The sequence below is a fragment of the Mustelus asterias genome, chromosome 4 (assembly GCF_964213995.1).
Source record: "Mustelus asterias chromosome 4, sMusAst1.hap1.1, whole genome shotgun sequence".
NCBI classification, from domain to species: Eukaryota; Metazoa; Chordata; class Chondrichthyes; order Carcharhiniformes; family Triakidae; genus Mustelus; species Mustelus asterias.
Window position 1 is genome coordinate 36972732 of NC_135804.1, and position 144179 is coordinate 37116910.

General features: G+C 43.3%; 1 protein-coding gene across 1 annotated transcript; it reads right to left on the reverse strand.

Annotated features, from left to right (window-relative positions):
* Positions 1-19367: 19367 nt before the first annotated feature.
* Positions 19368-51343, reverse strand: n4bp1 (nedd4 binding protein 1). Its single transcript, XM_078210848.1, has 8 exons — positions 50834-51343; positions 47708-49245; positions 27757-27887; positions 27274-27370; positions 26246-26353; positions 23311-23418; positions 19843-20109; positions 19368-19536 (listed from the first exon to the last, which is right to left on the reverse strand). The coding sequence occupies exons 1-8, from the start codon at positions 51152-51154 to the stop codon at positions 19506-19508; spliced, it is 2601 nt and encodes an 866-aa protein (XP_078066974.1). The 5' UTR covers positions 51155-51343; the 3' UTR covers positions 19368-19505.
* Between the last annotated feature and the right edge of the window lie 92836 nt (positions 51344-144179).

The window sequence follows — 144179 nt, forward strand, 5'->3', positions numbered from 1 at the left end:
CTCATCATTGTTTGAGATCCAACCCACTACAATGGTGTCATCAGCAAACTTGAAAATCGAGTTGGAGGGGAAGTTGGCCACACAGTTATAGGTGTATAAGGAGCATAGTAGGGTGCTGAGGAGGGGGCACTGTTGTTGAGGATGATCGTAGAGGAGGTATTGTTGCCTCTGCTTTTAACCCCTGAATTACTATTACCTCATCTTGAATCAGGTCCATTATAATTGAATAATTGGTCAATCTCACTGCTGCATTATGGTGAAGGACAATGTGATGTTCAGCTAGAAACCAGTATCTGATCACATGCTGTTCCCACAGGCAGAGCTTTACAACAGCATGTTAGTACTTTTAAAACTTACACACTTTTGAATTAAGATCATAGAACCAAAGAAAGTTTACAGCATAGAAATAGGCCATCACCCCATCTACGCTGGCCAAAAAGGAGATAAAAAGAAAACTAGCCACGCCTTTTAATAATCTTTAATAAGCCTTAATAATCTAACTACTTGATTAATTACTCATTCCTCAATTATAACTTAATTGAGGTACTCTACTTAGTCAATCAACTATTTTTGACTGGTTGCTAATTATATGCAGTAATTCTTATTTAACACATGCCAGTGATTATAAAATACAGAACACAAAATGACTTCTTTGGCCCATGTTGGTACAAAATGGTGTCTTGGCCTTGTTAGCTTATTGAGTGAATATAATGTGAAAATGGTGTGCAAATAGTCAAATACACTAAAAAGCTACTACCCAGGCTTACTTACAGAACATATAAAGGGCGCAAAACCATTTTTGAAGTTAAGCCATCCAACCTTTTTTGTATGATACATACATTCACATGTTGTTTCTAACAGATGTACCATGAATCGGAGTGAGTTGACCGTACTGTGGCTGAAGTGCATAATACGAAGGAACAAGGTATAGAGAAACCTGAAATAATGCGTGCACTACTTTCAACTAGGCTAGGTGGCTTGACCAGTATGTAAACATCTAAATCAAGAGTACCGTTAAGTCTCTGAGGTCAGAAACAGTTGCAATAATATGATGACACCTTTTCTTGCACAAATATTCTCATAGCGAAAACATCTTGAGGTAAAGGTTGCAGTAAAATTCCATACTAGCCGAACTGTAATGGAAATATTTCTGTGCTGTTCTCATTATTTGGGTTCCTAATTATCCAGCATGCATCAAATAATGAAGTGAAAGCAACCAGTCTTGTTATAATGCTTCATAGAATTGCAAATTCAATGATTTCTGCTACTACCTCATTGACAAAGTTCATTCCTGATTTAATAAGGTACCTAATTAAAAGAGTTAGAAAATACCAATTATATTCCACCCATAAAACTGACTACATAAGTCATCACTGACATCACTGGGTTAAGGTTTATTTAATTTGTGTATAAAATGGTCATGGTTAAATGTATGGAGTGGTACTAAATCACTCAGCACAGGAAGATCCCAGGTTTGGTTCTCAGTGTGAAACAAGTTTGCTGATTTCAATCAGTGCGCGAGACAGTGAGTGGATACAATTGCCCTTTGTGTCCCTAGACTGGGGGAGTAACCTGTCAGGGTTTACTTCTCTCAATCAATTATTATGATGAACCCCACTAGATATTCAGGTGAAACTGGGTTTTTCTGAAACCCTCCGGATTGCCTGGACGTCTCTGGGAATCGAGGATTGCTCTCCTGAGCAACTCGGAAGAGAAACAAAGGGGGGAATTTTCCCGCTCCGCCTGCCATGGGAATCGTAGCGGGCGGAGGGCCGACCGTGCAAAGGTCCGTTGACCCCAGGTGGGATTTCCGGTTTTGGGGCGAGCACGGCCGGAAAATCCTGATCAAAAATTTAGTGTCTGTGTACTTCAGTCTCAAGAGGAGAGAAGCCAGGAAAATATTGCTGCTAAGGCGGTAAAACCCACCTGGGAGGGCGGAAAGGGCCCTTCCAGGGCAGGGTGGTATGAATTTAAATGTGAAAAATTAACCCGCAGCCTTGCAACATTCCAATTCTTCGCTTAATTTAAATTAACCACATGGAGATCTGAAAAGGGAACTGGGCCAGATTGGTCATGTGCAGGCAACCTATTAACAAATAATGAGAATGGAAAGGCCAGGGTAATGGACAAAGGGCAGCAGCAGAGAGAAGTGACAGCAAATGTGTCAAGGAAAATAAATAGGGCTGTGAGGGGAAAATGTTAGACAAGGGATTAAAGCACGGGGAATGTGAAGGGATAAAGAATTGGAATGATGGCAGATTCTCTCTTGATAGGAAAAAAATGTCAGGCAGTTACTTCCGAGCAGTTCAGGAAATGGATTACCCAGACTCTGCTCAATGCACCTTCCATATTCCTCGAGTCAATCGCTCACTGAGCCCTTGGCATGGCCACTGAAATCTGCACTCGCAGAGATATCTGCTGCCATGGGGTTTGGAGAGAAATAGCCATCTGCCAGTTTAATAGCAAGTAAAAGCGAGAGACTGTTCATCAAACGCAATGGAAATAAAGCAACAAATCCAATGCAGCCGAATGAAAAAGGGAAAATTGAAAACAAATGAGCCAGCGCTCGGTAACAGCCAGCCAGTGCTTGCAGGTGCCTTCAGTCTGTGATGCTTTATCTGACAAATGCCCTCTTTGCGCTGATCTGTCATTTGAATTGAACACAAAGTATGGGGAAAGAGGTATACTTAAATGATAATGATCATGTGGTGGTGGTGGAATAGTGGTATTGTCGTTGGACTAGTAATCCTGAGACCCAGAGTAATGCTCTGGGGGTCTGGGTTCAAACACATCATGGCAGATGGTGGAATTCAATAAAAGTCAAATGATGACAATGAAACCATTGTTGTTTGCTGTATAAACCTATCCGGTCCACCAATATGGCAGCACAGTGGTTAGCACTGCTGCCTCACAGCGCCAGGGACCCGGGTTTGATTCCCAGCTTGGGTCACTGTCTGTGTGGAGTCTGCACATTCTCCCCGTGTCTGCGTGGGTTTCCTCCGGGTGCTCCGGTTTCCTCCTACAGTCCGAAAGACTGCTGGTTAGGTGCATTGGCCATGCTAAATTCTACCTCAGTGTATCTGAACAGGCGCCGGAGTGTGGCGACTAGGGGATTTTCATAGTAACTTCTTGTGACACTAATAAATAGGTTTAAACAATGTCCTTTAGGGAAGGAAATCTGCCATCCTTACCTGGTCTGGTCTACATGTGACTCCAGGTCCACAGCATTTTAAGTGCCCTCTGCAATGGCCTGGCAAACTACTCAGTTCAAGGGCTTATTATGGATGGACAATAAATAACAAATGCTGGCCATGCCACTATAAAAAATATGTATTTTGTCACAAACGTTGCAGAATGCACATTGCGCCTGTTTTACTAATCTCAGGCTCAGTTATACCTCCAGATTGTATGGTGTTAAACAGTGGAACTATAACTAATGAATATTTGAGAATGACCTGATTGTCAAGCTTGTGAGAAAATACTTGGAAGAAAAAAATAACAGAATCAGTAAATTTAACTGAAGTTACGGCTAAGATCAAATTCTGCAGATTTGATGAACTGAGACAAGGCAGCAATTCAACAGCTAAATCACACTTCGCTAATTTTTAAAGTTTTTAAAAAAATTTATTAATTAGTCACAAGTAAGGCTTTCATTAATGCTGCAATGAAGTTACTGTGAAATCCCCCTAGTTGCCACACTCCAGCGCCTGGTCAATGTACCTAATCAGCACGTCTTTTCGACTGTGGGAGGAAATCGGAGCACCCAGAGGAAACCCACACAGACATGGGGAGAAATTCCACACAGACAGTGACCCAAGCCAGGAATCGAACCCAGGTCCCTGGCACTGTGAGGCAGCAGTGCTAACCACTGTGCCACTGGGTGACATTTGCTGAAAAGCATTTTGATTGGAATGACGTTATAAATTGTGACTTGAAAATCAGCAACAATTAAACCAAGATTCCTGCAGAAATTATTTTTGACAGGATTAGCTTGTTAGATGCGCAACATTAGGCAAATTGCAGGAAAGGAAACTAGCAACAGTGCAAAAACAGGCTTGAATATGAGCATTAAGGCATAAGGAGATAGACTGAAAATACATTGGGGCACAGGTGTATCACAGCTTAACTTACGAGTAGATTTATTTCAGCCTGTAATGGTCAAAAACTTGCATTTATATATCATCAAGTAAAACACTCCAAGGTGTTTCACAGGAAGGATATCAAACAAATTTGACACTAAGCCACATAAGGAGATATTAAGATAGCTGATCTAAAGCTTAGTCAAAGGTAGGTAAATAGGAGCACATTAAGGGGGAAGAGTGGGGGTGAAGCAGTAGTAGGAGGAAACTCCAGAGTATAGCCATCGATGTAGAGCGGTTATAATCACAGATGTGCAAGAGGTCAGACTTTAGCAACACAGATTTTTAAAAAGTAACGGACTGGAGGGTATTACAAAAGTAGACAGGGACAAGGACACGGAGGGATTTGAACACTAGGATGGATATTTTAATATTGAGCTATTGATGTACCGGGAGCCAATATAGATCAGTGAGCACAGAGTGATGGGTGAGCAGGACATGGCGTTGGTTATGGGAGGCAGCGTTTTGGATGATTTTATGGGAGGTCTTGTGGTGCTGTGGGTAGTGTTCCTGCCTCAGCCAGCAGCTCTGGGTTTGTCTCCAATCTCGGGGCTTGATGGCCAAGGGAGCTGTGTTCACAATACAATCAAATAGTTTGAGTGTCAACGTGCAAATTCTCCGAAACACACTAGAGGCTGGTGGTAAGAGCAGGAGAGACTCTTGGTCAGTCACACTTGATGTAGAATGGCGTTCCACAAGTTATAAGCCCCTGCCGACAGACTAGGGACCTGTTCCGGGAATTACGAGCTATGGAAACAGATGAAAGACTGCTTTAGTGCACCACCGAGTGCGGGAAAAGAATTGGAATTGCAATTAAGTTTATAGAGGATGGAAGATAGATCCTAGCTGGAAGTGCATTGGAATAAACATGACTAGAGGTAACAAAGGGACGGATGAGTGTATCAATAGTAGACAAGGGGAGGGCCAGGTGATGTTATAAAGGTTGAAGTAGGTGGGCTTGGTAGTGGAGTGGAAGTGTCATCGGAGGCTCATCTCTGGATCAAATATGGCAACAAGGTTGTGAAAGCTGTGCAGGGGGAAAAAACACTTGCACATGCACGATTACTATAAACAAAGTGTATTTAGAAATTATTGAAGAGGAGGACGAGATCAGGAAGTGTCAGATTTAATTTCTAGATGGGGTATGTGGAAATAGCAGCCTTCCCACACCCTGCCAAAAATATTTTTGATGCTTACATATATGTTGAAGTGTACTGTAATTGAGTTTTTCAGATAAAAATTGTCATGAAAATAAAAGCAGATGTCAGGACATTAATGCAGAAATATCTTAATCTTAAAACCTTTTACAGCATGCACAATAATTCCAAACAACATTGTATCTGTCTCTGCCTCAGACCAAAGTAAACTCCAGAGGAAGACAGGCATTGATGGTAAACTGTTGGAAATAAAAGAATATATAATTTTAAATAGTTTCAAGAGGAATAAGAGAGTCAGCACGGTTCAAGCAAATGCTTAGACCTGACAAATTATCAAACAGATCTGTCTTCTTTGGGTTCAATCAAGTTGCTGTGTATCCCCAACATTTTCTGTTTTGTAACAAACATAAGGCTAGAAATCACGGTTGCCAACAATGCCAAACTTATGCTTAATTTGGTTCATATGGCATTCCTTTACCTGTTATTTCATGGACAAAATGAGAAGTCACACAATGAGAGGTCATTTGAACAAATAGACCTGTTGGACTATAACCTGGTATCGTGTGACCTCTCTTCTTGTCCACCTCAGTCCAACACCGGCATCTCCATCATCACGTTATTTCATGGAGGCATTATTACATTTAAAATAAACTTTTGACCTACTTTGCTCCTTTGACCTTGTCTAAAAGTTATTTTGTGTGCTGAAAATAAGAATCATTACATATTTTTGAGATAGTTTCTGATCTTGAAAACTTCTACCCATTTTGAAAAGCAATCTACTACCATCAGGGCAAACTCTTTGCCTCTAGCAGTGTGAGGCAGGTGTCGTATAGTCAATTTTGATGTTTTCCATGGACCACTTGTTGCCATTGTGTGGGGACCAATGAGATTTTGATTTTCAGGCCGGGATCATACCGTGCACAGACAATGCACTGATTCAACACCCCATCCACCATTTGTCTTATGTTAAGTCACCATCTATTTTGGGTAATTCTCTGAGTTAGACATTCTCCCCTCTGATGCCGACTGGATGCAATTTCCATCTGCCCTCCCTGTTTTTGGCACATGCTGGAGGCTATGGTACTTGCCTTTCATGACTTGCCTGGATGCTGCAATTCAAGGGTCCTGGCTCTGCATTTCCACCAAGGCAGCTTACTCCAGCGGTTGGGTTACAGCGGAGTAATGGAAGCCTTAGCCACAGTTGAGGCTGCCCACTCCTCCCCACCCTGCTGGAAACCTTTGGCCAATTCATCACCCTTACGGTTCCCATCTTCCGAGAGAGTTTTCTAAGAAGGCGCTTTAACCTTCACCATGGCCCCAGAAGCTTTGCCGCTCCCTTGCTTAACTAAGGGTGCGGGAAGTAGTTTGTCCTCTGTGGAAGCAAAGCCTCTCTTTTCCTCAGGCAGATAATCAGTTAGGGGTAGGCAGGGTGGCACAGGTGGCACGGTGGCCCAATGGTTAGCACTGCTGCCTCACAGCGTCAGGGACCTGGGTTCGATTTCTGGCTTGAATCACTGTCTGTGTGGAGTTTGCATGTTCTCCCCATGTCTGTGTGGGTTTCCTCCAGGTACTTCAGTTTCCTCCCAAAGTCTGAAAGACGTGCTGGTTAGATGCATTGACCTGAACAGGCGCCAGAGCGTAGTGACTGGGGGAGTTTTACAGCAGCCTCATTGCAGTGTTAATGTAAGCCTTACTTGTGACTAATAAATACACTTTACTTTACTTTAGGCACAGTGACAGTCAGGGAAGATAGTTAAAGGCTTTTCCCCTAATGGCATTTGGAGGACTTGGGCCATAGCGGCTGTTCCAGTTTGCTGTGCTGGTCTCCCTCCCAACAATTTAACTGCTGTTTCTATGCCCTCTTTGGTCGTATTAACTCCAAACCCTGTCACAGGTCCCTCTGCTGTGACTACGCTAGACCAGTCCACAAAGACATGCAAGTGAGGTAGGTATAGGGTAGATGCCAAACGGCCCTTTACCCAATGTTGGTTTCACCAAATTGCACTTGCATGATGTTTCTGGCATCAAAAGACTAACTGCTAAATACAAGTGGTTGGCAGTATATTTGACTATCAGGTTGCGTTCTTGCAGTCCTAACATGCAGCGCACAATCCTGTTCCTGGGTACCATTCCATTCTGCAACAACCCAGACAGTTCAGTGGGAGTGTGAGCAGTGAAGATAGCCACCTCCTCCAAACCAGTAAATACCCAGAATGTATATTAAAGTGAGTGCCTTCTTGCCCAACTCCAGACTTGACATTATGGCCGTCTTGATGGGTTAACTGTTAAAACAGTTAATATTTCAAAAGGAGGAGGATGACCCAAATGATCTTAAATAGATCACAGTGAAAACATACAGTCAAAAAACACCTAGATAGCATCATTTTCATATCCTTAGAATCTACTGTTAATCTGAAAAAAGCCTTTGAAACAACGGCCTAGAAATTCAATGATAGCCAAGTTCTGCACGCATGAGGACGGCCTCAACCGAGATCTTGGGTTCATGTCACACTACATGTAACCCCCACCATGCTGCCTGGGTTTGCAAAATCCTACTAACTGTCCTGGCTTGAGACAATTCACACCTCTTTAACCTGTGATTATCCCTCTCTCCATTCACACTCTTTGTACCTGTAAAGACCTGATTACCTGTAAACACTCGCATCCCAACCATTCTTCACATTCCAATCTGTAATAATCTTGCAATTTTGTGTCCTTGCCTATATATGCCATGTTTGTGAACCTACCTCCACTCACCTGATGAAGGAACAGCGCTCCAAAAGCTTGTGATTCCAAATAAACCTGTTGGACTTTAACCTCATGTTGTGAGACTTCTTACTGTGCCCACCCCAGTCCAATGCCGTCATCTCCACATCATAGAAATTCAATGATGCAGCGCTCATTTTTAAGATACTGACCAGCCAAGGTAGACACACACCACCTGCCCTATTGGTTAAAATGGAAATTCTGGGAATAATTTATTCAAATAAAATTCTGTGCTACATGTAGAACCCATTTTCCATTTTCTTTTGTTCTTGAATTTGTTGTACTTGCAAAGCAGAACATGGCATCAACAGGTAAGGTGGTTTTCTGACCAGTGGTACTTAAAGAAGTTATACAGCACTTGTTAAAAGCAAAATACTGTGGGTGCTGGAATCTGAAACAAAAACAGAAAATGCTGAAAAATCTCAGCAGGTCTGACAGCATCTGTGGGGAGAGAATTGGCTCTATTGTGTCCCACAGATGCTGTCAGACCTGCTGAGATTTTCCAGCATTTTTTGTTTTCAAAACAATACTTGTTGTTGCTTTTCCATTTCTGCCAGCGGATTAGCTTCTGGAAGTTTTTGTTTGCTGTGCGTTATCATTGTACAAAGTTCACTTTGTTTAAACAAAGAACTATTTGTTTGAGGTGATGAGAATTTATCTACTTTGGAAGGGTGAATGCTGAGGAAGTGGGTGGGATCTTGAACTGCAATCTGTCTGTGAGATCGCCGCTGATGGCTCAAGATCTGGCGAAACCCAGAAATTGCGAATCTCACCGACGAGATCATGATATCTGATTTCACCGCTGATGTAATTAGGTTCAGGCCCATAAATGGTGAGAGTCTGACTTGCATTCATTTTAATAAATTTCAATGTAATTAACCACCACCCCCCCCCCCCCCCCCCCGCCCCCCGCCACAGATCTCCCCTCCTGCCCCACTAGATTTCCATGCCTCCCCGAGCTTTAAGCCCACACGTGAGCCTGTCATGGTGATTCCTCTGGGGGAGCAAGTCAGTATAGCCCCTAGGGGAGAGGGACATGGCTAGGCATTGACCTGGCAATGCTCCGGCAGTGCCAACCTGTACCGGGGACTGTGCCAGGCGTAGGCCCAAAGAAGAGCATCACGTGTGGGGACTCATGTATTTGTGGTTGTGGTGGTGGGGGGCGGCGGGGGGGGGGGGGGGGGGGGGGGGGGGGCGGGGAAAGAGTTTGCAGACACTGCAAGCAATGGGAATGATGTGGAGATGCCGGTGTTGGTTGGACTGGGGTAAACACAGTAAGGAATCTAGCAACACCAGGTTAAAGTCCAACAGGTTTATTTAAATAAACCTGTTGGACTTTAACCTGGTGTTGTTAGACTCCTTACAGCAATGGGAATGCCAGGGTGATCAGGGGTAAATTGGGTCGGTGATGTTCAGTGTGGGGGTGGGGGGGGGGGTTAGAATATGAAGACGATCGGGGGGGAAGGAGGCCGATGCCGACAATGATTTGGGGGTAGGGGGTGGAAGCCACAGAGGGAGGAAGATTTTCATTTAGTATTTGGGGCGTCCTTTAAAAAGGGTTCCCCGATCTCAGTGGAGACAATTCTCAGCTCTATGAGTCCCCGCTCCACCAGAGTGACAGTGAAAACAATGCCCACTCCTTTCTTAAGCAGTTGAGGTGACAGGATCTGGGAGGAGACTGGCCAGTGAAGCAGGAAAATGCCAGTTTTCTCTCCGGAATTAACATTCTGCCAAATTCTTGTAAGCTTCTTCCCACTAATTCCCCTAGCTAGTGTATACAGATAAGGGACTGGCGATTCCAGACCGAGATGTGAAGAAATTTCTTCACTGGGAGATTCATGAATCTTTGGACATCTCTACTCCACTATGGATATTCTATCATTGAGTATTTTCAAGAGAAGCTGATAGGTTTTCTCGTACTAAAGGGATTAAGGCATTTGGAAATGGTGAGGTTTGAGGTAGAAAATTAGCTGTTGTTTAATGGTGGGGCAGGCTCAAAGGGCCTACGTTTGCTTATGTTTCTTAAGTTGTTGTGCCTTATTGTTGCTGAGTGCCTCAGCAATTGTTGGGTCACAGTTATAGACGGTTTCACAGGGCTACCTTTAGAGCTAGATGATGAGGGGAAGCAACGTAGAATTGGAGCAGTAATAGAAGAAGACAGAAGAGGGCACTGCAATGTAGGTATTCAAGGAACGCTCCAAACTAACTTTGCCAAGGAACAATGTCAGAGGCAATTCTGCTTCACAAAGGAGGCTGTCATCAAGCTGTGTCAACTACTGCAGTCACAATTTGGACTCTGAACCTAGGCATGGAGAGTTCTACCTGTTTCAGTCAAGGTTACCATGACCCTCAGCTTTTATGCTCCCTCCAGCCTACAACAGCGCCATCAGCCACATCTCATAACAAATAACTTTGTTTTGCCAGCATGGCAGGCTTCCTGAGGGTACAAGGTGCCAGAGGCAGCATAGACCTTGCCTTCGCTGCCCTATATCACTAGCCTGATATATTTATCAATCAAAAAGGATTCCACTCCATGCTGCTGGCTTGGAACTGGCAGCACATCATGTACCTAATGTTCCAGCAGAACGCATGACTCATTCAACTTGTGATGACCAGTATCTCACCTTACGGAGCTTTAAGACCAGCTCAGCTGAGGGGTCTTGACATGGTGGACGTGGAGAGGATGTTTGCTCTCGTGGGAGAATCTAGAACTAGGGCTAAGAGTTTAAAAATAAGGCATCACTCATTTAAAACAAAGATGAGGCAACATTTTTTTTCACTCAGAGGGTAGTGAGTCTTTGAAACTGTCTTCCTGAAAAGGTGGTGAAAGCAGAGTCATGGAATCCCTAAGGTGCAGGAGGCGATGCAGACCATCAAGTCTGCATTGATTCTCTGACAGAGTATCTTACCCAGACCCTTTCCCCCACCCTATCTCCATAACCCCACACATTTCCCATAATCCATCCTACCTACACATCTTGGGACACTAAGTGGCAATTTATCATGGCCGATCCACCAAACCTTTGAATATTTGAGTCTTTAAATATTCTTAAGGCAGAGGTGGATAGATTCTTGGTAAGCAAAGGGATTAGTTATCGGGAGTAGGTGAAATGCAGATTTGAGGTTACTATCAGACCTGCCATGATCTGATAGTAACCTCAAATGGTGGAACGGGCTGAATGGTCTACTTCTGCTTCTTGTTCATACTGTCTGGAGTTGTGTGCAAATGTTTCCTGCAAGAAGGGTGTGTTATTGTGGGATGTTTGGAGAATGCAACTGTAAGCTGAGGGTTGTAATAATGGTGAGTGTGAGAGTATGAGGAAGAGGTGATATAGTGACTCCAGGAGTGGAAAGGAAGCATTGAGGGAGTGATAGAAGTGCTGTAATTAATGCAGCTACGAGCAAAGAGAGAAATGCAATGACCGCAAATCTCTTTCTGGGATTGCAGCATGTCCTGAGTCCTTGACACCCACATGCTTTATTTCTTCCCACCGATGAAATAGAACTTTTAAATTGGAACTTCAATGGCATGAGAGGGACCTAGCCAAGATAAAATACACCCAAATATTGACAGAAAACATAACAAAACAGTGGATGATCTTTAAGGGAGTGATGTTTCAGTTACAGGTTAGGTACATTCTGAAAAGGGTGAAAGGGAAGAACCCAAAGGGCTCCTTGGATGCTGAGGGAGATGTAAAATATGATGAAACAAAAAACAACAAAGAGAGTGCATGATGCATTTCAGGTGAATTCTTCAAGTGAGATCCAGAGACAACAAGGAGACACCAGGAGGAAGTGAGGAAAAACTTTTATTTTAATGAATTGGAACTTTGAGGGTGGTGGAAGTGGAGATGATGAATGACTTGCAATGAAAATCGGATGTCTGCTTGAGTGAAATAAACTTAGAGGGGATCTAGGAATAGGGGAAATGAGACTGATTGGATTACTCTACAGAGAGCCAGCATGGACTTGATCAGTCAAATGGCCTCCCTTCATACCTCAATGACTCTAGATGCCTGGAGGGCTTAGTGTCACTGCAGGTGGGAGTGGTTGTAAGAGCATAACCCATCTTTTCTGTGCACTGTCTGCACCAGGGTTATTAAGGCAGCAGATGTATTAACCTCTCAAGTCGCATTAGATGACCAATACCCTGTCAGCCTCACAATTGAAATGTATTAAATGGCATACATTTGCTGTTTCTGCATGGTAATTAGGAACTTGGTTCACCACAGAAGGTTAATCTAAACTATCACAGACCTTTCCTTTCGTTTTTTCCTTGCCTCCCCCTTTCCCTGGCTCTTTATTCACTTAAAATCTGTTACATCTGCTAACTTTTTCACTTCTGATGAGAGGTCACTGAACTGAATGAAGCATTTGTTTCCTCTACAGATATGGCCAAACCTGTTGAGTTTTTCCAGTATTTGTGTTTTCAATTACAAAAGATCAAGTCTCATCCATTTCAGATTCAGTTCCCTTTAAATATATGGAAAATTAATTACTGCCGAGCAATCTCTCTGGCACTGAAAATGAACTATTACAAAGGCGCAGTCTCATTCTTTCAGGTGTTGTTTACTTAAAAAATGTAATTATATTTTTTCCAACTTTTCCTGTCTTTTTTCTCAATCCAGTATTTATTTCTCTCTCTTTCTGCACGTGATTTAACATTAAACTCAACCACTCTAATTTGCGTTTCCTGCTCAGTCCTTGCCCTGTTAATTTCACAATCCTTCAATCTGATTGGTTAAAGATACACAGTTGCTTACTCAGGTCCCAGGTGCTTTTTCCCTCTCTGTGATGTAATTAGTTTGCAATTTGTGACCTCTGTCAGGAAAAATTTAAAAAACTCAGTGTGCAAAGGTAAGCCCAAATCGTCAGTTAATCTCTCCTGCCCACAACCTATCACAAACTTTCTCTTTCGTTTTCTTCCTCACCCTGATTCAACTTGCTCAGAACCGATTACATTAACATTTGCCAGTTCAGATAAAAGACCATCAAACTGAAAATCTGTTCCTCTATCCACAGATGCCGACTGATTTTGAATATTTCCAGTATTTCCCTGTTTTTACTTCAGATTTCCAGTGTCTTAAAAGTTTTTTTAAAGTTTATTTATTAGTGTCGTAAGTAGGCTTACATTAACACTGCAATGAAGTTACTGTGAAAATCCTCATGTCTTCCAGCGCCTGTTCGGGTAAACTGAGGGAGAACTTAGCATGGCCAATGCACCCAACCAGCACATCTTTCGGACTGTGGGAGGGAACCAGAGCACCCGGAGGAAACCCAAACAGACACGGGGAGAACGTGCAGACTGCACAGACTGTGACCCTCCACAGCCAGGAATAAATCCAGGTCTCTGGCGTCGTGAGGCAGCAGTGCTAACCACTGTACCATCCTTGATGTTAACAGCAAACACCGATAGATGCTCTCGTCGCAGCAAACTATGGTCCATTATATAATTCTAGCTTCTTTCTCCCATTCACATGATCGATAAGAATGAACTTTAAGTTATATGGCACTTTTCTTCACATCCCTTAGCTGTGAAATGCAATCACTGTTGCAGAGCAATGCAGCAGCCATTTTACACACAAGAAAAATGACAAAGCAATCCGCTTTTTAAAAAGGTGATGTTGGTCAAGAAATAAATGCTGATTTTGCTGAGTAAAATTGTGCCATTCGCTCTCTACTTTTACTTGGAAGAGGAGGCAGGGCCTCCATCCAGTGATTCAATTGAAGGGATGACACCTCTAATCCTGCAGTGCTCCCACCAGAGTTAGTTTTGATCACATGCTCTGGTCTCTTTACATATACTAACGGACATGATGTGTAGTCTCGGTGCTTATTTTCATTTCAGATTGGTCAGCCAGGTGATTGCCTTGAAGCACACTCCACTATGTTACATGGAAATAACAAAAACAGGTAGTCTGATAATTTAGGTAGCGTGCATACAGCGTCAGCATTTCTCGATAAGGGCCATTTAACTACTGTTGAAGTGCATCAGTTGCTCATGCAAATTGTGGGCCTCAAGGCACAGGTGTTTTGATCAGACATGAAGTGACAAAGCAATCCAGTTTAAATTGGCAATATCAGGATTTATTTTGCTATAATATTGGACTGCCTTTTCAAATGTGCACTTCCAGAACAAAACCTTGCTATCTGGAAGAAATCATAACACAATCTTCAATTTTAAAAGTGTCAAATCCAGATTGAGCAATTGGTGACCTTAAGAAATTTCTTTCCCTGCTGCCACTTGAAATACTTCTTCGCCCAAGCCTCCTATGGTAGAGAATCATTTACGGTCCTGTAAACACATTCGTTTGATAAGCAATGTACCAACTCCAGGAATAAGCAAAAGAACATCCATTTTTATCTATGACGACTATCACAGTCTGAACCCAAATACTACCAGTTTGTTGAAGAGCTATATAATTTAGATTTTTCTTGAAGTTTGTGGAAAAACAATTAATAGAGAATTTGAAGTTTATCTAAGCTTACTTGACCTTTCTTTTGAAAAGAATAAGAAATTGAAAACTCCAGTTTTTAATTAAAACACAGATGGAGAAAGTGCAATACTTGGATGAACAGCTGAAGTTTAAGCATATGTTTGTGTTGTTTTGATTGGAACTTTAACCTTGAAGACTAATTACTTCAAACACCGACCAACGCTTTAGTTAAGATATGTTAGAAAAGAACAGGAGAAAGTAGTGTCATATAATCTGAAATATTTGTAGTAGTCAAAATTAAATAGGCTTGCATAATGTTTGCAACTTAGAAAAGAAAAAGGCAAGAACCTCGAAATTAATAGATGGCAAGTGAACCAGGGGCATGTTCCCTACTCTAAACTGGGCTTGTCCAACCTTTTCATGCAAGGGTCCACATTTCACTTTTCTCCTCTCTCTAGGGGTTTATGTGCAAATTTCAAAAAGATAAAGTTTGACACAACATTAAACTTGAATTTCAATAAAATGTTGAGGTATGAAGAAACAACTTCCTGAACAAAACTGAAGCAAATTCAAATCAACAAATTGATCATTTAAAATAGAGTAATTAATAAAGATGACTATTAGAATGCGAGAAGGTCGAATTGTGTTTTTCCGACTGTCAAGGTACTCATTCACTTATCCTCACCCACTGATTGCTGCGAGTGAAGATAGTGGAGGGTGACAGGGGAGGGTTCAGTTGCACAGAAATTTAAAAAAAAATCAAAGTGTAAAGATAGGAGTACAGATCAATTGTTCCCAGATAATGAAAGGGACAGAACGTGTGAATGTTATATTACACCAGGCAATTGTACAAGAGTAGGGAACATTAATAATAGGACAAATTTAAATTAACTATAAGGTTGGAAATTTTTAAAGACCATCAAGAGTTGCTAAAAAAGTCATAAAAAGGGCAAGGGTAAATTATGAATGAAATCTAGTGCAAAATATAAACAGGTAGCAAAAGATTCTATAAGGATATAAAAAAGAGTAGCTAAAGTCAGTGTTGGTCCCTTAGAGGACGAGACTGGAAAGGTAAGAATGGAGACCCAGAAATGGCAAAGATACTAAATCAATATTTGCCTCAGTTTTCACAGTGGAGGACACTAGAACCATCCCAATAGTAACAGCTAATGCAGAGGTTGTTGAAAAGGGGGAACTTAAAACAATCACATCACTAGGGAAAAGATACTGAGCAAACTATTGGAATTAAAGACATAAAAGACCCTAGGGCCTGATGGTCTGCATCCTAGGGTCTTGAAGGAAGTGGCAGCATATAGTGGAGGCATTGGTTATAATATTCCAAAATTCCCTGGATTCTGGAGAGGCTCCAGTGGATTGGAAAAAGGCTAATATAAAATCGATGTTCAAAAAGGCAAAATGTAGGTAACTATAGACCAGTTTGTTTAACTCCTCTTGTTGGAAGCCATTATTAATGAAGTAGTAACAGGACATTTGGAAAGTCAAAATGGAATCCATCAGAGTCAGCATGGTTTTAAAAAGGGAAATCATGTTTGACTAATTTGCTAAAGCTCTTTGAAGATGTAACAAGCAAAGTGGATAATGGGTTCCTGTAGGTGAAATGGACTTCCAGAAGGCATTTGATAAGGTGCTGCATTAAAGGTTAATAAGATCCCACAGGGTTGGGGGTAAAGGATTGGCTAACCAACAGAAAACAGAGTGGGGATAAATGGATCTTTTTCTGGATATAACTAGTGGCTTGCCATAGGGCTCAGTTCTTGGGCACCAACTATTTACAATCTATATTAACGACTTGGGTGCAGGGATGGAATTTACTACAGCCAAATTTGTGGATGACACTAAAATATGTGCGAAAGCAAGTTGCAATAAGGAAATAAAAAATTTAGAAATAGATATGGATAGGTTAGGGGAGTGAGCCAAAATTTGGCCAATGGAATTTGATGGGGATAAGTGTGAGGCTATCCATTTTGGTTAAAGGGATAAAAAGACCACTTGTTATTGGATTGGAAACTTCAAAATGCTTTGGTGCAGAGAGATCTGGATGTCCTTGTGCACGAATTGCAGAAAGTTAGTAGGCAGGTACAGCAGGTAATAAGGAAGGCAAATGGAACTTCAGCATTTGCTGCACGTGCAATAGCAATAAAAGTAGGGAAGTGCTGTTTCAACTGTATAGGACATTGGTAAGACTGCATCTGTAGTACTGCACACAGTTTTGGTCCCTTTACATAAGGAAGAATGCAAATGCATTAGAGGTGTTCAGAGAACATTCACTAGATTGATTCCAGGGATGAAGACCTTGTCATATGAAGAGAGATTGAGCCATTTAGGCCAATGCTCGTTGGAGTTTAGAGAATGAGAGGAGATCTAATTGTGGTGAGATGCTAAAGGGGATTGGCAGGGTAAACTTAGAGTGGATGTTTCCCCTTGTTGACAATATAGAACGAATGGCCATTGTTTTAGACAAAGGGGTGACAAATTTAAAACAGAAACAAGGAGGAATTACTTCACTCAAAGGATTGTGAATCTGTGGAATTCTTGACCCAGACTGCAGTGGATGCCAGAAAACTAAACATATTTGAGATAGACTGGTTTTAAATTACCAGGATGAAGGGTTATGAGCAGCAGGCAGGAAAGTGGAGATGAGGCCGAGATGGGACTTATTTGCCTAGCTCTTATGACTATGTTGGTGTGTGGGGATGAGGACGAGTGGGAACCCTGAGACTGGGGGTGAGCCATGCACTGTCACACCGTTCCCGCCCAGTTGCCAACTTCTCTCCCAACCCCAGCAGACCCGCCACTGCCATTGTGCCAAATTTCTGGGTCTCAAGAGTGAAGAAAACTGCTCCTTCAGAGACCGGATCTCTCCAAGATTTGCTGCTGATTTGCTCACTAGTGATCCTAGCAACAACAAATGCAGGAGAGAAATGCCCTGTGATCGAAGGAGCAGTTCTTTGAAACATCTTCAAACTTACTTACTGACACTCCGAACATGGGTACATGGACTGAACAGAGGCCTGGTGGGCCAGGTAGAGGCCTGTGAGCCACATGTTGGACAAGCCTGCTGTTTCTTTGCACCGGTTAGTCCAAATATGATTGGAATTTGCACATCTGGATCATCCAAGTTATATCAATGGTCAAATTCAGACACTGAACAAATTATATTGCAATTTGTAAATGTACTGTAACCACCACGTCCTGTGTTCAAATTGAGTCTCATCACACATGGAACTGGTTGAATATAACTACTGTTCTTGTGATATTAAATTTTTGATCGTCAATTATCTTTGGATTTATAATATTTTAAAAAGCAGTAATTTGCAGTGTATAAAATACTGAACTGCCAAATTCGTTAAGTCAATCAACTGGATTTACAAGACGCAACTCATTACATCCCAGTTGTGACAACTTCTCTCAATTATTATTTGAAGATGAGAGCAGCAACAATAACGAAATCTTAAAAGCAGCAGCTTTTCTTGGCCCAATAGAACACAATAGCAGGCATTCCATATAGATAGTATTGGAAGATTTGGGTTGGCACATAGGAATGAACACTCAAAATATATGCCATGCAATACTTTAGGAGACGAATGGAATTTTGTTTGGTTGAATTCAGTAAATTCCTGATAAAGTTTGTGGCACAACTGTTCTTAAAGGAGCATCCAGCAACCCAACTAAAATACAGAGAAGGAAGCACTGGATCTTACTCAAATAGGTTAAGTTTACTTTACCCATGGAGGATGCAAGTTAAACTTGAATTGTAAATCGTACAAGACTGCAAAATTAGCAGTGAAATTTTAAATTTAAAGATAAAAATGTTGTTGAATGCTTCAGTTTCAGATCAAACACACTTGAAGATTGAACGAACAGCCAGATCACAGGCTATTATATGAAACAACAGCATTGTTTTCATACAAGCTACTGAAAAAAAGGCTTTAAAATGGTTCTACTTTTAGCACTTGCTTTAGTTAATAGGAAAAGCAGTGCTTAAAAATTATTTACAAACTTTTAAGTACCAATTTTACAATTGATGCAAGGCATACAAAATGCTGTATAAAAACAATTAAGACCGGCATCCTATTAGATGCAAATGATATTAAATCCACATAATATCTCAATAATCAGTCTGCTCCAGAAAAATAAAGTGATAATCCAATACACATTGCTCATCTTCTTAAAGAAAAAAATACACCAAGTTGAAATGGCAGATAATTTTTCAAGACATTGCCAGTTTTCTCCCCCCACCACCCCCGCCCCCCCCCATCATTTCTAAGGAGCTTTCCTTTTCAAGCTACAATTCACAGAATTACCCACTCTCCATTACCACATAAAGTGGCCATTATTTACATGAGCCCACAGATCTGATCAGTTAATGCAGCAATGATCAAGGATCGAACTTCTAGATTATCATAGTCTGTACGGCTCTTATCAATGGTTAAATGTGCAGAATGATCAGGGAATCCCTTAATTCGATTGCCAGCTTTCCTACAGTCTATTGACAAGAATACTGGGAAATGCTACATTTTAGAAACTTGTTGAGAAATAAGGAGTAGCATACTAGAAAACAAAGTATTAAAGTATAAATTTAATCTGGTTTTAAGCATTTCAGTAGTGATTGATTTGAAGTCTTTTCAGTACTTTTGTTCAATGCTTACAGCTAGTTTTACCCGCTAGTTTGTTTAACAAAATACATTCTCAAAAAGAGTGTTGTTAACCAATCCAAGAATTTGATTTTGAAATTTACACTTGAATATGTGAACAAAAATATATATTTTTTGTACTATTTACATGTTCTTGTCGCCAGTAATTAAATAAAACGTCACCCAGTTTATACACTGGCTTGTCTATTAACGAAAGTTCAACCAAGATTCAGTATTTGCAAATCTATTGATAAAAACCTACTTACTAAGTATTCCTTTAGATCTTTCAATATTACTTCACGTAAAGTGTAAGGATAATCGAAGAACACCACATTTTCCCCACCCTGTTCTTCAAGCTATCTCCATCATCACAGGTCCGTGACTGAAAAGAGGCAGATAAAATAAAGAAACATTTGACTCAGCATTACTCCAGCTGTCACAGAAGGAGGACATGTAAGCTGCATCGAGACGAGAGTTGTGGTAGTCTTTGTCCCATAGAAATACTCCCAATCATTGATTGGGCAAAACCTCAATATTTTTGGTTAAAAGCTCATCTTCTGAGACAAGGAATGATGGTGCTTTGAAGAAGAGCCTTATCCCTCTACAACAGGTCAACTGTGAAATTAGATTTGGTACCCAAAAATGACCAGTAATATTCTAACATTACAAACATTTCAAGATTCATTACATTGCAATTTCTTCTTGATCCAGCACCATTGCAGAAAGTGCATTCGGGTCTCTCATGTGTGGCTGTGCTGCTAGAATCTGATCAATTTTCTGCCTTTGTCGGAATTCAGGAAATATCTTCAACAACTCTTGTTTTAGCTGTTCAGTTTCTTCTTTCGATCGTAAAGGGGGGATCCCACGTTGTCTCACGATGAATGGAAAAATGGCAGGTGGTGCTGTAAATGGTAAATTTGGACCAGGCATTAAATTTGCCCTCTCTGGTACAGTCCTAAAAAGGCAAGAAAAAAAAAAGTATGAAAGGACATTAGTTCAGTTCAAAGAATTCCTGGAAATGCAATTTGCTATATAATGGATTATTATATCACCATATATTTAGCTGTTTCTATATGAGCATGATTTTAAGACAGTTGTTCTCCAACTCTTTCGGTTGAAGACCCCTTTTCAATTCGGTTTGTAATCAGAGCCACTATCTAAATTGCAAAACTATGAACTCCTTTCACATTTCTGAATGTAAAGTCCATCAATAGCCTGTCAAATGGAATGCATGGAATTCTGTCAGGCCTGTCCGATACAGAGAACGGGGATATGATTGGTGAAGTGAAAACATCCAGCTTCCCTTCAGCTGAAAATTAACCTTAAGGTTCAGGAACATATCTGTTGAATACTTCACCCCACATCACCACCTTGCTCTTCCTGGAGTGGGATTCGGCTCTGTGGCCCCTGCAGGAATTCTGGAACCATTTAAAATGCAACCCGCCACTGTATGTCTATTAGCTGCCTCGCTGCTGACTGTGTTTCAGGGATTCCCTCCCCACCCTTCACTCACTGTGCTGAAATACCGCTGACACACTACCAGGCGGGAGGCATTTCTGCCACTGGAACACCACTAGTAATTAAGACAGTCAGCATGTTTTCTAAAACATGATAAAAAAATGCTAGCTTAATTTGGAAAACATGACTGTTGCCAGGCACACTTTCAAAATACATTTAATTTTCCACTAATTTGGAACCTTCTATGGCAAATATTTCCAAGAGATGTTACCTCCTGCTTTTCTCTAGCTTGAAACCGTTTCCTTCATTTATTCACATACGTGGGCATTGTTAACAAGAACAACATTTAATTCCTATCCCTACTTGTCCTTGAGAAGGTGATGATAAACTGCTTCTTTTAACCACTGCAGTCCACGTGGTAAAGTTACTCTCCGTGCAGTTGCAAATGGGGTTTTGGATTTTGACCCAGCAACAATGCAGAAATGGTGGTATGTTTCCAATTCAGAATAGAGCGAAACCAGGAGGGGAAATTGGAAATGGTGGCACTCCCATGCTACTGTTGTACTTCCAGGTAGCTGTTGTCACAAATTTGGGAGATATTTTCAAAGAAGCCTTGGTGAGTTGCCGCAGAGCATCTTGGATATGGTACACACAGCAGTCAAGTTGTGCTGATGGAGGGAAATGGAATCAAGCTTCTTTACCAGGGTGTTGTCGAGTTTGAGGCAAGTGGAGAATATTCTATCACACTCCTGACTTATGCCTTGTAGTTAGTGAAAAGGTTGGTGAGCTGGGAGGTGAATCACTTGCTGCAGAACATCCAACCTCTGAGCTGTTCTTGTAGCCACGGTATTTATACCGCTGGTCCAGTTAGGTTTCTCATCAGTGCTGACCCTCATGATGTTGATGGTGAGGAATCTGATAACTTGCATAGCAAGCGAAGACAATGCTCAGGAAGATTGGTCGAGAATTTCCAAATTCATTTCAAACAGGACTTGCATTTATCAAAGGTGAATACAGGCTGGATTCAGACTCAGCTCCTTAAAGCGTTCTAACTCACTGTAGCATTCCTTCACAAAGCAAGTTTTCAATATGTAAAGGATGCCACTGCCTTCTCATCACTGACATCCGGCTACCTTCACTCAAGAAACACATGACTATCCTTTCTGCAGTTTTCCAATCAGCAGCAAGAGCATTAACATGCAGAAAATTATAATAAACACAATAGCATGACTAATCAGCAATATGATCTCATCCCATTTTCCCATCTTCCATTATACATTTCCTCTTTCACCTGTTCCAGTTATTTCTCCAAATAACAGGCAGAGTATGTTACCCAAAACGAAAGGCCTACTGGTTTTTCTAAGGAACTCTTAACATAACAACTGCTCTCTTCAGAAGGAATTTTACATGGTGCACTGTTAAATCACCTTACTCAAGGTTACGGTCTCTTCATGAAAACCTTCAAACAACTTTTAGGTAAAGAGATGCAAAAGATATAAATCAAATATATCTCAGCAAAGATAAATGTGAATGAGCTGAAGGCTGAAGTTTTGTGAGAATAGGTAATTACATATTAAACTAAATAAAAGGCACAACACGCACACAGTAGATAAGTTAGAAATGAATAGAATGTAGGAAATCTCCAAAAAAAAGGATTTTAGAAAGGCTGAGAAAAAGGGGCAATACAAGTGTTTTATATAAATTCATTTTGGAATGGAGAGCGAGATAAAAAAATTACTTGAGTTATCAGAGGAGGTGAATATTCAGATTGTCAATCAAAAAATATAATTGGCATTAATTGTTCACATGTTTAGGACACCCAAAGTACTTCGTAGCTTTGCAGTTCACTCATGAAGCTACACTGGCTCCTGAGGATGTAGTTCTGAATGGCACATTATATCAGGATTTAGCTACATCTTTAATACTAACTGACCTGAGGATATACAGCAAATATAGATTACAAAAACGGTTAGCAACTCTATATTGGCTCAGATGGTGCAAGTATTTAGCAGCTAAACAATGAAACACAGGAAGGTTTCATATTTTATCCTGAGAGACTGCTGATTCAGTATTGTTGACAACAGAAGTGCCATAGCTGGAATAAGTACCCAAGGAAGACAAAACAAAATTCAGTGTTCCCTGCTACAACACATAACCGATGTCAGGTGAACACATAATTGCAACTCCTACAGTTGTCGCTACTGACAATACCTAGATTCAAGCATAAAGAACTACTCTAAGGGCGGCACTGTGGTTAGCACTGCTGTCTCAGCACCAGGGACTGGAGTTCGATTCCTGGCTTGGGTCACTGTCTGTGTAGAGTTTGCACATTCTCCCCGTGTCAGCGTAGGTGTTCTCCCACAGTCTGAAAGATGCGCTGGTTAAGTGCATTGGCCATGCTAAATTCTCCCTCGGTGTACCTGATCAGGCGTGTGGATTGTGGCGACTAGGTGGTTTTCACAGTAATTTCATCGCAAGCCTACTTGTGACACTAATAAATGAACTTTAAAAACTTCAGCAAGACACTGGAGATTCCTAGCAGGCATGCAACTATACCCCACATGTGGAAAAAAAAAATCAAAAATACAAAAAAACTTTTCTTGTTTTAAAAAAAATTGAACTGTGGAAGAAGCCGTAAAATAATGTGAGCAATTCCTGCTGAATAAACATTTGACATACGGTGTCTTGAAACAAATACCTGCTAACACCCGCTTGATGCAGAAAAGCTTCCAATCCAGGTCCATGCCTCCCAAGGGGATCATCTGGTATCATGAATATGTCTCCAACAAATGTATACTGTAGTAACCTAATTTATAAATAAATAGTTTACAGCTTACCAAAACAAATGTGCACTAAAACAAAAATCATTGCAAGATTTCTAGATGAATTTGTGGAAAACTGTCCATTTCTCCCTCCAAAAAAGTTGACGTATTTAGTCTTTGAAAACACACAATTTAATCGGATATCAATCATTGCCTAAACTGGAAATCAAATTAGATTAAAACATCACTTTGTGGCAAATTGTAGGAGCTGTGAACTCCAGCACTAATTTACCTCTAGTCAGATAATTTATTAAGTTAGGAACCTGGATACTACTTTTCCAATGTGAATAAATATATAGTGTAGTTTTGACAACAACTCCTAAACTTCGTAATGGTACATTTTTAATTGTAGTTTGAAAGTACAAACTGGAAGAATGAGCAATGTATGTAGTTTGTCAAACATTTAACAGGACATATCTGCATTAGATCACCAATTAGAATAACCTCAAATTCAATATGAAGTTAAACTTCCAACATTATAGTATTTTACTGGATTTTACTCAAAAATCTGGAAGATCCCAGATTTTACCGATCCTAATTAGAGAGATAAAAAATCTCAATTGCTTAAACAGGTAAATGTACCATTTAGAACAGCACTATACAACTATAATCAATGCAAAATATTGTTGCTGTACCAGAAATACAATTATGGTGGTCCACACAAGTTACGATGGGACTGTCCTACGAGAAGAAATGGGCCTGTGCATTCATTCGAGTTTAGAAGGATGAGGGGAAATCTGATTGAAACATATAAAATTCTAACAGAGCTGGACAGAATAGATGCAGGGAGAATGTTTTTCCTGGTTGGGGAATTTAGAACCAAGGGACACAATCTCAGGATGTGTTAGGACTGAGATGGGGAAATTTTTCTTTACCCAAAGGATAGTGAACCTTTGGAATTCTCTACCACAGAAGGCTGTGGAGGCCAAATCACTGAATATATTCAAGAGATCTATCGTCCTTTTTAGATTTTAATGGCATCAAGGGGTTTGGGGGAAAGCAGGAATATGGCATTGAGATAGAGGATCAGCGATGAGCATATTGAATGGTGTAGCAGGCACAAAGGGCTGAATGGCTTCCTCCAGCTCCTAGTTTCTATAGAATCTCAGATCATTTCACTACAACTGGAAAAAATAAAAAGTATAGGCAGTTTTTCTGCTCCCAATAGCCAGTCACACTTGCTGGGAGATGCATTAGTACGATCAGGTCACCAGGTGGTGCTGTAATTCATGGATAAAGCATTAGTGGAGCTCAACAGAAGGCTGGCCATTTTAAGATCGGAGGACTACTAGTGGCTGTGGAACCATACTACTCTTAGAAAGAATGAAATGGGGAAAATCATATTAAACTCTTGTATATTGCACAGAATGCCTCTCCACAAGCTTAATGTGTTAATTTGAGCCTTGCTTTTGATTTAATATTTGCAACATTCAATGTCAAAAATCAATATAATACTCAATAGAAAGATGTTTCTTTCATTGTCAAGGTTTGTTGAGACAAAACATTTGCTTAAAGAGTGCCAGTTGTCTATCCATTGAGCTTATTCAGGTTTGCAAACTTTTGTTGAAAGGTATTAAGGCGCTTCTCACACTGAGAATCAGAAACTTAATTTGCCTTTTCTAAGAACAGGAACAGGTGGCAAATTCTGAAAAAGCTTTAAATGCATTGATTTTTTAAAAAAAAGAACTGATCTTGAGGACGACAGTTGTAAATAGCCTGTCAATTGCAAATGCAATATTTTTATTCATTTTAGTTAAATCTTTTCGAACCAGTGTTGAAGCACAAGGATCCTTTTCAAATATTGATATATGGAAATTACATAAATGAATTAATTTCTATTTATGGAAATGCGTTTAATAATGACTGTGAAAGTCCGTCACCTCACAAGTGTGCACTAAATTGCCTATTTCTGTACTGTCGGCACAATTGGAGTGCACATCAGGACATTACATAACCCATCCAGTTATTTTAATTAGAAATATTTTTGGCTAACATGTGGCAAAGGAGGATTCATGAAGACAGGAACTGCTAACAGGAAAGGTGATGGACTGGACACCTGAGAGCACCAAGAAAATAATGGATGGATTGAATGAAGGAGGACAAAAATGGGAATATAGGGAGTGAGGGGGTTGGAGTCTGTTGACTAGAAAGTGCAGTAAGAAGTTTAACAACACCAGGTTAAAGTCCAACAGGTTTATTTGGTAGCAAAAGCCACACAAGCTTTCAGAGCTCCAAGCCCCTTCTTCAGGTGAGTGGTGAAGGGGCTTGGAGCTCCGAAAGCTTGTGTGGCTTTTGCTACCAAATAAACCTGTTGGACTTTAACCTGGTGTCGTGAGACTTCTTACTGTGTTTACCCCAGTCCAACGCCGGCATCTCCACATCATGACTAGAAAGTGAACAATGGTAATTTGGTTCCCATTATTCTGTCACCTCCCATCCACAAGGCCGTTAGGTCTTGCTCCATTCAGCGTTGTCAATACTTCAGCAACCCCAATTAATGCCACAAGGCATTTAACTGTACACACATTCCAAAATTACTCCCTAGTCTGGCTGTACTTGAAGACCACTTTCTGAGACTTGCATGTTAGTACTCAAACTCCTCGAATGCATTGCCAGTGCCTCCAGCACTTACACCTACCCCCAATTTCTCAGACTGACTTCCTAATGCTAATACCCACCAAAACTCCCAGATCCCTCTCTGTCACTCCTGATATCAGGAAATGCCCTGACGTACACTACACACATACAGCCGTTATTTCACGGCATGCCCAGTATGGTAAATGGATACTGTTGAAACAATCATTTAGTTACCTGTCTTGAATTATTGTTTTCCAGGTTGGAGATTCGTACACAAATTCCTTCAGGTTGTCATTAGTGACAATAATTCCACCAGTTTTCTCAGCAAGGTGCAAAAGAAACCTGCAGCATGTGTGCATAAAAATAGTTTGGAAATATTAGACTGTCATTTGCAGTTATTAAGTAGTGGAGGTGGGAAGTGCTTTCACATTTTTCACTTTGCCACTCCATATCTAGCCCATCTCAATTTCTTCAATTTCCTACTTTTTTGTCATTTACACAGGCTTGAATTCCATAGAAACAGGCCTATCCCAACCCTGCCGCTGATATCAAACCCCACACTAAGCTCTTTTTTCCATCCTTAATTACAAGCTTATGGTTATCTCTCATCAGCTTGGTGCCAGGTTCTCCTACAACATTTTGCTACATTAAAGGTGCAATACAAATTAAAATCATTACATACATTGGGCAGCATGGTGGCAGGGCAGTACAGTAGTTAGCACTGCTGCATCACAGCACCAGGGACCCGGGTTCGATTCCCGGCTTGGGTCCCTGTCTGTGCGGAGTCTGCACGTTCTCCCTGTCTCTGCATACATTTCCTCCGGGTGCTCCAGTTTCCTCCCAGAGTTCGAAAGAAGTGCTGGTTAGGTGCATTGGCTATGCTAAATTCTCCCTCAGTGTACCCGAACAGGCGTCGGAGTGTAGGGACTAGGGGATTTTCACAGTAACTTAATTGCAGTGTTAATGTAAGCCTACTTGTGTCACCAATAAATAAACTTTAAATTGGGAATAGGAACAGTACAGAAATTTGAGCAAGCTTGGTCATTTGCTAGTTATGGCTCATTAGATCATATTACTTCTATATCAATAGAATTTGTTCACAAACCATAAGGAATAGATAGCACCTTGTGCCCCCAATAATTTTTGATATTCCATCACAACTTTACTGATGCAAGTGACTTGCAATACAAACGTATGAATTAGAAGCATGAGTAGGCTGCATGGTCCTTCGAGTAAGAATACAGTGAAGGTGGGCTGTTTACCTGTCATCATGAGATGCAATTCTTACTCCACACACAGTTCTGGCTGGTGTGAAAGAAAGCACGCCCAGATCTTCAAGTTCAGTTAAGAAATGCTGCTCTGTTTGAAAAACAAAGATGGTTTTTCACATTCACCTTCTAATTTTCAGACTAGCACTTACATTAACAAGCAGAAATGATTGTATCGAAAATCCTCTGGCTTTCACAGCCCAAATCTTATTGACTAAATTTATACAGACTCACACTTACAAGTATGCAGCTCTAAAAAAAGTTTAACAGCTTACATTTTGTGTAAATGCAAATAGAACCAAGAATCTCATGAGGTACTTAGAATTGCTCTCATCAGCAACGCCAAACAGGCACATAACTCTTTACCTCAAGAATGTAAGCACTTTTATTAATTTAGTATATAAAATACATTGATGCTCAAGATCAGATATCACAACATTTTAAATGTTTAATGCAGATTTTGTTTTTCGAACATACCTGTGATTTTGGCATCGCGTTTGGTTCTCCACTGCGGAACAAACACCGTTATTTTTCGGTGGCCGCGGTTCCAAAAATATTCCACTGCAATAGCAATACCCCGACATGAAAATATTTTTTTCATTCCATGGCTGAGAGATTAAAAATATAACACGATAAACTATAAAACTATTGACATGTAAAGACTGTCACAAATTGCTGCAATGGATTTCAAAACAACCGATTGTTGGATAGAATAAAGACCTGACATACAGTTTATATAATTTAGAAGCTTCCCCCCATAATATCTGAATTACCCAGTTATTTAGTAAGCAGAGTAGTTACGGTTAAGCAATTTCAAAAGTAAAAGTGGATCACAAATGAGAGCACAACCTGAATTAGAAAATCACTTGCACAGAAGGATTATTTGAAGACTGTCTTAAATTGTCATTTGTAAGCAAACTTAATTGAATTGTATTTAAAAAATAATGACATTAAAGACAGTAACACAATATTTGACATAATGAAACCTTTACAAAGAGATTTTAGCTCATAATCTAAGCCATTAATTATATAAATTTACCGCATAAAAACAGGTCATTCTACCCAACTGATCAATGTCTTATTCCACTATTTTATCTGATATATCTCCTAAAATTTCTTTCTCCCTCGTACTTATCTAGTTTTACCTTAAATGTATTTTTGCAATCCACATCAATTACTCCATACGCAAGTCAGTTCCACATTCAAACCACTCCGAGTAAAGACATTTCTCCTGCGTTCCTTTTTGGCTTTATTAGTGACTATTAATGATCCTTAGTATTGTATTCCGCACTAGTGGAAGTACCTTCTCTGCATCTACTCTATTAAACTTTCATAATTTTAAAGACATCAGTTAGATTGTCTTTCAGCACTTTTTTGTTCTCTGGAGAAGACGGCCCCAGCCTGTTCTGATAGTTTCTGGAATCCTCCTTTTCACAGTAGCTTTATTGCAATGTTAATGTAAGCCTATCTGTGGCACTAATAGACTTAGTAAATCCTTTCTGCACCATCTCCAGTGCCTCTGTACTCTTAAATACAAAGGGATCAGAATTGTGCACAGTACTCAAAATGTGGTCTAATCAAGTTTATCATAACACTTCCTCTTTTCAATTATATTCCTCTAGAAATGAATCTCTGTACTTTGTTATAATTTTAAAGCCTTTTAAAAAAAAAGACAGCTTTGTTATACAAATTATATAATGACCAAGCTAATTTCATTCTGGAAAATAAAATGAGAGAAATAGTTCAAGTTGGGCCGAAGGGCCTGTTCCCTTGCTGTAAACCACTATGACGCTATAGAAATAGTTGATGAGATTAGTGAAACAATTGAGAAATAGTGACTATTACACAGTCAGGCTCCACGTGAAAACAGGAACATTAACAATCAAAGGTAAAAGGTGCTGAACGGGAAGAAGCAACCTTCAATGAGATAAAAAAGTTAAGCAGCCAGAAAAAAAAATCAGCAAATATTTGGCAGCAAAAATGTGCAGCATAAAACAAAATAGAGGTAGGTGAATAAAGAGCCACATTAAAACCAAAACAAACCTGAAAGTATAGAAGGAAGGTGAAAAAAGATCAGAAGGCCAAAGAAAAGAACATGAAAAAGTTATCAAGCTACAATAAAAGGAAATAGTAAGGGCATCTGGATGAAGGAGGGAGTTTAAAAGTGAAGAATGAAAGTATAGAACAGACATTGAATAAATATTTTCCACGTGATTTTACAAGTGATGGTGGAAGTGAGAAAGAAGTGCACCAGAGGATATGGAACAATGAGAGAAAAGGAATTACTTCCAGATCGATGTTTCAAAAAAATAAAACTTTAGATAGATAAGTCACAGATGATGACATGCATTCTTGGCGGATGAAACAAGGAAGAAAGCAAGGCACTGGACAAAATTGTTACACCCTCATTAATTTTCTAAACTATGCAGTTGGACTAAAGATCAAGTCTAGTAACCATTGACCTGTTAAGTTATCAAGGTTACATAAATTCAGAATCAATTTGAGGTAAAGTTCACAAACTTTGAAATAAAAGGATTACATACAGAGATATGGACAAATTAGGAGGAAGAGTAAGCCAGTCGGTTGCTTGAGCCTGCTCCACAATTTAATAAGATCATGGCTGATCTGACAGTAGCCTCGATTCCACATTCTGTTTACCTCCGATAACCTTTGACTCCCTTACTAGTCAAAGATCTAGCTACCTTTGCCTTAGAAACATTCATTGACCCACCATTCTCGAGAGAAGAGTTCTAAAGATTCACAACCCTCACAGAAAATTTTTTTCTTTGCCTTAATTGGGAGACCCATTACTTTTAAACTGTGTCCCCCACAAAGGGAAACATCCTTTCAGCATCCACCTTGTAAAGTCCCCTCAGGATCTTATGTTTCAGTAAGATTAGTTGGCATAGATTTGTTAAAGGCAAGTTGTTTCTTGATCAATATTTCTATTTTGAAAGTGTGACCAATTCAAAGCATTGCAATAGATGGAGTATGAAAATCATAAGACATCTTACAAAAAATTTGTTCACTGTCCATCAACTGAGTTTCTGGAGTCAAAGAGTTTTATAGAACAAAAAGAGGCCTTTTGCCCCGTCAAGCACCTATCTATTCTAATCCCATTTTTTAGCACTTGTTCCATAGCCTTGCATGCACACTGCCACATTTTCTCTTGGATTGCCTACTTGTTCAGGCATGTAACTGCATGAACATAGAACATAGAACAGTACAGCACAGAACAGGCCCTTTGGCCCACGATGTTGTGCCGAGCTTTATCTGAAACCAAGATCAAGCTATCCCACTCCCTATCATCCTGGTGTGCTCCATGTGCCTACCCAATAACCGCTTAAATGTTCCTAAAATGTCTGACTCCACTATCACTGCAGGCAGTCCATTCCACACCCCAATCACTCTCTGCGTAAAGAACCTACCTCTGATGTCCTTCCTGTATCTCCCACCACGAACCCTATAGTTATGCCCCCTTGTAATAGCTCCATCCACCCGAGGAAATAGTCTTTGAACGTTCACTCTATCTATCCCCTTCATCATTTTATAAACCTCTATTAAATCTCCCCTCAGCCTCCTCCGCTCCAGAGAGAACAGCCCTAGCTCCCTCAACCTTTCCTCATAAGACCTACCCTCCAAACCAGGCAGCATCCTGGTAAATCTCCTCTGCACTCTTTCCAGCGCTTCCACATCCTTCTTATAGTGAGGTGACCAGAACTGCACACAATATTCCAAATGTGGTCTCACCAAGGTCCTGTACAGTTGCAGCATAACCCCACGGCTCTTAAACTCCAACCCCCTGTTAATAAAAGCTAACACACTATAGGCCTTCTTCACAGCTCTATCCACTTGAGTGGCAACCTTTAGAGATCTGTGGATATGGACCCCAAGATCTCTCTGTTCCTCCACAGTCTTCAGAACCCTGCCTTTGACCCTGTAATCCACATTTAAATTAGTCCTACCAAAATGAATCACCTCACATTTATCAGGGTTAAACTCCATTTGCCATTTTTCAGCCCAGCTTTGCATCCTATCTATGTCTCTTCGCAGCCTACAACAGCCCTCCACCTCATCCACTACTCCACCAATCTTGGTGTCATCAGCAAATTTACTGATCCACCCTTCAGCCCCCTCCTCTAAGTCATTAATAAAAATCACAAAGAGCAGAGGACCAAGCACCGATCCCTGTGGCACTCCGCTAGCAACCTGCCTCCAGTCCGAAAATTTTCCATCCACCACCACCCTCTGTCTTCGATCAGAAAGCCAGTTACCTATCCAATCGGCCAACTTTCCCTCTATCCCATACCTCCTCACTTTCATCATAAGCCGACCATGGGGCACCTTATCAGACACCTTACTAAAATCCATGTATATGACATCAACTGCCCTACCTTCATCAACACACTTAGTTACCTCCTCAAAAAATTCTATCAAATTTGTGAGGCACGACTTGCCCTTCACGAATCCGTGCTGACTATCCCGGATTAATCCGCATCTTTCTAAATGGTCGTAAATCCCATCCCTAAGGACCTTTTCCATCAATTTACCAACCACCGAAGTAAGACTAACTGGTCTATAATTACCAGGGTCATTTCTATTCCCTTTCTTAAACAGAGGAACAACATTCGCCATTCTCCAGTCCTCTGGCACTATCCCCGTGGATAGCGAGGACCCAAAGATCAAAGCCAAAGGCTCTGCAATCTCATCCCTTGCCTCCCAAAGAATCCTAGGATACATTTCATCAGGCCCAGGGGACTTATCGACCTTCAGTTTATTCAAAACTGCCAGGACATACTCCCTCCGAACATCTATTTCCTCCAGCCTATTAGCCTGTAACACCTTCTCTTCCTCAAAAACATGGCCCCTCTCCTTGGTGAACAGTGAAGAAAAGTATTCATTCATCACCTTGCCTATCTCTACTGACTCCATACACAAGTTCCCACTACTGTCCTTGACCGGCCCTAACCTCACCCTGGTCATTCTTTTATTCCTCACATAAGAGTAAAAAGCCTTGGGGTTTTCCTTGATCCGACCCGCTAAGGACTTCTCATGCCCCCTCCTAGCTCTCCTAAGCCCCTTTTTCAGCTCATTTCCTTGCTAACTTGTAACCCTCAATCGAGCCATCTGAACCTTGTTTCGTCATCCCTACATAAGCTTCCCTCTTCCTTTTCACAAGACATTCCACCTCTTTCGTGAACCATGGTTCCCTCACTCGGCCATTTCCTCCCTGCCTGACAGGGACATACCTATCAAGGACACTCAGTATTTGTTCCTTGAAAAAGTTCCACTTTTCATTAGTTCCTTTCCCTGACAGTTTCTGTTCCCAACTTATGCCCCCTAATTCTTGCCTATTCGCATCATAATTACCTCTCCCCCAATTGTAAACCTTGCCCTGCCGTACGGCCCTCTCCCTCTCCATTGCAATAACAAAAGACACCGAATTGTGGTCACTATCTCCAAAGTGCTCTCCCACAATCAAATCTAACACTTGGCCCGGTTCATTTCCCAGTACCAAATCCAATGTGGCCTCACCTCTTGCCGGCCTATCCACATATTGTGTCAGGAAACCCTCCTGCACACACTGCACAAAAACTGCCCCATCCGAACTATTTGACCTACAAAGATTCCAATCAATATTTGGAAAGTTAAAGTCCCCCATGACAACTACCCTGTGACCCCCACACATATCCATAATCTGCTTAGCAATTTCTTCCTCCACATCTCTATTACTATTTGGGGGCCCATAGTAAACTCCTAACAACGTGACCGCTCCTTTCCTATTTCTAACCTCAGCCCATATTACCTCAGTGTGCAGATCCCCCTCGAAGTGCCTTTCCGCAGCCGTTAAACTATCCTTGATTAACAATGCCACTCCTCCACCTCTTTTACCAGCTTCCCTACACTTAGTGAAACATCTATACCCCGGAACGTCCAACAACCATTCCTGTCCTTGTTCTACCCACGTCTCCGTAATGGCCACAACATCGTAGTCCCAAGTACCAATCCACGCCCCAAGTTCATCTACCTTGTTCCGGATGCTCCTTGCATTGAAGTAGACACACTTCAACCCACCTTCCTGTCTACCAGTACCCACCCTTGACCCTGATACCTTCCCCAATACCTCACCACCCTCACTGACTTCCAGACTACAACTCCTTTTCCCACTCCCCAGACAAATTAGTCGAAACCCCCCTGAAGAGCCGTATCAAATTTCCCTCCTAGGATATTGGTGCCCCTCTGGTTCAGGTGCACCCCGTCCTGTTTGTACAGGTCCCACCTTCCCCAGAATGTGTTCCAATTATCCACGTATCTGAAACCCTCCCTCCTACACCATCCCTGCAACCACATGTTTAACTGCACTCTCTCCCTGTTCCTCAACTCGCTATCATGTGGCACCGGCAACGTACCAGAGATGACCACATGTTTTGTCTTGGCTCTCAGCTTCCAGCCCAGCTCCAGAAATTCCTGCTTTAAATCCCCGTCCCTTCTCTTACCCATGTCGTTGGTACCAATATGTACCACGACTTGTGACTGTTTCCCCTCCCCCTTCAGAATCCGGAAAACACGGTCCGAGACGTCACGGACCTTGGCATCCGGTAGGCAACATACCATCCATGAGTCTCTTTTGCTGCCACAGAACTTCCTATCTATCCCTCTAACTAACGAGTCCCCAATAACTATTTCCCTCCCGCTCTGCCCCTTACCCTCCCGAGCCACAGAGACGGACACAGTGCTGGAGATCCTCTCACTGCGGCTCACCACTGGTATGTCATCCCCCTCAACCGTATCCAAAGCGGAATACTTGTTCCTAAGGGAAACGACCACAGGGGATCCCTGCACGGACTGCTTCCTCCCAGCCCCTCTCACCGTCACCCATCTATTTTCATTCCTCGGAGTAACTGTATCCCTAAAGCTTCTGTCTATGGCCACCTCTGCGTCCCTAATGATCCTAAGTTCATCCAACTCCAGCTCCAGTTCCCTAACACGGTTTTGGAGGAGCTGCAGACGGGTGCACTTCCCACAGATGTAATCAGCAGGGACACTGTCGTCGTCCCTCACCTCAAACATAGTGCAAGAGGAACATAGCACTGCCTGTACACCCATCCCCTCTAGATACCCTGCCAGTGCCAGGTAGAAACAGCAAAAATGAATTAAACTCACCCCTGATCACCCTTTCCGCCTAAGCCCTGTAAGCCAAAGCCTTATAGCTCACACTCTGCTTCCCACACACTCCACTGCCCACTCCCGACGCTGCCCGTTGTATACTGCAGCCTACCTTTTATACTTCGCGCGCTTAAAAATCCCTTCCCAGACTCCTTAGCAGCCCACTTCCAGTTTTCACTTTAAACTTAAAATACTACTGCAAAAGTAAAGGCCAAAAAAAAACACACACACTAGCTGACTAATTAAATAAATAAATAATTCAATCAATGTCTCACCAGCACTCCTGCCTCCAATCACTCCCTCTCAGCTTGCTCCAGTGGAACAATGAGCTAAATGAGCATGGATAGTAAGTTAGTTGATGCACAGTAAAATCTTACGGTAAATAGGCTTTACTTGGAAAGGAGGCAGTGTGAAAGCGGTGTACGCAAGGAAGTTGTGCTGGGCCCACTTTTATTCTTGGTATAACTTTGGGAATAAAGAAACACAATCTTGCATTTAGATGACAAAAGGCTTGTCAAAAGAGAAGAGGGCAGTAAAAGGCAGACATGGTTAGTCAAATGGTAAGTCTAACTAATGTGGCTAAGTATGAGATGATACTTTTTGGGAGATAAAACAAGGAATACAACTATCCCCTCAAAGAAAATACACTTGGGACTAAATGAACACAGCCACCCATGGCTCGAGGACAATGGTAAATAAAACCATTAAAAACATCAACAGAATTTTAGATTTTACTAAAATAGGCCAACAGTAAAAGAGCAAAGTAGTATTAACGAATTTACACACTGATTGCTTCAGAATGCACTTGTGAAGTTTTAGTGTCCCATTATCATAGAAACCCTACAGTGCAGAAGGAGGCCATTCGGCCCATCGAGTCTGCACCGACCACAATCCCACCCAGGCCCTACCCCCACATATTTACCCGCTAATCCCTCTAACCTACGCATCCCAGGACTCTATACCTGGCCAATCAACCTAACCTGCACATAAGGACATTAAAACAGATGATGTCAGGGATGGGAAACTGTAATTACAAAGGAGAGACTGGAAAATCCACAGGAACAGACACAAAATAGCGAATGTTGGAAATATTCAGCAGTTTGGCAGATCTGTGCAGGGAGAAACAGAGTTAACATTTTGGGTTGGTGACCCTTTGGCAGAACTGGTGATTCCAACCTCAATATGATTGTATTCTTCTTCTCCCCTTTTCTGGTGAGTGAGATTTTTTTACCTTGCAATTCCCCATAAGCTGAACATTGGAAAGTCTCTTTGTTGCTGTAAAAATGAACTTATAGTAGGCAATTTCAACTTTCCATATGGTCCATGAAATGTTCCTATGGACACACCTAAACATTGCAATGCTTATTCAGCTTTTAAAAGGTTAGTTTCAACATCATCTACTGCTTGTTCCTCAAATTTCCATTGTTTTGAAAGAAAAGACAAGCAAGTAAATATACACAAAGAATAGAAATTGGTCTGGGGAACATACACATTATCTGGAACCATCATTAACAAATTGTAATTTTTTATATTTGTTTTTGGGATGTGAGCCTTGTTGGCAAGGCCAGCACTCCCCAAACTATCCCAGCGAGGGTGGTGATAAGCTGCTTCTTGAACTGTTGCAGCCCAACATTCACCAAAAATTAACCTGGGTTTCACATAAAAGTTAGCTGTTTAGTGATAGCAACATGTTTACTCAAAAGCATGGAGAGAGAGGCCAGTTCCACAGTCACCATCCTTAACTGCATAATCTTCAACAAAGTCTATATCCACTTTAAAACAAATGTCAATTTAGCCAATATTTCAGGCAATTAATTGTTAACATTGCTGATGAGACTATAAAGATCCTGCTTTACTCATTTTTACCAAAATCAGACGTCCACATAAATGAACTATTCCACAACCTTCACACGCCTTTCCAATAACACACAACCTCCTCCTGTCTCACAACAACCAAACTGACCCCCAACCCTCTATGATGACATTTTGTGGCTCACCATCACTTTCTCAAAAGCAATTTAGGATGGACAATAAATGCTGAAATGTCAATGATATTTACAATTTTTTTTATTCATTCATGGGACATGGGCGTAGCTGGCTGGCCAGCATTTGTTGCCCATCTCTAGTTGCCCTTGGAAGGCAGTTGAGAGTCAACTGCATTGCTGTGGCTCTGGAGTCACGTGTAGGCCAGACCGGATAAGGACGGCAGATTTCCTTCCCTAAAGAGCATTAGTGAACCAGATGGGTTTTTCCAACAATCGGTTTCGTGATCATCGGTAGATCCTCAATTCCAGATGTTTTTTTATTGAATTCAAATTCCACCATCTGCTGTGGTGGGATTTGAACACAGTAAGAGTTTTAACAACACCAGGTTAAAGTCCACCAGGTTTATTTGGTAGCAAATGCCATTAGCTTTCGGAGCGCTGCTCCTTCGTCAGGTGGAGTGGATATCTGCTCTCAAACAGGGCATACAGAGACACAAAATCAAGTTATAGAACACTGATTAGAATGCAAATCTCTACAGCCAACCAGGTCTTAAAGATTCAGACAATGTGAGTGGAGGGAGCACTAAGCACAGGTTAAAGAGATGTGTATTGTCTCCAGACAGGACAGCCAGTGAGATTCTGCAAGTCCAGGAGGCAAGCTGTGGGGGTTACTGATAGTGTGACATAAATTCAAGATCCCGGTTTAGGCCGTCCTCATGTGTGCGGAACTTGGCTATCAATTTCTGCTCAGCGACTCTGCGCTGTTGTGTGTCATGAAGGCCTCCTTGGAGAACGCTTACCCGAAGATCAGAGGCCGAATGCCCGTGACCGCTGAAGTGCTCCCCCACAGGAAGAGAACAGTCTTGCCTGGTGATTGTCGAGCGGTGTTCATTCATCCGTTGTCATAGCGTCTGCATGGTTTCCCCAATGTACCATGCCTCGGGACATCCTTTCCTGCAGCCTATCAGGAGACAACGTTGGCCGAGTTGCAAGAGTAGGTACCATGTACCTGGTAGACGGTGTTAAGAACATAACATAAGAAATAGGAGCAGGAGTAGGCCATCTAGCCCCTCGAGCCTGCCCCGCCATTCAATAAGATCATGGTTGACCTGAAGTGGATCAGTTCCACTTACCCGCCTGATCCCTATAACCCCTAATTCCCTTACCGATCAGGAATCCATCTATCCGTGATTTAAATATATTCAACAAGGTAGCCTCCACCACTTCAGTGGGCAGAGAATTCCAGAGATTCACCACCCTCGGAGAGAAGAAGTTCCTCCTCAACTCTGTCCTAAACTGACCCCCCTTTATTTTGAGGCTGTGCCCTCTAGTTCTAGCTTCCTTTCTAAGTGGAAAGAATCTCTCCACCTCTACCCTATCCAGCCCCTTCATTATCTTATAGGTCTCTATAAGATCCCCCCTCAGCCTTCTAAATTCCAACGAGTACAAACCCAATCTGCTCAGTCTCTCCTCATAATCAACACCCCTCATCTCTGGTATCAACCTGGTGAACCTTCTCTGCACTCCCACCAAGGCCAATATATTCTTCCGCAAATAAGGGGACCAATACTGCACACAGTATGCCAGCTGCGGCCTCACCAATGCCCTGTACAGATGCAGCAAGACATCTCTGCTTTTATGTTCTATCCCCCTTGCGATATAGGCCAACATCCCATTTGCCTTCTTGATCACCTGTTGCACCTGCAGACTGGGTTTTTGCGTCTCATGCACAAGGACCCCCAGGTCCCTTTGCACAGTAGCATGTTGTAATTTTTTTCCATTTAGATAATAATCCAATTTGCTATTATTTCATCCAAAGTGAATAACCTCGCATTTGTCAACGTTATACTCCATCTGCCAGATCCTCGCCCACTCACTCAGCCTGTCCAAATCTCTCTGCAGACCTTCTACGCCCTCCACACGATTCACTTTTCCACTTATCTTTGTGTCGTCTACAATCTTTGTTACCCTACACTCAGTCCCCTCCTCCAGATCGTCTACATAAATGGTAAATAGTGTTCTATGATGAATGAACACCGCTCGACAATCATCAGGCAAGACTGTTCTCTTCCTGTGGGGGAGCACTTCAGCGGTCACGGGCATTCAGCCTCTGATCTTCGGGTAAGCGTTCTCCAAGGAGGCCTTCATGACACACGACAGCGCAGAGTCGCTGAGCAGAAACTGATAGCCAAGTTCCGCACACATGAGGACGGCCTAAACCGGGATCTTGGATTTATGTCACACTATCAGTAACACCCACAGCTTGCCTCCTGGACTTGCAGAATCTCACTGGCTGTCCTGTCTGGAGACAATACACATCTCTTTAACCTGTGCTTAATGCTCCCGCCACTCACATTGTCTGTATCTTTAAGACCTGGTTGGCTGTAAAGATTCGCATTCTAATCAGTGTTCTATAACTTGATTTTGTGTCTCTGTGCCCTGTTTGAGAGCAGATATCCACTCCATCCGATGAAGGAGCAGCGCTCCGAAAGCTAATGGCATTTGCTACCAAATATACCTGTTGGACTTTAACCTGGTGTTGTTCAAACTCTTACTGTGTTTACCCCAGTCCAATGCCGGCATCTAAACATCGTGGGATTTGAACCCAGGTCCCTAAAACATTAGCTGAGTTCCTGGATTAATAGTCTAGTGATAATACCACTAGGCCATCATCTCCCACATCCTACGAACAAATGAAAAAAATGTTCCTACCAATCAATCCTTTGTAAATTGGAATCTTACAATCCTCAACAATTCAGCATCTTAAACAGCAAATCGCTGTTGAGCAACCTCTGTCGAACAATCCTGGCCCCAATTCAGCATTTTAACACAGCAAACCCCTACATCTATTCAGCATCTCATACAGCAAACCCCTACCTTGAGCAATCCCAGCACTCACTCTCAGCCCTGAGGCAATATGCAGCAGAACAATGCCTCAACCCAACCCCAACCGCACCCCCCCCCCCCCCCCGCCCCCGGCCACTCATGGCCAATTCAATTAGCTCTCCCCGTCCCCCTCCACACTACATTTTCCTTCACCTTCTAACCCTCCTGGGTCTTGAATATTGTATTTGGTCCTAACTTCTTATCTGTAAGCCAATGAGAGATTGGCTTATTTTATTTTAGTTATTCAGTTACATTATTTTAAGTTATCATTTTATGCCTTATTAGTGTCAATGTTAAGAATACACAGCAAGCGAGTATGCAAAGTAAAGTAGTTGGAATTACAGATCTGTTATTTTGTAGTAGTACGCAAGGGGAATGGGCTTTAGCTGTATTATTAACAATCAAAGATTTGGATAATTCTGCAGAGTGGGCTTGGATAATAGAATGGTGGGGTGGGGCAGTCAATAAATTCAGCAGCACTTGTGATGGAGCTTCTGAGGTGGAGTAGCGCAAAAGTGGAATGTTGGATATGACTCACTGTTCAAACCTGTCAGGAATAAAGGGTCATGATGTGGAGATGCCAGCGTTGGACTGGGGTAAACACAGTAAGATGTTTACAACATCAGGTTGAAGTCCAACAGGTTTATTTGGTAGCAAAAGCCACTAGCTTTGGTAGCAAAAGCCAAATAAACCTGTTGGACTTTAACCAGGAATAAAGGGAGCAGGAAAGCATGGATCAAAAACAGCATTGCTGGGGGGTGAGGAAGCAAGGGTGTGACTCAATTGGCAGCACTGATTTATACCAACGATTAGTGAACCAGATGGGTTTTTCCAACAATCAGTTTCATGATCATCGGTAGATCCTCAATTCCAGATTTTTTTTAATTGAATTCAAATTCCACCATCTGCTGTGGTGGGATTTGAACATAGTAAGAGTGTCGTACCATTGTGAATCTTCATCTCAAGGCTTTGTTTGCTTTCAAATTTGAAGTTTTAAAAAATCCTGAACAGACATTTATTTACGGTGAGGACAAACACTGTCTCTTTGTACCTGCTTGACAACAACACATTTAAAAAAAAAACTCAATACAAGTTTCACCTGAATGAAGCTTGTGAGATTTGTCCTCTATCTTTATATCAAACAATTTTGAACAACAAAGGTTCTACTAGAGACAGATAGAAACACTATTTAAATGTTATTGCGATAAGTTGGGAAATTGTGTCCATCCCATATGTTCAAGATTTCAGAATCGGCCTTAAATGAAAACATTCAGCTACTCAGGACAAAATTTCCATGCTTTCAAGAAAGCTTAGCATCTTAAAATTAAGAGATCAATGAGGATATTAAAGGCGGCAGAAACAATTCAATTAATAAAAATTCCTGGGAATTAGAGTTTTTTTATTAAAAGCTTATTTTGGTATCAAAAATTTCAATTAATCCAAAAGTGCCGTGAATCCTTTTATCCCCAAAATACCCACCAATTTGATTACATTATTAACAAACTGTCCATAAAATGAACATACATATAGATGTGTTTTTCCAGACACAGGAAGTGTTAGGGGCTGTTACAATATAGCCAGCTACAGGACCCTAAATGTCCATTGAGGGCGTTCAGTGAAAAATTCAGAAATACAAAGGTAATTAAAGTCTCAGCATCGATTGCAAGTAATTAGCATATACCAATAAAAGAATAGGATTTATCTCTATCCAATCATTGTTATGGTTACATCATGCATACATAAGGGTATACTGTCCAATTAAAACTTGTGCATGTTATATTGTCAAGAAATGATAGCGATATCTCTGACCAATGGTATCTCAACCTCCCTTTCCATTGTTCCTTGTTCTAATGGGCAGATATGAACTGCAGCTGCACATCATTCAATTAGATAGTCCTTGAGAATTATCTGGGTTTACTTTAGTCAAAACCTGCCTTTTAAAAACATAGCTTTCATAGAAGAAATACACAAGTCTGATGGGGAAAAATCTTTTTGCAACATTTTGTAAATCTTTCCAATTCGGAACTCTCTGTCCCTAATAAAACAAAACATGTTAACTTCCCAGAAGCTTCATGCTAGGATATTAACAAAAATATTTCTACATTCTTGAGGGTAGTGGTAAGAACTGTGTTACTAAATTAAGGATTTGGAAAAATTTCTCACAAAGCTACAACCTACGAAAGCAATTGTCAAAAGTTTGTTCACACAGATATAGGGAGGAAAGTACAGAACACCAAAGGTTACTGCAAAGCAGCGGTGTTTATGGTAATGTAGTAATACGGGAATCCCCCAATCAGAACACAACTGGTGATTAACTGACTCATTCCACAGAATACCAAATAGAATATACTTTGCACCTGCGCCACACAATTATATGTGACACAAAGAATCTAGTTATGATTCAGACTGACATGACTATCAGTTTTTATTACTGCGAATATTTCATCTACGTATAAACTAATACTCTAGAGTGAAAGCCTACACCACTTCTTCACAAGTATGTAGAGTGGAGGGGGAAAAAAGTTAGTCATACTGTGGCCACTGAAAACATTTGTTTAAAGGGCAGTCTTGTATCTTATTCTAGCCTCAAGTACAATCTTTAATTAAGTAATTGAGAATCCCTTTGGTTTGGGCCAAAAATGAAAACGGTAAACCCAACTCTCAGATAAAGCATTGACAGCTGCACAGGGATACTCTATGATCTGCAAAATTATAGAAAGGAATCAAGTTTTGAATTCCAGTAATTAATACAATGCAGATTGTGAATAAGTGCAAAAATTTTGTTTGCGAGAAACTGTTAAAAAATTAAATACCAATTTGTTTTTGTAAGCTGTGGAAAATATGTAAGAAAACAGGATATTACAGATTCCTGCTCATCTCAAAGCTGGCTGATTTTCACAAAGTCAGGTTCTTAAAATGCTGACTTAATCAGCTTACCAGAAAAACTTAATGCAACATAGAACAAAATCCAAATGAAAATAAATCATTACTTCTTAATGCTGAAGTTGTGAGAGAGGAGATATTTAACAAACCTAAAACAAAAACAGCACCAGATATTTCCATTTACATAGAAAATTTTAAAGGTGGCTTTTTGCTATTAACTTCTTAGTCCTTATTTGCTTTGACAAGATAATTAGTTTCATCACGGGGTCTTTTTTGCTTGCAGGTGTCAAATTGACCTTTAAATATTTCAACTATCTCTTCAGAGAACCCATCTGATTACAGATTGCAGTTTTTTTTGGATTCTCAACTTTAGCTATGGCTTAAATGGTTTAGACTATCACAGGTTTCTGAAACTTAAATATATATTTTTGATCTGAGTATTGAAGTATAAATTCAGCCACTATACGTTGAGTGAATGAAACAGTCACAAGTAGATGGTGCGAGGAATATCATAGGAGTTGAGATTCACTGATGAGTGGGATCAAGAGCTTGTGCCAGCTCTTTTCAAGAAGATAATTTTACACTGGCTCTTCCAAATTCACACCCATTTTCTCTTTCTAAAACTTCATGATGCCATTGTTGGGATATTATAAATCTGCTTACAAAGAAATATTTGAAATTTAAAATACCGAAGGTTATGGTTACAATAGGATCAAAGATGTAAAATTAGATTTTGAGGTTCTCGATAGCTGAGGTTGATTGTCCCTGGGCCAAGTGTAAATGGGTCAGATTAATCAGCTGACTTAATGGGTGATAATTTTATGAAACATAAGCCATGATGTATGTCATAAATTACAGTTTTAGCATCCTAAATTCTGCTTGAAAACCTAGGTCAAAACTTCCTCAAATAATGTGAAAACACAATAGTAGGCATATTAACAAACTAGAGACCCCAGAACCACCACAGGCAGTTGTTTACATCATAAGCCAATCATATGCCATCATAAAAAGCTCGGAACAGATACCATACATGACACTTGGAAATCAAGACAAGTGTTATCATATCATGTTATATCTCTCACCTAGAATGACTCAAAATATTAAAATTATTAGGAATGTTAGCAGGAGAGATTAAATTTAAGAGTTCCATTTCCAAATAAAAACTGGATGACCAAAAATGTTTTAAAAAGTTAGATCTGTTTGGCATCTCGACAGCAGGAAACTAACCAAATAGATATACCTAGACGTAGACAATCTGTTTATCTTTTCTGTAGTGGAAGGACAGGTTTTGTTATGATACCCACCCTCTGGAATGAAGTTAGCTGCAAATGTGAAAGTGAAGCTCATGAGGCACTTCAGCTATTATTAAAACAAAACCTTTCTAAAAGTGGGGAAGAAGTGTAGGGCCAAATCATCTGTTGACCAAACTTAGCATATGGAACCGGAGGTCTCCTGTAGCCTTCACACTGTTATGCGGAACACCTCGCATGTCAATTTTGATCATAGATTCCATAAAACTAAAACTGTATTTTAAAACCTAATGCCTGGAATAGAGACAGTAACTACCTACCGTAATAAAAACAGAAAACGCTGGAAAAACTCAATAGGTCTGGCAACACCTGTTGTCAGCAAAACAGAGTTAACCTTTCAAGTCCACATGACTTGCCCTCAGTTGAATAGCTACAAACTGCTCTAGCAGTTGTATTGAACAGAAAGACATTACAAATGGCTACAAGGAATGACCAGTGTCAGAAAAAAATTACAACAAACCGACCAGGGCAAACAAGGTGGCAAGCTCAGTCTCCAAAACAAATACTGCAAATTTTCCTTGCTCTCTGTTCTCGCAAATTCACCAGAATGATTCCAAGGCTTGAAGGATTAAATTGTAAGGGCAGGGTCCATGAACTGGGACTTAACAGGTTGAGGAGTGTCCCCATCAAGGTGCTTAAAATCGTAAAAGCATCTGATAGATTAGACAAGTGATTGAAGTGTGGAACTCTCCCATCACATGGGGATGCTGGGTCAAAACAGAGATTGAGAGATTCTTATCAAACAGGGGCATTAGGGAATATGGAGCAGAGTATGTGGAAAAGTTGAGTTACACATCAGTCATTTATACAATTAAATGGTGGGACAAGCTCTAGGGGCTGAATGGCCTACTTCTATTCCCATGTTCCCAGCACATTTTGCGTTTGTTTCACGCTTGTTTAATTATTTTAAAAAGCCAGAAGCAATCTCTTTCGTAACAGGTGCCTCGTTGGTTTGCTGACGTGGGAATTGGGAAGGTGATCAGCGGTGCTTTCAGGCCAGATGCGTCTGTTTACTCAATTCAGCACCAGCAGCAAATAAGCTACCAAGTCCCTGAATCTGTGTTGGCCAGGGAGACTAGCTAATTCTGTTACTGAGTTAGGAAGTAGATCCTTATCAAACCAGAAATGCCTTCCTGTTCCCCCAGCAGCAGAACACATAAGCAAGCTATCACCATAACAGGTAGAGGTAAAGTCATCATTGTCCCAGGTGACCATAGGCTGCTCTCCCCTGTCAAAGGGGAGAGCTGACTGGTGGTGATTTTAACCTGAGGATCACCACACCTCAGCTGAAAGGCAAGGTTGAGAAGGTGGGACCTTCATGAAAAACCGCAGCCGGTATGGGGATTGAACCAATGCTGTTGGCATCGCCTTGTGTCATGAACCAGCTGTCCAGCCAACTGAGCTAACCAAACCATAATAATTATCTCTGACTTTGGACGTCAACTTGTGCGCCACTCAGCCATATTGTTTTTTTCCCCTGAGGGACGTATGAATGCAAAACGGGTGTGAATGCAGAAAGAGAGAAATGGAGATGAAGGGAGAGAGAAAGACACACACAATGCGAATGCAGACAGAAACACATACAAATGAGAGAGACAATGAGAGATAGAGTAAAACAGAGAGAGATAGACTATTTCCTCTGAATGGAAAGTCCACCTGGGTCATAATTTTAAAATTAGAGCTAGGTCGGAAGGATGTCAGGAAGCATTTCTTCACGAAAAGGGTATTATAAATTTCCTCCCCCCCCCCCCAAAAAAGTGGTCAATTATAAATGTTGAAACTGAGATTGATAGGTTTTTATTATACGAGAATAATAAAGGTTACAGAAGGAAGGCAGGTAAGATGAAGCTAAGATACAGATCAACCATGATCTAATTGAATGACAAAATAGGCTTGCAGGGTAACATGTTCTTGCTCCTTTTCCATAGACAATAACATGCACCATTAGCTTGAATATGGGGTGCTGCTATGATGATCAATACTTCACACTTTTGATTAGGATATCCCAGGACAAAGCATGTTTACACTCCATTTTAATGCAGGGCAGAAGAATTCAAATTAAATTAGAAATGAAAAGCAAGAAAATATTAAAAATGAACAACGGACAAAATATTCATGACTATCTAACAATTTCCTAAAGAAAGCTAGTATAGGCTGGTTAAAAAACAAAAATCAATGACAATAGTGGGCTGCTTGAGGTCAATGGTGAGTGTTGTTGTTTTGTCGCTGACTGTGAAATCTGGGCCATATACTGAACAAACATTTCCTATACAAGCATGCAGTGGGGGATATATTATTCCATATTAAAATCTATTTGCTATCTTTTGAGCTGATTACCTGGCTACAGTAAGAAGTCCCACAACACCAGGTTAAAGTCAAACAGGTTTCTTTGGTAGCACAAGCTTTCGGAGCACTGCTCCTTCTTCAGGTGAGTGAATAGTTGTGTTCACAAACAGGGCATACGTAGACACAGACTCAATTTACAAGATAATGGTTGGAATGCGAGTCTTTATAGGTAATCAAGTCTTTACAGATGTGGACAATGTGAGTGAAGAGAGGGTTAAGCACAGGTAAATTGTCTCCAGCCAGGACAATTAGTGAGATTTTGCAAGCCCAGGCACACCTCTTTAACCTGTGCTTAACCCTCTCTCCACTCACATTGTCAGCATCTGTAAAGAATTGATTACCTGTAAAGACTCGCATTCCAACCATTATCTTGTAAACTGAGTTTGTGTCTATGTATGCTCTGTTTATGAACACAACTCTTCATTCACCTGAAGGAGCAACGCTCTGAAAGCTTGTGCAAATAAACCTGTTGGACTTTAACCTGGTGTTGAGACTTCTTACTGTGCTTACCCCAGTCCAACATCTCCACATCATGGCTACAGACCAGAGATCAATAATTTAATCATTACTAGATAATCATTGACTGCTCCCAAAGCCTTGGCATATTCTCTTCTCATTTCCTCCAAAGCAATCAGGGAGAGTGGGAAAATGAAACCTGCACTTTTTCACTTCATGATAGTTTCCAGTGCCCAGCAACACAATTATCTTTTGCTTTAAACTGCAGAAATTGCCAAGTATATTGTTAATTTCAAGGCTGAGCCCAAAACCATCTCTGAAAGCTCAATTCATCAGTTATACCTTTATTCAGCAATATACTTTTCTTTACAAAAAAATCCTATTTATTGCTTCTACGTTGTGTGATGGAAACTTAAAATCATTTAAAATAATCTTGTATATTTTCCCAAAGGTGTTTGTCTAAGGGCCTATAAGGATTATATTAGAGTGCTTGGTATAAGTGAATAGTCACAGCCTTTGAAAATATTAATTTAATCACTCGGTTCTTTGAGGTTCGAGCACTCATCATTTTAATCAAGTTGAAGGTAGCTATCTGTTCTGCTTATGATACAAACATGTCTGCTACAGAGATTATAAGTTTTACATGTAAATAAGCTGGATCGGGTTTTTGTCCAGTTGTTCAAAGTTAGAAATTGAATGATTGAAACGGAGTTATTTGGAAATGTGATTCGTCAGCAAGATATAACAGCTAATAGCAAAGACAATAGCACCGAGTATAATGAGATAAAAGATTACTTAAACAGTAAATTTAATCTTAACTAATAAACTTAAGTCAATTGTATTTATTTTTCAAACATAGATGGTTATTTCAATTATGCCTATGCCAAATGGCTCACTATGGCTCAGAAATGTATTCAATTTTCAAACCATTTCAAATCAGCATAGGCCTAGTATATAGTGGTATAATCTTCAAAGCAAAGTCTATGTTTGTCTAACACATTATACTTTTCAAACAACTCAAAGCACTTTGCATGCAATGAATCACTGCATTTAGACATTTTGCTTCAGTCATTTCGTACACAAGATCTCGCAAGTGACAGAGAAGAATGATCAGTTAACTCTTTTCGTGGTGCTTGGTTAAGGGAGCCATGTTGGCCAGAGGAAGAAATAGAACTCAAGTCTGCTCCCGAATACATCCCTTCTAGCAAGGTAACATTCAATAAGTACTGCATTAAAACGATTAAATGCTGGAGTAGAGATTGAGTGATTTTATCAGAGTATTATTCAAGCTTATTCAAAGAAGAACACCATAACTGGGCCACAGCTATCAGTTGCCCAACATTTCACCACATCTTGTGTAATGCACGCATTTGAAGGTAATTTAACAATACTCACGCCATAGCAATGTTACTTCCGTCAATTATGATATGTTTTAAATTTGGATCCCCTGGATTGCTTGTTAGGGTTAATTTGTATGGGCTTTTCAGTAAGTCATGGAACCGTTGAACTCCAGTCACTGAAGGACCCACTTGTCGATTAGAAGACACAGGCAGCAGTGGCTGTTCAGAACTGCCTCTTGCTACAATATCACTTTCACTTAGCAATCTTCGCTCAGTGACTAAGTCATTGCTGCAACGCCTGACTGGGTAAAAATTCTCAGTGTCATTAATTAATCTGGCTGTAGCAGGTACTTTTACAACTTCATCTTTGTTGCCCTGGGCATTACTGACCAATACTACATCATGAAGTGTCTCATTTTTCCATTGGTCTTGTAAGTAATTGGTTACTGGTTTACTTCCTTCACCTTTAGCAGTTCTTATAGTACAACTTCCTGGTCTCTCACTTGATGAATTTCTCTTTGGTTCATTCATTGAATTTGCATGAGAGCTACTTGGAACAGCTGCCTGATTTACGCCAGCAGTTTGCTCTTCTTCCAAATGTTTACTTTCCTCGACAATTCTTTTAAGCAATAACATAGGCTCTTCATTTTGTCCCAGTTCAATAACAACTCTTTTTATAATATCAGTAGGATAACCCATTGTTCTAAAAAAATCCACAAGCATGTTGAACTCCATTTCTGGAGTAGTATCTGGTGAGTCTTCTTCAATTTGATTATCTTGCTGTTCAACTAAGTTACATACATTGGGATCATCAGTGACCAAGCTATTACAAGGCACTTTAGTTGTTGCGATGCCTGCTGAAAGATCATCAACATCTCCTGAAAACTGACGCTTTGTGTGCCTGTCCTCATTAGAAGATGATCTTCTTTTGCATGACTGTCTCTCTCTTCCTGCTGAAGATGCCTCGCAACATGTTTGCTCCGTTTCTGCAGCAAATGAATTTTGAGTTTCTTGTGTAAGCATTGTGTCCATTTGTTGAGCAAGTTCAGATACGGGTGTTCCAGCCTGTTTTCTGGCTTCTTCAATGGAGGACGGATCTTTGGATTGTGCCTCAGAATTCTCAGTGTCTTGGGAGGAGTTAAATGCATCATTATTAATGACTTGTGAATTATCATCAGGTTCCAAAGTAAGATCTATAAGTTCTTCATGATGAAGTACATCTTGAGCAAGATTCAAAAGTTCCTCCTTTACAGAACTGGGCAAGAGCAGCAGATCCATTGTATATTTATCAGCATGCAATTCTACAAAATGTTTGAAGTTTCTCTTAATCAAAGATTCCCGTTTGTTTGGTAAGCTTTGGTTATCTTTGAAGAGTTGCACAAACTGCTGTATTCGAGTTTTTGCCATAATCACTGCCTCTGTACCTCCTGTAATGGCAATCACTCCAGCGCTTGCCATGGAAATGTCAGCACAGGTATCCTGGATGAGACACTTGAGAAATGAGCCTTTAGCTCCTGCAAAAATGCAATGCATATCCTTTGGGTAACACTCAATTTGGCGAAATTCTGGATTACAAACACCCTTGATATATTCCTATAAAATGTAAAAGGAGATATTAGAACTATTAATCGATAACACAATTAATTAGCACATTAAATTTTGTTATCAAATCTACAATTTTCTTACTCATGTTCAGGGAAGGGAGCCGGGGGTGGGGGAAGAGGGAGAAATCAAACAAGGAAAAAACTTCTTGTGAACTAACTGTATGTGATAGGTGGGGTGATAATTGCAGATTCAACTGACCAACTCAGAATGACTTGCCACTTTTGCACCTGTGGACAAGGGCATTGAATCGGATGGAATATTCCAAGCCAAATGTACTCTGCAAATATGTAATTATAGCTTGCATAAGAGTTCTGATTCAGATGATTTCACTTGCTGAAAAGTGATATTCATTCGCTTATCTATCTCAATGACAAATTAAATATATTAATAATCGAATTGCTTATTGCTCTTGACACTTGTACCTCAAATGAGTGTTAAATTTCAAAAACTATCCCCAAAGTAAACACACATTCTATGCTTAATGATGTACATATTTTTAAAAGTGTACAACTGAATGCTCACGTCAAGAGCAGAATGGCACATTATAGCATAATCCATGGAAACTTAACAAAATGATTTGTGTTGCAACTTAAGATACCTAGCCCAAACAGGCGCTGGACAGTGGCGACTAGGGGAATTTCACAGTAACTTCATTGTAGTGTTAATGTAAGCTTTACTTGTGACTAATAAATAAACTTTAACTTAACTTTAACAAATAAATTTACAGCAACTGGCTGGTTAAGAGACATTAAGACCTCCAACAGTCTACATCCTATGTTCTTTTATAGCAGCCAAATGAGGATATGATCTTGGCTTTCAAATGTTGCAACCATGGAATTTTTCTGTCACTATCTAGTGATCCAATGCTAATTCCATAGCAACACATTTGACGTAGACTTGAATAGCATTCAGCAACATTTCACATCACCTTATTAGAGATTTGGGACTTTTCTTTCAGAGTTCAATTCAGTAAGTACAATGTTACAACCAAAATTTGTCCCACAATAAAAATTATACAGGTCACAAAAAATCTGTTTTTATAATCGATTAGATACATCTATACTGGAACTTAAAACGATCCCCTGGTTGAGAAAAAGGCAATGACACCCAGAGAGGCAACTTGTTGCTCAAACGTCCCAGTTCAGATGTTGACATCCACAAAAACACTATTAACAAAAATACAAGACATCTTTTGGTTAAATTTTGGAGCAAATTGGTTTAAGCGACATGGCTTCAGCTCCCCCTCAATATTCTGTAAAATAATCTACAATCAAAATGGAGTGATTCTGTCATTAATGTCCCCCACCCCCAAAATTAATTCCTGACACAAAAAGTCCCCAACAGACAGCACCCCAAACTCTGGGAAACACCAGGCCCAGTTTCCTGGTCGAAACAACAATTACTCCACAACAACAGAAAAGGGGAAAAGCTTCTTCTCGACACTGTTTACTTTTAAAATGACCTATCGCATTGAGACAGTTCCGGACCCGCTGCGCTCTTTGTACAGAGCGAGTACAGACAGTGCTCCAGGCCCAGAGCCACTGCTCCAGGTCCACTCTCCCCCCCAAACACCGACCTTGGCTTTCCTAACTTGTTCGCGTTTCCCCTTCAGCTGGACCCAGATTTGCTGGGAGCCGGGAGACTCGGTCAGGTATTGAACCATCGACAGAGGCAACGAGATGACCAGGACCACTTTGAAAAGCTCCTGGATGGCGGCCTTGCTGCTCTCCAGATAAATCTGCTTGTCGCTGCAAACCGCGAACTCGTCGCTGATGTGGCCCGGGCCGCCGCTCTGCGCTGGCCAGGCGGCCGGGGGGACAACGGCCGCGGACGCAGCCAGAGGCCTACGGGGTTGCGCTTTCGGTCGGTGGCCGCTCGAGGCCGCCACGCCGGCCATAACTGGATCGATGGGCGGGAGCCGGCGCGACTACAAGAACACTCGACGGCCGCTAATGGCGGTGAGACCGTGAGGCGCTGCTCTACTCCCCGGGCCGTCCGCTTCACAACAGCCTCCGTCTCTAAACTCCGACATCACTGCTCCGGGAGGAAGAGGCAGAAACCCCCCGGACCATGACGTCACCGCGCTGAGTGCGTCTCCACGACGTCACCGCGCTGAGCGTCCCCGCGCCTCTGTGACGTCACCGCGCTGCGTGCGTCTCCCCGGCGTCCTCATCCTGCGGGCATCCCAATACCACAAAACGTCGTGACGTCACCACGCCGAGAACGTCCTCAAATTGACTGCGTCCTCGCGCCGCCTCGATGTCACCACGCTGCGCCGCCGCTATGACATCATCACGCTGACAGCGTCCCCGCGCCGCCGCCGACATTTCCCCCCCCCCGAAATCAAGTCATCGTGCACCAGCGCCCCCAGGGGACGAGCAAGAACAACGGCAGGGACTTTCCAGTCAGTGCAGTGCATGACAATGACATGGCAGGGACTTTTTCAATGTATTAGACATGCAAACAGGAATAAAGTTACTAATGACAGGGTATGTCACGAGGAAACAAGCAACATCATCCTGAGCGTGATAATTACTAAAAGGAGACTCCAGCTTCATAAAAAATGTTTTTGTTGCTATTTGCAACACGAACCAACTCTGGTGCGGCCATCCTTTGAGGTTTGATACTTTTTAATTAGGATGTGCATAATGCTGGTAAGACCAGTATTTATTTTTAAAAATCCTTCCTCCATTCTTAAAGTTATAAAGCCAATGCTCAGTGAACTGGGCAAACCCAAATCTATTCCTTGCTTGCTCCAAAAACCAAATTCTAAATCCAATTCATGGTCCCCACAAGAGACAAACAAGATCCAAGCTGACAAGATAAGACATTGTGCCCTATCTTGGCTTGATCTTAGCCAAAAGGCAGAGAAACAAGACCAACATTTACTGCCCACCTTGAGTATCTTGGTAATGAATTGCCTACGACTGAGTGGCTTGTTAGGCCATTTCAGAGTTAAGAGTCAACCATATTATTGTGCATCTGGTCTTGGTAAGGATGGCCCATTTCCTCCCCTGAAGGCCATTAGTTAAGTTGTTTTGTTTTACAACAATCCAGTAGATTCATGATCATTATTAACAAGGCTAGCATTTTATTTCAGATTTATGAATTAATTGAATGTAAATTCCCCCAACTGCCACAGTGTGATTTGAACTCATCACCAGAGCCTTAATCTGGGTCTTTGGATTACTGGTCCAGTAACAACATAACTGTTCGACCATCATGTCTAACACATCCCCACCACATCTGCAACTGTTGCTGCATTTACCTTACTGCATTGGGTTCCCTGTAATTAATATCTGCTCATTGTTTTGTGGCAGCAGCTGTCATGTGAGAAGATTCTAGAACCAGGATACCACCCAGCAGCATGTGAACAAGGGAAACCAAATGCAGGGGAGCGATACGCAGGAGAAACCAGAGGTGTGAAGGACCTTTAATTTCACTTCTAACTAATAATAACCTACTGCTAGTCATCCTGGTAAAATTTAGAATTTCCTCATAACTAACAGTAATATGATACAATACTGAGTTACACAACCCGTTCCGGGTTTTTCCTCTCATGCTATTGCTCCCATTCACCAGATTGCTTCTGTCCTTGTCTCAGCAGAGAATATGGATTCCCATGTTGAACCTGTTCTCCAATCTCTCTCTCTCTCTTCCCCCAATTATATTCTTTTTTCCTGAATACCCAAACTCCTTCTCTTTCTGAATCACCATTCCCCAAAGGTGCAGGATGTGTGGTTTGGGCAATGTGGCAGGAGGGAGGGTGTTAGATTCTAGGGGCAATGGAACAGGTTCTGAGGAAGATTCCAGGCGCGGCACAGTGGTTAGCATTGCTGCCTCACAGTGTCAGGGACCAGATTCAATTCTGGCCTCGGGTGATTGTCTGTGCGGAGTCTGCATATTCTCCCCATGTCTGCATAGGTTTCCTCCGGGTGCTCCGGTTTCCTCCCACAGTCCGAAAGACGTGCTGGTTAGGTGCATCGGCCATGCTAAATTCTCCCTCCTTGGGTGGCACGGTAGCACAGCGGTTAGCACTGCTGCTTCACAGCTCCAGGGACCTGGGTTCGATTCCCGGCTTGGGTCACTGTCTGTGTGGAGTTTGCACATTCTCCTCGTGTCTGCGTGGGTTTCCTCCGGGTGCTCCGGTTTCCTCCCACAGTTCAAAGATGTGCGGGTTAGGTTGATTGGCCATGCTAAAATTGCCCTTGGTGTCCTGGGATGCGTAGGTTAGAGGGATTAGTGGGTAAATATGTAGGGATATGGGGGTAGGGCCTGGGTGGGATTGTGGTTGGTGCAGACTCGATGGGCCGAATGGCCTCTTTCTGTGCTGTAGGCTTTCTAAGATTCTAAGATTTCTAAGTGTACCCGAACAGGTGCCGGAGTGTGGCAACTAGGGGATTTTCATAGTAACTTCATTGCAGTGTTAATGTAAGCCTACTTGTGACAGTAATAAATAAACTTTAAACTTTAGGGGATTGACTTTTGCACAAGTAATATTTTCCAGGGATTGAAATCCACCCTCTCCCATCGTCTCACTTGCTGCAGAGTGGCGAGGTCAGACTGTTCCACCAGCCTCACCCCCAAAAGTCATGTAAAAGAACCAAAAAATATTGACTCTTAATAATAAATAAATAATAACCTCCAAGGATACAGAATTAATTTGTGTACACTAAATTCAGAATCACAGAATTGTTACTGCAGAAGGAGGCCATTCAGCCAGTCATGTCTGCACTGGCTATCTGAAAGAGCAATTCACTTAGTTCCATTCTCGCTCCATCTCTCCATAACCCTGCACCTTCTTCCTCTTCAACTAACAGTCAAAATTAATCAAACTGATCAGAAGCAAAAGCCATATATTTGGATTTATACAATTTCATTCAGGTTTTTTCACGTCTAGTTTTCTTCACTAACATTGTTTTCTCTCCAACTTTGCTCACTGGTTGGGATGTCAAAATTCATGGGAGTCTCATCCAGTTCTCAACAGAGGCCGATCTGTATCCATTCTTTTAGAAGAAACATAGAAGCATAGAAAAACGACAGCACAAACAGGCCCTTCGGCCCCACAAGTTGTGCCGAACATATCCCTACCTTCTAGGCCTACCTATAACCCTCCATCCTATTAATAGTTAATATTTTGTTAATATTAATAGTTAATAGTCAATATTTTGTTGACTTTTGAATACATGCTGCTGAAATGCGATAAGCTGTCATCAGGTTCCGCAGGGAGATGCTGCAAAGTCAAGGGTGCGATCTTACTGCCCGTTCATGCCACACTCCCGCTGCAGCAAAGACGGAGAATTTGGCGACTGCAGCCGGATGGGAAAATCCCACTGGCATAAATGGTCGGAAAATTCCAGCCTTGTCTTCTGTTGCAGGACAAAGTTGTTTTTCTTCACAAACCTTGTACACCATCCACGGTATGGCTTTGAAGTCTGTAATGCCTAATTTTCTTGCTTGTCTCAGGGCCAAGATTCAGAAAGGTCTTTAAGATAGAGAGCCCCTGCTGGTGATTTTCAATGACGTATTTTGCAATTTAACTTTCCACCACTAGCCATATGCTAGACTTTTCTCGGCTTGCACATTTATACTTAGGCACCTGCCTAAGGTGTATAGAGAGCCTCCTCCAATCCCTAACCTTCTTCTCCAATATCCTGAACTCACTAGCTCCTGCACAATTATTTGTTTGCTGTGTGAACTCGAGAACTTTTAAATTTGAACTGGGCTATGTACCTGTTCCTTCTGATACCATGTTGTCATATTAGAGGGCGGGATTGACAGGGACACAGAGCGCACCAGGTAAGTGGTAGCCTTGGCATCATGTGTTGGCATTCACAGGCATGAGGAACTGCACAACCACCTTCAGTGGTGTGCTTTTCTGTGATTCTGTCAGTCAGTAGATTTTTGCCAGGTTTAACTTCATTGGCGATTAGGCGGTAAATTCAAAGAGTTTGGATTTTTTGGTCAAACATCAGGGGTTAGTCTTTACATGAGATCGCCCATTATATATACTTGACTATACTTCAGTGCAAGTCATTTAGTGAATAAGGCAGGTGAGCTGAGGGCACAGATGCTCTGTCCAAGATTGTAAGAAACTACAAAGGGTGTGAACGTAACCCAATCCATCATGCAAACCAGCCTCCCATCCATTCACTCCGTTTACACTTCCCGCTGCCTCAGAAAGGAGCCAGCATAATCACACAACCTGGACATCACCTCTTCTACTTTCTTCAGTCAGGAAAAAGTACAAAAGTCTGAGATCTTGTATCAACCGACTCAAGAACAGCTTCTTCCTTGCTGCCATCAGACTTTTGAATGGACCTACCATATATTAAGTTGATCTTTGTCTACGCCCTAGCTATGACTCTAACACTACATTCTGCAGCCTCTCCTTTCCTTCCCCCATTTGTACTCTATATACGGTATGCTTTGTGTAGCGTGCAAGAAACAACACTTATCACTATATATGTGACAATAATAAATCAAATTCAGTCAAATCAAATCAAAGATAGAAACTTGGAAGTGATAACGCAATTTTTACTGAAAAATGGCTGGAAGAAGGAGATGTGGCGATATATCCGGTTACCGGATTTTTGGACTGAATGGGGCATAAAAAAAGGTTCACAATAATAGTGAAAAAAAAGCGACTGAGGACAGGGAAGAGGAATGATGTGATAGGAGGACTATCAAATGAGGCCATATATGGATTTCACAGAAGAATAAAAAAAAGGGCATTCATACTACCGGGAGCACACCATAGACCCCTCCAAACAATCAGAACTAGATGGAACAATAAATTTGCAGGCAAAGTTTCTGAGAAATACAGAAACACCAAGACAATAATAGTTGGAGATTTCAACTATCCTAATATTAACTGGGGTGAGATCAGTGCAAAGGGTATAGAGGGTGCAGAGTTCTTAAAATGCATTCATGAGAACATTATTTTGCCAGAATGTGGCAAGCTCAACAAGAGAAGTGGCAACTGTGGATTTATTTTAGGGAAATAAAGCAGGGCCAAGGAAGGGGTATCATTCAATGGGAGAGCATTTTGATGGTAGTGATTATTGATGGTTGGAGTCATACCTGGCACAAAGGAAGATGGTTGTTGTTGTTGAAGATCAATCATCTCGGTTGCAGGACATCACTGCAGGAGTTCCTCAAGACAGTGTCCTAGACCCAACCATCTTCAATTGCTTCATCAATGATCTTCCCTTCATCATAAGGGAAATGGGGATGTTTGCTCATGATTACGCAATGTTCAACAAATTTGTGACTCCTCAGATATGAAGCAGTTCTTGTCCATACACACCTGGACAACATTTAGGCTTGATAAGCAAGTAATATTTGCGCCACACAAGTGTCAAGCAATGACCACCTCCAACAACAGATAATTTAACCATCTTCCTTTGACATTCAATAGCATTACCATCTCTGGAACCTTCACTATCAACATGCTGGGGGTTACCATTGACCAGAAACTGAACTGGACCAATAATATAAATACTGTGGCTACAAAAGTAGGTTCAAAGGGTAGGAATTTTCCAGTGAGTAACTCACCTATTGAATCCCCAAACTCAGCCACCATCTACAAGGCGCAAGTCAGGAGTGTGATGGAAGTTCGAGTGTTGTTGGAGCTGCACTCATCTGGGCAAGGGGAGAGTATTCCACCATACTCCTAACTTGTGCTTTGTAGATTGTGGAAGGGGAGTCAGGGTCAGGAGATGAGTTAAGCTAAGCTCTACAGCAATTGTAACATGCTACCTTACAGATCTTTGGTTTAACATCTCATCCGAAAGACAGTAGCTGGAATTTTACTGCCACGCCCGCTCCACAGAACGGAATTCCCCGTTGGCTTCAGGCCAGTACCTCTGAAAACACAACACTCCCTCAGTACTGCACTGGAGTGTCAGTCTACATTATTGTGCTCAAGTCCACGAGTAGGACTTAAACCCAGTTTTTATCCTCAGAGGTGAGAGTGCTGTCAATGGAGCCACAAGTGACATGTTGAGATTATGCATATAAATAATTGGAGGAGATGAATTTCAATTCATAACAAAAGGAAATAGTTTGTTTTGCATAGAGATTAAAACAGAGATGGACCTACCAGAACTATAAATGGAAACAGAATTCATGATAGCTTTTAAAAAGGAAACAGAAAAATGAAAATTACATTTTTAAAGACTATGGAAAATAGTCGGGAAATGGGACTCTGTGTAGAACAGGTCATAAATAAGATGGGTGCAAAGAACATCACTTTTGTGTGTCTTGGGCAATCCACACGTATGTGGTTGTAGTGAGCATGAGGACAACTTCTATCACTTGGCAGTTCATTGCTCTTACACAAGTCCAACAAGCGTTTTTTAAGCTTGTTTTTATGTGAGACTGAGCAGTAGGCCTATTGGATGTGAATTTGGACCTGGTTGGAGCTTTTCTTCAGAGACTAAGCATTAAGCTGGCTTTCTCAGCTCACACGAAGACTCGCGGAGACGGTATTCTGGTTAAAGATGTTCCCTTATTTCTCAGGCCTAGTTCAACGCAGCAAGGGAGGGTGATTTTGGTGGCGATCCAAAATTACTCTAAAAGTACATCCTTTCACTATTACAATTATACAATTTTCAAAAGTCACTCTCTTCTCACACCAGTGGGTGTGAGCCAATTATTAGTATGGATTATTTACCATGGCCAATAACATTTATTCTCTGACAGCATGGGATCACGTACGTTCATGGATCTTGAAAGCCTTTCTCAGTCTCCTAGCAACTCCTTATCAGGAAACTGTATGCCCTGTTCATTAACTTGTCTGGCATTGCTCAGATTGTCTGGAAACCACACTGATAAGAGCTGTATTGTTCCAAAGAATGTGGTTCTTTTTACTTAACTAAGTCCCATCATGTCTTAGAATATTGTGCCATTGACTGAGGTATATGCTTTTATACAGAATATTCAGAAATACATGTCTAAATTCTCTAACAGTGGTTATATGTGTCTCTTTGCAAACAGGTACCGCTGTAAAATGTATTTCAGGCACTTTGTGACTTCATTCTAACTTAATCTATTCTAATTTGTTAGTCTTTTAGCCGCAGGTTATTCTGAACCCCTTCTTACAGACCCGTCATTAAATTTGGCGCACATTTTGTTAACAGGGTCATGCTCGTCAAGGATGACTATACCTTAGCATATTCTGCACAACATGAATTGGCCAAGCGGTTAGGCGAATTGCTACAACCAGTTTTGAGAAGGTTTTCCACATACATGGTGAAGGATTTCTTCACAAACGTGAAGACTGAACAGGACTTGCATATTGATGGCGACGCCATGTCTAATGTGCTCATTCAACACTGTTAGTTGATTCACCAATGCACCAAGAAGCCATGGACATTTGCACTGCAGCACTATATCATAGCGATTTACACCCACCGCCATTGTGTGAATTAGTATTCATTGAACTTACGAATTCAGCAACACAACAGCTATGTTCAGTTTTAAGAACATCACGTATGTCCAAATAGATAGTGTTGCCATGGGATCCCCTCAGGGCCCAGTTCTCGCAAACATCTTTATTGGGTTCCACAAGAAATGGATCTTCAATGGAACAACACAACTGCCCAACCCTTGTATCTTTCTGATATGTAGATTTACTATATTTCATTCTGCAGCTGCATGTAAGAATTTCTTTAAATACCTTAATGGGTGCCGTTCTGCGCTCAAATTCACCTTTGAAATGGAGCAGTCATTTCTCAACATTTCATTTTCTCAACGTGCTGATTGAAAAACCTGCCAATGAGTTATCTACCACTCTCTACCACAAGCCTACCTTCACTGGTCTATATACATGTGTTGCGATTCCTCCAGTTCCGCACGCTATACTATTGGCCTTATTGGCAACCTCGTAAAAGGGCCTGAGACATTTGCTCAGTATGCAGACTTGATGCTGAAATAGGGCCCATCAAAGCCATCCTGCGAGATGTTGGTTACCTTGATCAGATCATTGCTGGCTGCATGTCACGCAAACTCATGAATGGGCCTCAGGCCACCATTGTCTATTATGAAAAGTGCCCTCAGATTACCCTGGAAAGGTAATATATCACAAGAATTTGAGCAGCAGGTGAAGCTAGCCATTTTTCTGTTATTTTGCAGTAGCAACATGAGTGATATTTATCATTAACTGGTGACTGTTGTCAAGCCAAAAAGATGTTCAGCCTGTCACACAAATGAGTGACATGGTATATGAATTTCAGGGCTGGTGTGTAGGCTGGACATCCCAAAGATTGGTGGATCGTATCAAACAGCATATTCCTTTGGCTGTTTGGAACAGGCAGTGTACAGACTGTACCCAGCCAACCCATGCTTGCAAAACTCAAAACACAATGTCCAAAGTTACATGTGATTCTACAATTGGACAACATTTGCTAAATAATCCTGAGTTTACTAAGAATTACACCGACAATCAATTTAACATATGCCCTTCCTGGAAGATTCAGCGTTAAGCTGGTCTTGAATATTGAAATATATTTAAATGAATGGTAATCAGGTTCACATCCTTGCTGGGGTTTCATAGAATGCCTACAATGCAGAAGGAGGCCATTCAGCCCACCAAGTCTACACCGACTCTTACCCGGGCTTATCCCATAACTGCACGTACAAATATTTACCCCGCTAATTCCCCTAACCAATATATCTTGGGACACTAAGGGGCAATTTTGTGCGGCCAATCCACCTAACCTGCATATCTTTGGAGTGAGGGAGAAAACCGGATTACCTGGAGGAAACCCAGACATGGGAGAATGTGCAAACTCCATACAGACAGTCAAGGCTGGAATTGAATGTGGGACCCTGGTGCTGTGAGGCAGCAGTGCTAACCACTGTGCCACCGTGCGCATGCATCAAACAGGACTGGAAAATCACCCCTATGAGATTGAAAAACTTTGATTAAAAACAGAAAATACTAGAAATACTCAGCAGGCTGGACAGTGTGTAGAGAGAAACAGTTAAAATTTATTTTAGATTGATGACCTTTTTACAGAATTTTATTCATCCTTCCAAAGACACTCTAACCACTGCCCCTTGACATTCAATGGTGTCACCATCACTGAATCCACAACTGTCAACATCCTTGGGGATACCATTGACCAGAAACTCAACTGGACTCACCACATAAACACAGTGGCTACAAGAGCAGGTCAGAGGCTAGGAATATTGTGGCGAGTGTTGAAGGGAACTGTAGAAAATAGGTTTAGAGGGAATAATATCAATGGTTTAGGCGCCTGTATAACAATTTATGTTTGTAGGTACCTGTGTAGCAATTTATATCGGTAGGGATAAATAGTATATAATAAATATGTATGAATTTATTGTTATACGATCACAGAAGCCATGCATATAAGCTCCACCATGTTAAACAGAAGTACATAACATTAAAAGACACAAAATAGATACCAGCTGGGTTAGCCACATTCCTGAACACAATTAACTGGGATAATCATAAGCTTGTCTACAGTAACAGGGACAGCTACCACAGAGAGAAGGAGTGTTCACAGAGATACCGGCAGCTGGTGCCAGCATAATGGCCCAAGGTCATTGGATGGGAAACAGGACAAGGAGTATTGTAAGATATTGTGCGCCTTGGCCAACTGATGGTAAACAGTGGTAGACAGACCAAATTCTTTTAACACAACGGAGTACAGAAAGGCAGCTTCTCTTATCTGTTTTTGGATACACGAAAACAAGTTTAATCGTAAGCCTGCTATTTAAGGGAGTAAATTCGTTCATGGGTAGCTAGGCTGGAGCAGTCTCTCAGGCCCACAGGATTGTAAGCTCAAGGACTCAAGATGAGAGAAAAGATGATAAAATTAATAAGGTACCATGAATCGTGTCCCTGAGATCACGAGCTGAACATGCACAAGCCCACCTTACGTAATGTCTTTTTCATTGGATATGTGACTAATGTATGTAATCTGTAATCAATATTATTGGATAAGGTCCAGCCGTGATGGGCTGTGTAGATGTTTGAAAAATATATAAGAATGGATGTTTTTCCTTTGTTCGTCAGAGAGAGGCACTGGGTTTAACAGAAGCCATCTCCCCACCAGCAAAAATAAACCATTTGATGCGAGGACCAACCCTGAGCGTTGAGTGATTTCTTTGAGATTCTCTCCCGCTAACAGCGAGTAACTTACCTCCTGACTCCCCAAAGTCTGTCCACTATCTGCAAGGCACAAGTCAGGAGTGTGATGGAATACTCCCACTTGCCTGGATGGATGCAGCTCCAACAACACTCAAGAAGCTTGACACCATCCAAGACAAAACAGCTCGCTTGATTGGGACCTCATCTACAAACATTCAAACCCTCCACCACCGACGCTCAGTAGCAGCAGTGTGTACTATCTACAAGATGCACTGCAGCAATTCACCAAAGATCCTTAGGTAGCACCTTCCAAACCCACAACCACTTCCATCCAGAAGGACAAGGGGAGCAGATAAATGGGAACACCACCACCTGCAAGTTCCCCTCCAAACCACTCACCATCCTGACTTGGAAACAGTCGCCGTTTCTTCACAGTCGCTCGTTCAAAATCCTGGAATTCCCTCCCGAACGGCATTGTGGGTTAACCCACAGCACATGGACTGCAGCGATTCAAGAAGGCAGCTCACCACCACCTTCTCAAGGGCAACTAGGGATTGGCAATAATGCTGGCCAGCCAGTGACACTCATGTCCCATGAAGGAATAAAAAAAGATGCTTCCTGATCTCAGTACTGACAGCATGTTCAGTTTTTATTTCGGGTTTCCAGTATCCACGGTATTTTGCTTTAGTCTTTGACCGTTCGTTCACCTTAGATTGTCAATAAAAAATGTTCAAGCCAGAAGCGTGAGAGAGAAAAGTCAGAAGGAAGAAAGTACTATTTTGATGCTGCTAACAATTTGAGAGTCAAATACTTGCAGACGCCATCAATTTTTCTTCCGTGTTTGTGCCTACTTTTGTATTTCACATCCAATTTTTGGGCATGCAAAATTGACACTCAAACATGCCATGAAATGAAGGCTGCAGTACTACTAGCTTCCTGCTGGTGGTGCAGTTGAGCACAGTAAATGGAGATGCTCAGCAGCGTCACCTGCAGACATTTCATGGCATTGCAAATGCTGGCAATGATTATTGATCACTTCTCAATTACTGAGAAATGTCGCAGGATGCAGATCTACAAAAACCTTTCCCACAAGTATTTTATTCACAAACTGCTTGCAAACAGTTTTATTTGTTTTTTTAATTAAGGAAGTAACATAAATTAAACTGCAATATTTCAATCTCGTTCTCCCCAATTAAAAGTTTCATTTTAAACATGGTTTGTCTGAGCACTGAACTGTATTACTGTTGTATTCTTCCTGTGTTTCGTGACAAGTCTTGCTGTCCCTAGTAAAAGAAATGGAGTATATCTCGGTTGCTGAGAGATCTTCAGAGGAGCTCCCACATCCGTTCCTGAATAATTAAAACGATTACCAGTTAAAGGTTTTTGACTGTACCACGATCATCTGGCTATTTCAGTGTCTACAACTGTTCAAAAATGACAGTAGTTGTTGGCTCAAGTTTTCCTGGCCTTCTTCAGGGAATATTCATCTCCAAGATATGAAGGTTAGGAAAATAGGGGTGGAAGTCTTTGCATCCCTTGATGTAGCCATGTGGTAGCTACATGGTAGCACATGGTAGCACAGTGGTTAGCACTGCTGCTTCACAGCTCCAGGGACGTGGGTTCGATTCCCGGCTTGGGTCACTGTCTGCGTGGAGTTTGCACATTCTCCTCGTGTCTGCGTGGGTTTCCTCCGGGTGCTCCGGTTTCTCCCACAGTTCAAAGATGTGCGGGTTAGGTTGATTGGCCATGCTAAAAGTGCCCTTAGTGTCCTGGGATGTGTAGGTTAGAGGGTAAAATATGCAGGGATATGGGGGTAGGGCTGGGTGGGATTGTGGTCGGTGCAGACTCGATGGGCCGAATGGCCTCTTTCTGTGCTGTAGGGTTTCTAAGATTTCTAAGATTTCTAAGATGTCTGAGATTTTGCCCTGTGCTTGGTTTCATGGGAATGTAACCCCACAATTTGTTTGATTCATTGGACGTTGCTGACTGGCCAGTTTCCCTGAGATTTCCTTCCCTAAAGGACATTAGTAAACCAGATAGGTTTTTCCAACAATCCACAATGGTTTCATGGTCATCTGTAGATTCTTAATCCCAGATATTTTTTATTGAATTCAAATTCCACCATCTGCTGTGGCCGGATTTGAACCTGGGTTCCCAGAATATTAGCTCAGTTTGTGGATTAATAATCTATTGATAAAACCACAAGGCAATCGCCTCTCCGAATGATGGGACTTTACTGTATGTACAAAATTGAACTAATCACCATGTGCACTCTCTTAGTGTCTGTCTTGTGTCTCCCTTTGCCCTGACTTTGTGCTCCCATTCTGTGCTACCTCAGTGGCTGCAACATGGCTAGCGAAAGGTGGCTAACTTTCAGTGAGGGAGACTGCAGGATGCCCTCAAGCAGTGAGACCTTGAGAGCTTGGCCTCCTGCTCCACCACCTCCCCATTGGACCTAACATGGCAACAGTAATGGCAGTGATGGAATGGCATTGGTCAAAACACAAGTGCTGTCCTACTGAGTGAGGTCAGCATGTTCACAAATCATTGAACCATTCCCCCGCATTTTGCCTTAGCAATCCTAATAGTCTGTTTGAGAATAGATTGCTGGACTGCTGTGAGACCGTGCCTCCATTTGACAACTGGTAACTGCAGGCATGATGAAGTGCTTCTGACCCCACATGAAAACAAGCTAGGCTCACATGGAACCAAGCTAGGCCTGCATGGAACCAAGCATGGATCGCATACCTCAGGCTGAACCTCCTCTGCAGCTTCTGTCCGTGTTGTAGTGGTAGCTGAGACGTTGACCACTTGCTGCTGCATCACGAGTGGGTCCACAAGCATGGAGTTGGCTGGCACTTTCACGCTGGGAAGGATGGGGTCCAAGCTCTATATAAAGCCCTGTACTGTGACTTTGAACCACCTCCTCCATGCTTCTTGAAAGACATCAAGCTCTCTGGCAGGCTTGCCAATGCACCATCCTATCTATGTCACCTTGAAATCTCTGACTACTCTGCCCACACTTCACAATACTTCTGTGCCACCTACAAATGTTGCAATTGTGTCCTGTACATGGCACAGTGGTTAGCACTGCTGCTTCACAGTGCCAGGGACCTGGGTTCGATTCCCGGTTGGGTCACTGTCTGTGCGAAGCCTGCACGTTCTCCCCGTGTCTGCGTAGTTTCCTCCGGGCGCTCCAGTTTCCTCCCACAATCTGAAAGAAATTCTCCCTCAGCGTACCAGAACATGTGCTGGAGTGTGGCGACTAGGGGATTTTCACAGTAACTTCATTGCAGTGGTTATGTAAGCTTACTTTTGACACTAATAATAAAGGCTAAGTCAATAATCTATATTAAGAAAATTAGTGGCCCTAGTACTGCTCCTGGGAATCTCAATTGTATACTTCTCTTAATTTTAGAAAATAACTGTGACTTTGGCAACAGCTTCTTCCAAGGTAAAGATAAATGCAAAGCATCTAGGAGGGCTTCTTGAAACAGTATGTAGATAGTCCAACTAGGGAAGGGGCCATACTGTTCCTGGTATTAGGGACTTAATGTTTCTCAAGAACCCCAATACCCCCTCCTTTTTGATCTCAACATGACTCAAACTATCTACACACCCTTTCCCGGACTCATCATCCACCAAGTCCTTCTCTTTGGTGAATACTGATGCAAAGTACTCATTTAATACCTCATCCATTTCCTCTGGCTCCACACATAGATTCCCTCCCTTGTCCTTCAGTGGACCAACCCTCTCCCTGGCTACCTTCTTGCTCTTTATGTGAGTATAAAAAGCCTTGGGATTTTCCTTAATTCTGCTGGCCAATGGTTCAGTAGGGGAGCAGTTCGTGAACAGTGACCACAATTCAGTAAGCTTTAAAGTACTGATGGATAAAGATAAGTGTAGTCCTCAAATTAAGGTGCTAAACTGGGGGAAAGCTAATTACAACAATATTAGGCAGGAACTGAAAAAAGAAGATTGGGGGCAGATGTTTGAGGGAAAGTCAACATCTGGCATGTGGGAGGCTTTCAAGTGTAAGTTGATAGGGATTTAGGATCGGCACATTCCTGTAAGGATGAAGGATAAGTATGGCAAGTTTTAGGAACCTTGGATAACAAGAGATATTATGAGCCTAGTCAAAGAGAAAAAGGAAGCACTTGCCAAAGCTAGGAAGCTGGGAACACATGAAGCAAGTGTGGAATACAAGGCAAGTAGAAAGAAACTTAAGCAAGGAGAAAGGCGGACTAAAAGGGGTCACGAAAAAGCATTGGCCAGAAAAATTAAGGAAAATTCCAAGGCTTTTAATACATATATAAAGAGCAAGAAGGTAGCCAGGGAGAGGGTTGGCCCACTCAAGGACAAGGGAGGGAATCTATGCGTGGAGCCAGAGGAAATGGGTGAGGTATTAAATGAGTACTTTGCGTCAGTATTCACCAAAGAGAAGGACTTGGTGGATGATGAGTCTGGGAAAGGATGTGTAGATAGTTTGAGTCGTGTTGAGATCAAAAAGGAGGTGGTATTGGGGTGCTTGAGAAACATTAAGGTAGACAAGTCCTCAGGGCCTGATGGGATATACCCCAGAATACTGAGAGAGGCAAGGGAGGAAATTGCTGGGGCCTTGAGAGAAATCTTTATATCCTCACTGGCTCCAGGGGAGGTCCCAGAGGATTGGAGAATAGCCAATGTTGTTCCTTTGTTTACGAAGGGTAGCAAGAATAATCCAGGTAATTACAGGCCGGTGAGCCTTACATCAGTGGTAGGAAAATTATTGGAGAGGATTCTTCGAGACAGGATTTATTCCCACTTGGGAATAAGTGTACGTATTAGTGAGAGGCAACATGGTTTTGTGAAGGGGAGGTCGTGTCTCACGAACTTGATCGAGTTTTGAGGAAATGATGAAGATGATTGATAAGGGTAGGGCAGTGGATGTTGCCTACATGGGCTCCAATAAGGCCTTTGACAAAGTCCCTCATGGCAGACTGGTGCAGAAGATGAAGTCGCATGGGATCAGAGGTGAGCTGACAAGGTGGATACAAAACTGGCTCGGTCAAAGAAGACAGAGGGTAGCATTGGAAGTGTGCGTTTCTGAATGGAGGGCTGTGACAAGTGGCATTCCTCAGGGATCAGTGCTGGGACCTTTGCTGTTTGTAATATATATAAATGATTTGGAGGATTAGTACCTTTGTGGACGACACAAAGGCTGGTGGATTTACGGATAGCGATGAAGACCATCAGAGGATACAGCAGGATGTAGATCAGTTGGAGACTTGGGCGGAGAGATGGCAGATGGAGTTTAATCCAGACAAATGTGAGATAATGCATTTTGGGAGGTCTAATACAAATAGGAAATATACAGTAAATGGCAGAACCCTTCAGAGTATTGATAAGCAAAGAGATCTGGGTGTACAAGTACACAGGTCACTGAAAGTGGCAATGCAGGTGGAGAAGGTAGTCAAGAAGGCATACGACATGCTTGCCTTCATCGGTCGGGCATTGAGTTTAAAAATTGGCAAGTCATGTTGCAACTTTATAGAACCTTAGTTAGGCCGCACTTGGAATACAGTGTTCAATTCTGGTCGCCACACTACCAGAAGGATGTGGAAGCTTTGGAGAGGGTACAGAAAAGATTTACCAGGATATTGCCTGGTATGGAGGGCATCAGCTATGAGGAGAGGTTGGAGAAACTTGGTTTGTTCTCACTGGAGCGCCGGAGGTTGAGGGGTGACCTGATAGAAGTCTACAAGATTATGAGAGGCATAGACAGAGTGGATAGTCAGAAGCTTTTTCCCAGGTGGAAGAGTCAATTACGAGGGGGCACAGGTTTGAGGTGCGAGATGCAAGATTTAAAGGAGATGTACGAGGCAGATTTTCTTTTACACAGAGGGTAGTGGGTGCCTGGAACCCATTGCCGGGGAAGGTAGTGGAAGCAGATATGATGGTGACTTTTAAGGGGCGTCTTGACAAATACATGAATAGGATGGGAATAGAGGGATATGGTCCCCGGAAGGGTAGGGGGTTTTAGTTAAGTTGGTAGCATGGTCGGTGCAGGCTTGGAGGGCCGAAGGGCCTGTTCCTGCGCTGAAATTTTCTTTGTTCTTTGTACTCATTTGGTATCTCAGTCCTGTCTTCTGTCTCCTTGTGTAGACCTCTAATTTGGCCCCTAATTGACTCTGCCCCTCCTCTTACTAGCTTTTAAATATTTATGTTCCTAAAGAGGACTTTTGGATTCATAAGTTGCCAATTTCTTCTCACTTTCTCTTTGCCTCTCATGACATTTTTCACATCCCTTTTGGTTTATCTATTTGGTTTGATTCTCATTTGTATTATCCATCTGACATCACCTGAGTTCGATTCCTGGCTTGGGTCATTGTCTGTGCGGAGTCTGCACGTTCTCCCCGTGTCTGTGAGGGTTTCCTCCAGGTGCTCCGGTTTCTTCCACAGTCCGAAAGACATTTGATTTGATTTATTATTGTCATTTGTATTAATATACAGTGAAAAGTATTGTTTCTTGTGCACTATACAAAGTATACCGTTCATAGAGAAGGAAAGGAGAGAGTGCAGAATGTAGTGTTACAGTCATAGCTAGGGTGTAGAGAAAAATCAACTTAATGCGAGGTAGGTCCATTCAAAAGTCTGACGGCAGCAGGGAAGAAGCTGTTCTTGAGTCGGTTGGTACATGTCCTCAGACTTTTGTATATTTTTCCCAACGGAAGAAGGTGAAAGAGATTATGTCCGGGGTGCGTGGGGTGCTTGATTATGCTGGCTGCTTTTCTGAGGCAGCGGGAAGTGTGAACATTGTCAATGGGTGGAAGGCTGGTTTGAGCGATGGACTGGGCTTCATTCACGACCGTTTGTAGTTTCTTTGTAGTTGATGTGCTGGTTAGGTGCATTGGCCATGCTAAATTCTCCCTCAGTGTACCCGAACAGGTACCAGAGTGTGCCAACTAGGGGATTTTCACAGTAACTTCATTGCAGTGTTAATGTAAATCTACTTGTGAAAAATAAACTTTACAAGAAGTGTACAGGAATGCAGGTGAGAATTTGAATTGTGTTGAGACACAGAGATCAAGGAAGCCTCGGGACACAGATGTGAACATGGATTGCCAAGTGGCTGACGCTCAGGAAATTTCTGCCCCTGGCTACAGAGCATGTAGATGGTGATCTTTGAGAGCCTGGCATGGCTTGAAAGCTGCTTAGCAGAGTCATTAACACACATGGATGTTCTGGATAGCCTCTCCTATGATAATGTGGCATTTGACTGGAATAGTGGCGCTCTCTGCCAATATGGATAAGGTTTCACATCATTGTACTGCAATCTGGAGTAACTAGCACTCCTGAAACTAAAAGCTAAAAAAAGGGGAGTCCACTAGCAAGGTCCTCGACTCCAATCCTGACAGGAGCACAGAGGAAGAATTCAAGGACCCTGAAATAGAAGAACCATCACAGCGCTTACCCACAGCCTGCACCAGCACAGGCACACACACATCGGTGGGACCTATTTCTAAGGTAGCCTTGGGGTCACAATAGGGTGAGCACATCACACTGTCAGATCCACAGCAGGCGGAGGCAGGGTCATCCCAGGGTGCCGGCACTCAGGATTGCCAGGAATCTGCAGAGTTCCAGTCAGATGTCGAGCCTCTGGACTCAGTCATGCTTCAGTTGCAGAAGATCCAAAGACAAACTCAGGAAAATCTCCTACACTCCTCAGATTGAAAGGCTGCATGGAGGATTCTGTCTGCCTTATGTCTGAGGTGATTGTGCCTACATTGCAATGCAATGAGGTCAACATAGCTGGGGCGATGGCCACCATGGAGACCTTGGTGCAAAACCTTTGTCCTGCATTGCTTCAGATAATGCACTCCATGGTGGAAGCACTTGCTGGGATCCATCACTGCCAACTTTAGAAGACTGTGGGCCTTCTCAAGCTCACTGCAGCTGCCCCTCTATTCCAAGGAGGAAGCCAGGGGCCATCAGGCACCCAGAATGAGGAGGATCAGATGGTGCACATGCCGGCAACATTTGCCCAGGTGACTCCGGGCGTGTCCTGCCCATCCAAGTCCCCTCTTCCTGTGACCTCGTCAGTTCCAGCTTCACAGGCCACACAGCAGGACCCTGAAAGCAGGCTGGAGCCCCCCCAGGTCTTGGCCCTTGAGTATACCCAGCCTTCAGGAGAACAGTGACCACGACAACCCTGCCACAGCAACCTCTGCAAGACGTGCCGGATCATCAACACGGATGCCATCATCTCACGTGAGAACACCATCCACCAGGTACACGGTACATACTCTTGCAACTCGGCCAACGTTGTCTACCTGATACGCTGCAGGAAAGGATGTCCCGAGGCATGGTACATGGGGGAGACCATGCAGATGCTACCACAATGGACGAATGAACACTGCTCGACAATCACCAGGCAAGAGTGTTCTCTTCCTGTTGGGGAACGCTTCAGCGGTCACGGGCATTCGGCCTCTGATCTTCGCGTAAGCGTTCTCCAAGGCGGCCTTCACGACACACGACAACGCAGAGTTGCTGAGCAGAGACTGATAGCCAAGTTCCGCACACATGAGGACGGCCTCAACCGGGATCTTGGGTTCATGTCACACTATCTGTAACCCCCATGACTTGCCTGGGCTTGCAAAATCTCACTAACTGTCCTGTCTGGAGACAATACACATCTCTTTAACCTGTGCTTAATGCTCTCTCCACTCACATTGTCTGTACCTTTAAGACTTGATTACCTGTAAAGATTCGCATTCCAACCATTATTTTGTAAATTGAGTTTGTGTCTTTATATGCCCTGTTTGTGAACAGAACTCCCACTCACCTGATGAAGGGGCAGCGCTCTAAAAGCGAGTGGCTTTTGCTACCAAATAAACCTGTTGGACTTTAAACTGATGTTGTGAGACTTCTTACTGTGTTTACCCCAGTCCAACCCCAGCATCTCCACATCATGGGTTTCCTCCCACAGTCCAAAAGACATTTGATTTGATTTATTATTGTCACCTGTATTAATATACAGTGAAAAGTATTGTTTCTTGCGCACTATACAGACAAAACATACTGTTCATAGAGAAGGAAAGGAGAGAGTGCAGAATGCAATGTTACAGTCATAGCTAGGGTATAGAGAAAAATCAACTAAATGTGAGGTAAGTCCATTGAAGAGTCTGATGGCAGCAGGAAAGAAGCTGTTCTTGAATCGGTTGGTACATGTCCTCAGACTTTTGTATATTTTTCCCGATGGAAGAATGGGGAAGAGATTATGTCCGAGGTGCGTGGGATCCTTAATTATGCTGGCTGCTTTTCCGAGGCAGCGGGAAGTGTGGACAGTGTCAATGGGTGGAAGGCTGGTTTGAGTGATGGACTGGGCTTCATTCACAACTGTTTGTAGTTTGTAGTTGACGTGCTGGTTAGGTGCTTTGGCCATGCTAAATTCTCCCTCAGTGTACCCGAACAGGTGCTGGAGTGTGGCAACTAGGGGATTTTCACAGTAACATCTTTGCAGTGTTAATGTAAGCCTACTTGTGACAATGAAAAATAAACTTTACAAGAAGTGTACAGGGAATGCAAGTGAGAATTTGAATTGTGTTGAGACACAGAGATCAAGGAAGCCTCGGGACACAGATGTGAACATAAATTGCCAAGTGGCTGAGGCTTAAGAAATTTCTGCCCCTGGCTACAGAGCATGAGGATGGTGATCTTTGAGAGCCTGGCATGGAATGAAAGCTGCTTAGCAGAGTTATTAACACTCATGGATGTTCTGGATAGCCTCTCCTATGATAATGTGGCAGATGACTGGAATAGTGGTGCTCTCTGCCAATATGGATAGGGTTTCACATCATTGTACTGCATTCTGGAAAACTAACACCTCCTGAAACTAAAAACTAAAAAAAAAGGAGTCCACTCGCAAGGTCCTCGACTCCAGTGCTGATAACAGCACAGAGGAAGAATTCATGGACTCTGAAATAGAAGAACCATCACAGCGCTTACCCAGAGCCTGCACCAACACAGGCACACACACCTCGGTGGGACCTATTTCAAGGGTAGCCTTGGGGTCACAATCTGGTGAGCACATCACACTGTCAGATCCACGGCAGGCGGCGGCAGGGACATCCCAGGATGCCGGCACTCAGGATTGCCGGAGGCCAGGAATCTGCTGAGTCCCAGTCAGGTGACGAGCCTCTGGACTCAATCATGGATCTGGTGCAGGAGATCCAAAGACAAACTCGGGAAAATCTCCTACACTCTTCGGGTTGAAAGACTGCATGGAGGATTCTGTCCACCTTGTGTCTGAGGTGATTGTGCCTACATTGCAATGTAATGAGGTCAACATAGCTAGGACGGTGGCCCCATGGAGACCTTGGTGCAAGATCTTTGTCCTGCATTGTTTCAGATAATGCACTCCATGTTGGAAGTACTTGCTGGGATCCATCACTGCCAACTCCAGAGGACAGTGGGCCTTCTCAAGCTCACTGCAGCTGCCCTTCTATTCCAAGGAGAAAGCCAGGGGCCATCGGGCACCCAGAATGAGGAGGATCAGATGGTGCACATGCCGGCAACATCTGCCCAGGTGACTCCGGGCGTGTCCTGCCCATCCAAGTCCCTCTTCCTGTGACCTCGTCAGTTCCAGCTCCACAGGCCACACAGCAGGACCCTGAAAGCAGGCTGGAGCCCCCCCAGGTCTTGGCCCTCGAAAGAATATCCACCAAGGTCATCACAGACAACAGGGCATAGCAATCAGCAGGCTGCCTCCACTGTACCAAGATGTAGTGGCAGGGTTAGAAAGATTAAGGTCTACTTGCGCAGTGTGGACATGTTGTTAAGCACATAATGTTCACCTCTGTAAATAAACTCTCTCTAATTGCACCCTTTCTATGGCTCCTTGTTCTGATAAGTTACGTTCCTGTAATTCTGACCTGAAAACCTGATTTCACAAGATAAAGGCAGGGTGCTCAATCCAGGGCTTAGAGTCATAGAGGTTTACAGCATGGAAACAGGCCCTTCGGCCCAACTTGAATTGCCCGATTTTGGCTCATATCCCTCTATACCTATCTTACCCATGTAACTGTCTAAATGCTTTTTAAAGGACAAAATTGTACCCACCTCTACTACTACCTCTGGCAGCTTGTTCCAGACACTCACCACCCTCTGTGTGAAAACATTGCCTCTCTGAACACTTTTGTATCTCTCCCCTCTCACCTTAAACCTATGCCCTCTAGTTTTAGACTCCCCTACCTTTGGGAAAAGATATTGACTATCTAGCTGATCTGTGCCCCTCATTATTTTATGGACCTCTATAAGATCACCCCACAGACTTCTACGGGTCCAGAGAAAAAAGTCCCAGTAATCCAGCCTCTCCTTATAACTCAAACTATCAAATCCCGGTAGCATCCTAGTATATCTTTTCTGCACTCTTTCTAGTTTAATAATATCCTTTCTATAATAGGGTGGCCAGAACTGTATACAGTATTCCAAGTGTGGCCTTACCAATGTCTTGTACAACTTCAACAAGACGTCGCAACTCATGAATTCAATGTTCTGACCAATGAAACCAAGCATGCTGAATGCCTTCTTCACCACTCTGTCCACCTGTGACTCCACTTTCAAGGAGCTATGAACGTGTACCTCTCGATCTCTTTGTTCTGTAACTCTCCCCAACGCCCTACCATTAACTGAGTAAGTCCTGCCCTGGTTCAATCTACCAAAATGCATCACCTTGCATTTATCTAAATTAAACTCCATCTGCCATTCGTCAGCCCACTAGTCCAATTGATCGAGATCCCATTGCAATCGGAGGTAACTTTCTTCACTATCCACTACGCCACCAATCTTGGTGTCATCTGCAAACTTACCAACCATGCCCCCTATATTCTCATCCATATCATTAATATAAATGACAAATAACAGTGGACCCAGCACTGATCCCTGAGGCACACCACTGGTCACAGGCCTCCAGTTTGAAAAACAACTCTCTACAGCCACCCTCTGGCTTCTGTCAAGAAGTCAATTTTGTATCCATTTAGCTACCTCATCCTGGATCCCGTGAGATTTAACCTTATGCAACAACCTACCATGTGGTATCTTGTCAAAGGCCTTGCTAAAGTCCATGTAGACAACATCAACTGCACTGCCCTCATCTACCTTCTTGGTTACCCCTTCAAATTACCTTCCTTCATGTGCTTTGTGCAAGGTTACCAGCACATTGGTGGCAGCCAGTCACAGTGACTGGACAGTCATGTCTGTACCTTGTAGGGGATGAGAATGTCTTCCACAATGTATAGAGCCAGCGTTACTCATTCTAGTCATTGTCTATGGTGTGGCCTCTGAACCTTGAGTGTAACTGGCTCCCCTCATCCTATCTGCCTAAGTTTCCAGTGACACTGAACCTCAAGGGTACACATCACAAAGGATGCCGTAAGATCAGGAGAAGTAAAACATTGTCCACTGCATTGCTGTGATATGACTCTAGGTATTGAGAGCAGGTGAGCTACCTTCAGGCAGACAGGAGTCAGACATTCACAGAACCTCTGTGAGGAATCTTGCACTATCCCCGCTGCAAGTCATCATCATCCTCTTGGAATGTAGGGATTATGGTGTTAGGGTACCAGAGCAGAAACCCCAAAGTATGTTATGAAGCCCAACTAGATCCCAACAGTTTTTCTATTTTGGCATGAGTGTGAGAATAAGGTGTTTTACTCCAGGTGTGATTCTATTGACACACTAGGAAGCTTTTGTCAAAACAAACTTTATTTAACAATACAGTTTAACTATAATAAATGAATTAGTTTAACTTTTACCAACTGAAATATTTAAACATGACAAGATACAATTCTTAACTGTTAATCCATCTCTATTAGTTCCAATTTAAGCAATATTCCTTATAACTTAAATTCCTCTTCAAAATCAGTTAGCAAATGTCACAGGCTTACTAGTTTTAATTGTTAATTGTAATTGTTAGGCCTCTGAACACCTCTGGAGAAAGAGAAAGAGAGAGACAGAGAGACACCTGTCTCTTGACAGCTCAAAAACAGCAGCCTTCAGAGAGAAAGAGAAATAAGGACACCTCTTGCTTCTTTCAGAACAAGTAGAAACTGCCTGCTTTTCCCTGTGACTTTGCTCCTCCCCTTCACATGACTCTATCTTTGTCAATCAACCTAATCAAAACCCTACTCTGAAACCCCAGAAGAAAATCAAAATCTGTATGTGATTTGGAGTGTCTTGTTTCTCAGGGCTGAATGGAATTGATAAAAGGTCTGGAGAAAGATGGAGCAGATCAGTTTTTCCAGTAAGTTTAAGGTTTCAGTTTTGAGATTTCTGAGGCTACAGGTTTTAGTTTTAGCCGGTGGCATCAAGCAAGAAAGAGGCTGACGTCTCTCTCTCTCTCTCTCTGTCTCCCTGTTCTATTTGGAAATTCTGCTGGTTATCTCAAGTCAATGTTTTGCCTTCCAGAAGGAAAGTGCAGGCTTTGAAAATACTCAATTCCAGTCAAGTGAAATTTTAACCTATGCTGTTTAAGCGTGTGAAAAGGGTTTTGTCTATGAAAGGTTTTGGTTTGTTGGAACAGTTCTAACATTCAATTAAGGATTAATACATTATTGTAGTTGTTTTCTTTCTGTTCTTTTTTGTTTGTAATTGATAAAAGTTATTGCTAATTTTCTTTCTATACATGTTAACTATATTCTTAAAAATATTTTGTTTGATAAGAGCTCCCCAGTGGGTTGTTGAATCATACCTGAAGTGAAAAATATTATGCTCATCCTAACAAAATTCAAGATGCAAAACTTATGATTTGGGTGGCCTCCATAAAGTCCTTTGGAGTTTCTAACCTGACCCATAACAATACTTCACCAAAATAGAGTGCACGGAAATATTCTAATATAGAGGATAAAGTACTGAAACAGTGATGTTCTATTTGTAAAACTAAGATGTTTTACCCATTGCAAAAGTTCTGTATATAAGATTACAGGCAACCTGGAGACCATCCAACAGATTTAACATCCATCATTGTAAATCGATACTCAAGTATTAAATACTGAAATGAAAAAATTAGTAAAACTTTCACTGCTATCAGTCATCATTTGTATTTTTTTTAATTAATAGGAGAGGCAGTAGCACTCTCACTGGACTAGTAATCCAGAGACTCAAGAGAATTCTCTGGGGCACTCAAGTTCAAATCCCACCAAGATTTGAATTTAATAAAAAGTTGACTCTCCTGATTCAAAAATGTCCTTTAGAGAAGGAACTCTACTGTCCTTACCCTGCCTGCCCTACATATGACTCCAGACATGCAGAAATGGCCTAGCCAGTCTTTAAGGATGGGCCATAAATGCTGGTCTAGCCAACGGCACTCACATCGCATTAATTATAAAAAGCAAGAAATAATAACTGGCTCAATGCCACAGAGTTTGCAATCAGTTTATAAAGTTTATTTATAACCAGTGGACATGATTTATTTAGATTTCCAGAAGGCCTTTGACAAGGTGCCGCATAGGAGACTGTTAAATAAGTTAAGAGCCCATGGTATTAAGGGTAAGATCCTGACATGGATAGAGGATTGGCTGATTGGCAGAAGGCAGAGAGTGGTGATAAAGGGGTCTTTTTCAGAATGGCAGCCAATGACTAGTGGTGTGCCTCAGGGGCCAGTGCTGGGACCACAACTTTTCACAATGTACATTAACTATTTGGAGGAAGGAACTGAAGGCACTGTTGCTAAGTTTGCAGATCATACAAAGATATGTTGAGGGACAGGTAATATTGAGGAAGCAGGGGGGCTGCAAAAGGACTTGGGCAGGCTAGGAGAGTGGGCAAAGAAGTGGCAGATGGAATACAATGTGGAAAAGTGAGAGGTTATGCACTTTGGAAGGAGGAATGGAGGCATAGAATATTTTCTAAATGGGAAAATGTTTAGGAAACCAGAAACACAAAGGGACTTGGGAGTCATTGTTCAAGATTCTTTTAAGGTTAACGTGCAGGTTAAGTCGGCAGTTAGGAAGACAAATGCAATGTTAGCATTCATGTCGAGAGGACAAGAATACAAGAGCAGGGATGTACTTCTGAGGCTGTATAAGGCTCTGGTCAGACCCTATTTGGAGTATTGGAGCAGTTTTGAACCCCATATCTAAGGAAGGATGTGCTGGCCTTGGAAAGGGTCCAGAGGATGTTCACAAGAATGATCCTTGGAATGAAGAGGTTGTTGTATGAGGAACGGTTGAGGACTCTGGGTCTGTACTCGTTGGAGTTTAGAAGGATGAGGGGGGAATCTTATTGAAACTTACAGGATACTGCTTGCCTGCAGTTCCCTCCACCCTCCACCCACATTATCTGTACCTTTTAAGACCTGGCTGGCTGTAGAGATTTGCATTCTAATTAGTATTCTGTAACCTGATTTCTGTGTCTGTGCACTGTTGGAGAACAGATAACCACTCCATCTGACGAAGGGGCAGCGCTCCGAAAGCTTATGGTATTTGCTACCAAATAAACCTGTTGGACTTTAACCTGGTGTTGTGAGACTTCTTACTGTGCTTACCCCAGTCCAACGCCGGCTTCTCCACATCTTGCCTGCAGAAGGCAGAGAGTGGTTGTAGATGGGTCTTTTTTCTGAATGGAGGTCGGTCACCAGTGGAGTGTAAAATTTGTAAAATGCATACTGGAAGGTTCTTTGGGACAGTATGTAGATAGCCCGACTAGAGAGGGGGCTATACTGGACCTAGTTCTGGGAAATGAGCCCAGTCAGGTCGTCTAAGTTTCGGTAGGGGAACATGTGGCAAATAGTGACCACAACTCTGTTAACTTTAGGATAGTAATGGACAATGGACAGGCAGGGTGCTAAATTGGGGGAAGGCTAACTATAGCTGGATTAGGCAGGAATTGGTGGATGTTGATTGGGAGAGGATGTTCGAGGGTAAGTCCACGTCTGGCATGTGGGAGTCTTTTAAGGAACAATTGAAAAGGCTGCAGGATAGGCATGTGCCTGTAAAAAGGATAGATAGGAAAGGTAGGATTCAAGAGCCGTGGATAACCAGGGAAATTGAGATCTGATTAAAATGAAAAGGGAGGCGTACGTTAAGTCCAGGCAACTGAAAACAGATGGAGCTCTGGAGGAATACAGAAAGAGTAGGAAAGAACTCAAACGGGGAGTTAGAAGGGCAAAAAGAGGCCACGAGATGTTCTTGGCAGGCAGGATTAAGGAGAATCCTAAGGCATTCTATTCATACGTTAGGAACAAAAGAGTTGTCAGGGAGAAAATCGGACCTCTCAGGGACAAAGGAGGGGAATTATGCTTAGAACCCAAGGGAATAGGGGAGATCCTAAATGAATACTTTGCATCAGTGTTCACGAAAGAGAGGGACGTGTTAACCGGGAGTGTCTTGGAGGGAGGTGTTGACCCGTTAGAGAAAATCTCCATTACAAGGGAGGAAGTGTTAGGTTTTTTAGGGAACATTAAAACTGACAAAGCCCCAGGGCCTGATGGCATCTATCCTCGACTGCTCAGGGGGACGAGAGATGAAATTGCTGGGCCTCTGATGGAAATCTTTGTCACTTCTTTGGACACAGATGAGGTCCCTGAGGATTGGAGGATAGCGAATGTGGTCCCGTTGTTTAAGAAGGGTAGCAGGGATAACCCGGGAAATTATAGGCCAGTGAGCTTGATGTCCGTAGTAGGGAAGTTGTTGGAGAGGATTCTTAGAGACAGGATGTATGTGCATTTAGAACGGAACAATCTCATTAGTGACAGACAGCATGGTTTTGTAAGAGGGAGGTCGTGCCTTACAAATTTGGTGGAGTTTTTTGAGGAAGTGACAAAAACGTTGACGAAGGAAGGGCCGTGGATGTCGTCTATATGGATTTCAGTAAGGCATTTGACAAAGTCCCACATGGTAGGTTGGTTAAGAAGGTTAAGGCTCATGGGATACAAGGAGAAGTGGCTAGATGGGTGGAGAACTGGCTTGGCCACAGGAGACAGAGGGTAGCAGTCGAAGGGTCTTTTTCCGGCTAGAGGTCTGTGACCAGTGGTGTTCCGCAGGGCTCTGTACTGGGACCTCTGCTACTTGTGATATATATAAATGATTTGGAAGAAGGTGTAACTGGTGTTATCAGCAAGTTTGCAGATGACACAAAGATGGCTGGACTTGTGGATAGCGATGAGCATTGTCGGGCAATACAGCAGGATATAGATAGGCTGGAAAATTGGGCGGAGAGGTGGCAGATGGAATTTAATCCAGATAAATGCGAAGTGATGCATTTTGGAAGAAATAATGTAGGGAGGAGTTATACAATAAATGGCAGAGCCATCAAGAGTATAGAAACACAGACATAGATGTGCAAATCCACAAAACCTTGAAGGTGGCAACACAGGTGGAGAAGGTGGTGAAGAAGGCATATGGTATGCTTGCCTTTAGAGTATAAAAGCTGGAGTCTGATGATGCAGCTGTATAGAACGCTGGTTAGGCCACATTTGGAGTACTGCGTCCAGTTCTGGTCGCCGCACTACCAGAAGGACGTGGAGGCATTAGAGAGAGTGCAGAGAAGGTTTACCAGGATGTTGCCTGGTATGGAGGGTCTTAGCTATGAAGAGAGATTGGGTAAACTGGGCCTGTTCTCCCTGGAAAGACGGAGAATGAGGGGAGATCTAATAGAGGTGTACAAGATTATGAAGAGGATAGATAGGGTGAACGGTGGGAAGCTTTTTCCCAGATCAGAAGTGACGATCACGCGGGGTCACGGGCTCAAGGTGAGAGGGGCGAAGTATAACTCAGATATTAGAGGGATATTTTTACACAGAGGGTGGTGGGGGCCTGGAATGCGCTGCCAAGTAGGGTGGTGGAGGCAGACACGCTGACATCGTTTAAAACTTACCTGGATAGTCACATGAGCAGCCTGGGAATGGAGGGATACAAACGATTGGTCAAGTTGGACCAAGGAACGGCACAGGCTTGGAGGGCCGAAGGGCCTGTTTCCTGTGCTGTACTGTTCTTTGTTCTTTGAGTGCCCCAGGGATCTGTTCTGGGACCCTTGCTGTTTGTCATTTTCATAAATGACCTGGATGAGGAAGTGGAGGGATGGGTTGGTAAGTTTGCCGACGACACGAAGGTTGGTGGTGTTGTGGATAGGTTGGAGGGATGTCAGAAGCTGCAGCGTGACATAGGTAGGATGCAAGACTGGGCGGAGAAGTGGCAGATGGACTTCAACCCGGATAAATGTGTAGTGGTCCATTTTGGCAGGTCAAATGGGATGAAGGAGTATAATATCAAGGGTAAGACTCTTAGCAGTGTAGAGGATCAGACCTTGGGGTCCGGGTCCATAGGACTCTTAAATCGGCCTCGCAGGTAGAGGAGGTGGTTAAGAAGGCGTATGGTGTGCTGGCCTTCATCAATCGAGGGATTGAGTTTAGGAGTCGGGAGATAATGATGCAGCTTTATAAGACCCTCGTCAGACCCCACTTGGAGTACTGTGCTCAGTTCTGGTCGCCTCATTACAGGAGGGATGTGGAAATGATTGAAAGGGTGCAGAGAAGATTTACAAGGATGTTGCCTGGATTGGTTGGCATGCCTTATGAGGATAGGTTGAGGGAGCTCGGTCTTTTCTCCTTGGAGAGACGAAGGATGAGAGGTGACCTAATAGAGGTGTATAAGATGTTGAGAGGTATAGATCGGGTGGATTCTCGGAGGCTTTTTCCCAGGGCTGAAATGGCTGCTACAAGAGGACACAGTTTTAAGGTGCTGGGGAGTAGGTACAGAGGAGATGTCAGGGGTACGTTTTTCACACAGAGGGTGGTGGGTGAGTGGAATCGGCTGCCGTCAGTGGTGGTGGAGGCAAACTCAATAGGGTTTTTTAAGAGACTTCTGGATGAGTACATGGGACTTAATAGGATTGAGGGTTATAGGTAAGCCTATATATAAGTCTAGGTAGGTAGGGACATGACCGGCGCAACTTGTAGACCGAAGGGCCTGTTTGTGCTGTACTTTTTCTATGTTTTATGTTCTATTGCGACCTGATGGTTGGAACACTAACTACTCATTTATTGCAATATTATGAATTTCTGGGAAACATTTGGAAATCATAATTGAGATTTTAAATGATTGGGAAAGTCACCAGTAATCTATGATGTCAACTAATTCCTGTTTATTTTTTTTTAAACTGCACCTTCATGTTATTTCAAATATAGTTGTGCAACAGCCACTGACCAGCAGAGGGCAGTGACACATCTGGAAAGATAGAAATTACTCCAAACTTGCCATGCTTTCTGTGGTAATGTTGCAGTTAGAATTAAAAACAAGCCAAACAATATACACAGAAGGAATGTCAGGATTTAAAGGCAAACAATCTCTCAATAATATACTGAAAATATGAAAAGATATCACTTACACTTTGAGTGTGTCATTGTTTTAATCTTTCGATGGTAATTTTGCCCCGTCTCTCTCTCCTGCTTCCGATGATTTGCAGCATTTCCCAAGGGCCATCTGTGCCTCTGCCTTGATAGAGTTGCTCCAAAGATGGAGCTCTGTGGATTGACTCAACTTCCAATATTCCCGTCTGACATCTGTGCCTACCCCACCATTCGATAAGATCAGACCTGATCTGATTGTTGCCTTAACTCTTCCTGCCTGCTCCCTATAACATTGCAATGTCCTAGGGTGACAGCTACCCTGGAAATAGATGCCTTGCAGAAAGGTCCGGGAGCACGCATAGTACAAAAAGGCAAAGCCCCATTTGCACTTGCTTCAAAATCCCTGTTTGTAGCACAATCTAACCATTCCAACATTGAGTGGGAAACATTAGCGTGTAGTGTTTAGAATCATGCATTTTCATGGGCAGCACGGTGGCACAGTGGCTAGTACTGCTGCCTCACAGTACCAGGGGCCTGGGTTCGATTCCCGGCTTGAGTCACTGTCTGTACAGAGTCTGCATGTTCTTCCCGCGTCTGCATGTTCTTCCCATGTTTGCATGGGTTTCCTCCGGGTGCTCCGGTTTCCTCCCACAGTCCGAAAGACGTGCTGGTTAGGTGCATTGGCCATGCTATATTCTCCCTCAGTGTACCCGAACGGCTGATGACGCCAGAAATCTGGCAGCTGGAGATGCGTTGCTAGAGCAGCGCAGCGAGCTGGGAGAATTGCCCCCGTGGAATTTTGATCACACTAATTCTTAGCTGAACGAATGATTTGCATGGTGAAGTCCCGAATTCTCAAATGTAGGTAGACCAAGCAAGATCTACACATTGCAATGTTACATCTGACAGCGACACCTTTAGGAACAACTATTCCATCACTGGAGAGCCTATGTTTGGCAGACCAGTGCATACCATTTATCTACTCTTACCCATTCATTTCTCTCAGAATCTAGACAGCAATGTTTAATACCGCAAGAGATGATCAAAATGCATGATAAAAAGGCAGGTACAGAATTGTTAAGTTTACAGTTGGGACAATAAGTTCACATTCCGTATCCCACAGTAGTACTCAACAGCTAGCTGAAAGAACAACAACTTGTTCAGAATGAAGGTCTTATGAAGTAATTATACCCAAAGGCTCAATGATGAGGCATAACGTAGGACAAATCAAATCCATTCCAGTTCCTCAACCACTGGACAGTCCTATTGCAGCTGGGACAAGATCCTAAATGCAACCAGGAACAGCATCCAAGAATTACAATCGCACAAATCACTGTGAGCAACTAAAGACACCTCCAGACAGGGTTACCATCACAAGATTTAGGTGTACCAGCAGATTACCCTTACACTTTAAAGACTCATAGATTCATCGGTTCTATACACTTGTATAATGGTAAGTAAATGTAGACATGTCTCTTTCTTTGGAAGGAAAGAAAGTATATTTAAAAAAAGGGGGAATATTACAATATGCCTTTAAGGGAAGAAAGGAAATGAAAAAGAGTGATGTGATTCAGTCTTAGTTTCACTTTTGCTTTGAGCAGAGCACATACATGCAGCTCTGATGCCATCAAGCTTTAAACTAAGTATAACTGTTCCCATTTGTCTCATCTTAAAAAATGAACCTACAATATGTTTATCCAATTCCTTATGAGTGATTGGTGCCTTGTGTAATGTACAGTAAATAAGCCCAAGGTAATAAAATGACAATTCTCCCATGAGAGGAAGCATCCTCCCAGCATCCACCTTTTCAGGTCCCCACAGAATCTTATCTGTTTCAATAAGATCACCTCTCATTCTTAAATACTCCCATACATATATTCCTTCATTTTCTCTGAACTTCCAATAAGGAGACCAGAACTGAATGCAACACTGGTGTAGTCTCACCAGCTGTAGCAAGACTTCACTACTTTTATACTCCATTCCCATTACAATAAAGGCCAATATTTCATTTGTCTTCCGAATTACTTGCTGTACCTGCATACTAACCTTTTGTGATTCATGTACAAGGACACCCAGATCCCTCTGTATTTTACAGCATTCTGCAGTCTCTTTCCATTTAAAAAATATTCTGCTTCCTATTCTCCTTGTCAAAATGGACAACCTCACATTCGAGTCCAAATGCTAATTTTGGCTCACTGACCTATCTCTATCCCTTTGCAGATACTTTGTATCCTCCTCACAACTTGGTTTCCTACTTATCTTTGTATCGTCAGCAAATTTGTCTACAATATGTTGTGGCACACCTTTAGGTAGGTGTGGCTACGATCTATGTACATCACCAGATAGGAGCTGCCACATAATAGGTAGTCTAAATTGTGCAATCAAAGTAAGACATGTTATCAAAAGTTCTCCAAGATTGTACTTGTGCTACTTAATCTTCATGAATACAATCATGAAGGAAGTGGTACTGAGCAAGCTGATGGAGTTGCAGCCTGAAAATTCTTCAAGTCCAAGTGAACTTCATTCTAGGGTCCTAAAAGAGATGGCTAATGAGGTAGTAGATGCTTTGGTGTTAATTTTCCAAAATTCTCTAGATTCTGGAAAATAGTAAATATAACCCCTCTATTCAAATCGGGAAGAAGGCAGAAAGCAGGAAACTATAGGCCAGTTAGCATGATATCTGTCGTGGGAAAGGTGCTAGAATCAATCATTAAAGAGGTTACAGCTGGGCACTTAGAACAACTCAAGGTAGTTGAGAAGAGTCAGTCTGGTTTTCTGAAAATGAAATCATGTTTTTTAACCAATTTATTTGGGTTCTTTGAAGGAGTAACATGTGCTGAGTCTGTAGATGTTCCGTATATGGATTTCCAGAAAGCATTTAATAAGTTGCCACATCAAATGTTATTGCAGAAAACAAAGGTGTGGGAGGCAACATATTAGTCTGGATAGAAGATTGGCTGATTGGCAAAAATGAGGTTTTATCTGATTGGCAAGGTGTGATGAGTGGAGTCCTGCAGGGTCTCTGCTGGGGCCTCAACTTGTTACAATTTACCTCAATGTCTTAGATGAGGGAAGCAAGGGCATGGTAGCTAAATTTGCAGATGACACAAAGTATGTTGTGAAGTAGACATAACGAGTTTGCAAATTGACACAAAAAGATTGAGTGAGTGGGCAGAAGTCTGGCAGATGGAGTATAACGTGGGAAAATGTGAAGTTGTTCACTTTAGCAGGAAGAATAAAAAAGTAGGGTATCAATTAAACGTGAGTGACTGCAGAATTCTGAGGTGCAGAAGGATCTAGTTATTCCACTGCATGAGTCACATAAAGCTAGTATCCAGGTAGAGCATGCAATCAAGAAGTCTAATGGAATGCTATACTTTATTATAAGAGGAATTAAACATAAAAGTAAGGATATAACTTCTTCAGTTGTACATGGCTTTGGTAAGAACGCATCTTAAATATGATGTGCAGTTTTGGTTTCTTTATTTAAGTTAGAATGTAAATGAGTAACCAAGGAATGAGTGGGTTGTCTTATGAGGAGAGGTTGGATTGCTAAGGCTGGGCTTGGTTCCACTGGAGCTTAGAAGACTGAGGGGTGACTTGATTGAAATATATAAAATACCTGAATGGTCTTGACAAGGTGGATGTGGAAAGGATGTTTCCTCTTGTGGGTGAGTCCAGAACCAGGATGAACAGTATTAAAATTAGGGGTCAATCTTATAGGATAAAAATAAGGAGAATTTTTTTTCTCTCGGAGGGTTGTGCAACTTTGGAACTCTCTACCTTTAGAAGGTGGTGGAAGCAGGGTCATTGAATATCTTTAAGGCAGAGCTGGATAGATCCTTGTTAGGCTAGAGAATCAAAGGTAATCCGATGTAGACGGGAATGTGAAATTCGAAACCACAAAGAGATCAGCCATGATCTTATTGAATGGTGGAGCAGGTCAAATGACCTATTTCTACTCCTATTTTGTATGTTTGTAATAATTTGACTTGACCACTACTTAAGTGGTTTGTGCTCAGAAGAAAAAGGAATCACAACATAATGCAGTGGCTCCCTTCATCCAAGTCATTAATATGGTGGCACAGTGGTTAGCATTGCTGCCTCACAGTGGCAGGGACCCGGGTTTGATCCCTTGCTTCGGTCACTGTCTGTGTGGAGTTTGCACATTCTTCCCAAGCTTTCCCAGCCATGGACCCCATTTAACTTCAACATAATAATGTTTCTCAAGGATTCTGTCAAAACTCGTGATGAGTTAAACCACAAAAAATCGATTACTTTTGTTCAATAAGTGCAAACATACAAAAACAAATTTACAGAAGCCTTTTCTATTTCTAACTAAAAAATTCTCTTGTTCAACAAATAAGTCTTACCTATTTTTTATCTTTTAAAGGAAGGAGTGATGGTGCATCCATTGCTCACAAATTAATTTAATGTTCGGAGTGATAAAAGAGAGCTGGATTCTCAAATCGGACACACACACACACTTTCTTGCTCATTTTCTCTCTCAGTCACACAACATGCTCTCATCTTTCTCTTACACTCATCTCTTCTCTCATACGCAATAACACACACTCTCCCTCTCTCTCATACTCACTCATGCTTTTGCTTTGTTCCTATGAGTCCCCCTTGCTTGGACTCCAAGTCCACTTCTCCTCTCACCCAGTCGCTCCTCCTCCCCACCTTCCTTACTGCCTAACTTCCGGATTGGCCTCCCTTCCAAGTTGGCTGCTGCTCCCACTCAGCCTCCGAGTCCAGTCTCCTCGAGTCATGTGGCTGTGTCCTACCTCGCTCCACTGCCTGCTCCACCATCGGTCATATTTGCTCTCACCCTAACCTGTGACTTTCAATCATGACTTTGCTGCTACTTCCAGCTCATCCAATCAGAGGCCAGCTTTTCAGTGTATTGGCTGCTGTTGGCTGATTCAGCCCCTATAAGTAGCCAAAGCAGTGTGAAAACTATTGTCGATTGGACCAGCGTGAAGGACAGTTCTTTTAAAATTTAAAATGGCTAGACCGATCGCAGAACCCCTCTGTGTCCAAAGGAACCCAATTTCAAAAACGCTGATATAGATCATAAATGTGAGACCCTAGCATTGATCCCTGTGACACTCCTCTGTAATTATAGTTTGCCAACTTGAAAATGATCTATTTATCTCCCACACTGTTTTCTTGCAGCCAATCCTCTATCGTTGGTGTGCAACTTTAAGGGAACTGGGTAGTGGTTCCATTAGCAGGTTGCATTCCGAAATCCACTCCACATTTTCCAAAGGACAATTTTGAACAGACCTTTTGCTCCACTTCTACCAGTGAATCAACATGAGGAATTTGTACCAATTCCTTTAGGATTTCTTGCCTTGACTGCTTTGACACACAACTTCTGATATCCAGCCACTGATTCTTCTACAATTATTTCAATTAACACCTCGCAAACTGTAGTAAGATATCATGAACCTTGAAACTATTTTGGATATCTTTGACTTCTCACAAGCCAGCTCCTTTCAGTTCTGTGATTTAAATGAACAGTACCCTGTTCTCCTCCCAGTTCCTCTTTGTTCTTTTAACTTAAGGCTTGCTGGAAACTTCTTTTCATTTCTCTGGTTTCCTTAAGTAGCTGTTTTTAGATATCTGGACTCGCTTTCTTCAGCATAACTCCATTGCATGGATTTTCCTCTAGCAAAGCTGAGAGAGATGTTCCCTCTCTGGCTGCCTGTCACCAATTACCCTAGCTTCCAGCTTAAAACGAAAGAAAACAAAAAGTTATTTTTTCTTACAAGAGCCTCTAGTTGCTAAGCAACTATATTTATTCTTCACGTTGTAGCTCTATCTAAGCACAATAGCATCAGAGTTGGAGCTTAACCAATCCCAACACATATTCACACCTTTGCCCAGGATGAATTTAACTACAGGTCCCGTCCAGGCACAGAAACATTAAATTACCACCTAAAACTATAGTTTATTTCTAATGTTCACCCATACAAATATAAATCCCTTCAAACTACCTTTGTTTCCCTAACAACTGGCACAAAGGAAAATAGCTGTGTTAGTTGGAGACCAATCATCTCAGCTCCAGGACATCACTGCAGGAGTTCCTCAGGGTTGTGTCCTTGGCCTAACCATCTTCAGCTGCTTCATCAATGACCATCGTTCCATCATAAGGTCAGAAGTGGGGATGTTCGCGGATGACTGCACAATGTTCAGCACCATTCATGACTTCTCAGATGCTGAAGCAGTCCATGTCCAAATGCAGCAGACCTGGACAATATCCAGGCTTTGGTTGAGAAGCAGCAAGTAACATTTGTGCCACACAAGTGCCAGGCAATGACCATCTCCAACAAGAGAGGATTTAACCATTGCCCCTTGACATTCAGTGGTATTATAATAGCTGATTCTCCCACTATCAACACATTGGGGGTTACCATTGACCAGAAACTGAGATGGACTAGCCATATAAATAGTGTGGCAACCAGAGCAGGTCAAAGGTTAGGAATCCTGTGGTGAGTAACACATCTCATGATCCCCCAAAGCCTGTCCTCCATCTACAAAGCACAAGTCAAGGGTGTAAAGGAACACTCTCCACTTGTGTGGATGAATGAAGCTCCAACACCACTCAAGAAGCTTAATGCCATCCAGAACAAAGCAATCCACTTGATTGCTATCCTTCCTACAAACATTCAGTCCCTCCCCACTGATGAACAGTAGCAACTGCGTACACCATGTACAAGATACACTGCAGGAACTCACCAAGGTTCCTTAGGCAACATCTTCCAAACCCACGACCACTAACATCTAGAAAGACAAGAGCAGCAGATACCTGGGAACACCTCCGCCTGGAGGACCCCCTCCAAGTCACTCACCATCCTGATTTGGAAACATATCGCCGTTCCTTTACTGTCGTTGAGTCAAAATCCTATAATTTCCTCCCTAACAGCACGGTGGGTGAACCTACACCTCAGGACTCCAGTGGCTTAAGAGGGCAGCTCACCACTGCCTTCTGAAGAACAACTGAGGGTGGGCAATAAATGCTGGCCTAGTCAGCGACACCCACATGTGGCAAAATTGAATTTAAAAATAGTGGTAGGCATGCTTTGTGAAGTCAGAATGTGAGTTACTCACCAGAATTCTTAGCTTCTGACATGAATTACAGCCATACTATTTATATAGCTAGTCCAGTTAAATTTCTGGTCAATGATTATCCCCAGAATGTCAATGGTGTGGGGATTCTATGATGGTAATGCAATTAAATGTCATGGAACATGGTTAGAGTCTATTGCTGGAGATGGTCATTGCTTGTCACATGTGTGCATGTATGTTACCTGCCAGCTGTTAGGCCAAGGCTAAATGTTACACAGATTGTGCTGCATGCGGGCATTGATGGTTTATATAGCTGAGAAGCTGAAATGGTACTCAATATTACATAATCATCAATGAATATTTCCACTTCTGACTTTATGTTGGAGGGAAAGTCACCGATGAAGCAGCTGAGGATGGCTGGACCTAGGACACTGCAGGTAGAACTCCTATATGATGTTCTCTGGCTGCAATGATTGGTTTACAACAATGACAGCCATCTTCCTTTGTGCTAGGTATGTCTCTACCAGCAGAGAGTTTACCCCTGATCCTCACTGACTTTATTTAAAGTTAAAATTTGTTTATTAGTCACAAGTAGGCTTACATTCACACTACAATGAAGTTACTGTGAAAATCCCCTAGTCGTCTCAATCCGGCGCCTGTCCGGGTACGCTGAGGGAGAATTTAGCATGGCCAATTCATCTAACCAGCACCTCTGTGGACTGTGGGAGGAAACCAGAGCACCCGGAGGAAACCCACGCAGACACAGGGAGAACATGCAAACTCCACACAGACAGTGACCCAAGCCAGGAACCGAACCTGGGTCCCTGATGCTGTGAGTCAGGAGTGCTAACCATTGTGCCATCATGTCACCTCAGTGACTTTTTCCTAGGGCTCTCTGATTCCACCTCAATCTAATGCTCCCTTGATGTCAAGGGCAGTTGCCTTCACCTTACTACTGGAATTTGCTCTTTTGCCCATGTTTGAGCTAAGCCTGCGATGGGCTCTGGGGCTGAGTGGTTCTGGCGGAATTAAAATTGAGCATCAGTGAGCAGATAATTTGTGATCAGGTGCATGCAGCTTGATAAGCAGCATTGATGAAACAGTCCATCACTTTGCTAATGATTGAGAAAAGGATGATGGGGCAGAAATTGGCTGGATTGGATTTGTCCTGCTTTTTAAGAAATACTTTCGTCCACAATTTATTTTTTGCTTAGCACTGTCAGTAATTTATTAAAAGAAACTGATTAATATTTGTGTAAAAGTGGTGAACAGGGAATATTGCACGAAAGCTTTAAGCATTCATCTACTAATATCGACAGGAGGCATTTAGAGACAAGCGTGTTTTAGCTTTCAGCTATGTTCCTTGTTGGCTGAATGTAACATCGGCAATGTTGTAATTAAGTAATTTGCTCATTGAACTGTTGAATTGAAGGAAGCTTAATGAAACTAAAAATCAACTGAGGGAAGAAGTTGGAAATGTTTATGAAAGGCATATTTTAATCTTACACAACTGAATCACAATATAAGAAATTTAACAGATTCCAAGGTAAAAAACCCCACTCTATTGATTCTTCAGACACAACAAATGCCAGATACTGTTACACACCCTAGTGTTCTTTTCCATTTTCACCATTTTTTAACTATCAGGAGATTTGAAAAACTAAAATGATTCACTTGCCAGCCCAATGTGCCTACTGCCTATGATAATTAGTTTGGATCAAACATTTTCCAATTAAATAGGTTTGCTGTAAGTCACACTGTCTGAATGCAAATACTTCATGAACATTAGAAATATTAAGAGCATCAGGAATCAACAGGCATAAAATTGCAGTTGTGTTTTCATGGTTAGGTGCATTGGCCATGCTAAATTCTCTCTGTTTACCTGAACAGGTGCCGGAGTGTGGTAGCTTGGGGATTTTCACAGTAATTTCATATTGAGGATTCCAAATTATTCTAAGCATTTTGCTTTCCTTATGTTGTGTGTTAGTAGAGAATATAGCAAAGTGTTACCATAGATAACAAGGATGGCACAGTGGTTAGCACTACTGCCTCACAGCACCATGGATACGAGTTCGATTCCCTGCTTGGGTCACGGTCTGTGTGGAGTTTGCACATTCTTTCCAGGAGCTCCAGTTTCCTCCCACAGTCCGAAAGACATGCTGGTTAGGTGCATTGGCCATGCTAAATTCTCTCTGTTTACCTGAACAGGTGCCGGAGTGTGGTAGCTTGGGGATTTTCACAGTAATTTCATTGCAGTGTTGACGCAAGCCTACTTGTGACAATAAATCAACTTAAGATATATTACATTTGTGCCAAAATGTGCGAATGAAGCAACTCGCCCAATGTACAGATTTTTATGCTATATTACAACAATTATTTATGCAAAGCTTGTTTAAATTATTATTTTTGGACATTTATCAGCTGGACATTTTTCCCACTTAATTTAATAATAAAAAAATGTTCATTTGAAGTTATTGTTTGCTGCCGATTTATACACTTTACAACTTTAATTCTAAATTTCCAAGCGCAGATATTATGTAACAATATAGTTCTTGGCAGCACAATGAGACAAAGAGCTCCAATGACTAGTACATGGGTTCAAATTTCTATGTGGTAAAAGATTCCTTCCTCTGCTGGCTCAGAGCACCTTAAATGAACTATGTTTGGGCATTCAATATATTTCATAATTGATGTGGGTACACATCATAGGTGGAGTGGGGTGAGAGTGATTGAGTGTGGTTGACTGAGAGTGAGTGAGTGAGTGTTAGTGAATGAGAGTGAGAGAGTCAGGATGAGTGTGAGAGAGAGGGTGAGTGCGAGAGTGTTCACTTCTCAAAAGTCACATTTAAATCAGAGATAGGGACACATTGGAGTCCCAGTGTAACCCTAATGAACCGGGGGTAAGTAAGGGGCATGCTTGATTTCAGCCAGTCCCCAGTTCAAATTAATTCCTCTCAGTAAATCACAACTAAACTTAGACTGAGGTTCGCTGACAAAATCTCGGGTGAAATGATTTCTGGTTGGTTCCGGTTGACCCCAATTATTCTGGTTAGAGCTGTGCACGGGTTTCAACTTTCTTTTCCTCCTGGGATAACTGTTCATAAGTTGGAACCAATCAAAGAAGTAAAACATGGCTGTATACATACCATTTATAATCTGTATCTGTTGCAGGACAATATGATACTTTTTAAAAATTCATTTTTACAGGATGTGAACATCGTTGGTTAGGCTAGCATTGCACTAATTGCACTTCAGAAGATGATGGTGAGCTGCCTTCTTGAACCGCTGCAGACCCTGTGGTGTAGGTACACCCATGGTGCCATTAGGGAGTTCCAGGATTTTGACCCAGCAACGATGAAGGAACCAGTGGCTTGAAGGAGGACTCCCAGCTGATGGTCTTGCCATGCATCCACTGCCCTTGTCCTTTAACATGATGGTGGTCATGGGTCTGGAAGATGCTGCTGAAGGAGCGTTCCTGCAGTGCATCTTATAGATTGTTCACACTGCTGCCACTGTTTGTTGGTGATGGTGGGACTGCGGAATGCTTTGTCCTGGATGGTGTTAAGCTTTGAGAGTGTTATTGGAATTGCACTCATCCAAGCAAGTGGAAAGTATTCCATTGCACTTCTGCCTTCTAGTTAGTTGATGGGCTTTGGGGAGTCAGGAGATGAGTTACTCGCCACAGGATTCCCAACCTCTGACTGCTCTGGTAGCCACAGTATTTATATGGCTGGTCCTAGTACAGTTTCTGGCCAATAGTAACTCTTATGATGTTGATAGTGGGGACTCAGTGATGGAAATGCCATTGACTGCCACGGAGCAATGGTTAGATCCGCTCTTTTTGGAGATGGTCATTGCCTGGCACATATGTGGCATAAATATTATTTGTCATTTGCCAGCCCAAGCCTGGATATCGTCCAGGTCTTGCTGCATTTGGACATGGACTGCTTCTATATCTGAGAAGTCATGAATAGTGCTGGACATTGTGCAATCATCAGCGAACATCTCCACTCCTGGCCTTTTGATGGAAGGAAGGTCATTGACGAAGCAGCTGAAGATGGTTGGGCCTAGGACACTATCCTAAGGAACTCCTGCAGTGATGTCCTGGAACTGAGGCATTGACCTCCAACCACCAGCAGAGAGTTTCCCTCAATTCCCATTGACTCCAGTTGTGCTAGGGCTCCTTGATGCCATACTCAGTCAAATAGTGCCTTGATGCAACGGACACACAATCTCACCTCACTCTGGAGTTCAGCTCTTTTGTCCCTGTTTGAACAAAGTTCCAATGAGGTCAGAAGCTGAGTGGCCCTGGCAGAACCTAAACTGCATGTCAGTGAGTAGGTTATTGCTGAGTAAGTGCTGCTTGATGACCCCTTTCATCATTTACTGATGATCAAAAGTAGGTTAATAGAATGGCAATTGGTTGGGTTACATTTGTCATGTTTTTTGTGTACAGGACATACCTGGATAATTTTACACATTGCAGGGTAGATGCCCGTGTTGAAGCTGTACAGCCTGGCTAGGGGCGTGACAAGTTCTGGAGAACAAGCCTTCAGGACTATTGCCGGAATTTTGTTAGGGCCCATTGCCTTTGCGGTATCTAGTGTTTTCAGCTGCTTCCTGATATCTTGTGGATTGAATCGAATTGGCAGAAGCCTGTTATGCTGGGGACCTCAGGAGGAGTCTGAGACAGATCATCCACTTGGCACTTCTGGCTCAAATTTGTTGCAAATCCTTATCTTTTGCACTGATATGCTGGGCTCTGCCACCATTGAGGATATTTATGGAATCCTCTCCCCTTGTTAGTTGTTTAATTGTCCACCACCATTCATGAGACTTCAGGGGGGACAGACTCAATGTTGAGGACCCCCATGGCAATCCCTCCCAACTATACACCTCTGTGTTGCCACCTCTGCTGGACCTGTTCTGCCAGTGGGACAGGACATACCCAGGAATAGTGGTGGTGGCATCTGGGACATTATCCAAAAGGTATAATTCTGAGAGTATTGACTAGTCTGTGAGAAAGTTCTCCAAATTTTGGTACAAGACCGAAGTAGTTGGTCAGAGGGACTTTGAAGTGTCAACAAGACTGGATTTGTCTTTATCATTTCCAGTGCTTAGGTTGATGCGGGTGGTCCATCTGGTTTCATTCTTTTGTATTGATTTTTTAGCTTTTTGATACAACTGAGTGTCTCGCTCGGCCATTTCAGAGGGCAGTTAAGAGTCAACCATATTACTGTGGCTCTGGAGTCACATGTAGGCCAGACCAGGTAAGGACAACAGATTTCCTTCCCCAAAGGGCATTAATGAACCAGATGGGTTTTCATGACAATCAACAATGGTTGCATGGTCTTTTAATTCCAGATTTTTATTGAATTCAAATTCCACCATCTGCCATTGAACTCAGCTCCCCCAAACACTACCCTGAGTCTCTTGATTACCAGTACAGTAACAATAGCACTATACCGCTGCCTTCCCATAATGGAGAACATGTTACACAAATGTGGGTCTCATTGGATTAAAATTTCCATGGACTTTTGTAAGAGATCAAAGTGTTGGATAATTATATTCCTGGTTATACTTGGATGCAACTACATCTAGTGAATTCAGGATTATCTTCATTATTTGATGATGTGGAGATGCCGGCATTGGACTGGGTAGGCACAATAAGAAGTCTCACAACACCAGGTTAAAGTCCAATGGGTTTATTTGGTAGCACAAGCTTTTGGAGCACTGCTCCTTCATCAGGTGAGTTCCCAAGACTCACCTGATGAAGGAGCAGTGCTCTGAAAGCTTGTGATACCAAATAAACCCGTTGGACTTTAACCTGGTATTGTGAGACTTCTTACTGTTCATTATTTGAATGAAGGAATAGAGTTGTATATTCAGATTTACAGATGATGCTGTGTTAGGAGACAAAGTAAATTATCTAGTTGCAAGTGGAAAGTTCCAAAGGGGAAGATAGACTAAGGCTTAAGTGTGAAAGGTGGAGTTCAATGCGGTGAATCCACCTTGGGTTCTGAAAAGACAAAGCAGATTTCTTTTCAATGGAGAGAGGTTAGGAGCTGTGAAGGAACAAAGGGATTTAGATGTATAGGTGGAAAAATCATTAAAAACTAGTGCAGAGATATAAAAAGTAATCATGAAAATGTAAGGAACATTGGCCTTTATCTCATGTGTGTTGGCATACGAAAGCAAAGATTTATACTTCAGTTGTACAGAAAACTTGATAAATTCTGGCTAGAATTTTGCACATTCTGCGGGGAGTGTGAAATTGCATGGACAGGTTTCCCTCCAGGTTCCTGCCCATCCCAACCTTGGTGCGATTTCATGCTGGGGTGGGAAGAGCCTCAAGGTTAGAAGTCCCGGCCTTGCCCCAGTTAGAGTCCTTGAATGGATACTGAATGGTCAATTGAGGGCCATCTCCTGCCCAGCCTCAATTTTTAGGTTGGCGGATGGATGACAGTCCTATCAGAAAGCCCCTTCCGACTGGGCGTACACTCCCCTTAAGGCCCTGTGACCTCCGGACCTCTCTCTTCCCCCCAGCCTATTCCCCGAGGCTCTGATCATCCCCCACGCTCCCTGCCCTGGGACCCCTATCACTTACCTGTCCTTCGGGTACCAGGACTTAGTGCTAGGGAGCTCCCTGCAGTGCCTCTTCCAGCCACTGCAGTGCTCTGACTGGAGGGACTGGAGAGAATCATAGAACCCCTACAGTGCAGAAAGAGGCCATCTGGCCCATCAAGTCTGCACCAACCACAATCCCACCCAGGCCCTACCCCTATATCCCTACACATTTACCCGCTAATCCCTCTAACCTACGCATCTCAGGACACTAAGGGGCAATTTTTTCCCATGGCCAATCAACCTAACCCGCACATCTTTGGACTGTGGGAGGAAACCGGAGCACCCGGAGGAAACCCACGCAGACATGAGGAGAATGTGCAAACTCCACACAGACAGTGACCCAAGCTGGGAATCGAACCCAGGTCCCTGGAGCTGTGAAGCAGCAGTGCTAACCACTGTGCTACCGTGCCGCCCAATTAGAGCTCCCAGCCAATCTGATTGGTGGGAATTCCTCCTGAGTGAGGAGGAAAGTCTTGCCTTATATCAATCACTCATTAGACTGTAAAAGGGCATTGGGGCTGCTGGATTCTCGGCTGACTAAAAACTCAGGCCCCCATCTGAAGCGATGTTCAGTTCTGGGCACTATACCTCAGAATATATTGTTCTTGGTGCAGATTCACCAAAAGGGTTAAATTATCAGGGAAATTTGCATACACTTTGTATTGTTTTGAGTATAAAAGATTGAATAATCATCTAATTGGGGTCTTGGAAAGAATTACAGGAGAAGTTAGATGCAAAGAAATAATTTCATTTGGAGGGGAAATATCCTAAAATTAGAGCTAAGTATTTTCAGAAATCAAGAAAAACTTTTTGTTTTACACAAAGGGTATTTAAAATCACAATCATAGGAATGCATAGATTAACAACCCAGTTAACACAAATCATGTCCTGGAACTATTCAGCAATCAAGTATGCTGGCCTCTGTTGTAATGGGTTCCATCATCGCTGGCCATAAATTTAATGGGACACTTCCTAGCTATGTAATATTCCATATAGAGCGGCACATGGAACAAATAATTAACTAGCTCTTGCTGTCTGTGATACTTGAAGTATGCCAGCCAGTAGTAGATGCAATGGCTCATGGTGAGGCTGTTAGTCTTTACAGGCTTCACAGACAGTTTTATACAATAGAGAAAGACTTAAACCCATTTTACAGAAGATATCTTTTAAAATAATCAATCTAGCGACTCATTAACTTAGGCATCTGCTTTTTCATAAATCATATTTCTATCTAACTTCTGGTTTCTCACTTTTTTGTACAATGCTGTAATTTTCTATTCACTTTACGCTGGCACAGTAGTTAAGAAAGCCCGAGCAATGCCTCTACCTTCTCAGAAGGCTAAGGAAATTCGGCATGTCCACTACGACGCTCACCAAATTTTACAGATGCACCATAGAAAGCATCCTTTCTGGATGTATCACAACTTGCTGTGGCTCTTTGATCAAAACTGCAATAAGTTTTGAACATAGCCCAGTCCATCACGCAAACCAGCCTCCCATCCATTGACTCCGTCTACATTTCCCGCTGCCTCGGGAAAGCAGCTAGCATAATCAAAGATGTCACGCACCCTGGATGTACTCTTTTCCACCTTCTTTTGGTGGGAAAAAGATACAAAAGACTGAAGACACAGCCTCAATAACTGTTTCTTCCCTGCTGTCAATAGACTTTTGAATGGCCCTATCATATATTAAGCTGATCTTTCTCTTCACCCCACCTGTAACTGCAACACTATATTCTGCACCTTATCCTTTTCCTTTTCTCCTATGAAGTTCATGAATGGTATGTTGTGCCTGTATAGTGCACAAGAAACAATACTTTTCACTGTATCCCAGTACATGTGACAATAAATCAGATCAATCAATCAAATTGATCCCATAGACAATGGGGTGTCACGGTGGCACAGTGGTTAGCAAAGAACAACAAAGAACAAAGAACAATACAGCACAGGAACAGGCCCTTCGGCCCTCCAAGCCCGCGCCGCTCCCCGATCCAGGATTGAATCCTGAATCCAGGATCCCCGCCCAATTTTGCAGCCTATCTACATACCAATATCCTATCCACCGAGCTGTCCCTCACAGCTACGATGCTTTGTTCATCACAACCTATTAACTCACCCCCACCCCCCCATTCCAGACCATGTGATCTCCAGGGAGAGGCGAAAACCCAGAGTGAAAACCCCAGGGCCAATATGGGGAAAAAAAATCTGGGAAATTCCTCTCCGACCCCCTGAGGCGATCGAAATGAGTCCAGGAGATCACAATGGCCCTGATCGGAAAATGCTTCCCAACCCTAGTCATTGCCACTTCCACGAACACCATATGAATTCCCTGCCCCCGAGACAGGTTCCCAACTATCCGCAGTCTCGCTCTGTACTGGCACCAGCAAGATGATCATAGAATGAAGCCTTGAAACGAGAAACAAGGAACAATTAGCCCGCGCCGCTCCCTGGTCCAAACTAGACCACTCTTTTGTATCCCTCCATTCCCACTCCGTTCATATAGCTGTCTAGATAAGTCTTAAACGTTCCCAGTGTGTCCGCCTCCACCACCTTGCCCGGCAACACATTCCAGGCCCCCACGACCCTCTGTGTGAAATATGTCCTTCTGATATCTGTGTTAAACCTCCCCCCCTTCACCTTGAACCTATGACCCCTCGTGAACGTCACCACCGACCCGGGGAAAAACTTCCCACCGTTCACCCTATCTATGCCTTTCATAATTTTATACACCTCTATTAAGTCTCCCCTCATCCTCCGTCTTTCCAAGGAGAACAACCCCAGTTTCCCCAATCTCTCCTCATAACCAAGCCCCTCCATACCAGGCAACATCCTGGTAAACCTCCTCTGTACTCTCTCCAAAGCCTCCACGTCCTTCTGGTAGTGTGGCGACCAGAACTGGACGCAGTATTCCAAATGCGGCCGAACCAACGTTCTATACATCTGCAACATCAGACCCCAACTCTTATACTCTATGCCCCGTCCTATAAAGGCAAGCATGCCATATGCCTTCTTCACCACCTTCTCCACCTGTGACGTCACCTTCAAAGATCTGTGGACTTGCACACCCAGGTCCCTCTGCGACTCTACACCCTTTATGGTTCTTCCATTTATCGTGTAGCTCCTCCCTACATTATTCCCACCAAAATGCATCACTTCGCATTTATCAGGATTGAACTCCATCTGCCATTTCCTTGCCCAAATTTCCAGCCTATCTATATCCTTCTGTAGCCTCTGACAATGTTCCTCACTATCTGCAAGTCCTGCCAGTTTTGTGTCGTCCGCAAACTTACTGATCACCCCAGTTACTCCTTCTTCCAGATCATTTATATAAATCACAAACAGCAGAGGTCCCAATACAGAGCCCTGCGGTACACCACTAGTCACAGGCCTCCAGCCGGAAAAAGACCCTTCCACTACCACCCTCTGTCTTCTATGACCAAGCCAGTTCTCCACCCATCTAGCCACCTCCCCCTTTATCCCATGGGATCCAACCTTTTTCACTAGCCCACCATGAGGGACTTTGTCAAACGCTTTACTAAAGTCCATATAAACAACATCCACGGCCCTTCCTTCGTCAACCATTTTGGTCACTTCTTCAAAAAACACCACCAGGTTAGTGAGGCATGACCTCCCTCTCACAAAACCATGTTGACTATCGTTAATGAGTTTATTCCTTTCTAAATGCGCATACATCCTATCTCTAAGAATCTTCTCCAACAACTTCCCCACCACGGACGTCAAGCTCACCGGCCTATAATTACCCGGGTTATCCTTCCTACCCTTCTTAAATAACGGGACCACATTGGCTATCCTCCAATCCTCTGGGACCTCACCTGTGTCCAGTGACGAGACAAAGATTTGCGTCAGAGGCCCAACGATTTCACCTCTGAGAGAGAGCACTGCTGCCTCTCAGCGCGAGGGACCCAGGTTCAATCCTGGCCTCAGGTCACTGTCTGTGTGGAGTTTGTACATTCTCCCCTTGTCTACATGAGTTTCCTCCGGGTGCTCCGGTTTCCTCCCACAGTCCAAAGTTGTGCAGGTTAGGTTGATTGGCCATGCTAAATTGACCCTCGTGTCAGGGGATTAGGAAGGTAAATAAGTGGGCTTACGGGAATAGGGCCTGGGTGGGATTGTGGTCGGTGCAGACTCGATGGGCTGAATGGTCTGCTTCTGCACTGTAGGGATTCTCTGACAGTTTACCTTTGAGCTCACGTTATGCTGATCTTTGGTGGTTTGGCAAAGAACTGTTCAGAAAGGTTGCAGGAAAGTAAATTCTAACAAATGTCCCATAGATCGTGTAAGAGAATGTTATGAGCATCAGGCATCTTCTGTTTTTTCATCAGATACAGTATCTTTTTGCTGATTGGAAAGGAAACTAAACTTGAGCCCTCGTCACTGCTGCCATTTCATGGGGAAGGAAACATTGCATTGTTTACCCAATGCTATATGTTCCTGTCGGCAGATTAGAGAGCAGGGTTGGTGTCAAGCAATGTGGGATGGGCAGTGATACATAAGGTCAACGCGAGGGTGCTGGTTGTGGGGAGGAGGACAGTTTCTTCGGGGATGCAAGTTAACCAAAACTTGAACTACATGAAGATGTTCAATCACAGCTGTACTAGTCTGACAAATGTAATCACAGTTTGGACAGATTGCCGCCCTGAGCGTGAGCAAGCAATTGTGAATCTGTTGGCTCATAACGGTAAAAAAGACTGTTGCACCATGTCAAATGCAATTTGCTCATGATAAATAATTTGAGATTCGAACTGTCTTAGCATCTCACTGGATTAATCCAGAAATGATATCAAACTACATATAATAAGTGAATAATTTTTTTTGGTATCTGTTTTATTATATTATTGTTCATTATCCTTCTAATGAATGAATATTTTATAATAAAAGTGACATATGTTAAATAAACAGGATTCTTCATGCTGATTAGGGCAAGGCAAGATGGCAATTTCCTAATGTCAGTGACTGTTATCCAGAAAGCAATGGGCTGTGTAGCCATTTTCACTTGTGGTTACAGTAATTAACTCCCCAGTGTGCTATCGCCTATATTTATTAAGGCAGTATCTGTCAAATGTTCTTCAAATGTTTTTAATGATGGTCAGAAACCCTCCCAGTCACCCTGCTGTAAGATTTCTTCAAGGCCTACGTTCTTTGTGCATGGTTGAATCAACGGACCAGTGACCTTGTTTCTTTCACTCAGTCATTTCTTACAATAAGCAGATAAGCTGCTTACCAAGAACAAATTGAACACTTTACTGAATTCCTTTTTGCATGCTTCATACCTAACTCATATTTTCTGCCAAGCGTCTATGAAAAGGACATTCTAGAAATCATTAATGTAGCATTCCATACCTACATTAAATAATCTATAGGCAGTCGCTCATGGAATTCACAATTTCACATTCTAAGGCACTGGTAGTACTTCGAATTTTGTTGGTAAATTATTGAGCCCATCTTGTATGCTATTTTGGTCACACATTTTTAACACAAGTACTAACAATCTTGAAGAAAATGCCTGAGGTAAGTTATGCAGAAGTAGAATGATTGTTGCATTAGTGTTTTGGATAAGTCGTTTGATTGTGTTCAGTGCTCCTCGGATTAGAGCCTCCAATTCACATCAGAGACTATTTTCATGATCCGGTGCAAAAATTGGAAGCATCCAAGGTGGCAAGATTTTAACTTGTTAAATATCCTGGCCCCATTTGACAGGCATTTTTTTGTTACTTTGAGAGGGAAAGAAATTAAGCCTGGATTTTCCTGGGTCCACACAGAAATAAGGGCTGAATTATTTGCTGTGGGAAGGGATCCTCATCTGCTGGTTTGCAAGGTGGGGCCAAGCCAGCTTGGCTGCTGCACCCCACAGAGATTTAATGACCATTATGCTGTTAATTGGCCTGAGGTGGGACTTCCATCCCCTTGACGAAACTCTGTCCCAGCAGCACCACCGGGCTACTGCTCGGATTACAGGAAGTTCCAGAGAGAAAAGATGGCCAGATTGGCAGGGCTCAATGAATGGGGCGAGGGAATTAGGGCAGACAGAGCAATGGGGAATGGTGATGGGTGCAGGGGCCCAGAAAGGAAGTCCACCTCCAACCTGACCATCCGTCTGCCAGGTTTCACTGGGTGGATAGCACATTTGCCGCTGGTCTCTCCCAACACAGAGAAATGCCCAGCAGTATTGGGAGAAGGCCCTTAAGTGACCATTGGGTGTGTGGCTGGGGAGATCTGGGGCTGGAGGTCCAGGCTAGGTCAGGTGGTCAGTATGGTGAGAAAGGGGATGTGGGGCAGGTGGCCAGTGTGAGGGGTGGGGTGAGTCTTTGGTGACGGTTGGTCAGTCAGGAGAGTAGTAGTAAGGTGGGGGGATGGGGGTCAGTACTATAGATACCCAGGAGTTATAAGTGTTTTTAATCATTCTAACTTTTCCTGAATAAACTATTCAGCTAAGACAAGCGGAACCATCCAAAGTCTCTGATTTAAATTGGAGTAGCAGATGGTTCCCAGTGCAAGATAATTGCCCATCAGAAGTTTGAATTTTCTATGCAATCCTCATGCAGTCTTTGAGTGGGACACCTAGGCTGTCCTCCAGTGTATCATTTGGGGTACCTCATGCTTATCATGCTGCTAATGCAGAGGTCAAAAGTTACTGGCTTATGATTTTTGATACTTTTATATTTTTGGTACTATGCAGCTCCCGTCTTGACCTAAACCAGGACTTTATAACACTGATGGTAGACTTACTAATGAACTGATCCTGTGTTGACCCAATTGATGCTTATTGTCCTCAGCTGAAAGAACGGTGTCCTCAGCCATAAGAGTATAGGGAGGAAGAGCAGTAGATCATACAGCTCCATGGATCCACTTCATCATTCAGTACAATCACGGCTGGTCTGCTTCAATTCCCTGACCCACTCTTCATTTTGCTTTATTCCCCAAGAGACCAAACATCTATCTATCCCAGCTTTTAAGATCAATAAGAGTATATGTTAGAAGAACAATGCAACAGCTTGTCTTTTACCTTCAGCAAGTCTATTCTTTGTACAGTTCAGTGGAGTTTAAAAACTTCTTATGATTCCCCTTCCAACCCTAACTGTCCCAGCCATGTCCATTTGTACTCTTTTGGAGATTGAGCCAATAAACATCACCTGTTTTTAACAATGCAATTAGCTTAACAGTGTAATTACAAAAGAATGCAATTGCTGATATATTAACAGAAGCCTTGAATATTCTTAATGATGGAGCACCCATAATCATTTGAGGTAGAGAATACAAAATATTTACAACATTTGAGTGGATACATTTTTCTCTATCTCTATCTCAGTCCTAATAACGAACCCTTTATTCTATATGCCCACATATTCTTGATTCCTCAGCTTAGGAAAGCAACCTCTTTGCGTCCACTCCACCTAGTCCCTTCACAACTGTTTCAATGGGATCAGGTCTCATTCTTCTAAACTCCAGAGATTATAGGCCCAATTTTTAGTTAGATCTAAAATAGCTTTATTTCTAGTTGATTCCACAAGGTATTGTTCCAGGAAACTGTCACAAGAAACATTCCACAAGGTTAGCTTCCAGATCACTATTGCCAATTTCACGTGTGTCATTTGTGCTTAGTTGGTAACACTTCCGCCTCTCATCAGAAAGTTGTGGGTTCAAGTCTCACTCTAGAGACTTAAGAAAAAGATCTAAGGCAAAAATGTCCCAAAATATTGCTAATTTCTGTGTTATCCAGCAGGAAACATAGCTAAGTTAATGACCTCCCAACACCCCAGCGCCCCCGCTCCCCCCGCTCCCCCCAACCCCCGGACATTATGCCAGAGTACTGCCCAGCCATATCCCTGACCAGATGAGTTCTACAATTACCTCTGAACCCCCAGACATGGTCATCACGTGTAAAGATTCGCATTCCAACCATTATTTTGTAAATTGAGTTTGTGTCTTTATATGCCCTGTTTGTGAACAGAACTCCCACTTACCTGACGAAGGAGCAACGCTCCGAAAGCTAGTGGCTTTTGCTACCAAATAAACCTGTTGGACTTTAACCTGGTGTTGTGAGACTTCTTATCACGTTTATCCAGAGAATTCAACAGTGACTGCAAGATGGTCCCCATTGAGAAATACCTGCACCTTAATGTCTGTGTGGTGCCAGCTGGTTTGCACAGTGTACCTTCAGTACAGGCATTCTGTTCAGGTAAAAGTGGTTCAAAAAAATCCACTGAAAGAAAACTGCAGTTAGACCTGCTCAAAAGAGGAAGCACTTCAAAAGCTAATGGATTGTGAAGTGCTATAAAAACAAACAAATCTAATCCCTTCTTTGAACTAGCCTGGACCTGCCAATCAAAATGCTTGTGAATGGTAATAGACTGTGAAAACGAACAAAACTAATCCCTCCTCTGTAATAGGGTAGTATAGTAGCTTCTAGGGTAGTGTGCTTCCATATGCATAACCTTGTGGCAAGTGATAGGAAATTGGAATGAAATGAAAAGTAAAGAATTGGATAAAAGAAGCTGATATTGGATTTAGCTGCACTGAGGACTTGTGAGATGCAGATTATGCCAGTTACAGGTGAAACAGATACTTTGTTAAACAAAGTGGAGACAAGCAAAGGGAGCTGGATCATAGCCATGCCCAACCGCAAACAGGGCTCTTGGATCCACTGCAGATCAACTTATCACTTGTCACTTGAGGTAGCTGGAAGCACCTTTACAATCATTAACAAGGCTGCCCTAGTAGAAAAAAGCTACAGGTGTGGTGCCAACAGTTGGCAGTTAATTGCATCTGAAGGAAACCAGAACACTAACATATTTAACAAAAAAATCAGCCTTGATCTATTTGCTTTGTAGACCTTCTGGTGTGGGTACCTATGGGTTGGGTGTTGCCTCTATATATGTTGCTGGCACTCCTTCCTCCTCTTCTATGTCCTCATTATCTGTTTCTTCACAGTGCTGGAACCACAGAACTCCAAAAGGAAAATTCATTGCTTCCCCAAAACTAACTTTGGCCTGAAACTTCCTGGCTCCCCAGCATTGGATTTGGGGAATCCCCCAAAGATGCACTGGGGAATCCCTCTTGGAAGCTCCCAAGTAAGGCTCTATGCGGCAATGATCCAGAAGTGCGAACTTCCCTTGAACAATTGTGCTGCACTGGGAACAATCCGACAAAATCATTTAAATTACTAACTTTGGATGGTTCTGCCAAGTTTACATCAATAGTTACTCTGGAAGAGTTAGAAGGAATAAAACCATTTCTAACTTCTATGTTTCAAACACCCAGACTAAAGCCCTCAACGATCACTCCAGACCCCACACCCCCATCCCCTGACCAATCAGGCCTCATGGCATTCTCAACTGCCCCCCGACCCCTGATACCTGCCCCTCAGTGGGATCCCCTGACCCCCAGCCGCACAAGACTCACAATCTGCGAGCATGACTCTGAGTTCAACCCCTCCCCTGTTTCACTGCTCCCTGCCCCTAGCAGACCCAGGAAAACCCCCAAGTGGAGCCAGATCCCCCTTCCCCCTCCAACCCAGGAATGGACCCCTCCCCACCCCCCCACTCCACCCCTCCCTGCACACACCTTCCGGAGCAGATATGACCCTCCCCCGCCTCACCCCTGGAGCAGACCTGACCCGACCTGATACAACCCTCCACCTCCTAGACATCCCAATGCCACGCATTTAGCTGAACACTTACTTCTCCCTGTCCTGTCAAGTTCACGGGGCTCTTTAAATCAACCCGTTCCCTGGCAGTCAGTGTAGTAAAAGAACAGAGCACAGCCTCCATGAGTTTGCCAGAGCTGGACTGTGCTGTGGCCCTCAGGGACTCTTTCACGGCAGGCCCCAGTGATGCGCGTTATCAAACACGAGGCTAGATGCTCGGGAAATAAAGGCTTTTATTTACTGTAATGAAGCAGCCAATAATTATATACACTATCCCAGACTGAGGGGTCCCAGCCAGGGCAGGGACTTTTATACCTCTCCCAGGAGGCGGAGCCCGACTGGGATGTACCACAACACTACAGTACAAAGGTGTAACAACCCCACCCTAACCCCAACAGCAACAAGTAGCACAACCCAACAGTAACATATGTATATCCTTGTAGTACTGGCCAGACCCTGGCTCAGTACTATCCAGTGGGAACCAACGATGGTTCACCACATTCACCCCTCCTTTGAGAACAAAGGCCGGCGGGGTACAAAAAAACAGAATAAAGTGTCATCAGCCTGTAAGTTCAGACGGTCAGGGGGACCGCACCGTCGTTGTGACCTCCTCAATACCGGCGGTGACACCGGAGTAGGCACTTGCGGTGACGTTCTCCCCAAGGCGGCGTCCAGCTGTTCTTCCACGGACTCACAGGCCGGTTGACCCTGAGGTGACGGTAGTCCATGGGGTCCTGACACGCCCTGCAGTGGCGACCATCCTCTGGACTCAGGCAAGCTGTACACGGGAGTAAAAGGGTTAAGCAATGGTCCCGATGCTGCCCGTGCCGTGTCCGGGGGAGAAACAAGAGTTAAGGGGTTTGTAACAGGGGGTATGGGAGCGACAGAGGTTGCTACGTCCCCTGCTGGCGCCAGGTCTCGGATCGAGACCGTGTCCTCTCGCCCGTCAGGGTATGCCACATAGGCATACTGAGGGTTGGCGTGGAGGAGATGGACCTGTTCGACCAACGGGTCGGACTTGCGGGCCCTTGCATGTCGTCGCAGGAGGACGGGTCCTGAGTACGTCAACCAAGACGGTAATGACGTCCCCGAGGAAGACTTCCGAGGGAATGAAAACATCCTCTCATGGGGAGTAGCATTGGTTGCCGTACACAGGAGTGAGCGTATGGAATGGAGCGCATCAGGGAGCACCTCTTGCCAACGGGAGACTGGAAGACTTTTTGACTTCAACGCCAGTAAGACAGCCTTCCAGACTGTAGCATTCTCACGTTCCACCTGTCCGTTACCCCTAGGGTTGTAGCTCGTGGTCCTACTAGAGGCAATCCCGTATGAGAGCAGGAATTGCCTCAAGTCATCGCTCATGAACGACGAGCCCCTGTCGCTATGGATGTAGCCGGGGTACCCGAACAGGGTAAAGAGATCACGGAATGCCTTGATAACCGTGGCAGCGGATGTATCAGAGCAGGGAACAACAAAAGGGAACCTAGAGTACTCCTCAATGATATTGAGGAAGTACACATTCCGATCTGTTGAGGGAAGGGGGCCCTTAAAATCGACACTCAGTCTCTCGAAGGGACGAGTGGCCTTGACTAAATGTGCCCGGTCAGGTCGGTAAAAGTGCGGTTTGCATTCCACGCAAACCCGACAGCTTCTTGTTACGGACCTGACGTCCTCCACCGAGTAGGGCAGGTTGCGGGCTTTTATAAAGTGGTAGAGCCGAGTGACCCCAGGATGGCATAGGTCATTATGGAGAGCGTGCAAACGGTCCTCCTGTATACTGGCGCATGTTCCACGCGAGAGGGCATCCGAGGGCTCATTGAGTTTCCCTGGACGGTACATGATGTCGTAGTTATAGGTGGAGAGTTCAATTCTCCACCGCAAGATCTTGTCATTCTTGATCTTGCCCCTCTGCGTGTTATTAAACATGAACGCCACGGACCACTGGTCCGTGATCAGGGTGAACCGTTTTCCCACCAAGAAATGGCGCCAGTGCCTGACGGCCTCCACAATGGCCTGGGCCTCCTTTTCCACCGCTGAATGCCGGATTTCGGGGCCTTGGAGGGTGCGGGAAAAAAATGCGACGGGCCTGCCTGCCTGGTTAAGTGTGGCGGCCAGGGCGAAATCAGATGCATCGCTCTCCACCTGAAAGGGGATGGACTCGTCAACAGCGTGCATCGTAGCTTTGGCGATGTCGGCTTTTAATTTATTGAAGGCCAATCGGGCCTCTGGCGTTAGGGGAAAAGTCGTGGACTTAATGAGCGGACGGGCTTTGTCCGCGTAATTGGGAACCCACTGCGCATAATAAGAGAAGAAGCCTAAGCATCTTCTCAGTGCTTTTGCATTAGCAGGCAAGGGAAGTTCAGAAAGGGGGCGCATACGGTCTGGATCAGGGCCAATGACCCCGTTTTCCACCACGTATCCTAGGATGGCTAAACGGCGCGTACGAAACACACACTTCTCCCTGTTGTAGGTCAAGTTCAGGCGAGATGCAGTGTGTAGGAAATTCAGGAGATTCGTGTCGTGGTCCTGCTGGTCATGGCCGCAGATGGTGACATTATCCAGGTACGGGAAGGTAGCCCGCAGCCCGTTCTGGCCCACCATTCGGTCCATAGCACGCTGGAAGACCGAGACCCCATTGGTGACACCAAAGGGAACCCTGAGAAAGTGATACAAGCGACCATCCGCCTCAAAAACCGTGTATTGTCGGTCCTCTGGGCGAATGGGGAGTTGGTGGTAGGCAGACTTGAGGTCTATGGTGGAGAACACCCGGTACTGCGCAATATGATTGACCATATCAGATATGCACGGGAGAGGATACGCATCCAGCTGCGTATATCGATTAATGGTCTGACTATAGTCAATGACCATCCGGGGTTTGTTCCCGCTCTTGACCACCATGACCTGCGCCCTCCACGGACTAGCGCTGGGTTGTATGATCCTTTCTTTGAGGAGCCGCTGAACCTCAGATCTAATGAAGATCCGATCCTCAGCGCTGTAACGCCTACTTTTAGTCGCGATGGGCTTGCAGCCTGGCACAAGATTCTGGAACAGGGAGGGTGTGGTGATCTTCAGCGTCGAGAGGCTACAGGCAATTGGGCGTTGGGCAATTTGGAGACTGCTGCTGTTCTCCCACTGCCAGTGAAGGGAGTGGCCCACCGTACTGTAGGGTTACACTCCTCAAGTGGACCATGAAGTTTAGTCCGAGAAGTATTGGCGCGCAAAGGTACGGCAACACTAGGAGCTTGAAACGCTCGTAAACTGTGCCTTGCACCGTCAAAGTTACCACGCAACTCCCTAGCACGGTGACAGACCGGGACCTCGCTGCCATAGAGATTGTCTGTTTGGCAGGTTGAATCCGGAGTCCACACCGCTTCACAGTGTATGGGTGGATAAAGCTCTCAGTGCTCCCGCTGTCAAACAGACAATAAATCACGTGGTCATTTACCTGGATGTTCATCATAGACTTGTCAAGTCTATGAGGCTTGGCCTGGTCCAGGATGATCGACGCCACCATTGGTTCATGAGCGCCACTGCAGGCAGCTGAAATCGAGGAGGAGGAGGACCCCTGCTGGTCGTTCGCGGTCGGTGCCGACCAACATGGCCGCTCCCATAAGTCGCACGTGGGTGATGGCGCAAAACTCAGCGACCCCTGGTGGTCACACACCTCTGACTCCGTCGACCGTAATGGCGTCGTCCTGGCCTCGCACGTGGACGAACCCCTCGATGATTTCGACGACGAAGAGCCGAGCTCTGAAGAATCGCAGGCCGCACTGCTGTTCCTAGATTTAGATTGGCACACTTTCGAATAGTGCCTTTTCTTACCGCAGGCGGAGCACAACACAGCCTTAGCGGGACACCGTTGCCGAGTATGCTTCGCTCCCCCACAGAAGTAACACCGCGGGCCGCCCGGAGCTGCTGCCGTCGTCTGGCCCGAGTGTGAGCACGCCATTACGCAGCATTTCGAACCCGAGGGACGAGGAGGGATTGGCGACTGCTCCTGCCACGTTGTCTCCACGTGGTCTTCCGGATACAATACTAAGCTTTTGGAGGCCGTCTCCAGCATCTCCGCTAGCTCGATTGCCTGGGTAAGGTCAAGGTTACCTTTCTCCAATAGTTTAAGTCGAATGTACGACGATCCGACTCCCGCCACAAACGCATCTCGGGCGAGGTCGTTTATGCTCTGCTCAGCCGACACAGCTTTGCAGTTACAGCCCCTGGCTAGCTGTAGGAGCACGTTCGCATATTCCTCCAGCGTTTCGCCAGACTGCCGTCGTCGAGTGGCTAAGAGGTAACGAGCGTGTATTTCATTGGGCGGTTTGATATAACGCTTCTTCAGAAGCTCGAGGGCCTTTGTATAATCGGTGGCCGCACGGATTGCGAGGTAGACAGTGTCGCTTACCCACGCATGGAGGACCCGGAGTCTGTCATCATCTGTGGTGACCGCTGCGGAGGCTGCCAGGTAGTCTTCGAAGCACTTCAGCCAGTGGTCGAAGGTGTTAGAGGCGCCCACCGCACGTGGATCTAGTGTAAGGCGTTCCGGCTTCAGGATCTGCTCCATACTCTTTTTTTCTTCGACGAGAGTTTAACAACAGTAAATAAAATTGATGCGCGTTATCAAACACGAGGCTAGATGCTCGGGAAATAAAGGCTTTTATTTACTGTAATGAAGCAGCCAATAATTATATACACTATCCCAGACTGAGGGGTCCCAGCCAGAGCAGGGACTTTTATACCTCTCCCAGGAGGCGGAGCCCGACTGGGATGTACCACAACACTACAGTACAAAGGTGTAACAACCCCACCCTAACCCCAACAGCAACAAGTAGCACAACCCAACAGTAACATATGTACATCCTTGTAGTACTGGCCAGACCCTGGCTCAGTACTATCCAGTGGGAACCAACGATGGTTCACCACACCCAGGCAGCTCCAGCCAGTGGCGTTTGAACCAAATTTTTCAGAGCAGGTCAATGCGCTTTAAACTCTTGTAGTTCCAGTGAAATGTAGCAATTATCTTTAATGTCATAATTTTAAAACGGATCACATACCAACAGTCACAACCAGACTTGTCCCATAGGATCACTCGTAAATACTGGGAATTATCTTCCGTAAGCTTTCCTACCTGTTGGTAACTTCCTGGCTCCCCAACATCGGATCTGGGGCCACCACAAAGATGTGCTGGGGAATTCCTCTGGGAAGTTCCATGTAAGGAATTGTCCAGAAGGGTTAACTTCCCTTGGATAATTGTGCTGCATTAGGAACCATCCAACAAAGCAACTTAAATCACTATTTTTAGATGGTTTTGCCAGTGTTAATAGTTATACTGAAAGAGTTAGAAGAAATGAAAGCTCTCTACCCTTCAGCATAACTATCTTAAACACCCAGACTTAGCCCCACATGGGACAACCACACCCCCGCCCCACATTCCAGACCCTCCAGCCCCCGACTCATCACTGTCCTCCAGATCATTTCCCACAGCCCCTGACCCCTAGCCGCATGGGCCTCCCCTCCACTCTCCTCCCTGCTCACTTGACTCTAAATCGTCCCCCCCAAACCAGACATGACAACTCCTGACACCCCCAAGATTCAACCAACCCCTCCGACCTGACCTGACCCATATTACCTCTGACCTGAACCCCCCCTGACCTGATCCGACCCGCGTATTGCCTCCGACCCAACCCCGCTGACCTGACCCGTATTGCCTCTGACGCCCCTTCAAGCTGAACCGACTTTCTTGACCTGACCCAGCCCCCTGATGTCCAAACTCCGCAACCCCCCCCCCGGCCCCACAGATGTCCAACCTGCCGACCCAATCCTTGAGCTGTCCTGATCTCCCAACTCAACACCCAACCACCCAACATCTGCCCCTCCCACCCCCTGACGTCCAACTCTCCCCAACCCAATCCCCCCAACTCAACCCCTACTCCTGACCCTCTCCTCCTAACATAACTCTCCCAACTGCCCAAATCCCATTCATTTACCTTCTCCCTGGCCTGTCACTGGGTCCTTTAAACCTACTTGCTTGATTGTAGCCAGTGCAGTAACAAATGGGGTGTGCCCTTCCTGAGTTTGCCAGAGCTGGTTTGCACTGGGGCCTTTGGGGCCTCTTTCGCTGCAGGCCCCAAGCAGTTCCAGCCAGTGGAGGCTTCAACAAAGTTTTACAGAGCAGACCAACGCGCTTTAAACTCCTGTAATTCCAGCAAACCATGAGTTTCTGACGCTACCTGGTCCTAGCACCAGCTCTTTTAGTGACAGTGTTTCCTGGAGAGAACCTGATAGAAACAAAAGGAATTCATGAGAAGTGGAAGACCCTGTATCCCTGCCTCAAAGTGTGGAGGGTTCAAGGCTAGTGGCAACAGCCATGGGGGAGGCAGTGGCGTAGTGATATCATTGCTGGACTTGTATTCCAGAGACTCAGGGTAATGTTCTGGGGACCTGGGTTCAAATCCCACCAGGGCAGATGGTGAAATTTGAATTCAAGGAAAAAGAAATCTGGAATTAAAAGTCTAATGATGACCATGAAACCACTGTTGATTGTCGTAAAAAACCACCTGGTTCACTAATGTATTTTAGGGAAGGAAATCTGCCATCCTTACCCAGTCTGGCCTACATGTGACTCTAGACCCACAGCAATGTGGTTGAAATGGCCTAGCAAGCCACTCAGTTCAAGCAGCAATTGGGGGTGGGTAACAAATGTTGTCCCAGTCACATCCCATGAAAGAATAAAGAAAAAAAGAAATCAGGGCAAAAGTGATCTGATGTAAGATTTTTCCTCTCCATCTTCCTTCACACTTGAAGAAACCTTTCCTGGAAGATTCTGAGATCAGGGCTAGGTTGGTGGGTTGATAAGCAATAAATGCCAAGGATTCAGGAAGCACCACACGGGAAAGAGAAACACTCTGGTAATAAACGAGAAAGCGAGTGAAGGATGACAGAGAAAGATAATGTCTGCTGACTCCTCAAGTTGTGGAGATGCCGGCGTTGGACTGGGGTAAACACAGTAAGAAGTTTAACAACACCAGGTTAAAGTCCAACAGGTTTATTTGGTAGCAAAAGCCACACAAGCTTTCGGAGCTCCAAGCCCCTTCTTCAGGGAGGAAAGGCTGAAGAAGGGGCTTGGAGCTCCGAAAGCTTGTGTGGCTTTTGCTACCAAATAAACCTGTTGGACTTTAACCTGGTGTTGTTAAACTTCTTACTGTGACTCCTCAAGTGCCATGACATTAACTTTCCAAAGGTAGCACAGGTTAAAATCTCAGATGAGAGTGAAGTCAAAAGTGGGGTCCAACCAGATGGGAAGTGAAACAGTTCAGAGGGAGACCAAGAAAGAAAATTAAATATACTGGAAGGAAGAAGATAAGATAGTGAGAAGTTGAGAGAAAATGGGAGAAATGGCATGGAGAAGGAGTCAAAAAAGGATAGTAGAAATCAAGAAAGAATAACGAGAACAAGGAAGAGGAAAAATAAATGCAAGGGATAAAAATGTGTGGCAGTTCATAAATAATAATGGTTTATTTTTGATTCTTTTTCTACAAAAATATTTAGAATTTATGGATTTTGCCCAGCAATTTGCAACTGGTAAAATTGTCCATCTATTCCACTTGATTGTGCAATGCAAAATATTCAGCAATTGGAACCACATTGAGAGAACAGTCTTTCCCGTGGAATCTCGACTACAACTTAAAAAGTGGACTTGTGCCAAAAATTAGGCACTACAAGGCAGTCCAACAGTAAGTGGGACTGCAATTTGTAATGAATGTATATTACTGGACATTGGAATTTTCTGACTAACATCTCAGCTAGTTATAATCAATTGCCAACAGTGTGTTGCCAACAATGATGGAACAGACAGTGGAGTCAGGGGATTTACTGAGTTAGACTTAATTTTCATCCTAGAAAAACAGTAATGTTTGTCCTCATTGTGTTTGAATATTCATGTTCAATTAACCGTAGCTGGAAGTTTGTCTTCAGAGGGTCAGGGGAGGAGGAAAGTCAAACAGAATAGTTCGACTAATTGGATGTTTTCCTGTACTTTGATATGGAGATGAAAGCACCCATGGATTTTAGAACTATCGAACATCAGACCTTCACGGTTTTCAGCCTTGTATAATGCAAAGTATTTCAGGATTGTTGATATTAACTAGACATTTGTTTTTGAATCTGTGACAATTATTCAGTACTTTCAGTTCTACCCAACAAGAAACTATTCAGGATTTCTTATACATGCTCAGCTTTGGTGCAAAGTTCAAAAGAATCAAGTTAAGCATTTTTAAAATATGTCCTCGGGATGTGGACATTGCTGACCAGCATTTATTGCCCATTCCTAATTGCTCTGGCGATTGGTGTTGGTGAGCTGCCTCCCTTAGCCCCTGCAGTGAATCTGGTGCAGATAAACACATAATGTGGTTAGGAAGGGAGTTCAAGGATTTTGACCCAGTGACAGTGAAGGAATCAGGATGGTGTGCGACTGGGAGGGAACCTAAATGGTGTTTATATGCATCTGCTGCCCTTGTCCTACTGTATGGTAGAGGTGTTGGATTTGGTAGGGGCTGTCAAATGAATCTTGGTGAGTTGCTGCAGTCATCTTGTAGATGATACAGACGGGTGTTGTGTGCTGGTGGTGAAGGGAGTAATTGTCAAAGGTACATAATCAAGTGGATTGCTTTGTATCGGATTGTATCAAGATTCTTGAATCTTGTTGGAGCTGCACTCATCCAGATAAATGAAAATTATTTCATCACAGGTCTCCCAACTTATGACTTGTAAATGGTGGACAGGCTTTGGGTGACAGCGGGTGAGTTACTCAGTGCAGAATTCCCAGTCTCTGACCTCCTCTTGTAAACCACAGTATTTATATGGCTGATCCTGTTCAGTTTTTGGTCAACCCAACATTAAATAGTAAAGTTTATTTATTAGTCACAAGTGAGGCTTAACACTGCAGTGAAGTTACTGTGAAATTCCCCCAGTCGCCACAGTCTGGCACCTGTTTGGGTCAATGCACCGAACCAGCACGTCTTTCAGAATGTGGGAGGAAACTGAAGCACCCGGAGGAAACCCACACAGACGCGGGGAGAACGTGCAAACTCCACACAAACAGTGACCTAAGCCAGGAATCGAACCTGGGTCCTTGATGCTGTGAAGCAGCAGTGCTAACCACTGTGCTACCGTATCATCAACCTATCATCACCTAACCTACACATATCATCAACTCCATAGTTGATGATGGAGGATTCAGTGATGGTAATGTGCCAAGAACGGGTGATTGGATTCTCCTTTTTTGGAGATTCTCATTGCCTTGTGGTTGTGTGGCTTGTTACTTGCCACTTATCAAACCAAGCCTGAATGTTGCCCCGGGTCTCACTGCATATGGACATGTACCTCCTCAGGATCTGAAGAGTTGTGAATGGTTATGAATACTGTGCAGACATCAATAAACATCCCCACTTCTGCATTACAAGATTCTGATGCAAACTTGTGTGCAATTAAGCCAAACAGACAAGACAGGTTGCAGATTTACCCCCCCCCCCCCTCCTCCACCCACCGCCCCTCAATATATGTCGACCATTATCTGATCTTGGACAACGTGGTAGTGGGACAGCTACAATTGACCACATGGTTAGGGAGAAAAGAAATTGGGCACGATTCCCACACTTAATCACTTTCCAGTGATCCCCGCTGAAATATAGGACTTGGACAGGGTCAAGTGTGATCATGATCCAATCAGCTTGAATACACTTGCTTCCAAGGTGCACACATGAAGAACTGCCCCTCAAACAAGGTACCAGAGAGCAGCTATGTACCATCATGTGTTGGTACCTTGGTGAAGCAGAGGGGAAATGCACATACAAATGGAAAGCTTTATCTTGGTAAAATGCTACTGCAGAATTTCCGGGCCAGTTAGTAGGTGAGAGCTGCAAACAAAACAGGATTGTTTGGCACTGGATTTGCAATTTTGAATTTGTTTTAAAGTTTTGCTCCCCAGATACTTTTCACCTCTGCAAGTGTCAGGAAGAGTGCATTCGAGCGCAGCAGGGAGCTTGGCACATTAATTAGAAGTAATTATCTGGTACAATCCTTGCCAATTTCGGAAAAACAATTTTGAATAAAGGCAGAGGGCAATATAAAAACAGCATGGGTGAGGGATTTGTAGTAATACTTGTTGAAAGAGACAGAAGACCCGGGAGTATATATCTTTACATTATTTTTCATCTTCACAACCTTTTGCAATACCAATGCCAAAAGTACTTTTGCCTTAATAATCCTCTTGTAGATTAATGTACTAAACTTCAGGCAGATTTAGAGAGTGATTCACACATGAGTACACCCTTGCCACTGGCTGGCCTGAACTTCAATGTTGATTCTCTCCAATCCCCTGTCGGTGATGTGCAAGGCAATAGCCAGTCCACCGTGTGTAATGTGGTTTGTCAGCTTAATTCTCAGTTGGTCAATCAAGCAAGCCGTATCTGTATCCATTTGTCCTAAGAGAAGCATTAAAAGAAAGATCTTGCATTTATATAACGCCATTCACGACCTCAGGACGTCCTGAAGCCGTGTACAGCCAATGAAGAACTCTGAAGTGTAGTCACTGTTATAATATAGGAACCAAACAGCCAGATGGTGCACAGAAAGGTTCCACATATAGCAAAGAAATTGACCAGATCATTTGTTTGAACTGCTTGTTTAGAGGGATAATTGTTGGTGAGGGCACCCAGAAAACTCCCTCTTCATCAAATAGTATACCAGAATCTTTTACACACAGCTGGGAGAGCAGACAGGCCTCTGGGCGGCACGGTGGCACAGTGGTTGGCACTGCTGCCTCACAGTGCCAGGGACCCGGGTTCGATTCCCAGATGGGTCACTGTCTGTGCGGAGTCTGCATGTTCTCCCCGTGTCTGCGTGGGTTTCCTCCGGGTGCTCCGGTTTCCTTCCACAGTTCGAAAGACGTGCTGGTTAGGTGCATCAGCCATGCTAAATTCTCCCTCAGCGTACCCGAACAGGCATTGGAGGTGGCGACTAGGGGATTTTCACAACAACTTCGTTGCAGTATTAATGTAAGCCCGCTTGTGATACTAATAAATAAACTTTAAAGCAACAGCTCACATTAGACAGCACCTCCAACAGTGCAGCACTCCCTCAGTACTGCGCTGAAGTACCAGTCTAGATTACGTGCGGATGTCTCTGGAGTGGGGCTTGCAGCCGCGATATTCTGACTCAGAGGTGAAAGTGTCGACCATGTCTGAGAGTCACATGGCCAAGCACGACACAATTTTCTTGAAAAGGTGATGATTTTACCAGGTCACGTGGCCTAACATTTCGACCACACAGCACCTATTCTAAAGGTATAAAATGGGAGTCTGAGCATCCAATCTGTCAGGCGGTGCGTACATGCCCGCCAATCCTGCTCTGAAGGTGCGATGCCTGGCATATTGCACTGGACTGCTCCATAGACATCCAGAACATGCCAGCAGTACTGAAATGCTTCATTAAAATCTTAAAATAAGGGTCCTATTCTTGCTTTATGATATCATAGAATCATAAAGTCTACAGTGCAGAAGGAGGCCATTTACCCCACGAAGCCGAGAACAATTCCACCCTGGTCCTATCCCCGTAACCCCTATATTCCCTCTCCTAATCCCCCTGACACTAAGGGGAAATTTAGCATGGCCAATCAACCTAACCCGCACATCTTTGGACTGTGGGAGGAAACCGGAGCACCCGTGTTCTACACAGACACGGGGAGCTTGTGCAAACTCCACACAGGCAGTCACCCGAGGCTGGAGTTGAACCTGGGTCTCTGGCACTGTGAAGCAGCAGTGCTAACCACTGTGCCACGCGCTGCCCCTATGCCACTGTGCCGCCCCATTTTTGGGAAAGTAGTCTGCCCCACCACATGACTCGTCATGGAATAAATTCAGCCAGCAGGACAAACATTAACAGTTAGCAAGAATCCTGCAAGACTGATGTTTAAAGAGCTTATCTGTTCCATACAGGTTAATTGCTATTTTGTCCCTTTCAATTAACATCAAATCCTTTTTACGGTTATTCACCCCATTCAAACGATTCTGATTTCTGGGAACAACTATGTGCTGGGGTGGAATGTTTTTGTCTGCCTTGGAAACAGATGTTTGCAGTCATAGATGGTCTGGTTGATTTGTCTTTGGAGCTGGAAGAGGAGGGTGGAATAGTGCAGAAGACAGCAAGGCAGCAGGACTAGCAGGAGAAGAGGAAGAATGAGGGCACTGCAGGGAGACAGACCCACGATGGGGTTTCAGAGAGAACCTCGTATAGCTCAGTTTTATTGAAGAACAATGTGCGAGGTACCTGCAAATCACAAAGGAGGGCATTACCGAGTTATATCCCCTGCTGCAGCCACAACACAAGTCCCAAACTGGCATAGGGACAGCAATGTCCATGGTTATAATCTTCACTGGAGGCCTTAACCTCTTCACCACAGGACCATTCCAAGCTGCAGCAGGTGACATCAATGGCCTCTCCCAGCTGGTTGTGCACCACTGTACTGAGGCAGTGTTCAAGGTTCTCCTCCAGAGGAATATAGCAGGATGAGAGTGAACAAGGCCATGTCTGTATTGTGAGCTTCCTTTAGGTCCAAGTTGCCTTAGACTGCATCCATATTGCCTCAAGTACTCCCCATCACCTGGCATCTTTCTCAATAGGAAAATAATTTACTCCCTAAATGTCCAGCATCTTTTTGACTGTAGGCAGTGCATCGCTTAAGCCTGTTCGTGGTTTTCAAACAAGGCTGCAATTCATTCAGCTTGTGCCAGTCCTCTGTACTGCCTTTATTCAAATGAGGCTGCCTAATCACATGCTTTGTCAATTGGTGACAAAGGATATCCTGTCTAGACTAGAGCCAGGAATCCACCTTGCTTTGACAGCCATGCCAGAACCAGCAGACATCAGCGTGCTCAAGCAATGCTGTTTGATCCACATGGAAATGTCCTGTAGTATATCCACGAGCATGCTTCCAGATAGGTGGTTGTATGCTGTTTGCTGCATAACTCTGTGATATTGAGGGATTGGACGTTATTACAATTGGGCAGCCGGAAATACAGGAGTAGGAATAGAAGCAGAAAAAGCAGGGAGCGTAAGAACAACATGAATTCTCAGTGCCTCAGAGCAACCAGAATTGTGCACCTGTTTCAAGGATACTTGCAGCGGCCACAGTTGAAGAGGCACAGTCAATGACAGTCTAAATCAACCAGAGTCAAGGGTTCGTGGTCATCGAAGTCAGAACCATCTCATGCAGCATCAGCCCAATCTTTGCAGCCATGAGAGGGTTAGCTACTGGGTTGGGTCATCGTTTGCCAGTAGACTCATGCTGACATGTTGGGTTTCTTTTGTTCATTTTTGTGTTTTACTTCTTAGTCCTTCCCAATTTGAATCTTGGCAAAGACTAGTCCTGACTTTAGACATCTTCGAAGCCTTTTATAAACATTCAATAATATTTTTAGAACAAAGAAAATTAAGCACAGGAACAGGCCCTTCGGCCCTCCAAGCCTGCACCGACCATGCTGCCTGACTTAACTAAAACCCCCTACCCTTCTGGGACCATATCCCTCCATTCCCATCCTATTCATGTGCTTGTCAAGATGCCGCTTAAAACTCACTACCGTATCTGCTTCCACTACCTCCCCTGGCAATGAGTTCCAGGCACCCACTACTCTCTGTGTAAAACATCTGCCTCGTACATCTCCTTTAAACCTTGCCCCTCGCACCTTAAACCTATGCCCCCTAGTAATTGACTCTTTCACCCTGGGAAAAAGCTTCTGACTATCCACTCTGTCCATGCCTCTTATAATCTTGTAAGACTTCTATCAGATCTCCCCTCAATCTCCGTCGCTCCAGTGAGAACAAACCAAGTTTCTCCAACCTCTCCTCATAGCTAATGCTCTCCATACCAGGCAACACCCTGGTAAATCTTTTCTGTACCCTCTCCAAAGCCTCCATCTTTCTGGTAGTGTGGTGACCAGAATTGAACATTATATTCCAAGTGCGGCCTAACTAAGGTTCTATAAAGCTGCAACATGACTTGCCAATTTTTAAACTCAATACCCCGGCCGATGAAGGCAAGCATGCCGTATGCCTTCTTGACTACCTTCTCCACCTGCATTGCCACTTTCAGTGACCCGTGTACCTGTACACCCAGATCCCTTTGCCTATCAATACTCTTAAGGGTTCTGCCATTTACTGTATATTTCCTATCTGTATTAGACCTTCCAAAATGCATTACCTCACATTAGTCCGGATTCAACTCCATCTGCCATCTCTCCGCCCAAGTATCCAACTGATCTATATCCTGCTATATCCTCTGGTGGTCCTCATCGCTATCCGCAAATTCACCAACCTTTGTGTCGTCTGCCAGCTTACTAATCAATCCAGTTACATTTTCCTCCAAATCACTTATATATATTACAAACAGCAAAGGTCCCAGCACTGATCCCTGAGGAACACCACTTGTTGCAGCCCTCCATTCAGAAACGCACTCTTCCACTGCTACCCTCTGTCTTCTTTGACCGAGCCAGTTTTGTATCCACCTTGCCAGCTTACCAGATCCCATGCGACTTCACCTTCTGCACCAGTCCGCCATGAGGGACCTCATCAAACGCCTTACTGAAGTCCATGTAGACAACATCCACTGCCCTACCCTCATCAATCATCTTTGTCACTTCCTTGAAAAACTCGATCAAGTTCGTAAGACACGACCTCCCCTTCACAAAACCATGTTGCCTCTCACTAATACGTTCACTTATTTCCAAGTGGGAATAAATTCTGTCTCGAAGAATCCTCTCCAGTAATTTCCCTACCACTGATGTAAGGCTCACCAGCCTGTAATTACCTGGATTATTCTTGCTACCCTTCTTAACCAAAGGAACAACATTGGCTATTCTCCAATCCTCTGGGACCTCCCCTGTGATGTGGAGATGCCGACGTTGGACTGGGGTAAGCACAGTAAGAAGTCTCACAACACGAGGTTAAAGTCCAACAGGTTTATTTGGCAGCACTAGCTTTCGAAGTCCCCTGTAGCCAGTGAGGATACAAAGGTTTCTCTCAAGGCCCCAGCAATTTCCTCCCTTGCCTCTCTCAGTATTCTGGGGTATATCCCATCAGGCCCTGGGGACTTGTCTACCTTTTTACTTCATACTGTTTCCCTGTAATTATTATATTATCTTTAAACTTTGTGCAATGTTCTGCTCCAACCAACCGTGTGTTCATTCACACGTGCAATATAATGAGCTGACTTTGGAAAATAGGTTGTGAACAGTATTTCCACTGCACTCTGTCTCAAATATGCAGCGAGCTCTTCAGGTCCATTTTGGCATTAAGGCTACCCCTTACTATATCATCCTCGTAGACAAGTTTGATACATCGCACTAGCATTTCCTGTGCCCTTTAAACACACAGGCCAGAATTTCCCATCCCGCTGCAGTGAATGGAGATTTGGCTTGTTGCCAAATTCTTCATCTTTGCTGCAGTAGGAGTGTGGCTTGAATGGGTGGTAAGATCACACTTTAATTTGGTCTTTAGTTTAAGTTTGTTCATTAGTGTCACCAGTGGACTTACATTAGCAACATTGCAATGAAGTTGCTGTGAAAATCCCCTAGTCGCCACACTCTGGCGCCTGTTCGGGTACACTGAGGGAGAATTTAGCATGGCCAATGCACCTAACCAGCATGTCTTTCAGACATTGGGAGGAAACCGGAGCACCTGGAGGAAACCCACCCAGACACGGGGAGAATATGCAGACTCCACAAGACAGTGACCCAAGCAGGGAATTGAACCCAGGTCCCTGGCGCTGTGAGGCAGCAGTGCTAACCACTGTGCCACCGTGTCGCCTAAGTATTGTGAGCAAAAAAACAAAACACTGCAATGCTGGAAATCTGAATCAAAAGCAAAAAAAGAAACATTGTCAGCACTCAACAGTGCTTCATCATCACTCACCTGATGAAGGGGCAGTGCTCCGAAAGCTTGTGGCTTGTGCTAGCGAATAAACCTGTTGGACTTTAACCTGGTGTTGTGAGACTTCTTACTGTGCTTACCCCAGTCCAATGCCAGCATCTCCACATCAGCACTCAACAGGACAGGCAGAATCTACAGACAGAACGGGTAAAACATTTTGGGCATGGACCCTTTCTTAAAACTGAAAGACGTTGCAGATAAATAGAATTAAAAAAGGAACATAAACTGGAAAAGGTGGTTAACCGAGGAAAAAACATAATCACACACAAACAGGAAAAGAAATAGCATGAAAAGTGCTTTATTCACTGGATTGCATGTCTTGAGTGCTTCATTACTCACACATCATTTTGGTCTCTACAACTGCAGTTTGTGTTAGGAAATATGCAATGCGTCAATCATCAGCATAATGCTTCATGTTAACAGCAATTTCCAGGCTCTGGAGGCAATCATCAGGAAGTTATTTAGTTGGGCTAGGCTGTGATGATGACTATTTCTTATGTGCTTCAGGGTTCTTCTAAGTCAGTGATTTGAACCTGTAATCAAGGAAGGACTGAGGGGTTTTTAAATATATTAATTAATCTTGATTCTCAAGTGAAAGCAATTACTATTGCCTACTGAATAAATTGTTTCATTGTAACTGAAGTGGTTTTGAAGTCTTTAACAGGTATTTATTAATCTAAGATAATTCACTGCAGTACATGAACTATGGATGTAAAAAAAGTATTTAGTTTTTTAGCAAAATTATGGAATACCTCAGAAATTTGTGTCTGGTGAGTATAGTTTTGCAGGAGGCCAAAGAAATGGTATGTTTTGGTAAAGTTAAACTATGAGCACATATTTTAGGTTTCTCCCCTTCAAACCAGAGCAAAGTGAGAAATTTAGAGAGGTAGACCAGACAAATATTAAAATGAAATAAACCAATACAAGTATTAGATTAACAAGATTATGTTAAAATGGCAAGTAGATAGCAACAGGAAAGAACACCTACACTAAGTTGCTGAATGGAGCTTAATGGCACCAGGCATATTAAATTCTTCTCTAAAGAGAAGGCACTGATTAAGTTGCATGTCATGGTCCTAGTCTGGACAGGCTAGAGGGAATGTGGAAATGGGGGAAAAGCGAACAGTAGTGTGCTACATAAAGTGCTTCCCTTCATGCTAAAACTTCAGGTCAATGGGACGGCACGGTGGCACAGTGGTTAGCACTGCTGCCTCATAGCGCCAGGGACCCAGGTTCAATACTGGCCTCAGGTCACTGTCTGTGTGGAGTTTGCACGTTCTCCTCGTGTCTGCGTGGGTTTCCGGCAGGTGCTCTGGTTTCCTCCCATAGTCTGAAAGATGTGCAGGTTAGGCGGATTGGCCATGCTAAATTGCCCATTAGTGTCAGGGGGATTAGTGGGATAAATATATGGGTTAGGGGGAATGGGCCTGGGTGGGACTGGTCAGTGCAGGCTTGATAGGCCGAATGGCCTCTTTCTGCACTGTAGGGATTCTATAAGTAACATCCCCATTAGGGTTAGACATTCTGGTTCTATTTTAGGTTGTTTCCTGGAGCTCTTGGACAAGTCGGTCTAATCCTACTACTATTCATGCAACAACTCTCCTAATGGAGGCTTCATTAAAATGTTCAGGTTCAAACTGACCTTCACCAAAAAAAAGTAACGCAAAGAACAAAATTAATTTGAAGGAATCAGGTTGGGTGAAATCAAAACAAAAGTTCTTTGTGATGCCCATTTTTTTCCACAAGGCATCCAACAAATCGGTAGGTCAGTGAGAATTGTGAAGTTAGGTTAAGTCAAACTTCACTGGGATGCTTCAAGACCTCCCCTTAATGGGTGATGCCATTAAAATTACAGCGAGTTCTTAAACAAAACAGGACTAAGCACAAATAATTAAACTGACATGATTAGATAGAGCATAATTTGTGACAGGTGCAAAGAAAGAGCTGGGGAGCCAGCACAACAGGTCCCTGGTCTGCCCATATCCCTGCCTGTGCAAACTGCATTCATTTTAAAGTGCAAATGATATTTTGGCATTAATGTGCCGCTATTTTCTGAAGTGAAGCATTATAATGAGTAAAGTGACAAGCTTCTACACAACTAAAGATTCAAAACATTGACAAAAAATTGGACATATGCAGAAATAGTTTAGCAATAGAAGGTTTCTTAATTATGTAGAAACAAAGTGAAAACAGACGATAAAAGGAAATATTGACAGTCAGGATAAATAATGCTGTTAAATGAGCGAGTCTCCATACACATCTCCCTGGTTAATACAGCTGCAGCTCTCGGTAATGATGTGTTAGATCATAATCATCAGAATTCTGCTACAAGCTTCCTTGGTCAAACCCCATTTGAGATGAGTTGCAGGTTGCAACAAACGTGCTAATGGTCTGGGACAAGATATTAACGCCTCTAATCATTCAGTGGCTCAACTCTAAGACATTTGCTTTCAGTGTACACAAATTATTTGTTTCATTTTAGAAGAATCTTATTCAAATCAACATTAAGCTCACCATGTAGGATGATACATAATACTGAGCCAAGTCAGTGCTTACATTTTCGCAAAGCCAGGAGTGTTCTGAAGCCATTTACAAATGATGCGACCCAATTAGGGATTCTTGTCCCCATCCCCGGTGCCCCAATTTTCATTGTTGCGGGGATGCCCACACCCGGAACTCCTACTCCATTGCGGAGGTAGGTATTGTCGTCTCCATGGTTCATGGAATTCAGAGGAGTCATGAAAAATGGGGGTGGAATTTACATGGGACAGATTACCAAAATGTCTGCCAGCACCATGCCAACCTGAAAGCCAACTGCCCCGCAGTGATAAAATATTGGGGGCAGCCTTAATTATTTCAATATTGGACACCTGCCCTCACCATAGAGAGCTGCCTGATTGGCCAACAGCTCTGTCGTCCCAGTAGCCAGGATTGAGTAGTAGCCACTGTTCAGCCAATCCCCAGAGAAGGAGAGTCATAGACATTGGAGCTCACGTGAGGCTGGGAACATTGGAGAGTGTGCCTGGCAGATCCTGCCTGGCAAACCCAAGCAAGGGAGCCGGGGTAGGGTTAGGTGGTCATGTTCTTCAGGTCGATGGAAGGATAAAGAGGGGTGGGGGTATGATCTTGCCTAGGGGTTAGGGATTCCAATAGGCATCAGGGATCTCACAAAAGGAGGTACTGCTCTCTTCCTGCCTGCCAGCAGCCTATTCAGTGCGAACTGTTGGGCTGCTAGCCTTATTTCTGTCTTTCCCTTCCAAACGTTCCATAGGGGCAGAGATGGAATGAGACCCTAATGTGGCCACTTATAGGCCTCAATCAGCCCAAGGGCAGGTGGACTTCCTGCTGCCTTACCTGCGCATCAAATATTCAAATCACCTCGGGGCTGGGCGAGAAGGGGGCAATCAGGCAGGCCAAATTTTTTATTTTATGAGCCCCACCACGTTCAAGTACATAGGTAATGGACCTTAAAATTCACCCCTGAGTCTGGATTCAGGAACCTTTCGAAAAGTGAGTGCAGAAAGGTCTTGACCGTGCACCAATGCTCCCCCATTTCAACACAGTGCCAACTCATATAAACAACTAATGTGAAAGGGGCCATCAAAAACACTATCAAGCAGCATTTGCATAGCAATAACCTGCTCACTGGGCCGCTCAATCCAGACCACATTACAACTTTGGTTCAAACATGGATTAAAGAACTGAATGCCTTGATATCAAGGCAGCATTTGACATTGTGTGGCATCAAAAAGCCTGAGTAAAACTGGAATCGATGGGAGTCAGGGGAAAACCCTCCACTGGTAGCACAAAGGATGGTGGTTGTGGTTGTTGGAGATCAATCATCCCAGTTCCAGCACATCACTGCAAGAGTTTCTCAGGGTACTGTCCTAGGTTCAACTTTCTTCAGCTGCTTCATCAATGATGACATGGTGGTACAGTGGTTAGCACTGCTGCCTCACAGCGCTGGGGACCCGGGTTCGATTCCCGGGTTGGGTCACTGTCTGTGCCGAGTCTGCATGTTCTCCCCGTGTATGCGTGGGTTTCCTCCGGGTGCTCTGGTTTCCTCCCACAGTCTGAAAGACGTGCTGTTAGGTGCACTGGCCATGCTGAATTCTCCCTCAGTGTACCCGAACAGGTGCTGGAGTGTGGCGACTAGGGGATTTTCAGAGTAACTTCATTGCAGTGTTAATGTTAGCCTACTTGTGACTAATAAACTTCACTTTTACTTTACTGACCTTTCCTCCATCACAAGGTGGTGAGTGGGGATGTTCGCTGATGACAGCACAATATTCAGCAACATTCGCGACTCCTCAGATACATGTCCAAATGCAGAAGACCTGGGCAATATCCAGGCTGACAAGTGACAAGTATCATTCACGCCACACAAGTGCCAGGCAATGACCATCTTCAACAAGAGAGAATATAACCATCACTCCTCGATATTCAATGATATTACCATTGCCAAATCCTCCACCATCACCATCTTGGGGTTATCATTAACCAGGAACTGAACTGGACTCGACATAAAAATGCTGTGGCTACAAGAGCAGGTCTGAAGCTAGGAATCCTGTGGTGAATAATTCACCTCCTGACTCCTCAAAGCCAGTCCACCATCAACATGGCACAAGTCAATAGTGTGATGGAACATGCTCCACTTGCCTGGATGAGTGCAACTCCAACAACACTCAAGAAGCTCGACAATATCCTGGACAAAGCAGTCTGCTTGATTGCTACTCCTTCCACAAATATTCACTCCCACCACCACCGATGCGTAATGCAGCAGTGTGTACCATCTACAAGATGTACAGCAGGAACTCACTAGGGCTCCATAGACCTTTCAAACCCATGTCCACTATCATCTCACAGTAAAGGGGCAGCAGACACATGGGAACATTACCACCCATCTATGGAGATCCATCAAAGATGCCAAAAGACAGAACCAGATAAAGTCAGAGTCCCAGGCTAGCCACATGGACTCCCGCCAACTATGGCAAAGTCTTCAAGACGTAACAGACTACAAGATGAAGGCATGTAGAATCACTGGCACCAATGCACCCCTCCCCGATGGGCTCAACACATTTTATGCCCATTTTGAGCAAGAGAGCACGCTGTCCACACCGGATGTCTCAATCGAACAGGTATTCGAGGTCACCATCGATTATGTCAGATCAGCCTTCTTGAAAGTCAACCCACGGAAAGTGACTGGCTGGATGGGATACCTGGGCGAGCACTCAGATCCTCCGCAGAGCAGGCATCTTTAGCCTCTCTTTACACCAATCTGAGGTCCCCATCTGCTTCAAGAAGACAACCATCATCCCTGTACCAAAGAAAAGCCGGACAGTGTACCTTAATGACTATCATCTGGTGGCTCTGATATCTATCATTATGAAGTGCTTCGAAAGGTTAGTCATGGCATGAATTAATTCTGGCCTCCCTGATTGCCCAGATCCACTACAGTTCGCCTACTACTGCAACAGGTCCACAGCTGACGCCATCTCCCTGGCCCTGCACTCAACCCTGGAACACCTAAACAACAAAGACACCAATGTCAGAATCCTATTTATTGACTACAGCTCAGCCTTCAACACCATTATTCCAACAAAACTTATCTCCTACTCCATGGCGTGAGGCCCGGCTCCTCCCTCTGTGACTTGATCCGAGGCCTCCTAACCCACAGACCGCAGTCAGTGAGGATAGGCAACAACTCCTCCTCCACGATCATCCTCAACACCGGTGCCCCACAAGACTGTGTCCTCAGTCCCTTACTATACTCCTTATACGCTTCTGACTGTGTGGCCAAATTTCCTTTCAACTCGATTTTCAAGTTTGCTGATGACCCCACCGTAGTGGGTCGAATTTCAAACAATGATGAGACAGAGTACAGGAATGAGATAGAGAATCTGGTGAACTGGTGCGGCGACAATAATCTCTCCCTCAATGTCAGCAATAAATGCCAGTGACACAGACATCCAATGAATGAATTAAGAAATCACATCCCATGGTCCCTGATAACAAAATCACTATCAATTCATGACCCCCACTTACACAAGCCTCTTATATTCCTCATGTCAGTTAATGTGCCCCTGAACTAGGCATGACCTTAGCCAAGCTGTTCCAGGACAGCTACAACATACATATTGTGGAACTTTGCCCAGGCAGATATTGTCCCCAAAATGCAAGGCAAATCCAATCCAGCCAATTTGTACTTGTTCTTACCATAACTTACCATAAGTACAAGCCACCCAAGCAATTGCCACAGAGTCCGTAATTGTGATGGGACTTCTGAGGGGTCCCATGGTGCGTCTTCCGAGATAAATCCCTGCTAAAACTAAAGAAGAACAACTAACAACTTTTTGTTTGCAAAACTGCTAAGCACTCACTTCGAGGAAAATATCACTGCCAGCCCACCTCTCTATGTTACCTCTTTGTACATGTTTCTATCTTGAGCCAAATTTCTCCTTTTATCATAATTAAATGCTGTTCTAAAGTGGAAAAATATTTGATATATTAAATGTACGTACACATCATGTGCTGACCTTTTGTGATCCCCCTCTCCACCACATTACAGTTTGTTAAACACATTTTAAAATAGAATGGAGACATCCTTACTCTAATTTATCACAATGACAATCACTGGGAGAGAATATGTCAGTACAGTTGCAATAGGCCAATAAAAGAAAGACTTAAAAGAGCTGCAGTTATATAGCGCCTTTAATAACTTCAGGAGGTATCAAGGTGCTTTACAGTCAATTAAATACTTCCAAAATGTGGCTACTATTGCAATGCAACTGGCTCTGTAGCGCTTAGATATGGTCAAGACAAGAAAAGCTTATATTCTTTTTTGGGGAAAATAAAAATCAATAAATTAAAAATGAGAAACGCGACAGCCCCTGATGGGGCACTGTATCAAAAAGATATCAAACGTCAAAGGAAACTTACAAAATCGAACCAAAGTGTCATGACGGGGGTTGATGATGGCCCCCAACCCCCACAGTTCCCACTGGTCGCGGGAGGCCTAAAGCGTGCTGGTGGACACCACATGCTCCCTCTTCAAGGACACCAAATGTGGCCGCGGTAGAAGGGCAGACAGTCATGTCGGACGACAAACTTGACTGCCTTCTGCCTGGACCTGTTAATAGACAACTTGGCCAGGCACAGGAGAAGGCTTATAAGAAGATCCTCCTCCTTCCTTGCCCCCCTCCGCGCCGGGTGAAGAAAAGCTTATGGGCCTGATTTTACCAAAACTTCCCGGGCGCGAAATCGCGGTAAAGTTGGGCGTTGGGCCTTTAACGCGATCTGCACCCGAATCCGAGCAGATCACGCCTTTACCGGTACCCAATTCGGGCAGGGGTCTGGCCCCTGCCCGAATCGGGCGGCCCGACGATTTAAATGCATTTGCATGCATTTAAATCGACTTAATGAACTGCGCGCCCAACTCTACCGCCAAATCCCACTTTACCATCTTCTGGCCCGATCCGCGTCCGCGCTGTAATCGACCTGCAAAATAAAAGTCTGAAGTCGCCGCTGCAGCCTCCGAAGGGCAGGGTCAGAGACTGCAATGGCTCTCTGACCCAGGTCATCCTCTGGTCGGGGCGGGAGGGGGGTGGGAGGAGGGGAGGGGGTGTGAAGTCTCATCCCCTGGGGGGGCTGGGAGGGGAGGGGGTGGGAGGGGAGGGGGTGTGACCTATTATCCCCCCCCACCGCCGCCCCCGCCACCCCCCCCCCCCCCCCCCCCCCCCCCGGGGGATGATTGGTCAGACCTCCCCCCCCCCACCACCGCCCCCCCCCCCCCCCCCCCCAACCCTCCGACCAGAGGATGACTGTCAGAGAGCCGCTCTCTCCGCTTTCTGCTTTTTGTTTCGCGCCCGGGCGCGCTGTCAGATTTTTTTCGAACTGCGCATGCGCAGTTCAGAGCTTCGATCGGTCCGCCAGCGCTAAGCCCCGCCCACAGCGCGAATCGGACCGGAGCCGGCAAAACACGTATGGGCGCGCTGGAAAGAGGGTTCCAGGCGCGGATCTATTTGACGCCCAGATTCGGCACTTAGACTCAAAATGGTAAAATTCCCCCCTATATGTGCTCGTCCCCAATCTTTACTCTAATTTTACCTTAATGTAGCTAAAAATGGCTTAAGACCATAATAATATTCAGGAGATTTTAACAGTAACGTCTTTGCAGTGTTAATGTAAGCCGACTTGTGACTAATAAATAAATGTTATTTTTTAGAAAAAGTCAGGAAGCAGAGTTTGTGGATCACACTGGAGGGAGTTCCAAATTCTAGCCTTTTCTTTTCCAACGCTGGCAATAACCCAAATCTAGAATGGGAGCTCAGTGTGTGCATTAATGGTGACAGTTTTGTTGACAAGCCACTTTGATGACTAGCCCGTTTCTTTCTGTAAGTTCAATAATGTCAGAATTCAGAAATAAGAAGAAATGATAAACAAGTGGTAATATTGTACAGATGCTATCACCAAAAGGAAAATAGTACCCCTGGTATCAACAAAGCCAAAAAAAAGAAGGTTGATGTATTGCACTTGTCATATAACAATCTGAAAACGTCTGAAAGGCTCTTAGCCTCCCAGTTAAAAGTGCTGAGGCTAGAATTATTCACAGACAAATGGAATTCTCTCAACTAGAGGATAGCTCTTTTCTTTTTGAATACTGGTCCTAAAGAGTATCTTCAGAAGGGTTTCTTCTAGCCATATTTTAGTCATTTTATATTTATTTCTTCCATTTATTTAGTACTGTTTTTTTCTTCTAGTTATACCTTACTATGCAGCTCAACATTCTGAGTACGGCCAAGCAACTGTTCCAATAAAGTGAGATTTAAATGTTACATACAAAGTGTAATATGATGGCAGGTCTGTACATCTGTTAACTCTTTTGCTCGGTGGGTGCTGAACACAACTAAATACAGAGCAGTTCACAGAACATTAGAAAGCATTTTGTCTCGCCCAGGACGCATGCTCTGCAAATGAACCCTTGTTACCTCCATTATGCCAATGTTCCCCTGACCAACCTCCCATTTTACACCCACACTAACTTGAGTTCATTTAGAACTCTGGTGCCCATGTCTTAACTTGCATCAAGACCCATTCAGCTACCCCTCTGTACTTGCTGAACTACGTTGTCTGCTGAACTGGCAATGCTTCAATTTTAAAATTGTCATCCTTGTTTCCAAATCCTTCCTATCCCTGCCTTCTGGCATAAAGGGCAGAGGATTTTTACGACATGTCCAAGAAAGGCTGCAACGGATGTGGGAGCTGTAGTTCCTGCAGCACCCTAGGGAGTTGAAGCAGAGGCCGTAGTCAGGTGAAAGAGGATGCAGGCTCCACAGAATGGCCTACCCACCAAAGGCTTTCAGGGAGCTTTTCTCCTGTCTCCACCACAGCCAGGAACAATGCCTGAGGGACCTGCGATTTACCCAGGAGATGGTCGCATAACTCTGTCCCTTCATTCAACAGGATCTGCAGCCTCACGTCAGGGCAAGGATGGTGCTATCAGTGGCTGTCTGGGTCATCATTGCTCTCAATTGGTTTCAAGAAGAAATTCGATAAAGCTCTTGGGGCTAAAGAGATCAAAGGAAAGGATGGAAGGCGGGATCAGAATATTGAACTTGATGATCAGCCATGATCAAAATGAATAGCAGAGCAGATTCGAAGGGCCAAATGGCCTACTCTTGCTTCTATTTTCTATATTTCTGTGTTAACATCTACATGGTTGGATCCTTCCAGGGGAGAGCAGGCAACATTACAAACATATGCGCCATCCATTGCTACGTCTGAGAGATGATGGATGTCCTGCTCGTGAGGAGAAGCCTGTTCATCATCTTCTCTCAAACACGAATGAAACAGGATGAGATGTGGTTTAGCCAGAATAGTGAGATTCCCAATGCTGCAGGAAGTCACTGACTGCACCCATATGACTCTGACGCTAATCAGAACCACTCAGTTCTTTTCTCCAGAAAAGAGAAGATTGAAGCATGACGTGATAGAAGTCTTAGTGATTATGAAAGGGTTTGATCGGGTAAACATCGAGAGTATGGCTTGGATTTTTCACAATGGCAGAAGAGGCCTGAATCCAGACATCCCACCCTTGAACACGGCACCTACCATTTCCACAGAAGCAGGAATGGCCCCAGGTCGAGATTAACACCTGTGCATCTCTCAGAGGCAGCTGTCCATAGAAATCAGCAGCTGTTTTAACTCATGTGATGTTATTGTGAAACCCAATGTGTACAGGTCAGACCTGGTAGGAGCAGGATTCGTTTGGGTAGCCAAAGGCACTGTTCTAATGTGGGAAGCTTGTTTGCCAGTTTGCATACATTACGCTCGCACAAACTGAGAATGACCAGATAATCTGTTTACTGAGATGTTTATTGAGGGATAGATATTGGCCAGGATACCTCGAATAGCTCCCCTGCTCTTCTTGAACATAGTGGCTCAGATTTTCACCATGATAGGGAGGCTCATTGTCTGGGTAAAAGTCCCAGAAATGTTTGAAAGTTTTAAGTCCCACCCCTGCCATTTCCCATCTTCGCGAGGGCGTGAGTGGAATTTGGCCAAGGTTCACACGATTGCAATTCCCGGGGGGAGCTGGCCATTTAAATCATCAGTTGCCTCCATCAAAGTGGGATTTTGGGAGGCCAGGAGTATGAAACCTGGAGTGTGCAGATTCGAACAGGTAAGAACAGGTCTAAACTTGGTGGATTCATTTGGATAGCCAAGGTACGTTTTTGGAGAGGTAAGGTACCCCTTTGAAAGGGGCTAGGGATACCTATGGAAGAGGTAAGGCACCACTGGGGAGAGATAAGGCACCCTTTAGGATTATTAAAAGTGAACATGATAATACACTTTTATGTGCAAACTCATTGGAACTGTCAAGCCGTGAAGGAACTGTCCAGCTAGCAAAAGAACTGTTCATAGAACATAGAACATAGAACATTACAGCGCAGAACAGGCCCTTCGGCCCACGATGTTGCACCGACCAGTTAAAAAAAAACTGTGACCCTCCAACCTAAACCAATTTCTTTTCGTCCATGAACCTATCTACGGATCTCTTAAACGCCCCCAAACTAGGCGCATTTACTACTGATGCTGGCAGGGCATTCCAATCCCTCACCACCCTCTGGGTAAAGAACCTACCCCTGACATCGGTTCTATAACTACCCCCCCTCAATTTAAAGCCATGCCCCCTCGTGCTGGATTTCTCCATCAGAGGAAAAAGGCTATCACTATCCACCCTATCTAAACCTCTAATCATCTTATATGTTTCAATAAGATCCCCTCTTAGCCGCCGCCTTTCCAGCGAAAACAATCCCAAATCCCTCAGCCTCTCCTCATAGGATCTCCCCTCCATACCAGGCAACATCCTGGTAAACCTCCTCTGCACCCTCTCCAAAGCCTCCACATCCTTCCTGTAATGTGGGGACCAGAACTGCACACAGTACTCCAAGTGCGGCCGCACCAGAGTTGTGTACAGTTGCAACATAACGCTACGACTCCTAAATTCAATCCCCCTACCAATAAACGCCAAGACACCATATGCCTTCTTAACAACCTTATCTACTTGATTCCCAACTTTCAGGGATCTATGCACACATACACCTAGATCCCTCTGCTCCTCCACACTATTCAAAGTCCTCCCGTTAGCCCTATACTCAACACATCTGTTATTCCTACCAAAGTGAATTACCTCACACTTCTCCGCATTAAACTCCATCCGCCACCTCTCGGCCCAACTTTGCAACCTGTCTAAGTCTTCCTGCAAACTACGACACCCTTCCTCACTGTCTACCACACCACCGACTTTGGTGTCATCAGCAAATTTGCTAATCCACCCAACTATACCCTCATCCAGATCATTAATAAATATTACAAACAGCAGTGGCCCCAAAACAGATCCCTGAGGTACACCACTTGTAACCGCACTCCATGATGAATATTTACTATCAACCACCACCCTCTGTTTCCTATCCGCTAGCCAATTCCTGATCCAATTTCCTAGATCACCCCCAAACCCATACATCTGCATTTTCTGCAGAAGCCTACCATGGTGAACCTTATCAAACGCCTTACTAAAATCCATATATACCACGTCCACTGCCTTGCCCCCATCCACCTCCTTGGTCACTTTCTCAAAAAACTCAATAAGGTTAGTAAGGCACGACCTACCTGCCACAAAACCATGCTGACTATCACCTATCAATTCATTACTCTCCAAATAACTATAAATCCTATCCCTTATAATTTTTTCCAACATCTTGCCGACAACAGAAGTGAGACTCACCGGTCTATAATTCCCGGGGAAGTCTCTGTTCCCCTTCTTAAACAATGGGACAACATTCGCTAACCTCCAATCTTCTGGTACTATACCAGAGGCCAACGACGACCTGAAGATCAGAGCCAGAGGCTCTGCAATCACTTCTCTTGCCTCCCAGAGAATCCTTGGATAAATCCCATCCGGACCAGGGGATTTATCTATTTTCAGACCCTCCAGAATATCCTGCACATCCTCCTTATCAACTGTAATACTGTCTATTCTACTCCCTTGCAACCCAGTGTCCTCCTCAGCTATATTCATGTCCCCTTGCGTGAACACCGAAGAGAAATATTGGTTCAATGCTTCACCAATCTCCTCCGGTTCCACACATAACTTCCCTCTGCCATCTATAACTGGCCCTAAACTTGCCCTAACCAACCTTCTGTTCTTGACATACCTATAGAACGCCTTAGGATTCTCTTTAACCCTATCCGCCAAAGTCTTCTCATGTCCCCTTTTAGCCCTTCTAAGCTCGCTCTTCAACTCCCTCTTAGCCAATCTAAAGCTTTCTAGTGCACTACCCGAGTGCTCACGTCTCATCCGAACATAAGCCTCCTTTTTCTTTTTAACCAACAAAGAAACTTTTTTGGTGCACCACGGTTCCCTAGCCCTACCAATTCCTCCTTGCCTGACAGGGACATACCTATCACAGACTCGCAGTAGCTGCTCCTTGAAAAAACTCCACATGTCGGACGTTCCCAGTCCCTGTAATCTCCTAGTCCAACCTATGTTTCCTAATTCTCTCCTAATAGCCTCATAATTACCCTTCCCCCAGCTAAAACCACTGGCCCGAGGTTCATGCCTATCCCTTTCCATCACTAAGGTGAACGTAACCGAATTGTGGTCACTATCACCAAAATGCACACCAACTTCCAAGTCTAGCACCTGGTCTGGCTCATTTCCCAGCACCAGATCCAATATAGCCTCACCTCTAGTTGGCCTGTCTACATACTGAGTCAAAAAACCTTCCTGCACGCTTTGAACAAAAACTGACCCCTCTAACGAGCTAGAGCTATAACAATTCCAGTCAATATTAGTCAAGTTAAAATCCCCCATAACAATTGCCCTATTACTTTCACTCCTAAGCAGGATTGACTCCGCAATCCTTTCCTCAACCTCTCTAGAACTTTTAGGAGGTCTATAAAAGACTCCCAACAGGGTGACCTCTCCTCTCCTATTTCTAATCTCCGCCCATACTACCTCAACAGATAAGTCCTCATCAAACCTCCTCTCTGACACTGTGATACAATCTCTGATCAATAATGCTACCCCTCCCCCTCTTCTACCTCCTTCCCTACTTCGACTAAAACATTTGAACCCCGGGACCTGCAGCATCCATTCCTGCCCCTGCTCTATCCATGTCTCTGAAATAGCCACAACATCGAAGTCCCAGGTACTGATCCACGCTGCAAGTTCACCCACTTTATTGCGAATACTCCTGGCATTGAAGTATACACATTTCAAACCCTGCTCCACCCCACCTCTGCAATGCCGTGCATTGCAGTCCCCATCCATGCATCCCTCACTTTCAGCCCCACTACTCAGGATCCCTCCCCCCCCCCGAATCAGTTTAAACCTCCCTGCATGGCCTTAGCAAATTTACCCCCCAGGATATTGGTCCCCTTCTGATTAAGGTGTAGACCATCCTTCTCATAGAGGTCACACCTTCCCCAGTACGAGCCCCAATTGCTTAAGTACCTGAACCCCTCCCTCCTGCACCATCCCCTCAGCCATGAATTCAAACCTTCCCTCTCCCTATTCCTCTCTAAACTATCCCGTGGTACAGGCAAGAGTCCAGAGATAACCACTCTGTCAGTCTTGGCCTTTAGTTTCCACCCCAACTCCATAAATCCCTGCCTAATATCCCCTTCCCCTATCCTCCCTATGTCGTGTGTCCCCACATGTACAATAACTTGTGGTTTATCTCCCTCCCCCCTAAGAGTCCTGAATACCCTGTCAGACACATCCCGGACCCCAGCCCCTGGTAGGCAACACACCAACCCTGAGTCCCTACCTTTAGTTCCGACCCTCCTATCTGTCCCCTTAATTGTGGAGTCCCCAATCACAAGGCCCAGTCTTTTACAGCCCTTAACCACCTGAGCTTTCTCACTCGGCTCACCCCCAGAGATCTGCTCTCTATGCTCAGTTGATTCCTCCTCAACTGTAGCCTCCAGCACCGAAAACCTATTATGGAGGGGAACCGCCCCAGGGGATTGTCTTCCCGATTGCTTCTTACCCCTCCTCCTGGCATTGACCCAAGCCTCATTTCTAGGAGTTACTATTTCTCTATAACTCCTATCAACTTCCACCTCCGCCTCCCGAATTATGCGGAGTTCCTCTACCTCCCCCTCCAGCTCCTTTACACGCTCCTCCAGAAGCTGCAATCTAATGCACTTCTTACAACTAAAATCTCCTGAAACACTACTGGATTTCCTCACCACATACATCCCACAGGAGATGCAGCATACTGCCTGAACTGCCATCCCTGAAGCCATTACCAGCAAGAAAAAAAGAAAACAAAAAACTTCCCCACACTTATAATTAGGTTAGAGGAGGATGGAAGGGTGGGATCCTCTACCAGTGTAGAGGATCGGGTATCTCCTCTGCACCAATTTATAGGGCTAGGGGCCCGAGAGAAAAAAAAACTACTACTGAGGGGGAACCACCCAGGTAACTGACTTTTAAAGTTAAAATAAAAACCCTTCCCAGACTCCTTTGCTGCCCACTTCTAGTTTTCACTTTAAACTTGAAAAACTGCTGTTAAAGTAAAGGCCAAAAAAATACACACACTAGCTGACTAATTAAATAAATAAACAATTCAATTAATCCAATTAATCTCTTACCAGCACTGCTGCTTTTCAATCACCCCTCTCAGCTTGCTCTAGTGGATCAATGAGGGGGAACCTCCCAGGTAACTGACTTTTAAAGTTAAAATAAAAACCCTTCCCAGACTCCTTTGCTGCCCACTTCTAGTTTTCACTTTAAACTTGAAAAACTGCTGTTAAAGTAAAGGCCAAAAAAATACACACACTAGCTGACTAATTAAATAAATAAACAATTCAATTAATCCAATTAATCTCTTACCAGCACTGCTGCTTTTCAATCACCCCTCTCAGCTTGCTCTAGTGGATCAATGAGGGGGAACCTCCCAGGTAACTGACTTTTAAAGTTAAAATAAAAACCCTTCCCAGACTCCTTTGCTGCCCACTTCTAGTTTTCACTTTAAACTTGAAAAACTGCTGTTAAAGTAAAGGCCAAAAAAATACACACACTAGCTGACTAATTAAATAAATAAACAATTCAATTAATCCAATTAATCTCTTACCAGCACTGCTGCTTTTCAATCACCCCTCTCAGCTTGCTCTAGTGGATCAATGAGGGGGAACCTCCCAGGTAACTGACTTTTAAAGTTAAAATAAAAACCCTTCCCAGACTCCTTTGCTGCCCACTTCTAGTTTTCACTTTAAACTTGAAAAACTGCTGTTAAAGTAAAGGCCAAAAAAATACACACACTAGCTGACTAATTAAATAAATAAACAATTCAATTAATCCAATTAATCTCTTACCAGCACTGCTGCTTTTCAATCACCCCTCTCAGCTTGCTCTAGTGGATCAATGAGGGGGAACCTCCCAGGTAACTGACTTTTAAAGTTAAAATAAAAACCCTTCCCAGACTCCTTTGCTGCCCACTTCTAGTTTTCACTTTAAACTTGAAAAACTGCTGTTAAAGTAAAGGCCAAAAAAATACACACACTAGCTGACTAATTAAATAAATAAACAATTCAATTAATCCAATTAATCTCTTACCAGCACTGCTGCTTTTCAATCACCCCTCTCAGCTTGCTCTAGTGGATCAATGAGGGGGAACCTCCCAGGTAACTGACTTTTAAAGTTAAAATAAAAACCCTTCCCAGACTCCTTTGCTGCCCACTTCTAGTTTTCACTTTAAACTTGAAAAACTGCTGTTAAAGTAAAGGCCAAAAAAATACACACACTAGCTGACTAATTAAATAAATAAACAATTCAATTAATCCAATTAATCTCTTACCAGCACTGCTGCTTTTCAATCACCCCTCTCAGCTTGCTCTAGTGGATCAATGAGGGGGAACCTCCCAGGTAACTGACTTTTAAAGTTAAAATAAAAACCCTTCCCAGACTCCTTTGCTGCCCACTTCTAGTTTTCACTTTAAACTTGAAAAACTGCTGTTAAAGTAAAGGCCAAAAAAATACACACACTAGCTGACTAATTAAATAAATAAACAATTCAATTAATCCAATTAATCTCTTACCAGCACTGCTGCTTTTCAATCACCCCTCTCAGCTTGCTCTAGTGGATCAATGAGGGGGAACCTCCCAGGTAACTGACTTTTAAAGTTAAAATAAAAACCCTTCCCAGACTCCTTTGCTGCCCACTTCTAGTTTTCACTTTAAACTTGAAAAACTGCTGTTAAAGTAAAGGCCAAAAAAATACACACACTAGCTGACTAATTAAATAAATAAACAATTCAATTAATCCAATTAATCTCTTACCAGCACTGCTGCTTTTCAATCACCCCTCTCAGCTTGCTCTAGTGGATCAATGAGGGGGAACCTCCCAGGTAACTGACTTTTAAAGTTAAAATAAAAACCCTTCCCAGACTCCTTTGCTGCCCACTTCTAGTTTTCACTTTAAACTTGAAAAACTGCTGTTAAAGTAAAGGCCAAAAAAATACACACACTAGCTGACTAATTAAATAAATAAACAATTCAATTAATCCAATTAATCTCTTACCAGCACTGCTGCTTTTCAATCACCCCTCTCAGCTTGCTCTAGTGGATCAATGAGGGGGAACCTCCCAGGTAACTGACTTTTAAAGTTAAAATAAAAACCCTTCCCAGACTCCTTTGCTGCCCACTTCTAGTTTTCACTTTAAACTTGAAAAACTGCTGTTAAAGTAAAGGCCAAAAAAATACACACACTAGCTGACTAATTAAATAAATAAACAATTCAATTAATCCAATTAATCTCTTACCAGCACTGCTGCTTTTCAATCACCCCTCTCAGCTTGCTCTAGTGGATCAATGAGGGGGAACCTCCCAGGTAACTGACTTTTAAAGTTAAAATAAAAACCCTTCCCAGACTCCTTTGCTGCCCACTTCTAGTTTTCACTTTAAACTTGAAAAACTGCTGTTAAAGTAAAGGCCAAAAAAATACACACACTAGCTGACTAATTAAATAAATAAACAATTCAATTAATCCAATTAATCTCTTACCAGCACTGCTGCTTTTCAATCACCCCTCTCAGCTTGCTCTAGTGGATCAATGAGGGGGAACCTCCCAGGTAACTGACTTTTAAAGTTAAAATAAAAACCCTTCCCAGACTCCTTTGCTGCCCACTTCTAGTTTTCACTTTAAACTTGAAAAACTGCTGTTAAAGTAAAGGCCAAAAAAATACACACACTAGCTGACTAATTAAATAAATAAACAATTCAATTAATCCAATTAATCTCTTACCAGCACTGCTGCTTTTCAATCACCCCTCTCAGCTTGCTCTAGTGGATCAATGAGGGGGAACCTCCCAGGTAACTGACTTTTAAAGTTAAAATAAAAACCCTTCCCAGACTCCTTTGCTGCCCACTTCTAGTTTTCACTTTAAACTTGAAAAACTGCTGTTAAAGTAAAGGCCAAAAAAATACACACACTAGCTGACTAATTAAATAAATAAACAATTCAATTAATCCAATTAATCTCTTACCAGCACTGCTGCTTTTCAATCACCCCTCTCAGCTTGCTCTAGTGGATCAATGAGGGGGAACCTCCCAGGTAACTGACTTTTAAAGTTAAAATAAAAACCCTTCCCAGACTCCTTTGCTGCCCACTTCTAGTTTTCACTTTAAACTTGAAAAACTGCTGTTAAAGTAAAGGCCAAAAAAATACACACACTAGCTGACTAATTAAATAAATAAACAATTCAATTAATCCAATTAATCTCTTACCAGCACTGCTGCTTTTCAATCACCCCTCTCAGCTTGCTCTAGTGGATCAATGAGGGGGAACCTCCCAGGTAACTGACTTTTAAAGTTAAAATAAAAACCCTTCCCAGACTCCTTTGCTGCCCACTTCTAGTTTTCACTTTAAACTTGAAAAACTGCTGTTAAAGTAAAGGCCAAAAAAATACACACACTAGCTGACTAATTAAATAAATAAACAATTCAATTAATCCAATTAATCTCTTACCAGCACTGCTGCTTTTCAATCACCCCTCTCAGCTTGCTCTAGTGGATCAATGAGGGGGAACCTCCCAGGTAACTGACTTTTAAAGTTAAAATAAAAACCCTTCCCAGACTCCTTTGCTGCCCACTTCTAGTTTTCACTTTAAACTTGAAAAACTGCTGTTAAAGTAAAGGCCAAAAAAATACACACACTAGCTGACTAATTAAATAAATAAACAATTCAATTAATCCAATTAATCTCTTACCAGCACTGCTGCTTTTCAATCACCCCTCTCAGCTTGCTCTAGTGGATCAATGAGGGGGAACCTCCCAGGTAACTGACTTTTAAAGTTAAAATAAAAACCCTTCCCAGACTCCTTTGCTGCCCACTTCTAGTTTTCACTTTAAACTTGAAAAACTGCTGTTAAAGTAAAGGCCAAAAAAATACACACACTAGCTGACTAATTAAATAAATAAACAATTCAATTAATCCAATTAATCTCTTACCAGCACTGCTGCTTTTCAATCACCCCTCTCAGCTTGCTCTAGTGGTTCAGCTTTTAAAGAACTGTCAAAGCTGTCAAGGAACTGTTAAAGGATACGAGGTGAGTTGGCATGGAGGGTATATAAGAGGCAAAGCATTAAGTATGGGGCATGGGTTGGTATAGGCCAGCACTATTGACACAGGATATGAGAGGCCATTGAGGGGGGGGGGAGCGCGCAGTGGGGGTATGGGTTGGCTCAAGGGGGATGAGGGGCCATGGGGATAGGTGGCAGCATGGGTTTGTATGTTGGGGCACAGAGAGTGTGTGAGAGGTGAGGGCTGCTTTTTGCTTTCTTCTTTTTTGATTTCAACCCAGTGTTGGAGAAGAGACTAAACTTGCTCACAGCCCTCCTCTGTACTTGGCAGTTTCCACACGTGAGGAGGGTGGAGGAGGTGGCAAGCCCAAATTCCTTCCAGCCTATCACCCCCAAAATACAAATCTGATCATTTTTGGCAGCCATTTTTAAAGGTTGGTTTGGCAGAACCGGGAATTCACTCATCTCTGCACACCCAACCAAGGAATAAAAATCTGGGCATCCATTAAGAGGGAAAACAGGGCCTACTTTTAACATCTCATCCAAAAGATAGCACCCCAATAGTGCAGCACCTCTTCAGTACTACATTACAATGCCAGCCTCGATTTTGGTTCTCAAGTCCTGGAATTGGAATTTGAATCCATAGCCTTCTGACTCAGAGCTGAATGTGCTTCCAAATGAGCCACAGCTAATTTTTAACTTTTCAAAACTTCATTGTCCTTCTAGATGGTAGTGATCATGGGCTTGGAGACTGCTGCCTAAGAAACATTGATGAGTTCTTGCGGTGCATCTTGTAGATGGTCTAAATGGCTGGAGGAATTGAATGTTTGTGGAAGGGGTAGCAATTGAACAGGCTGCTTGGTCCTGAATGTTGTCGAGCTTCTTGAGTGTTGTTGGAGCTGCACTCATTCAGGCAAGTGAAGAGTTTTCTATCAAACCCCTGACTTGTGCCTTGTAGATGGTGGACAAGCTTTGGGGAGTCAGGAGGTAAATTACTCACCCCAAGATTCCTAGCCTTTGACCTGCTCTGGTAGCCACAGTATTCATATGATTGGCCCAATTCAATTTCTGGTCAATGGTAACCCCCAGGATGTGATGGTGGGGATTCAGTGATGGTAATGCCATTGGATGTCAAGGGGCGATGGTTAGATCCTGTTTTGTTGGAGATGGTCATTGTCTGACACTTGTGTGGTGCGAATCTTACTTGCCAGCCCAAGCTGGATATTGTTCCGGTCTTGCTTCATTTGAACATGGACTGCTTCAGTATCTGAGGAGTCACAAATGATACTGAACATTGTGCAACCATCAGTGAACATCTCCACTTCTGACCTTACGATGGAAGGATGGTCATTGATGAAGCAGCTGAAGATGGTTGGGCCTAGGGCACTACCCTGAGGAACTCCTGTGGTGATGTCCTGGAGCTGAGATGATTGGACTCCAATCACCAAAACAATTTTTCTTTGTGCCAGGTATGACTCCAACCAATGGAGGGTGTTCCCCCTGATTTCTATTGACTCCAGTTTTGCTAGGATCCTTAATGCCACACAAGGTCAAATGCTGCTTTGTTGTCAAGGGCAGTCACTCTCACCTCACCTCTGAAGTTTAACTCTTTCCCTCCATGTTTGAACCAAGGCTATAATGAGGTCAAGATCTGAGTGGCCCGAGCAGAACCCAAACTGAGTGTCAGTGATTGCTGCTTGATAATGCTTTTGATGTCACCCCTTCCATCACTTAACTGATGACTGAGAGTAGACTGATAGGATAGTAATTGGTCAGGTTGGATTTATCCTGCTTTATGTATGCAGAACATACCTGGGCAATTTTTCACATTGCCAGTAACCCCCCACCCCTTCCTCCCTCCCCATCCTGCGCGTAGTTTGATTGTGAATAAACTAACTCTCCGAGTAATCATAATGTGAGTTTGCTGTGAGTTGTTATTGAATTGGGTTGCACAAACTGAGGGGTAGGGGGAAACACGTCTACTTTATAAATAATTCAAAAGCACCTCTGCTTACAGGCTGGCGGGGAGAGGATAAAGAAGTTCAGTTTCTTTCTCTCCTGTCCATAACAATAGCTTGAAAACTTGGATCAAATTAGCTCTTCATATTTTAAATTTCAGGTAATTCAACCTCAGTTGGAACAATCTCTCCTTGTAATTTAATCTTTGGAGTCCAGGTATTATTCTGATAAATTGACAATATATTACTTCCAAGGCCAACATATCTTTCCTAAGAGCTGGTGATTTGAAATGCTTGCAATACTTGAAGAAATCTTATTAATCCTCTTTTTAGGAAAGATGAGAGGGCAAAACCAGCAATTATAGAACAGTTAGCCCAACATTTGTTGCTGGGAAATTTTAGTAGAATCTATAATTAAGGACTAAGTGACTGAATACCTTGAAAATATTTAAGCTGCTCAGAGCAAACCAGCATGGATTTGCAAAGTATAGGTAATGACTGATGAAGCTTGTGGTCGAAGCAGGGCTTTGTATAGTTGTAGCATGATGTCTACCCCTTGAATTCTAGTCCTTTAGAGATATCGGCCAAAGTTCCATCAGTTTTTTTGATTGTTCTCTATGCTTTTTCATGATATTTTAGTGATCTAGGTGCATGGGCCCTCAAGTCTCTTTGAACTTCTGCTGTTTCTAGTTTTTCACCATTTGGGAAGTATGCTGTCTATCCTTTTTAGTTCCAAATTGGATGTCCTGACATTTGCCTATATTGAAGTACATTTGATATGTTTTTCTTATTCAATAAGTTTATTAATATCTTTCTGTAATTTTATGCTGCTATCTGTTGCTCACAATGCCGCCTAACTTTCTGTCATTGACAAACTTAGATATATGGTTTTATCTGCCATCATCTAAGTCTAATGAATATGATGAATGGTAGAGGCCCCAATATGGATGTTTTTGTGACATCACTCATCACATCCTGTCAATTAGAGTATTTCCTCACTATCCCTACTCCTGTCCCTTTCTGATTAGCCAATTTCTTAACATGGTCAATGATTTGTCTTTAGTTCCATGAGACATCTTAATTAACAGTCTCTTATGAGGAACTTCATCAAGTGCTTTATGGAATGTAAATAATATCCACAGACCCTGTCTACGATTTTAGGCACCTCTTAACAAAAACAATCAGGTTCATCAGTCAAGACAGGGGGTAGGATGGCAGGTGGGTGGGGTGGCAGGTGAATTGGGTGGCATGTGGGTGAGATGGCAGGTGGGTAGGTTGGTAACAGGGTCAGGTTGGAGAAGTAGTCAGATCTGGTGCATGTCAGGTCAGAGGGTAGTCAGGTCTAGTTGCTGGGATGGGGGTAGATGGTTTGGTCGGGTTGAAGGATAGTCAGAGCAGGTAAAGGGGGTAAATTGGGATGGGGTGAGTCAAGTGGGGTAGCCGGGATATCAAGGGGGAGTCGGGGGTCAGTGTGAGTGATTGGGACATTAGGTCTATAGTTATCCAGGAGTTAGACTAGGATTTCTCTCTCTCTCATTTCCTGGGCACCCTTCCAGGTAAATCCCACTAAGCTGTCCAAAGTCTTCAACTTTCAGGGTTGGAGACCTTTGTGGAGGACCCTGAGTCATGATGTGGAGATGCCGGCGTTGGACCCTGAGGAGCAGGGGAAAACTTCCCAGGTAATTCCCACAGTGGTCAGCGTGTTGGGGCTTTCGCACTGTCTTCTTGCACACCTTAGGTCACATGCCCAGTCTCAGATGATCCAGAGAATGTAATATTTGGGACTGCATATATATGGACATTGGGGTACAACAGAATCAGCTGTGACAATCTCCAGAGTGGAATGCTTTTTTGACAGGGTGGAACTGGTTTTTTTGATAAAGCAAATCAGCAGCCTGTTTTATACTGTCCATTGTTTCCAATGAAAATCAGCTGTTGATTTGTTATGAGTCTGCTTCATACGACTGGCCAAGGCCAATTTCACACCTTCCCTGGATAGGCTTAGCCATTAGGAATTTCCATTTGCATAAGGGACCAGAGGCCTCCTCAGGGAAACAAGGACTCACTATCGAGAGCAAAGGAGAAAGAAGAACTGAAAGGACAGAGAAAGACTAAAGAGTAAATGACTGAGAATAATGGTTATCGATATGTCTTAGGGCCATGAATGTATGACTAAGGGAACTGTCATCATCCACCAAACTGGCAAACTAAAATAGCTCATTCTCTATTTGCATTTGCAGAATTAATAGAATGCAATCATGGACACCTTGTGAAAAAATATTCCAAATATATAAAAACTAGGTTAAGACAAAGACCGTCAGCTGGATCTTTTGGTTGAAGAATTGTTCAAGGCTTCATTTTAAGAACGTATTGAAATGAACATCAAGTAATTGTCTTTTCATGATGGAAAATTTGGTATTTAAATATAATTTATGATAGTGGAAACATTCTAGCTTTCTCCAAGCTCACAAAAGTTAAAAGCTAATTAGTTTTGTTATTTTCTTCTAGTTCCTTCTCAGACTAATTAACGAGGCAAGATTCAATGAAGGAAGCAAATGTTATAAATAATGTTTGTTATTGTTTCACAACAGCTTCTTTGGAGAATATTGGTTCTGTAATTATTGAAATTTGCTGTATATTCTGACAGTCTGCAGGTTTATGCTCTCCAGACTCCTTTATTTGCAAACTAAGAAATTAATGATGTTAGTCCTGGGAACATGGCAATAGACAGCTGGAGATAGGCACCACATTTTGTAATTAAGCAGTGATCAGCAACCTTTACATATTAATTAGTGAGCCATTGTAATAAAGCTGTATTGCATTCAAACATAGCTTGCAATGCTGAAGGATCCTTGATTCTAATTGGATGTTTAGAAAATGAATCATGCCATTTATGTGCAGATATTTTTCATATTATCAAGCTGATATGCTTTGTCAGCCTTGTTGATCCTTTTCCTAATGGCCTCAATTATTTTAAAAGATATATTCCATGAGCAGTTCCCCAACACCTTTTAGTTTCTGTCTACCTTTAATCAAGATAATTCTTTTCATAAACTACGTATTAATACTCGCTAATTGGCACTGACA

What these genes read in the sequence shown, in the direction of transcription:
- n4bp1 (XM_078210848.1), bottom strand. Translation starts at nt 51,154, where the DNA reads ATGGCCGGCGTGGCGGCCTCGAGCGGCCACCGACCGAAAGCGCAACCC. An exon ending in ACGCGATGCCAAAATCACAG is followed by an intron (nt 27,371 to 27,756) that starts GTATGTTCGAAA and finishes TTTTTCAAACAG; the next exon opens with AGCAGCATTTCTTAACTGAA. An exon ending in GATCAAGAAGAAATTGCAAT is followed by an intron (nt 19,537 to 19,842) that starts GTAATGAATCTT and finishes GCCTCTTTTCAG; the next exon opens with TCACGGACCTGTGATGATGG.